The 144,179-nt window shown below is 39.2% G+C and overlaps 1 protein-coding gene across 2 annotated transcripts; it reads right to left on the bottom strand.

Moving 5' to 3' along the window:
• Positions 1-39,927: 39,927 nt before the first annotated feature.
• LOC122571548 (B-cell lymphoma/leukemia 11A-like) lies at positions 39,928-87,189 on the bottom strand. 2 transcript variants are annotated; one of them, XM_043735430.1, is made up of 3 exons: positions 85,349-87,189; positions 59,566-60,018; positions 39,928-45,030 (listed from the first exon to the last, which is right to left on the bottom strand). In XM_043735430.1, exons 1-3 carry the CDS (start codon positions 85,383-85,385, stop codon positions 42,887-42,889), a joined length of 2,634 nt encoding a protein of 877 aa, XP_043591365.1. In that variant the 5' UTR covers positions 85,386-87,189; the 3' UTR covers positions 39,928-42,886. The 2 variants fall into 2 exon arrangements, with proteins under 2 accessions (XP_043591365.1, XP_043591364.1); XM_043735429.1 differs by lacking the exon at positions 85,349-87,189 and adding an exon at positions 83,022-83,489.
• Positions 87,190-144,179: the final 56,990 nt, after the last annotated feature.

The following is a 144,179-nucleotide window of genomic DNA, read 5'->3' as shown; positions in this document are numbered from 1 at the left end:
GGCGCAGAGTTGGATGCTTCGATAGGTGTATGTGTGAACGAGAATTCTAGTGGGTGCTCGTGCTTGGTCAGCATTCAAGGGGTGAGGTCACCCTATGGTCCAGCCGGCCAATGGGACGAGCGCATTTTTTTTATCAATATCTGGTGCTCGGGGGAGGTAGAACCAAGGGGGATGAAATAAAATGGAGGCTGTAGACCCCCTATATCAGAGTACAGGGTAGCGTGCGTATCGTATCGAAATTGCGCTTTAATAATTTTTGTAGTTTTATTCGAAGAATATTTTAAGCGATGAAGCAACGAGTGAAAGGAGTAGAAAAAGCAGTAGAACTATTTTCTCGATGAAACCGCTCGATAGGTCGTTTGACCTCTTCGCGATCGGCCTTCGTGGACGACGAACCAGGTTTTTCTTCCTTCAGGTGTCGAAGAAAGATGGAAAAAGATAGAAATTGTTAGGCTAAGAGGTTCCGGTGTCGGAGTAACCTTAAGGTGATTTGATTCCGCAGATAGCGAGGCGTTCCACATTATCTGGCATCGTTATTTCCGGCCGGGCCGTTCGATTCACGCCCCGGCCTTCTCGCGAAATGAGAGTCCTATAACAAAAGTAACCCCGGAGAGCCGCGGCGTTGAACGCAGATTATCGGTTTCCACCCAGAGTTTCCGTGGCTCTCGCACCACGAATCGATCTTTGTTCCCCGTGTAAAATTAAGATGAACGAGCTGACATTTGTCGGCTCTGCGGAATATTTTAATCCTTTCTCCGCGACGAGGATAAATGTTACATGGTTGTTACTTGTTAGAGTACTCCCGCTACGAAAACATTATTCTTTCTATTCCATGTATCTACGATTGTTATTTGAAAAAGTATACCAGAAGCTGAAACAAACATTTTCGTTCAAGAATCTATATTAAAGAATTTTTTGTAAGTATTAGATATTATTAGAGATTGTACAAATGTTATACATTTTTCACAAATTAATTTTCTTGTAATTAATTCTCGTTTCGAAACTCGTATTTCGTTACGCTTACTTCTTCGAAGGGGTTGGCGTGTGCCAGCCGGTTTTTGACCCGGAAACAGCCCACGGAGACTGCACTGACCTCCGCAGACCCCTAAAAACCCCTTAGACGTGCCTTGAAAGCGGCAAAGAAACGAGTTTTGACATCTCTTGACCACGTGCCAACACCTTCTTCCGACACGTTGCCTTATCTCAGCTCGAAACGTGTCGAAGTTACACCCAGTGTTCTGAAAAGAATCGATGTTTACGTCATAGTAATGCATCACAATAATATGTGAATTAAATATTCATAACAGACAAATAGAATAAAAGTATTATTTCTTTTAATAATTTAATTGAACTTCTTACGTTGCCTAACTGATTTACCTCTGTAATTGAGAGATCGAAAGAATTACTTTTCTGCTAGATAAAAAAGAATTTCGAATCAAATTTTGCGTTAATGCCGTGTTAATTCTTAATGAGCTAACATAGTAGCGAGAAAATATTGGATGTAATTCTCTAACGGAATATATTTTGAATAGAATGAGATGTACCATATCTAACTCATGCTCGACTTAAGAATTCTGTTCGATTCTGTTCTGCTCGATTCTGTTCTCAGAAAATAATATTTTTAAAGGAAACTAGCAAGTAGAAAAAATAGTACCAGTGTTCAAACTTCGAACTAAATTGATCGCTTTAACATCTTCCACTTTCCTTATATGATAAAACACGATCTAGGAAACAGGATCTCTTATTTTCTATCGAAGATGATAGAGGTCAAGAAAATACTCTAAGATCAAAGATAAAAGTTACATTTCTAAAATCAAATGATAAATCCACAGAACATTACTTTTATTTACCAAACATGCGCAATTTTTTCCCGTATCAGAAGGTTCCGATATCTCCTTCTTTTTCTTTCTCTGTAACAATGTTCACTCTCGTTATTGGCGTCGTAGCTGTAGAACAGCGTACATTTTCGAGGAATAGGAAGTTGCGACTCGAACGAGTAACAAGCGAAACGAAGAGTAGACAGACGATCCTGCAATGTTGAAACATCCTACTAGGGGTCCTGAAAAATTTTCTGCTCGCTTTTCTCCCGACGGAGGGACGTCCCTGGTATAAAGGACGATTCAAATAGCCCGGCACAAAACATCACTTAGAGAACCCCGGTTCTCGTAGCGCAAACACGCTAATGGAGCGCCTCCACCATCGCGCCTATACATATAGACGAGCTTCTTTTCGCACCTAACGCGCCACGGGTACATCGATACGAACCGCCGTCTTCTTTCTACGCCACCCCTTCTGCGATTGCTTCCGCGTCGCGGGTAACCACGAGGAAAGCGCTTTTCAAAATATATATGCTTGGACCATGATGTTTTGACGGGACGCATTTCTGTCGGGGGAACTTCGTTTTCCACGAAGAATAATATTTCTGGTATGGAGAAAAAGTTGCTGGGAAAAGTAGTCGATTGGTAAAGGAAGATCATTTAGTTGGTTCGCCCGAATAATTTTACAATTGTCAGTCGGTGAACTTTTTAATACACGAGTCTTTTAATAACTATTTCTAGAATTATTAAGGGTCGTAAAGAGAAAGATCACGCAATTAACTATTCCACAGAAATATTCAAGCTGACATCTAATATACAAAAAGACAACTCAATCAAGGATCATCGATTTAATAACAATTTCGCCTCATTCGCATATTCCACATCACGATCAATCCGCAATCCTCTCAGCCGATTTTCTTCAGAATTACCCACAAATTAATCTCCGAAACGTATCAGAAATCTCTACCGTTGCTACCAAAGGCTCCGACAGACTTTTGATCACAGCAAACTTCGCCGCTAACGACGTGACTTTTCGTTTGACGCAAAAGACCCGGCCGAGGGCATGAAAATAAAGACAAACCGCGTATACCTGCGCGATATCAAAGCGTTTCACGGTAACAGCGTGTCCAAAAAGGCATCGTCAAAATATCGGCGCAGCACGAAAGAAAGAAGAAGAAAAAGAAGAAGGAGGAAAAAAGAAAAACAAAGCAAAAACGAAAGAAAGGGTTAGATAGAGCGCGAGGTATGCCACCGCGCCGCGTGTACAGGAGGGGTTGGATAACGGAGAGCTACGGGGGTTTCATGTCGTTCCGCGAGAGGACCGGAGTAGGATACATAACTCGTCCCTCGACACGAGTATCTCGTACATACAATATACACGTCTATATATGTATGCCCACTCATGTCTGCGTGTCTGCTTGTGTGAACGTCTGTCCCACGCGCCGACCTCGTCGTAGATCAAAACGATGTACCAATTTCGCGCGATACGGTTACGCCGAGATCAAAAAAGAGGAAAAAGGACCAAAAAGGAAAAGAGGCTACAGTAAGGGAAAAAAAGGAAGAGAGGAACGAGAAAGAAAGCACACGCGAGAAAGTAGAGAGAAAGATGGAAGAACGTATATCTGAATTTAAATTTCGAATTCTATCGTTGGCATATGGTCCCATGAGACGCAACCATCGGAGTCCCCTGGTCAGCCATCGGATGCAGTTTTCGGTCTCGACGTCCTTCAATTTTTGAACAGGATCGGCCGAAGGTGTCCCGCGGGACAACCACGCTCAGACCTTTCCCCAATGTGTGTACGTATCCGGGAAACGGTGGCTCCACCCTCGTTGTAAATTCCAAATAACCCTGTAAAGATACCTCGCGTAGTCGCCATTTTCGAGTTATTTACGAGCAGACCGTGTGTCCCTCCACTTTCCTTCCTGGCGGAGTATCGACGGCGATTGACGTGAAATAACCGTGAAGATATCAAGTAAACTGTGAAATGCAGCTGGAATTAGAGAGCGTAAAAGCGTCTCGCTTGGATAGAATGTTTTCCTTGCCTCTTGACTGCCAGGGTCTTATCGTTGGTCTCGTCCATCGAAATTTTATTATTCGTCCGTTTATAAGCATCCGGACGGTTTGGTTCATTTGTAGCAATAGTAATTAATAATTAGCGGCACTGCTTGCTATCGTTTTATGAAGTTAACAGACTATACATTTAAAGACGCAGGAATTGTATTTATATTTTTACTGTTTGCTAATATAATTAGTATATCTATCGATGAAAATCAATATCAAATCAATGTCTGCCAGAACTTCTACTACTTTGGGAGATCCATTTTAATTTAATTTAGAAGTTAAAGAAAGTAAAAGCTTGTAGCGGCACATGAGTCAACGGAAGATTCGAATCGGGTAAGACTCATATTGCTGTTCCTTGGAGTGTCAACATTATTTTAGTTTGCCAGGTTCAAAGGTAAACGAACTCCGAACAAAATATTATCGTCGTTATTTGTAATCGTCAACCAGAGTCACATTCGAACTCTTTATAATACCACCGGTCGATATGAACGATCATGTTCTCTAGGACACTCAGTATAGCCAATCAGTATAGCCAATCATTATAGCAAATCATTATAAGCGGGTCATACAATCGAATGGCGAGCGACGATAACGACCGGCATGCACTAGGTCTGTAATTATACTTAAAATGATTTTAATATACACTGACTATTACAATTTTATTACTCGTCTCTTTAATAAACCAACACGTATAATAAACCACCTTAAACTTATCAAAATATAAAGTTTAACGATTACATGCGTCGATTTTATTGCTGCACGCTGATCTTTCAAAATCAATTTAATCGCTATATAAGGTTCTATCCTAGCTGACGATCATAAAGAATAAAATAATTACAGTATGTCAATTCTTCCGTCATTGGTCTCCATCGATATTCTCCTATCCATCCGTTCAATACAGAATCAAGGAACGGGCAAGATAAAATTCTCACGTTTTCTCCGCGGGTCGATCGTATCGTTTTTCTCCTCATTTAACAGATCCTCGTCGTCGTTGGACGCGCCTAACCCCTCGCGGAACCGAGTGGATCGCGTCTCTTCATTTCCTCCAGCTCCTCGAGTGGATACCTCGTAAATCTCGATGACTGCCTGTAACTCTTCCGCTATGCCACTTGCCTTCTATCCTTTTTCTACTTTTGTATCAGGAATTCCAAAAGGATCAAGCGAAAGAAGCCTTTCCCCAAGAATCATTCCCTTTTCTTCTGCAAAAAAAAAAAAAGTGTAACGATCCCTTCGGTTTCGCGAACCAGAAGAGATCGAGCGAAACGACAGGGTGCCACACGGTGGACGAAGAAAAAAATATAGGAGAAGAGAAACGTCACCCCAAATATCGCGACTGACACTAAATCATTAATTTGGCCGGTCACCTTTTTTTTCTACAGGTAGTCGAACACCCCTTTCGTTCGTGCAGGTATGCTTCCACCCTTTTGTGTAACTTTCTACCGAGTTACGAACTAAGGAAAAAAAATAACGACTAGTATCACCGTCCCTCTCTTTCTTTTCTTTTTTTTCACCCTGTATAGGCCCATTTCGACCCTTCGCTTCGTCCCCGAAAAGGAAAACACTCCGCACTGTCATATCGGGGACTAATATATTTTTGATCGATACGGGAATCACGAGGCCCCGTTTCCCACGAGATGAACGCCAGCCGGAGAAAAAGAATCGTTGTCCAAACAAACACACCCAGACACCTGGTATACGTGACTTACGGATCGCGCTTGAGTTTTGCGTAATCATGGTGAGAATAGGTTGTGCTTTCGAAGAGAATGAAGAGCGTCTGGAATGATGAGGTGGCTGCTCGTTGGTACAAACTGTTTTCGATATTTCGCTCCGTTTTGACACTTTAGCTAGATGGAAACGCTTATAATGTACTGGAATTGATAGAAGTCTTCAAATCTTGTTAAAATTTAGAAAAGTAACAGGGGAAACATTTTATTATCGTTAGGTTTTTGCTCAACTTTTGTCAGTTTTATTATATCTGCATGTATATTAAAATTGACAAGGGGCTTAGAATTTTAATTATTATCAAATTCAGGAATATATTAGAGAGATAACTTGATTTAATATTTATAAAGAAAGAATTTATAAATTGTTCAATAATTTCAATGTATCAATTCAACAAAAGGTTCACTGCTGATGCAACAAAATTGTATACGAATTTTCTGAAGTACTTGAAAGTGGTCTCTAAAATTTGTTCGTGACACAAACAATTAATTTTTCAATTTCATCGCAAGATGACAATTCTCAACTACTCTATGCGGTTCGTGTACGCGCATAAATCGTATTCTGGCGCATCAGGAACGAATATTCTCCGCGAGTTTCGTAGTCGTTTTATCGAATTCCAAAATGACAGCGGCGCAGGTATTATCGAGCATATTAGGAGGAGAATCTTTCATACTCCTGGTCACAGAAGAGACTCCATTAAAGGGTCGAACGCGACTTAATATGCGACGTCACGAAGTCGGGGCGGAGGATGAGTCTCGTCTCGTTTCATCGCTCGTACAATGGACATCTAATTCGAGTGGCGGTTCTTGCCGGTGGAAAGACGGAAAATCGGGAAATCGGCTTTGGTCCAGATGAAACGCGAAAACCAAAATCCCCGATGTAATCCTTCCTTTCAGCCTGCGATTTTTTTTTCTCCTCTCTCTTGTTCGCTCCGCACTTTGCGACCTCTCTCCCCTTTCCGCCCCTCTCTCGCTCTCTTTCTATCTTTTCGATCCTCTGCGTCATCGAACCCTCTATACGATCGACTTCTGTGCCCCCGTCTGTCTCCAAAAGCTTCGTGGTACCCTTGCACGAAATTTTAAGGGTTAAAAACTTGCTCTCGACTCGACAATGAGTTACACGCAGAGTAAAAAAGAGAAAGTAAGTTACACAGGGGGGTAAAAGTGAGACAGAACGACGAGGAAGGGTAACGTCATGATCCCCAGAAACATCACGATTCTCGTCTGTCTCTTTTGTATGAATTTTCTTTCTTTTTCCAGACAACTTTCCGCTGTCGCGAATGCAACGAAAATAAATAACGAAATAAATGACAGTCGTTCTGGAAACTGTTTTGGGTTTTGTAGCGCGACCGTGCTTTTATACAGCCACCCTGGCATCCTTTTTTTTCTTGTCATTGTTGTCGCTTCTCATCCTTTCGCTCCCTAGCAAAAACGTGATTCTAGCGACCAACCGGTTAGAAATTTATTAGATATTTATTGCGTATCGGTCTTGTAGCGGAATAGAAAGATCATATCTCCGTTCAATGTATCGATTGCTTGATCGTTTACTCGGTACTGGTCATATTATCGATACTTATTCGATTGCAATAGAATTAGATTGATTGGTATTATTCCAAGAAGAAGTATTAGTGATTAGAGAAAAAGATGCACCCCAAAACGCATTAGCATAGAAAATTGACAACAAGACCTCGTAATTTCCATATGTTTTAATATTTCTTGCTATTATTAATAATTACGTTTTTCTTTCTTACTTTAAATTGCTTCCTTGAGAATCTGAAATCTTTTGAATTTTTCAAGTGAGGTTTATGTTAAGTTGAAGTAATCTGGTGATTATGAGTAGATAGAAAAAATGAATCGGCGATATAGGAAAAGGTAGATATTTTTCACGTTAGGGAATACTTAAGCCGAAGTACAAACAAACTTCAACTAAACCGGAAACGCTTTCAGTTTTTATACGAGACTACCCTGTACGATGCACTTCAGGGCACCCTTATGTTTGGTCAAACAAAATATTATTCTCTAAAAATTATTTGTTCGTGATACAATTATAGGACAAAAACTTACGATTGAAATAACCTAATATTTCTCGATGTATCATATTTTTAGTACCCATATTTGTTCCTTATTTATCTTAGGACTTACAGAATTCACTATGATAAATTTATATTAATCCAATCCAAATTATTAAATTATGAAATTCATAAAGAACTCGTTCCACAACTCTGGCAAAATCGAAAGCAAAAAGTAAATAGTAAATGTATCTAAAAGAATATTAAATTAATTTCAATCGATTTACCAAACTAATTCGAACGCATTTTCAACGCAATTGTCTGCTCACGAAATAAAAATTAACATTCGTTCGACTGTTCCCACCCTCCGTGTTTCCGTCTTCATCCGCCTCTATCCCGACCGTTCTCCCCGGCGTTCGACGTTGAGGACGACGTCGGGGTAAAAAGAAGTCAAAAGGTCGGAAAGAATTTAATATTAAAAAACTGTCATTCTGTGTCGATATGAAAATTCCACGGATATCACCTTTTTTCCGACGTCTGTTTCCCTCTTCACCCCTTCGTTCGTCGGCTTCTTATATCGTACCACCCCTTACCACCCCACGTGTATCTTCTCTATTGGGTGTCTCGATTGTTTAGCGAGCGTTTCGAGCTCACGTGACGAAACTTTCAACGGAACAAGGTTGTTTTCAAGGCGAATTTACCGCGAGTCAAGCGGCGAATTTATAATTTCCAAGTACACGATGGGGGTTGGTGGTGGGATAGTGTAACCATAGCCATCAGCCACTACTACTAATCGATGAGAGGCCGTCGTTACTTAGTCGCGACTTCCAGGAAACTGAATTTCCTTACCACGTTTCGTGGCGCGCGAAATTCAATAATCCTTCGTTGTGAGGGGGCGGAGGGTTGCGCTTGTGTTTTGTGGAAGCTGAAAACGCAGCCGATAGATTTTTTCAGATATTATTACAGTGGACGCATTGAATAACCAGAAAGGGGGAAATTCGTGTATGACGACAAAGTAACGCTCATCCCCGATGTATGATAATTTTGTAGGTATACATGAATGGACACCATAAATATCTAGAAGCTTCGGTCGATTTACGGCAAAGTATTTGAATTTCATCAAAGTGCGCAAATTAACGATGAATTAATAATTATTAAATGCGCCACTGGTTAGCTTTTTATGGGATTAGTAGGTTACAAGTATAAATTACTTTACTGAACGACATAATAATAGTAGATTTTGTTATCTTCTGTATTACTATATGCCTATAATCAAAGAATCTGGAGATAAGAACTTACCAACTAAACAAGATAATTGTACAGCTACTTTCAGTTATTAATTCACCATTAGTTTGAAAATTTGATAAAATTCATGTAGAATTATCAATAATCTACCAAAGTATCTATATAAGTAGCGTAATGGATTACGGAAACACGCTATGAGACACTCGTGCAATAAAACTTATCTACATTAGGTCTTATAGTACGCGAGTTTTTCTTTAGACCACCGCGAAACGAGACACAGCGATATCGATTTCGGGGCAAGAGGTCGAGCTTGTGACACACGGAGAAAGGGCAACTGGTCTCACCCTTTTTTTTCTATCGAATTAAGGAATTTTAAAGTCCACAGAGGGGAAATGCCCACTGGACCGAGTTAACGCGACGATTTATTGGCAATTTTTCTAAAAAGCCTTTGGATTTATGCTTGTCGTGCGTCTATCCTCGAAGGGAGTTATTTTGTTAGTTTTGTGTCTATATGTGCAAGAAAGTAGACAGTAACATCCAGCACGCTTGATGGCGGATAATTGAATGGGATAGCATCGTAAGATTTTCCAAAAATTTCGTGCAAGTTGAGCACGGTCGATGAGGGAGATGAGTTACGCCGCCATTGACCTTGTAGTATTTTAAAGCGGTTATAATTGAAAATCGATGGACGTCGATTTTCGACCGCGAATTTCATTTTAAAGCGATAGCGCGATTCAATTTTCTATCGTTAATGGGACTTTATTCCTATAATTATTTTGTTTCCCCTTTTCGATTAAAATATGCTATTACGTTTCTCATCTTCATGGATGTCGAAGATTCGTGTTTTTATTTTTCATACGTTTCCCGAATTATTTTGAAGTTTCGTTTTAGTCACTATAGTGGTACAAGTCACGATAATTATGGAACGAATTCATTATAAAACACATTTTCTTCTAACAACAATATCATATTTTTCATATTTGATATATTATAGTAATATTTATTCATTGGACTCAAAATTTGTTTACATATTCGCATGATATAATTAATCAATTTGATTAAAATAGGCCATGTTTCCGCAAATTTTCTCGTATCATTTAATTTAATAAAAACTTTATCACGTATGGAAATTAACATAACGAGAGAAAATGTCAATAATAGTAAATCAGTATACACTGACATGAATATCGGTTGTCGCAAGACAATATCAAACAATGGCGTTGAACGCAAGAACCGGCTGCTTCGTATGATTAAAAATCTGTCGTGAAGTTTCGGTAGAGCGGGAAAATTGAATGAAAAACGGTGTGGCCCGGGCGTGTTGTACGCCGGAAAACAGGGTGTTAGCAGTTACGACACTTTAGAACTCGCCAGGCGCGATACGCGCGAGTGTGACTCGGCCGCGGAAGTACAACGACGATCTCAGCGAAGTTTCAGCGAGCAAGGACGCTAGAACTTAACCTAAGTAGTTGGAGATCGTTCCTTATTGTTAGCCTTTCGTTGGACAACGACTATTGCAACAGTAAACCCGTTAACTCGCGGATATTTCGCGTTCTGGTAAACTCAACCCTTAAACTTCTTCCCATTCTTCTATATTTTATAACTGCGAATACAAACAGTCGATAAATCTAGTACATACACCATAGTTTACATATGGACACATTGGTCCATTTATGTGGATTGTTATTAAAATATGTGAATTAGTGACAAAGATGATCAAAAACTATATTAGTTTAACACACACACTGTCGATCATAAATGCTACATAAGGACATTTTAACAAAAATATATAAATGTTATTAAATATTTGGATTAATAGTAAACCAGTGATCATGCAAGCAATAGCTTCTATCTTCTCGTCAAGGAATCAAGCTCTAAAATTGAATTTTTACGTGCAGCGTTCTAAAATTGTTACGAGTTTTTGTATTTGCAATCGTCTAACTTATGTCCTGTTAAAAACAAGTAATACAGAACAGTATTCATTAGACTCATATAGGCTTCTCTAAACATCTTCTAGATAACAGATGCTATGAAAGCCATTCAATTTCCTCGTACAATTCAATAGAAAATTCCAAACCCAAAGTTCCTCTTCCTAAGAATCGACTTAAGTAAACAAATTTCCAGTTCCCTAAATATCTCTCATAAACTTTCATGAGTCGTTGCAGTCTCGTCTTTAGCTATGGAAAAGCGAAAGTGTGTATACAGACAGCGTGGAAAAGTAAGAGTGGAGGAATAATCGCGTAAGTTGGAAGGATTAAGGGTTGACGCGGGGATCGCCGTGTATTTTTAAACCTGGGGGATCGTTAGCCGGCCGTGTTGCGAATCAGAATATGGGCAAAAGCTTCGTGGAGGATGCCGTGAGGGAGAGTGAGCGTTGTGGATGGGATGCAAGGGGGTTTGGGGTGGGTAAAGGGGATAGATGGGTAGGTGGGTGGGTAGCCCTCTAATCGATCGTGGCTGTCCACCCTTATCAGGGGGTTGGGAGAGCCAGTATATAGCCGAGGTCGGTCGTCGGGGGTTGCTACTGCTGCTGCTCTGTGCTTCTGCTTTGCATGGCCGGCAAAGCTCTCCGGTCGACCCTCCCCTGATGCCTCGACCACCACCACCCCCTAACCCCATCTCTTTCTATCTGTCTCTTTCACTCTCTCGATCCTTCTGTACGCTTTCGCGACTCCCTTTTACCCTCCTCCATCCCGTATCCACCTTCTCGAGCCTCGACCAAAAAACCAACCCTTAAAATAGGGGCCACAGACCACGGCCATTGTTGCCAGATGCCCCGCGCATTTGCATTTTCCCGCAGATTCCTTGAAAAATGAAGCGGCCGTCCCTTGCGAGGCTGTTCGTGGTATTAGGACAAGCTTCTGAACTTTTCCTTCCTTCCCTTCACTTCGCTGTGTCAGCGTTATTTTTCTCCTTTTTAGGCGGCCACCCTCTCTGTGTATCTCAATTTTTTGATCAATATCGAGTTATGTCGTTATGAGCGATCGCTGGAGAATTTGCAACTTGCACGTATTCAGTTTGTTAGATCGGTGTGCTTTTGGAGTGCGGTTGATAGAAACGTTGTGTGGAAATTGGGAGCTGTAGAGCTATGAATACTCTTGTTTTGAACATTTTATGTTGGGTTACAACGTGTTTTTATAGAAGAGTTACATAAGGAAGATTTAATTTCAGTAATTTATAGATAATTCATTGGACAGTTTGTAATAATAATAATAATAATAATAATAATAATTTTGTCAGATAAGATAATTGGATTTAACATTAATTAATGGAATACTTGATGGATTTCTAGAATATCTAATTATATCCACCACAAATAATATCATCATAGTCGGGATACAAAAATTCTCGTAGTATTTATAGGATTGTGCTTGGGTGTTTTGCCTTCATATTCCATGTTTCTTACAATTTCATTCTTCTTGCGCGTCCTATTTTATTACAATTTACTTCTCGTAATTTTTATATTACTTATCCACGACTTTCATAGAGAAACCAAAATACTTGGTTCTCTAAAAATTCAATCATTGGTGTGTGGTATAAAAACACTGTATACCTGTAGCGGCACAACGTTGTTTTGGTTTGCTAGGTCTAAAGGTAAACGAACTCCGGACAAAATATTGTCGCCGTTATTTGTAATCGTCAACCAGAGTTACATTTGAATTTTTTATAACAACATCGATCGATACAAATAGACGAACGTGTTCTCTAGGGCAGGCATTATAGCCAATCAGTATAGCGAATGATTATAGCGGGTCATACAGTCGAATGGCGAGCGTAGAGTTAAACAGTAACATTGAACGAGCGACGATTGCGACTGACATACATTGTAGTGTACTTAGTTGTCTGTAGTTGTACTTAAAATGATTTTAATATAATCGACTATTGTCACCTGTCTCTTTAATAAAGCAACACGTATACCTCATACCAAAAGAGTTGATGTTCGAACTGTGAGAGGTATCGCTGTTTTACAAGAAACTAGAAAGACTGCCTCGAGGTCCTTATTGATAAATTAGTCGATCTTATTCTCCGTGCAAATACTCGACGGTGGACTCCATCTGTATTTGAGCGGCCGTTGTTTGAACGAGGCGCGCGAAATCCGTATTTACGCAAAGCTGACGCCACCCTATTGGTCTAGGACTTATATACGAGCCACGATACAAAGGGCTAAGAAGTTGGATACACTGGCGATATCAGGTCGATCTGTTTTACTCTTGTTTGGTATTTATGTTTCCTCGTAAAATTACTCTTTGCACACGCTTCCTCTGTTTAGCCCGTTTTTCCCTATGAATCAGATATGTACTTTGAATTTTCATAACAAAAAAAGACATATGTAAGACACGTTCAGAGATTCGTGTAAAAATCAGTTCGAGAAGTACTTTGTCTATGAATGCAAAAATAAATATGGGACACGTTACGGTTTTGGAAACAAATTTTGTCAGCTTTGTTCCAATATTAAATTATTATAATGCTTGAAAAAAGTAATATGAGTTATAAAATAAAATTTTTAAACACTGAAGATTTATAATATTTGTAAAATGAAGTATTTATAATACAAAAATTTCATTATTTGGAAATTATAAATATTTTTCCATATTTTACAAATATTAGAGGGAAAAACGTGAAATATGACGTTCGAAAAAACACGAACAAAACACGAAAAAGTCCACTTTTCATATCAAATTGATAATAGGTACCTATATACATACAGCTTCTACTATCAAAACATTTTTCCAAACATAGTAATATTATCCGTAATATCATGATGTTATTTATCTACCTTAATCTACCAGAAACTTCTACGAGCCAATTCATCCTCCACCACTTAATTCCACGCTCAATCACCTATGTTCACCACAAATTTCCTTAATTCAAGGAGCATTCAAAGAAACTCCTTTTCAGGGGAGGGCAGCTCGAATAGAGGGCTCGATACGTTCGCTTGAATCCCGCGGCGCGCGATCGTAATGGGAATCGCGTTACAGAGTCGAAGCAGGTTTTTCCGGGACTGTGACCGGTGATAGATTCCCGCGTCGAGAAAATTTAATGGAAAAATCCGAGGTGTCAGGCACAGACACGCCGACGATACGTCAGACCATTCACGGCTCGCAGACGTCTCTCGTTCCTCTTGCGGAGTAACAGGGAAAGAGAAAAGATTCCAGTTGAAAATACGACGTTCCAAGTATACACATTCGTCCGCGAAGTAGAGTGGGAATAGGGGAACAATCGCTGCCACCGACGGTACGACGGTAGAAGTTTCATCGGTTTCGCGGGATTTTCGCGGGCCTTCCGTTGATTTTTGCTCGGCCGAACAACCGTCGCCTATTCACACGGCTTCTGCTTTCTCGACTCCGGTACATTCGAATCGCGGACGAATCGTTGAATGGATTCGCCCTGGTTGAATTTCTTCCAATGGCCGTCGACGTCGATGACACCGAATGCAACGCCTATTTACGTAGTCGATGGTTACATCGTCGACGATGTTTCCGGGCGAATTGTAATTGGGTCAATAGGGAGCGTTTCTGAATTATCTCGCACAGGTCACTAATTATATGCCCAGGCTGTCGCGTAATTAGAGTGCCACCGCTTCTGGTCGATAAGTGTTGTCGTTCCGTGTTTCAAAAACATGCTTTTCGTACCAAAAATAAACTTTATATTTCCTATTGAATAAAAACTTGGACGGTGCGTGTGTACGTTGGAAGAGAAGCACCTCGTCGAGCCGTTTTCTCCGCGAGTCTCGAATTATCGAGTGCAATGTGGTCTGTTAGGAGGGACATCGTGCCACAGGGGTCGGTAAACCGGTAGTACCGACATCTGTGGATGGTTCACAGTCGGATGATCAGTATTTTGCGCTAGGTAGTCGGTAAAGTAGATGAATCTAATTCCTAGCTCTAGTTTCTAGCTCTAAGGGTCCCCTCTCTTGCTGTCTGCTAGGGTTGTCCAACATGAAACTCCCCACTCCACCAAGAAGGGGATGTTCGGTAAAGGGGTGCAAAAGGGGCGCTATGGGACAGCACCGACTTGATTGGGGGAGGGCAGCAATGGCACGGGAGCCATTGACAGGATGTAGAATAGAATGAAAGTTTCGAATGAATTTGATCGAACATGGATATTGCTAATTCGTTTGTGAATTTTCGGTGAACAGGTAAATTATCATATATCTTCCTGTGTGCAATAATCTAGTAATCGATAGAAGTAGTGAACTGACAAGTGAACTTTGTTAATAATCGTAACTAACGTAAGTAGGTGTTCTAGTATTTATGACTAACAATGTACATACCTGTATCCTTAGATTACAACATATACTAAGAAAAGACATTAGATAAAGGTTTTATATGAAACCATGCATGTATACTCCAAACTATAAAAATTATACCAAGTACACCTATTAATTATAAAAAATAATAAGAATAAATAAAAACCCTATCTGCAATAGTATTAAATAGTATTAAATAATCTGCAATATCTAAATATTCTTATTTGAAACTTTAAAACTCTATACCTAATATCACAATGTATCCTTCATAATTTTCGAGTCCTTTTATCGGACAATACAATAGAGCATCGTTCACGAAACTCGCGGGATCGTAGACGTTTTGCATCGAAAACTCCGATGGTTGCGGTTTGCCCGGTTGGTTTGCAAGGAGGCACCGAATTAATTTGGCAAATTGAACCGGTTCTTCCATCGAGTCCGATAATTCGGTGACTACCTCTGCTCCAGAGCCTGTACCCTCTGCTGTCGCTCGCCCTCGTTCCACGTGTTCCGCGCGAACGAGGGTCTCGGTACCTACACCCTTCGCTGGTTCAAGGAAATTCCAGGTTTCTACTCCTGGTCTACGTAGCTTAGTTCCCTAATCGAATTAGAGGAGTCAGGATATTGCGTGTCGCTATGCACTCACACTCCCAGCAATTGTTTTAAGTTGACATCTCCGTCGAATCGCTTCGTCGCCGCCATACTCCGGACATCGAATTTGAACTAAACTATCTTCGGTTCTGGAATATCGGATTATCGTTGGACGGTTGGAAAAAGACGCCCAGTCGAAACATTTCCGCTTTGCTATGGGACAATCGGCGTAGGAAATTGAATTCATCGTAAACAAATATTCTTGAAGATACATGTACCTTCAGCTGCTGTGATTTGGTACATGCTGAGTTATTTCGGTATTTTCGTTACTGGATGGTTTCTTAATATTAGAGTTATCAGTACAATGATAAAAGAAAAGATAATTCATTAATTTTCGTAGAAATTTTGTAGATTTGCGAAGGTGGCTTTTTGGGAATTTAGATGCTTTTAGGCAAAGCATATGGATGAATGTTTGTCTAAAGAGACTTTCGATAGTGTTTTTTGACAGGGTTAAACAGTTATCTTATCTATTTATCGTCTACTCGAGTGGAAATAAGCAAGAGAGATCGGATACCCTCTTCACGTGTTTAAGTTTGATTATCTGGAACCCTCATGGAACCCTTAGGGAGTCGTCATTGTAACAGTTTCATTTCTCTGAAGAAAACACTGCTTAAATGAGGGTCCTGACTAATGAAGCTTCTTTTTTTGTTTGACTTGGTCGCGCTTTTGATAAATATATTTGATGAAAAGAACACTGAACCATTGCAATGTACAGATCTTCAAGATCTATATAGAAATTCTTTTAAATATTTAATTTCAAAACGTTTCATAGACAATGTAATCGTCAACGATCAGCGATAGTAGAAGATACTCAATCATCGACTTATTTACTTATATTCAAAAAATCTTTTCATTCCTATATGTTTAATTTATATCAATATTTCATTAAATTCAACATCAACAAATGAAAGGATTGCCAACTCTTACATCACATCCTTCCACGCTACACACGTAACAAGAAATTACCCCTCTCAAAAGTGTCTCAATCCTCCAACCCTCCAACCTTCTCCAAACATCCCCCTCCTTTCACGATCTTACAATCGTCGCTACCAACAAAAAATCCAATACCCCATCCAAGATCTAACTGCACCGTACCGAAAGATGTTCCAAAGGCTCGCAGTTGATCGAAGAGGGCGCGTGTCATTAAGCGCGCGTCCATCACGCGTGTGTCCACGTGCTATTACAGAAAATGACTGCGCACGGTCTGGCGCGACCGCTGGAAGAGGGTAGGCTCTTAACTTTCACTAACGACCGAAGTTTTTCGGTGTCCGAGCCCCAGAGTGGCTGAGTATCATAAATTCAAAATGGCGGACCCTTTGGGGACGAAAACAAAAGCCACTCGGGTCGAGCGCGAGTAAAAGGACCGTGCTCCTTCTATGGTGGTGGTGATGGTGTCGGTGGGCAACCCTTCTGAAGTCCTTTGCAGCGGGGAGGAGAAAACGCTGAGGATTTTCGAGGGGTCGCGCCACCGAAAATGGCGGACCCAATTAAGCAAGTCTAGGCTACCAGCCGTTATTCCGTGACGTAGGCTCGCGTCATGGAAACCATAGAGACGAAGAGAAGGGAAAGAAGAAGGCCAAGAGGAGAGTGCTCCGTAAAGGACGCGTGTGTTTCTGCGCTCTCAGCATCCTCGTACTCTCTCTTTTTCTCGATGTTTGTTCATGCAGACCCTCGGATTTACGTCTTGTTGACCTTTTTCAAGCTGATGCGTGAACGATGCGAGAATGGAACGGCGGTACACGATCCTTGCCTACATGAGTAGCTAGTTATTCGTCTCCTTTGACAGCAGGATTTTCCTATGTTTTCGCTTGATAGCGCGCCGATTTTATTCGCGCGAATGGCTTGCCGAGTGCCTCCGATGGGAATAAAATCTCGTTAGTCTCTTGTTGGTGTTGATTAACTGAAATATTCAATTTAGTTTCGACGAACAGGTGGAAAAAGATTTTATTTTCTTCACATTACAAATTACGCAAGGCAAAGATTCGGAAATAATTTTATTATTGAATTTGATGAGAACACCAGTAATTAATTAAAAAAAAATAATTCATTAAATAAAAACCCCGAGTTTTATTTGGTATAAATTGCAACTTTTTTCTATTTATTCTTTATGTACCCTTCGTATTATATATGTAGATATAATTATCCAGGATTACGTTTGATCAGAGTTTTTAAGAAATATTTAATAATATTTTCTCGTTTATTTAGTCATATACAAATAGTGATCATTAGCATGATGATGTTATATTCTATGGTATCAATTCATATTCAGTGAAGCAAGGAGAAGGAATTTGGCATAGTAATTTTAGAAATATGATCTAGCAATATTATTTAGCCGATATCTGTTTTTGTTCAACTCTATTTATTTGAATTAATAATAAGGCACGCAAAAAAGCAACCAGTGCATTTTTTACAACTATCGATTATATCAAAGCCATCGACGGTACCAAAAATAAAAGAAAAAGGGATACGACAGAACTCTTTACATAAAAATTCAAGTATTCAATTTCTTCAAATTTGGCACGTTAAAAGTTAATGAGACCTACTTTTTAAAAACGCGTAAAAATAACGATTCAAATATACAAATATCAAACAATAAATACATACAACAAATTGACAAATAATAATTTCGTCCATGTAGTAATAAAATCAGGAAGAAGTATAATACTTCCTGACAAAAAAAAAAAAAAAGAAAGAAAATGTAGAACTAGTATCCACTTCTTGCTCAGGTTTCAAAGTTAAGTCAGATTATTGAAAACTCGGATTACCAAGAATGGGGAACTTTTCTGAAAAAGTTGCGGACGCGATTTTCCTTGGAAATAACGTAGAAATCTTTGACTATATTCGGCGCACTTTGTCGAGGAACTAGGATGCTTGGAAGCGTAATCTGCGTAGTATGCCTCGGGGTTCAAGCGAGGAATGAATTGTGATTCGAATTACAATCTTGTTTAGGACCTCGACTTGAATATCTGAAGGGAGCATCCCTCTAAACAGGATTCTCATGGTCCAGAACTGGATGGACAGGCTCTGCGCAAAAGACTAACTCGTGATCTCTGATCTCGCTTGACCGGATGCTGGACCTCTGTTGTACCTGTTTCACTGGACAGGTGTACAATATTTATCTTTGCCGGTCATATATCTTTTTCATGCACTGACTTTCAATTCATACTTTCTATTCATAAGTCTTACGTATTTTATGACTGGTTTCTCAGTAATTCTAAGATAGCGAGAGTAACTTTGTATAAGATATTTATATATTCTGTTGCAACTTTTCGCGAACAAATTAACAGTCCTATTTCCTATTATTAAATTAAAATTTCTTTTTAATGACATCTAAGGCTCGGTTTCCATGTATCAAATCAAGTTGATAATATAATTGTAGCGGCACATGAGTCAACGAAAGATTTGAATCGAGAGAGACTCATATTATTGTGCCTTGGAATACCAACGTTGTTTTCGTTTGCTAAGTCTAAAGATAAATGAATTCCGAACAAAACATTATTGTCATTGTTTGTAATCGTCAATCGGAGTTACAATTGGACTTTTTATAATAACACCTGTCGATACAGATAGACGAACATGCTCTTTAGGACAGGCATTATAGCCAATCAGTATAGCGAGCAGTGTAGCCAATCAGTATAGCGAGCAATATGGCCAATCAGTATAGCGTGTCATACAGTCGAATAGCGAGCGTAGAGTTGAACAGTAGCATTGAGCGAGCGATTACGACCGGCATACAGTGCTTGTCCTTAAAGTGATTTTAATATACATTGACTATTACAATTTTATCACTCGTCTCTTTAATAAACCAACCAACACGTTTAATAATAATATCCACTTTACAATTTTTACTAGAAAACATTAATACGTTCTATATGTACAATATTTATTACTAGTTATTAATCAAATCATTAGTTACTCCATAACTAATTAAAGTTAGAGTAACGAACATTACGTCTCATTTATTAAACACTAGACCACACAATAAGACGAAGTTAACAAAAAGAAATAAAACTTGAATTAATGTTTTCGAAATGATTATTAATATCAGAAGATTGTTCATTATTCCCTCTATTCCTTCTATTTTTCTGGCTCAATAGAATATATTATTATTACAAGACAGAACAATTGATCAATTTTAAATTGGCTTCCTATATTTTAATACTAACAAAGAATCGGTCATTCGGTAATTTCGAAACACCTTAATGATTACACACATACGTATCATCGTACATAATATTATAATTACTTGCGAATCTGATAAACGCGAAAACACCTCTATAAATACTACCGTAATCACCAAAAAACGACCAGCCATTGCACCTCCTTCTATCGCTACTTACACTCATACACACTGATAATGCATGATTTATCCAACTACCTCAATGTCATCATCCTTATCCACGTCTCTTCCTTCATCTCGCATCAAGTTCCGAGATTCCGCTAGGAAGGACAATAAGGAGGAGCGTCGCTCCTACGCTCGATTCTTCGCTCGTTTCTTCGCGATCTTTCACATTATTTTCTACTCGAGACACGTAGGTGGAACAAAAGACGAAGAGAGCGTGCGGCGAGGGTGGCGCTTGAGAGAAACACCATATAGAGAAAGACGAAGAGTAAGGAGAGGCGGAGAATCATAGGCAAGATCTTGCTGCTGTGTGAAAAGAGTGAAAGTCGGCGGGCGCGTTACTTTGAAGCGGGTATTAACGGGCCGATTCTATCGAATTTACCGCGTGGCGCGATGTGCTCTCTCTCTCTCTTTCTCTTTCTTGCGAGTTCGATCATGGAATGTGATAGCTTGTATATTTGTAGAAGTAATAACGGGCGCAGAGAAGCGGAGAGTGGTCGTAGGAAGAGACCGTGGCTACGAAGCACGCGGGGCTGGGTTGTCGCGAGGAGGTAAAGGAGGTGGAGGGTAGCTTGGCGACACTCAAGACCTCTCTCTGCAAGCCGGTCCCACTTCCTCCTACGCTCATTCCATCTTGCTCGCTTGCTCTCGTGCTTGCCGAGCTGTACAAGGGTCCATCTCATAGCAACGCCCACGGAAACCCGAATCGATACGACGCACTGTTCTGGAAATTCGCCGGATTTTCGTGCTCGTTTTCGAATTTTCCCCGCGAAAAAATCTCGAATCACTTCGATGGCACTCTGCGCGTACAGAAAGATGTGGCTTCGGGGTTGGTCGTGTCGCGCCGACTCGCTACGCCGCACTGTGCGTTAAAATAGTTGTCCGACCCAGAAAAAGTCATCAGTCTCTACTACCTAATTTTCAGTTTTATTTTCATGACTTTCTAAATTCGCAAGGATCCTTTAAACGGAATAGAATAAGGTACGGTTATTTGAGCCAGAAGGACGTTCGTGATTTGCCCCGTAATTCGCTAAAATTGGTGTTATTCAGTGTACCGACATCGACAGTTCGACAACCAAAGTTCTCCACGAAGATGTAACTTTCATCAGAAGGAAAGGCTAATGCTGTCTCGTGATATACAAGTTTGATTAAATTTAAAAAAAAATCGAAGCTTAGATGATTTAAACGATACTATCTTGATCGAATTGTCGACGTATGTACACACTATGTTTCACTAATAGTCTGTTTTCAAATATAAATTGAAAATTATTCGTAACTGAATTTGTCGAATAACAAGGCAAATTACTTAACTTGATTCGAATATTTTTCCGACTCGAATAATCCTTGGTCTATTCGCAACGACCCATCGTAGTGGGGCCGACCGACTATAAATTCGAGAATCACGCTGCTGAAGGGGCAGGACTTGGACCGAAAATTCCAGCCCTGCTTTGACTACCTTGCAGCAAGGAAAACAGCGGTTGGAAGGAAGGGATTTTTGATAAAGGTATCCCTTATCAGCGGCGGACACACGGTACTCTCTCTGGTCTCTCTGGTTCTTGAAAAACTGCACGGAGAGATTGCCTGCCCTCCTAATGCGCGCGAATCCGCCACCACAAGTTTGCATCCCTCTGCGCTTTCGATTACCACCTCTCTTTACGAGAGTCGCTCCTATGGCTCGTTTTTCCTTCTTAAAGTTCGTAGGTAGTAGGAGCAAGAGGTTCCGGCGAGTGGAAAACAGAATCGAGATAAGAATCGTGATATGTCACGCGATATTTATTTCCAAAGAAGGAGGTTTTCTTCACGAGAGCAAGTTTTTATTTGGCTTTGGTGATTCTTGAATTGTTGTGGTTATACATATTTGAGGAGAATTGTCTTAATTATTATTAATCGAAGATTTTAATATGTATACCAATTGTATAATTAATCTACCAAATATTTGGTACATTGTCTTTATATTGCTAACGAAGCTAATAATAGCAAAATGTATGTGTTAAAAAAACTCGACTAAATCAGTTACTATAATGAAATAAATTTTATAGTCAAGCAAGGTGTAACATTATAGAGGCAACTTTGTAACAAACGATGTAACTTTGTTTACAAAATTATTTGGTAACTCTTCAAATACTACAGACAAATATATGAGGCCAGTTGATAACGAAACTGAATGCAAATTCTAATAGGAGAAAGGTATACCGTTCATAAAGATGAAGAATCAAGTAGCAAGTACTGGAGTAATAATTTGAATATACGTACGACACCTATTGGTGAAACATTCCAAATATATTCAGATTGTTTAATACACAAACATTTAAAGGCTCCAAGAGTTATCTATTTCTTCAGCTCTCAAGAATCGAGTCTTTCAAAGTCCTTCGAATTCAGAATTATCTTGACATCGCGTTAAATCCTTTCCGTCTCTTACTCTTCTCCTTTAACTGGAACCTTCTTTCTCCCCCTCCTCCCCAGAAACTTTTCACGCGGCTATCAAGGATATTGCGCTTTTCATAACAATGGCCGACGTAGATTCTTCAACATCCAACCTTCTTCCATAAAAAAAAAAAAAAAGGAAACGAAGAAGGAAAAGAAAGAAGATGAAGATCCAAGAGGAAGTCGACGGGGAAGAGAGTCTTGAAATGGCGCGAAAGGAACGAGGCGAGTTTGTATTCTCCGCGTTTTCCTCGTTTTTACTGGCGTGGCCAGTCAGGCGTCTTGTCATGCATGACCGATGTCGATATGTGTACAGCGTGGGATGTACACGCTCAGGAGCAAAGCATCGTTGGAAGAGTCCTCTTGCTTCCCTTCGATCCCCCCTTCCTCCTTCCTATATATCCCTCTTATATCAAGAGGATGGGAGCTAGGCTTCGTTTCACATTCGTTTCCAGATCTGTAGAGGTTCGTGCACGAGAAATCCAGAAAATTGGACAGAGCGATCGGTTCCCGAACCATCGCCAACGAACGTTCTTCAAATGAACGATCAGCTGGAATCCCACACGATATTTTTCTCCGTGAGAGATCCATAGGACAAACGGTATCAAAATTTGAAAACCGAGCCAGCCAGCGAGCCACGTTTCCGCTGATCTACAGAATTTTCTTCTCTTAATTCAGATTTAAATCTTGCTACTTCGATCCAACAAATGACGTACGTGCGGGATTTAAATTTACGAAGAAAATATCCGGATATGTGATTTCAATTTTGGCTTCGAATGATCGACAAATCTTTTCAATCGCATAGCTATGTACAATAGGGTTGAAATTTTAATCAGTGCTTCGATCGATTCTTTGACAAAATTCCGAATTTCACGACTTCTGATATACTGTATTTAAATGATCCTGCTATACACGGGATGACGCAAAATCGATGTAAAATTAGTTTTATTTAGGGCGGTTTAAAATTATCATCCAATTGAAATTGCCATTAATCAAACAGACTTCCACTGCAGATTGCCCATCCGTGCTAAAATAATTTCACATATCTAATATTTTATGAATTACGCTTTTTCTTTGCTCAAACTGAACCACGATTTCTTTAAGATAACCACAAAAAACTTCGCTCCTAATTGTAATTCGTCGTTCATACAGTTTTACGAGAAACGTATTAGCCTTTAGATTTAAGCTATCGCGATGATTGGATGTCGTGTTTTTGATTTTTAGAGGATAATCATGCGATAAGTTGTACTTTTTGCACCGACGTTTTGTAAACGTTACTGTTTACTTTTTCACGACAAATTTGAATTAATATAACAAATAATTTTATTCAAATTAAATAGCCAAACGTGTACAAACGAAAATCGAATTAAATAATTCAGTTAACCACTTGAGAAGTAGATGGGAAAGACTCGTAGAGTTAAATGCACGATATTTGGAGTATAGGCACATAGAAAATAAATGATATTAAATTAGATATTGAAAACACTTGCTATATTTTCATTAGTATCTAACAAAATCTATAAATTCAATACATTGTTAAATAAAGTTGACAGAACTTTACATGCGCTTGATATAAACGCGTGAAGAGCATTTTCCACCCTCGAGCCGTTTCCCGATACTCGACAGAGCCGGCTGCTAAATATTAAAGCGACGCTATTGAATTAGGATGTAACGTCGACGAAACACGGGGGGGTTGATCACCACTGATACGAATTTGTCTACACGGGCGATTGTGGTCAGTCAATGCAGGATTGACAAGACTCGGCTACTCGTTTAGCCAGTTCCTGGTCCGGTTTCCACGGTGAACTTCGACCCCGAAACGGGGCCAGCCCTGTCAACACAGAGGCGCGCGTACAGAATGACAAATGTCGCTGCGACCGCTAATGTTGCTGCACAACAAATTATATTCGAGGTGATAAAATCTACCAGGAAGCTAGATAAACACGGTGCTCGAAAACGAGAGGCCACTCTCGCGAGTCACGAGTCCAATTCAATTTCTTCTTTGATCTTTATCCCCGTGTTTTTGAAAGCGTCTTGAAAATTTTATACGAAAGAATGATGTTTGGCTTGGAGGATTAAAGCCTGGTTTTAAGAATTTTTGCGTCGCGCTTTCAGCATTTTTTAGACGCTTTATTAATGGATGGCATTGTATGAGCTTCTTATTGTTTGTTGCAGGTGCCTCCTGGAAGATGAATCTGCGAATACAGCTACGTGGTGATCTTGGATTTATTTGGAGAATATTCTACAATGTACTTACTATGGTGTTATGGTGTTTTGAATGAAGAGTAATGAAGTGTAATGTTGTGAAAATGAGTGAATTTAGACTTCAGACGCATTGATTCTGATACACGTTGATATTTATGTGTGATAAATAGGCTGTGGATGTTTATGCAAATTCATATTCTCGAGAATACAATTAAACAAAAGTTGTTTTAATTGTTGACAAGTAGTATACTTTAGATGTCTTGTGTATTTCTGCATATTATGTGCATTTTTGCGCTTTGAAATTTCCCGTAAGTACATACTTAACCATCCACGGTATAGTAGTAAAATTTTATAATATATATTTCTATATCTGGGGACCACTAATTACTATTTCATTATATTGTTACGTAAAAAAAAAAAGGAAAATTAAAAATTAGCAAAGGCAAAATCTAAGATATTCTTTATTGGATTTTTATTCTATAAAATAGTGCTCGGTCTGGTTACAAATAAGAAGGCTTTTAATATCGTAAAATTATCTTAGAACAGTATCTTCAAATGACTATAAAACAATGCCCCGTAACTTCACATTTACGGTTCACGGAATTAAAATACACTATGTTCCTCGTACAGCACAAATTTACTTGCACCGTTCAAAATTTTAAAACCACTATGCTCCTGCTTATCTTTACGTGAAAAAGTGAGTCGAAAATTTAGACTGGTATTTTTTCATACGAAGCTTAACTTACATTTTCATTTAGCGAACTATTAATGCATCGATTAGGTCAAAATTAATTAGTAAAGAATGTATAGCAGAATACAAACATTTCTCTTAAAGAACTTTTTCTATTAATGTGAAAGTTGTTAGAAAAACAACTACAATTTTATTCGCTAAAGTATTTCTGTTCTGGATATCAGACTTCTACTGTTTTATGTCACACTGTATATGAACGTATCCGACAATATTCCATTGCCAAACGATATTCGAATGTAAAGATTTAAGTGTAATTTTCAAAGACGCTGAATCTTGTATTTTACATTTTTAACAATTGCGAAAAAATATGTTTCTACCTTTTTCAAAATACTTACGTACATAACTGTTGGCTGCCCAGTTGTTCGTGTTGGCCAACAATTGTGAAACAGAAATAGTACAAAAATTGTATTCGAAGAGGCTAATAAAATTGAACATTAGTGGTCCCGGATAATAACAATCAATGCGTCGAAATCGACACGTGTAATTATCGAAGTGGTTGGAAAGTGTGTGCGAAGAGAAATCGTGAAGACGAAATAAACGCAACATGGAAATGTCCCGACCCACGGTTCATCACGCTCCTGTCCTGCATTCCTGTCGCGCGTCCACCTTTTCCTCGTGTTCGACCATTAATTTTCTTTATCGGAGTCTCGAGGATACGGCGCATTGTAAGTACGTGCTACGTTATTGGCCAATATCGGGCAGGCACGAGGTTCGAATCGTTCTCGGCTACGCACGACCCCCATTAACCGCGCCATAAACAGATAATCGCGAATTTCCCGGCGATACCGCTCACCCAATCAGATAAATCCGAAACAGCCGAGATATAGAATTATTGTCTACGTGTTTCTCAGTTCATTCGCGTACGAGGCTACGTAGCTGCGAATTAGCAACAGATTTCACGTCATTGACGGTAGGTTTGAAATTATCCAGGGAAAATCACGTTGCTGTTCGAAATTTGAAACATTCCTGGTCACTTTAGTTTTACTAGTGTTAAAGAAAAGTATAAAAAATATCACGTATAAAGTGGTAAATTAGGATTAGATTACAATCTAATAGTTAATTCAATGACATTTTCACTTTACTTTACCTCCTATTTTTATAACATTAAAGTGTCAGGATATACAATATACTATTTCTTAAAACATTCACACTACTTTCACGTTGAACTTTTAGATTCACATTGAAACAAAAATCATTTATCCTGCAAATAGTTACGTACAACACCGTATAAAAATACAGAACAACTCGATCGCCAAACCAAATCTTTCTTCTTCCTCGTACCACGAATTCAAAGAAAGTATGCAAATCCATCTTCTTGTCGCGTCGAAAGTTAACGCGGTACTTTCTCTACAGCACGCGTCCTCGTATCACAAAAAAAGTCCTTATCAATCGCATCGAAAGACAAAACACATGGTGCTTTGTCCGAAACAAACGTTAACTCCTCGTAAGCGAAACCTTCGACAAAGAAACGTCTGTTCCTTCGTAAATCTGAAAAGCAGCTCAGCTCATTCGGTATAACACGCGTCTGGGCGATATCAAACGACCGGACTTCGCGTGCAGCGGAATAAAATTTCCGCGATGCCTCGCGTACTTATTACCAAGCGGAGTCGGCCGTGATCCGTGCTCTTTGTTTGTGTTGGCGAGGTGCGCGGAGGGTGAAGGAAACGCGGCTAAGGGTGAGAAAGAGGAGCACTCCGTTAATCATTATCCAAGGGTAAGTCGAGAGGCGAAGGAAGCCTCCTTTGAGGCCGGACCACGGTTGCTCTGCCCGGAATTCCAGGGCCTCGGATTACAATTTGGCGAGTCCAGGGCGAAGGGAGAGTAAAATGGCCGCCGGCGGTAGGGTAGTTTTGCCGGTCGTGGGGTGGCTACGAGGGTGGCTAACTGGGTGGTCGACAAGGACCAGTGGAAGGAGTAGGAAGAGAAGCAGCAGCGTGGAGGTCGGTAAAGGGGATAGCGGTGGTTGAGGACTGGGGCAAAGGGGGGCTGATGCTAGCCACAACCCCTTAAGGGTCGAACGAACCCTTGCACTACCACACGGAGTCCAAGAATTCTCTCTCTGCTCCTCGCTTCCCTTCCTCTCGGCTTTCTCTCTCTTTCAGTTTCTCCACATCTGTGTCCTCCTCTCTTTCCGTTTTGCCCGCAGTTCGCGATGCTTCTCTGTTGCTACCAGCGTCCCTCTTCCGCGTATTATCCGTCTCGTTCCTTTTCCACCGTCTCATCCCCCGCTCACCCCCCTCGTTGAACAACCTTTATATCTACAGCCACTATACCTACCACCACCACAACCACGTACTACCTAGCTACCTATACCTTGGTTACTCGTGTGTTCGAGGGGTAGAGAAACTGCGAAAGAGCGAGAGAGAACGATCGAGACTAGAGGGTGAGTTCGAGAGTCGAAGAAGGATGGACGAACGTGCTGGTTACCGATAAAGAGAGACAGAATGGGAAAGGGACAAACGGAAACTGGCCATAGAGATGGAGAGAGACGAGGTGAGGGAGGTGGAATAGGGGAGGGAGTACATAGGAGAGAAACACGAAGCAGTATGGACGAGGGACGAGGAGAGTCGGCGCTGAATGAAGGACGGGGCGCAAAGAGGATGGGCGCACACGGGCAAGGGTGGAATTTTAGAGCCGGGGCTAGCCTTAAAATACACGCCACGCGAAATACCAGCCGTGAATTAGAGTCCGCGCATATACACGCTTGCTGCGGCGAGCGGCCAACGAACGGACGAACCTTTGGAATTTTCGTCAGCCGCAAACCCAGCGAAACCATCTTCCGACGTTTCTCTCGTTCCGCTCGCGTCCCAGCTCGCCTTTCGATGGACCTTGCATCGTGCGCGTGACTAACAGAATTCCAACGACACGAGTACCGTTGATTGTGAGACATTCCACGATTCGTCGTTGAGCGACGATTATTATGAGGTGGGTTGAACCGTTGCTGGACCGTGGACGTTTCTTTAACAAAGTAATAAACGTAATTTTTATATGAGTTGGTTAGGAATCTACTGAACGAACGAAAAAAAATTGAAACTTGAAGTTCTTTTGAAGAAATAAGGAGTATTAACAACTGGAGTTTAGTTGGAACGAAATGCAATATGATAATTAGTAGAATTAGTAATTGAAGTATAGTTAGGAATAAATAAAATACGATTACAAGGATTCGCTTGGGTCTATTATTTTGTTTAGGTGTATGTTATTTAAGAGGTTTAATTAGAGTGTTGCTGCTTTGAATGGTTCCTTAGATTGGCTTGATTCTCCAGGATAATCTTCAGCATGCTTCGAGCAGTGAATTAAAGATATCACGTTTCCCAGGAAATGAATTCATACACTTTTACCAGCATGCTTGTTGCCTTTTTATCACGATATATAAGGAAGCCATTGTTAAATAGCTATTTCATCACGAGATAGTTTGTGATCCTGATGAGGCTGTAGAAATCGTACACGCTATTTAGAGGCAATAAACACGGTTCATGGAAATGTATTAAACATCGGAAAATGTCAGGGTAGGTTCGGATAGTTCGAGGAAGACGTTTTTAAGTTTTTAGCGAAAGGTTCGTCGAACATTGAATGGTGAACCCGCGCTAACTATAGAAACAATAAAAATCGAAAATAGGCTTAGAAAAATGGAAATATTGGAAAATATTGCAGCAAGAATGCACGTGATTTTTTCTTTACGTTAATTATGAGAATTGTTGGATTTATCTCATCGTTAGTCACGTCTAAAATAGCCATGAATAAGTGAGCATAACTGAAAGTGGAAAGTAAAACAACTTCAGAGACAAATGCAAATGCGTGCCTTGAAATGGTCAAACTCGGAGAAAAAGTTAAGAGTAACTGTGCCGCGATGCTAGAAACACTGACTAAACGAGTTTTTAAATGACATTTTTTTTATTCGAATGAAATTCCATTTATTACTGTCCACCTTTATATTAGTTTATATCCAAATTTCATAACAACAAGACAGTCACATACATTCCCAAATCGCCTTTTACAATATTTACCTTATTTTCCTTTTTCTTTTTCGTCCATTTCCATTCCACGTTCCATTCTCCAATCAATTTGGGCATTTACCATTCATCGTTCCAACATAAAGATCTAAATATCCCCTATCTTCTACACAAAACTCAGTTACTCAAACTTCATTTACTAGTTACGAAGCTTCAAAAAATTCTCTACATATACAAACACTTCAGATACTAGGTACTCGCATTAATATTTGGATATTTCACAAAATTCCAGCGTTATTTAACCTATTTCTCGTCGAGAAAAGGTAGGTGCATTAAATAAATGAGATACATGCTTCGACGATATTTATATTAATGCACTAAAAGTAGTCAACTAATGAACTGTTTTAAACAAATGTAGGTACAACTGTATACAACAATAATACCACCTACACACCACGGTACCTGAATATTAATGCGAGTCACTGGAACTATTTACATAGTCCTCTCATTTTCCTTCGTACGGTCAAGTCATGCATGCGGTTGACGCAATTTTAATTACTCAAAATTAACCGCTAAAAGATCCCCAAAAATTTCGCATACTACGTACATATGTAACTATTTCCTCAGTTTCCTTATTTTGCTCGACAGAGTCGAGTCGTGCACGCGGTCTCGACGGAAGCGGGGGATTTTTTCCTCGTGGCGCGACACGATATAAGTTGGCGACGATACCGCACGGATTTAACTAATAAGAGCAATTAGCGCCGGGGGTAGTAACTAGAGGTGGTTTGCCCGCCATGGCATGTCTCTCGCCTGGCGGTCGCCTCGGTCAATACCCACCGGACAAGATGGCCGACGCCCACTCCAACACAAACTCAAAGTTACATACATTTATGTACTCAAATGTATAACCCACCCCCTCCGGACCGAGTTGCCTTTCTCCTTCCGCCGACTACAACCCTCCCGGTCTCGCCATCCACTCCGGCTACACGGACACCGAACTTCATCATTATTATCTCGCTAGCCCGGTATCCAGCTTTCCGGCTGGTGCGTGAATTTTGCAAAAGCAAAGCACCACTCGGACCCTGTCACGAGACGCTGATATACGCCGGGGGCTGAAGGTTTGATTCTGGAAAATTAAGCGATCGATCGATCGAACCAGAGAACCGGAGGCTCGATCGTCGGGGGAAAACGGAGACGAGATTGAAACGTCGCGTCGTGCCGGTCGTAGATAAATGTTTAAACGTTTTATTCTCGCTCTTAGCGAATCTCCTCAATTTGGAAATCTAATCGATCGAATCGAGAGAAAATGGTGTAGTAAGGCGCGTGGTGCGAGGAACTTGTGAAATCGGTAAGTAGTTGAAGAATTCGTAATAATTTAAAGTAGGTAATCGGGAAAATAGTACAAGTATAGTCTTTAATAAGGATTATTATGATAAGTATCACAATAATAAATACAAGTAAAACAAGTATAATAAAAGCATTCGTCACGTTTTGACGATTTTGGTTTGAATTTTTTACTGTCCTCCTTTAGATTTTTCTGGGCAAATATAAAATTTTCAAAAATGAGGCAAATGTGAGGTATATATATATATATATATATGTAATATTAGTGTCTATTATATATAGGGGATTTTATTTTGGATTTCCAAGTTCTTTTGAGAAATTATAATAATATGTTTCAATATTTGTAAACACAAAGGTTTGTTTACTTTCTCAATGTGAACATCGAACTTCTTTAAATAATAATTAACAAATATTCTTAATTATATATATGAAATATTTTTTATTGTTTGCGACTATAAAAGAGAATGCAATGTACGTCTCTAAGCAAGTTTACGTTTTTAGTCAGAGAGAGAGAGAGAGAGAGAGAAAGTATCCTCGAGAGTATCTTGGTCTACTTTATGACCTCTATATCTTGGCTCCATAAGATATAGCTTGATATTTAACGTTAGATGGATGGGTTAAGTTTTAGAGAATGTAATCAATTTTTAATTATGAATTTCTGATGGCTTATAAATAAATGTTTCGGTCGTGATAGGTAAAAGAAAAATACTCCTGAGAAATGAAATATCTTTCAGTTTAGAATTTAGATTGATTTATCAATAAAAGATTGAATTGAGAATTTCGGACACAATGGGGATCGATTTATCTCAAATTAGAAAAAGGAATTGTAACCAAGGCGCGAAGGTTACGAATTTAAAAACCTCTTTCAAATTGATAGAAATCTGCTATTTATATTATATATTGTACATATATTGAGCCAGCGTATAAGTGATTAAATTGGAGAAAAATTACCCAATCAATATTTCACTATAAAATCACCTATTTAAGAATGATTGCTCAAACTGCGAATCGGTATGCATTTATTGGAAATCTATAAAACTTATAAAATATTTTATATTAGAACACTTGGCATAATATTCAGAAAATAAAAGAATTGTCTGTCATAGTTGATTTTCTGCAATTATATTCATAAAAATGTGAATTTGCATAAATATTCGCGGTTTGCTGATTACAAAATTACAGCCTGTTACATCCAATCTTAACCCTTATATGTACATATATCTAGAAATTTTGTTTTTAACAACTTCCACCAAGTAGTCGCTAAAATTTTCGTGTCATCGCTAAAAAATTCACGTGTCAAGTGCCAGAAGAAGTATAAATTCGAGCGTATCTCAGGAAATTGCGACAAGTTAGCGGCGTAAAATTTTAACGAACAGCCAGCCGCACTAACCGGGTTCGTTAGGCTTCGGCATATCCCTAAAGGGACCAGTTTAGCCAGGACACGTCAAAACGGTCCTCGATTGGTCAGCAGAAAGGGGTGGCAAGCCCACGCATACGATTGGTCAAAGCTACCCTTGTAGTAAGCGAATACTGACCCTTCGGGGGAGGATTTCTCTCCCTTGAAAAATATCGCCGATCTTTCGCGCCCCTGGCAAACGAGCGGAAAGAAAACGCACAGGGAACTCGATGAAACGTATACGGATAGTTTAGCGGCTTGCTGTGATTCGTTTCGTGTCTTACGATTTCTTTTTCCCCTCCTTTTTTCCTGTACCTTTTTCATATCGTTTTCTGTAGATTTAAATAGAAATAGAGAAATATTGAAGGGCATATCGATTATTATTGACAATCCTCGATAAGGAAGACTGTCAACAAAATGCTTTACAAGTATTTGTAAACAGGCACATTGTTGATCTTATTAAAAAAATATTATAATTATATAATACATTAAATCTGTATAACCTTCGTCACAAACGAGATATAAATGTAAATCCTGTAGATCACATACCTGCAAGCATCACGTTACAGCGGCATTATATGTATTTGTCACTTGAATTCAAACGGCTTCGAGTACGAGCAAAACATTGCCAAAGCGCTACGTGAATTTAACCCTGCCGCGATTCTCGAACTTTTATATTACGATCTTACTCTTATCTCTACAAATAAGAAGATTTTTAATGTCTTAAAAAACGCATCAATTACAATTCTCTCTCAACGTGCTCAAACTTGAGATAATTTTCAATATTAACAAAATGCAATGGACCAAAAAATCAGCAAAAGAGTACAGCAAGGTTACGAAACTTAAAAGTTTATTTGATTCGGAAGTGGCTTCATCCATCGACAGCTAAGGAAAGAAAAAGCGCGATAAGAGCAGCCGGTTTCGCAGTATCGGCCGCAAATTGGAAAATCGAAAAGCAAAGCGTGACATGGTGGCCCGTGTAAAGAAACGTTCCAGTAATTGATTTAGGAGTATCCATTTAATTAGGCGGACGTTGTAAAGGCCGAGAAGAGATCGAGATCCGACAATACTTTCGCAGTTCTTTATCGGGAAACTGAGAAGGACAGCCGCGGGAACGACGAAGTATCGGCAATAATGAGATTGAAATTAATTCGACGTCGTGCCGGTCGACGAGATATTCGACGATAAGATAATTCAACAAATTTGCCCAACTAAGTCTCGGATTTTCATTCCACACCAATGTTACTATTATTCGAGAGTATTACCGCTATTTCTATTTTTTTCTTCTTCATCCTCTTGTTCCTTTTCTTTCTACTTTTTGTTGGCGATCCTTAACGCTTCTTCACCGTGAAACGATTCTCGAACGAAGGAGAAGCGAGACCTCTTGCCGCGAAGACAAACGAGCACCGTTTAATCTTTTAACCGGGAACGAGACAGTGGCGCGAACGCAGCCGAACTAATCCAGCGCAATTGTTTTCGTCCGTGTTGACTGCTTATCTGGCTTAACAGCCGACTAATTCCGCGATCTAACAAACTTCGAGGCCCCGGTGCCTCCTCCGCTAGTAGTTAACCTCCGGTTCCCGTAGTTTTTCACGGCGTTCCGTGTAACGCTGCAACTGAATACCGGACATTAAGATATACACGGCGAACAACGTAATCGCTTAAACGGCCGCGAGATCATACGTGTCTCTGACGAGATAGCGAAATGGCGGCCATTTAAAGGGAAATAAACGCGTTCTCGGGAGCAATCGCGAGGAATGAGGGAACGATGCTTGAGTGGTGGGATCGTTTGGTTTAGAAAATTAATTGTGCAATTGATCTTATATATACAGAAGGAAGGTCTAAGGTTTTAGGGTTAACTGTTATAAGCTTTAAAGGTTCATAGCGTGTAAAGAGAGGAATAAGAGGATGATTAATAATAAAATGTAATCGTGTATTATGTTGTAGGGATACTTGATGAGGTTAATTTAATTGCTCGTGATAGATAATTTAGCTAAATTATAATAATGGAGAATGTATAAGATGAACATGTAATACGTTCGAAATTTATATTTGAAGCGGAAAGTTTGACAAAAATTAGACTTTCAATTTTAGTTCTTGTTAGAATTGGTTTTATTAGAATAATAGTTTCTGTTAAAATTAGAGTCATATTAAGACTTTATTTCTTTTGTCGAAGACGTGTCAGAGAACGATACGGCTCTATTGGCATTCTTTAAACACAGCGATCCCTTCCTATGCAGGGTCTCTAACTTACCCTCGGACCGGTTCTGTGAGGGGTTGAAATTTTGTAGGGAAGTGTACCACCTATTAGTAGGCAACCGTGTGCTACGTTGCTGCTGTACTTCAGGTAACTCAGGTGTATGGAACGAAATAGGAAAACACTGCGAATCGATACTCGAATCTTAGTTTCGAAAGTATCCTTGATATTATTTGCAAATTATATGTACAGAACTTTGTGTTAACAATGTAGCTCAAATTTTCGGGAGCGTTGAGATTATTCGTAGGTGAAAATCGATAGTTTAATTTTAACAGAGATTCAGCTGGGCTAAGTTTAGCACGCGCAATTAATGGTTACATTCGTTGGAGAATGCGCGAGTCAATATAATTCACGTAATAATCGCAAGACATTGTTACGTAGAATTTGAGAAAATTTCTATTTTGAATCGTGTCTACTATTATTTTATTATTGTTGAATATTGTTTCTGTTTTTAAAGATTTTGAATACAAGTTGTTATTAATTCGACCGAAACCATCGATATATTTTTTGTAATTATAAACAGGGGAAATTTGAAATTAATTATTTTTATGAGCTTCGCATCTCTACTTAGAAATAAAAAAATCCCAATCAGTTGACATGAACCAATTGAATAAGTCATTTACAAATCTTCTTTCCAAATTCATATAAAATGCCTGAAAGACAGAATAAAGATTGGTTGAAGGTAAGCGTTGCTATCGACTCTGTTATCTGTCACATGAACGAACGAAAGTATACGAATATATCTCGATAAATCAGCAAGAATACAACTCGTTAGCGACAACGGGGAATCCTAAAATTTAGAGAAAAGAAAAAGACAAATGCGAACGAAAAGGAAAATTTCTGTTCCTCGTGCTCGGTTGTCGAAACATCGCGATAAAAAAGACCTCGACTCTGTTTCCTAAAACGCATGTGCACCCGAAATCCCTAAAAATTCGGCAAAACTAAACGTCAACGACGAACTCGGAATAGTTAACGAAACGTCACGATAAAAGGCTAAAATTATATGCGTCCTTCTTCATTTCCCTGCCTTCCTCTCCACTCTCCTTTTTTTTTCCTTTTTTTTTTTTATCATACTGACTGCTGGTGCGCTGTTTCCTACGTTCGCGACGAACGGATGCGGACGAAACGGCGACGCGACGCCGGAAACGCGGATGGGGTGGGAGTTGAGCGTTTGACATATTTTGTCCGGAAAACCGACAGATCAGGGACGATAGCGGCGTACGAGAAAGGGTTGGTGGTTGGGGTGAGCACAGGGGCACCTCTGCTTCTGACGTGGAGATTAGTGTCCGCCATTGTGGTGACGTCACCATAGTTAACACGCATTCAAACGACCGTGCAAACGGCTGGTGAAATTATTGACCAACGCCTCGCGAGTTTCGTCACCTCGTCCTCATTCGTTCCTCTTGTCTTCCTCCTCTCTTCTCGTTTTCTTCTTTTCTTTTTTTTCAAAAACTCATCACAAGTCATTTTACGTAAAAATAATCGAATAATGGAAGAGATAGGGTAAAAACTGATTTCATGGTGGACAGTAGGATAGAGGAAGGAGATGATCTATCGTTGAATCGTGTAACGTCGAGTCTGCAGGCAGAAGTCGGTACCGGTTGACAGATGAATTGTGCCCCGAGGAACAATGGGACCGACCAAAAATTAACGGCATTGTCTTAACTTTGAATTCGCATGGCGGCTGGTGTTTGCCTCATGCCGTAGTCGATTACCACGAAACAGGGAGGCGCGGCTGGGCGCGAACGCATTCAGAAGAGAGCTTTCCTGGCTTTCGATTACGCGCCCGACGACGGATTGTCCCTGGCGTTACTGCCGCATTTCGAACTTTATGACGTGTAATTTTGGCTTTGACGTCTTCGGGAGATGTACGAGCGAGGAGGAAGGGGAAGTGTGCGTTTACAGCCATCCCCTGTTCTATTGTGTAAAAAATCCGTGGAGTTAGCAAAGTAGATGTAAATATGAAATGTTGATCCATGTTGGATAGGATTTACCGTGATTTCTATTTTGAATCTTTTTGCTTTTTCAGAATGTGAATGCGATTATTGAATGTAGGAAAAAATTCGGTGATTTCATATATATTCTGGAGAAAGTATAGACGTTGATGGATGTATACGATAATTAAGTAAAAAGTCTAGAAAATGTTAGCCATGAAATTGCAATATAAAATTCTCCCCATTTCCACTTCCAACTTGACTCTTTTCGAACATTTAATAATTGGTTAAGACAATCGAGATAAGGAAAAGGAAAAATAGTATATATCAGTTTACATCTTTCCTAAAAATAAACTAAGGACAGTAGAAAAGATACATAAAATTCAGATTAATATGTTTATATAGAACGTTTTATTACAAATTTTTTGTGAGAATTTATTATTATTCTGTTCATATATTAAATGCCAAACTGTAACGCGATTTCATTAACATTACTGCTACTTTACTATTTACGAATTTATTTTGTAATTTTACTAATCAATTTATTAGTACTTAACTATCAGAAATCTACAACATAACACAATTTTATCTAATGTTACCTGATGTTAAAACCATGCTCAACCCCCATGGTACTGCAACCAGATACGCGTTACGGTAGTACCCATGGCTTGACGTGCAGGCGAACTATTCTTACCTGAGCCCCGTCCATCGATACCTTTTTCAAACGTGAGATGGCGTACAGCTCATTTCCAACAAGCGTTCTCCCTCGTACTATGAATTTAACGATCGCTCAGAGAAATCGATTAAAAAGAAAAATAAGAAATAATAGCTCGATTATCTGATTCCGGACAGAGCAGAGGCGATGGGTTCACGCGACGCGGCGGTTTCGCACACGCGAGACACGTTGCGAAATGCATTATGCAATAAACGTAATAAGCGTCCAATAGTAATGGCTCGAGAGGAGTTAAACAATTTATGTAACGAGCTTTCTATAGCCAGCGGAGGTGTATCGAGATCTGGCGTGAGATCGATCAATTATTCTCGCATAAATTCGCTCTTGTAATCGAGGAAGACGATCGTTCGCCAAGATCGTACGAATTGAAATTTATCCTCGGCTGATACCTTTGGGTCGTGGATGACCGAAACATTTTGATTTAGATGTAGCGACACAGGAGTCAAAGGACGATGCGAATCGAGAGCGACTCGTGTTGTTGTTTTGCCTCGGGATATTGACACAGCCTTGACGCATAAAACGTAATGATAAATAAACTCTGGGCAAAACAATGTTGCCGCTACATACAACTGTCGAATAAAGACAAATTTGAATTCTCCGACTCTCCCCGACCAGTATAAATAAACGGACGCGATCGCGAGCGAGCAGTTATTGTCCGAGATATTGTCCGAGTTATTGTCCAAGTTATTATCCGAGTTACTTTCCGAGTTATCGTACGAGCTATCATCAGATATTAACGGAGTTAATCTCGACAGCAGTTATATTTATTTAATTTATTTAAATATATTTGACGGGTTGCAACAGCAATTCCTCGTTATTCTATATTATAATCCTCGACACTATCCACCACATAGATTTAAGATTGATTGCTCAATCTTAACTTTTAAGATTTTTTTTTCTAAATTCTATTTAAAATTTTTGTCATATAAAATAATGTTAAATAATTTAATAGATCATTTAACAATTATGAATTGAGGATCTTTAGAAATATTTTTTGAACTGTATTGATATCGATTTATATGAATTATATTTGTGACTGTATTTTTGAATTAAAGATTCTACTTAGTTAAAGAAAATTATTTAAATAAATTTTGTACATTGATATATACTTATCTTCCTCCCGTATCCATTTCAATCAAAAATAGGATTAATCTGGTACAATATCTTTTATCTATCGATCACGTGATATAAATTTAATCGTGAAAGTAATTTACGCGAAATTATGTAACCATATTAAAAATAACATTTTTTTTTGGAATTGCTATGAGTCAATACCTTTTACTGTTGCTGAAATCTTATTTTTTTCTCAGGAACAATATGCTCTTTTTACAAGGGATATTATTATACCTAGCTTCGTTAACAATCATTATTTCAGCCAGTTACTGTCAAAAATCAATCGATAACAATACCAAATAATTATTATTACGCAATATACATTTCAATGCTGAAAGACAAAAATCTAACCCAAACCAATGTGTCAGTAATATTATTGAAACAATTGATAAGACGCAAACGTATGCGTCAGTAACAGTGGAAGTCTTAGTGAATCTAATTACTTCAAAAACCCATCTGAAAGACATTAATTTATAGTAGAATTAATAGAGATAGTGTTTAATATAAAAACCAGAATGGGAGTATATTAATATAACACGAATTATTTAAAAACAATGTGGTTTATTTGAATCGCACAAGACATACACCGTATCTGCTATGTTTATAATTACGGACCTCCCCGTGGAAAATCTGGTCAAAGGATGTGTCGCGAACTTTGGCCAGTCTTTGCCCGAAGACGCCTTATTTTCTCGTATTGCCTTAATGTCGATCCTCGGTTTTTTCTGATTTTTCATTTTTCTTTATTTTTGTTTAAATTGTTCGAAAGTGTTGCCAGGTCTTGAAAACCCAGTCGTACCGTGTCTAGAAACCGAGCTTCGGATTATTTTTACCCTGGATCAGAAGATTTCATGCTAAAAATCCAATTTCCCTGCTACCGACTGTTTTTGTTCGCCTCCGTTTCTGCGCATCCTGCCGCGTTCATCTTGCGTGTGGCTCATTTCCCATCCTGTCGCTTACTATATTATAGGAAATACCTCTTCATATTTTTTTTCTTGTTTATTTATTTTATTTAACTGTCTAGATACTTCAATTCGCTATACTTCTGACGTTTTGCTCTTCGCTTTATTTATTTATTTATTTATTTTTTTATTTCGTCTGGGATTATCTTTTACCATTTTACGTGGTTTACCCTGTGTAGAAACGTTAGAAATCGATCGATAGGACACGACGAGGCGAAATAACACGATTTATTTCATCCACGTGAAAGAAACTTCAGGTTTCGTCGTCTGGAATTCGTTCTGGAAGATTCCACTTTCGCGGCGAATTTACTCATCGTCTCCTGTCGATCGAATCACCCGTCGCGAGATTTGCGTGTGTGATTGTGTTCTTTTTCTTCTTTTTTTCCTATGTTCGCTTCGTGAGGCAGGGAACTTGGTCCTATGTGGGATGAATTCGAATAAGAAAGACGAGAGAAACTTTTGGAAACGAAGCGCGCGTTTCGTCGCATCGTCTCACGGATTAAGGTCATTCTGTGAACTTATAATTCTTTTTCTTTCTTTTTACCGTTCCTTTGATTTAATTCTATCTTGCTGTTTTACAGAATTAAATTTTTCGAAAGCACTCAAGAAGGACGAAACATCCATCTGTTAGATAATTGCCCCATTTGTTTCTCTTTTATTATTCGTATTCTTATAATGTTCACGTGCCAATAAAATGGCCAACAAACATCCTCGAAGATAATGATGAACGAAACGACGCGTTCTCGTGTGCACGAAAAAGATTGATGCAATTAATATTATGATGATTTTTATTTATTTCTCACGTTTGAACGCCGACGATCATGTTCGTCTGCCTTATTCTCCGCCCGGTTCTCCACCTCCCTGTATTCGTTTCCCATTTTTGCTACGGGCAGTGCCATATATTTACAATATATCGTATAAACGGAGCCTGGCATGTACGTATTTCAGAATCAATCTAACAAACGCTTTTTTTTTCTTTAACTAGATAACGAGATTTTCATTTTTTTATCATTTTGCCTTTTACCTAGGGCCGTACACGTCTAACACCGAGACAACTATCTTGATATGAGTTTTTTTCTCCTTTTATCCCTTTATTACTCACTCGTTATTGACACTCATACAATACACAACGCACGGAAAAATTGAAGAAACTAACGTTCGATCCTTTTTCCTTTAACGCGCAGACGCACAGTTTCAACGAACTCATACATACACAAAAATCGAGAAACGCACACACATGCTATACTCCAGTTACTCTTTATCTTATTGCCTAGATCATCTTTTTTTTTTTTATTTAGGAACAGTCCCCTTCGAAAACGTTTACAACGAGGCGTTTTTCGGGAAAACGAAATGAACGAAGGAAAAAAAAAACAAAAGGGGAAGAAACAGAACTATACAGTACGTAGTATGATGGAACGTAAGAGAAAAGGAAAGATAATTGAACGCTGGATCGTGCGAATACAATATGTAAGTACCTCAGTCTTCGGTTTCTTCCAACGAAAAAAACGGAGAAAGTAAAAGGATAATCAGTTAACCAACCGTCGCATCGTTTGGACGCGCCACTTGGTGGACACGACGATTTTCGCAGGATCAACTATCCGTGTTCTCGATCCTGCGAAAGCCGCGCGATATCCGATCAGCCGCGACGGTAATAAATATAACCAACGAACAAACGCGCTATAATAATAGCGCCAGCGTGTTTTGCGACCGCAAAATGACCGTCGAAGATTTCTCGAACGCCCTTCACACGAGCCAACCACAAAACTGTCTCTTCAACGTCTATACATCGTATTTTTTCCAAATCATAGCCATTATTTTTTCCAAATTTAGTTTTATCACCTTTTTGTTATTTTTATTTTCTTCCTTATAATCCTTTTATTATCTGCATTAATTTCTTTTCATTTTTATTCGATTTTTCTCTGTGAACGTGAATAGACAAATTTTTATGACTAGCTATCGAACGTTAATTAGACGCGCTTTTTTAAAAATCCGTTTAACATAGCGCCATCGCGAAAACAACAAAGAGAAGTTTCGATAGAGAGCCTTCGACGAACATCTTCGGCCGACGATCATCGCGCCGATAAACCTAAACAACTTTGGCATCTTCTTAACCATGTAAAACATCATCTTCGATAATAATTTAATAATAGCGGAGATAAAATAATGAAGACAGCGCTTACAGTCGCTTGTAACCGCGTTAATAATAGTGGCAATGAATAATAATAATAATAATAATAATAATAATAATAATCAGTATGACAATAATAATAATATAATAGTAATAATAATAAAGTCAATAATTAATGTTAATAATGACAATAATAATATTAATAATAAGCAATAATAGAAACATATATAATAATATTAGATAATATTAATAGACAATAAAAGTACTATGATATATTTTACATAGGATGGGGCGGTGGAGCTTAAAATCTAGAAAAAACGCAGCGCACACTTCCGGTTCACGCTGTATACGATAAATCGTACATCAAATACTCTCTGTATTTCTAATATCCGATAGCTAAACGCTGTTGAATTATTATTTAAGGGTGGATTTGAGGTTTTTCGAATATCGATGTTTCGCGCTTATATACATACACAAAGGATAACTTCGAAATCGCTCACGTGATTATTCTTCTTCTCGATGGAAAAGAATAATTTGTCACTTTTATTTTCTGACTTTTCTCGCGTTTTCACTTTTTTCTTTCTTCTTAGAAAACAAAGAGAGACGCTCGATGTACCGAAGCGACGTCGTCGGTGCAATGTACAAAAGGATTATTTTTCCCCTTCTAACCCTCTAAATCACTCCTCTCTCGCCCCCTCTTCTCGACCTTTCGACCCTAAACGCTATACGTACGAACTGGTTGCAGGTTTTTTCATATTATATAACGTAATGTACATACATATACACGCGAACACGGCTCTCCATTACACATATATACATATATTACGTTATACAGTATTAGTATGCGATAATATTCTCTATTATTATTAAATAAATAATCTTCAAATGCAATAATAAAGTTACTATGTTCATTATCCTATGTATAATATTTATATTTTGTATAATTCATCCTCTCGCGATTTTATATTTATGTATATATTTATACATTTATATATATTTTTTATACTCTTTATCTATATAATATGTATATTTATATATATTCATATTTATAGTTTCTTTATTTATAATTATTTACTCTTTTAAATAGTTCTGCTGGGACTCGCAAAGTGGTAACCATTCGTTCGTTTCTCTAGTTCAATGTTTAAAACTGTCTTTATCCATCGAACAAGTTTGAATTTTTCTTTATATTCGGTTTCCTCCGATTCGGAAACCTTTCTTTTTCATCTTGAAATCCTCAAACGTGGCTTTTTAACTTTCGAGGCTGACATTTCTCGTTGTTCTTCGTTTATACAATGATGTATATTCCTTGTGTTGCCGGAACCGTTTCCAGGTCATATCGATCGGCTGTTTCCTCGTTCACCGACCTACCGCCTCCTCCAACACTGAGAGGCGATCCTGGACATTTGACCAGAGAAGATTATTCGGAGTACATTGCAACCGTGTCTTCGTCTGAACATTTTAAGGTTCCTTGTCCTCGTCCAGGATTCGCCTTTCTGCCCTCTGTTTCACTTCCAAGGAAGAAGATCCCCTCTTCAGTACACCGGATAAGGTGGTCTGTGTGGCCACAGTGGCGGGATCGGCGGTAGGCTTCCGTTCCAAGATCAAGTGTCCTTGGTACTCAACGAGGAGTCCTCGTCTTGGCTACCAGGATATGGCATGCCTAGTTTTGGACCTTGCTGCACCACAACCACGCACTTTCTCATGTGCTTCTCCAGCGTGCTTGGTACCGAGAATGGCATCTCGCAGAAGCGACATTTGTACGTGTCTTTCCCGTGTCTACCATGTGTCTTCATGTGCCTGGTCAGTTTCGAACTCTGTGCACACGCGTACGAGCACAACTCGCATTTGTATGGTTTTTCTCCTGTATGAGATCGCCTGTGTACCGTCAGGTTCGAGCAATTCTTGAATACTTTGCCGCAATACTCGCACGTGTCGTTCCTGCCACTTCGTTCCTTTTTCAATAAGGGACTTGGTAAACCTTGAAGGGCTAAACTGGACGTGGTAGCCTTCGTTGCTTTACGGAATTCATTGTTTTCTAGGTAATGAGGACTCGGTAGCCAGAGGCCACCAAAGTCCGGCCCCGAAGATCTGGGAAAACCCTGACCAGAGAATATATTAGGTGTGGTTGAGGAATTGAAGTTCGTGGGCGATAACGCGCTGTCTTTCTCCTTGTTGTTGTTCAGAGAGTTGGTCATGTTAGACGGCGATTCCGTTTTAATGAAACCGCCCCGATGGTTCTCCTGCAGAGCCTGCCTATAAGCCTCCGAGTACTGTGCGATGTTACTTAATCCAAACTTTTCCATCAAATCACCGACTAAACTGGCTGGTTTCTGCTCTATTCTACCACTGCTTTCCTCTCCGCTTTGACCTTGAGTAGTACTCAGATCCTCTGGTGTATTCTCTTCGGTATCTTCCCTTTCTCCTTTCTGTTCGTTCTCGTCCGCTTCATCGAGATCCATATTCTCATCGCAACTGGAACCATCGTCCGGAACAGTTTCGACGCTCCCTTGAGGACTAGCCGCGTTCAGATTCTCCTGGTGTTCTTTTCTCATATGTTTCCTCAACTCGGCAAAGCTTGGAATCTCCATTTCGCAAACTTCGCACCTCGTCGGCGTCGTCTGTCCATCCTGCGTTCCATCCTGTCCATACTGTCTCTCCTTGTCCCTGTGACTTCTTCGATGCACGATGAGATTCGACTGGAAACGGAACTTTTTGTCACAGACCTCGCACGAGTAAATCGTTTCTGATACAGAGTCTGCGATGATGGGCGTCGAGGCGACAGGCGGACTGGTCTTCTCGCTATCGGTCGAATTATTATTGTTATGATGACCAACCGGGCTCTGACTGTAGCAGGGCGGCGAATTCTCCTTTTGGTGATTGTTATGTGTCAGTATTGTAGCGTTGTTCGACGCTGGACTGGGAGGTTCGACAGGTTGACTGTGATTTTGTGCTGCTGGCGGCTGCTGTTGTTGTTGCTGGACGGTGCTCGGTACAGGTACAGGCGGTACCGGGGCGGGTGGGTTCGAATTCGTCGTCGAATTACCGCTACTAGGTGGAGCCGCGCCTAAGGACGGATTAGCGAGGCTCCTTAGGCGCGCCGAGTAAAAATCCAGATTGGCCTCGAGTGGAGGAGGATGCGCTTGACCGGCGAGGCCACGGCCGTGCGACAGTTCGGCCAGGTTCGCCAGATTCCGGGCATTGTTCAACGAGTCCAATGAACTACGGACCAAGGGATCTCCCAAATTTAAACCGTCCATACCTCGAAGCGGATCGCCAAGATTTTGGAGGTTTCTCGTGGCAGTCTGTAGCTCCTGCAGGCCTCTATACCCGGCCAGAGGATTCAAGGCCAAAAAGTCCGGCCTAAACATGGGTGGGAAGCTTCGTTCGAGGTGCTGAGGTAACCTTAGAAAACTGTGAAGCGGATCGCCAACAAGGGACGCTGAGGATTGAAGTTGTTGTCGTCCACTGCTGCTACCACTGGAACTCGTGCCGCCGGATGAGTTTCCCGTGGATGAGCTTCCGGTGGATTTACTGCTTAGGTTCAGGTGGTTGGGTGGGCTCAGGTGATGCGTGTGAGTGGGTGTGGGCGTTGGTGGACTTGGCGCGGGTGTGTTCGACGAGGAGTTCGTCGATGACGACGGGGAAGTGTATAGACGGGCGCCGTGGACGCTTTGTACGTGCTGGAGCAGATCCCACGCTGAAGATAGTCTTCTGGAACACTGCGAGCACTGCAGCCATCGTGGTTCTGAAACAAGATAATGTAGATGGTCTCGGTTAAATACTTGAAAGTACAGATTTTTGGAAAAGAACTCATTGAAGGAAGATATATCGTTAATTTATAGTAAATTGACAAATCGAGTATTTTAGGAATATGTGGGACTATGTTGATACGAATAGCTACAAGGTACAAAGGTTTTTTAATTTTAAGGAATTAATTTTCTCGTCACAAACAGTACAATGTTACACGAATCTCCGAAAATTTCTGGATTTCGAAGCTTGTGAATTGCTTTTAATTTATAAAACGAGAATATTTAATACTTAATGCGGAGGGGAAACACTTCGGTAAATTTTAGATTAAATTAAAATATAACAAGTCCGCAGTATCATTGATGATTCTCTGACAGTAATTCGAAATGAGTCCCGGGCATTTCAGCTGAGCGTCGGGCGGTCCACCGTGGGGTTTTAGTCGGTATAGTCCGACACTACCGTATAAAAATCTTTTTTTTTTGTCGTTGATAATTAGTCTGCATGAATTTACTTGCACACATAAAGATACAGAAATACATCAGCGATCGTCTATGTACAAGAAAACACTGATTATTACCGTGACGTAAAAGACATGGTATTTACATTCCGAATAACGAAAAATGGTATTAAACCGAAAACTGCTTAAAAAGCCTTGATCACGCCTAAGATAAGAAAGGATCGAAAATCGCATAAAATATTTCACCCCGAAGCAACACTCCTGCGGGCGATCACGCGTGCGATAAGTTGCAACCGCATCAAACAGTCCACGAGATTACCGTGAACCACGATGATATATGGAAACACGGGGAAAAAATCTCTCGTCAAAATTGTAGAGGGACAAGGCGACACCACCGCGAGAACATGTGTGCCTAACGTGTGTCCGACCCACGTATATAGTAAGTTCAACCGGCTATCAATTTTCGAGGCACCCTTAATTTCGCGGAATCGGGATAGAATCGGGTCCGCCGATTGAATTCGGAATTCAAACGGCGCGGCTGTGTCAAATTGCGGCCACGCGGGGGCTTAAAAATAATATCCCCGACAACGATGTTCCATAGTCGGGGGGGTTGAAAAGGCTGGCTCGAGGCGAATAGGGATCGGTTCAGACTGAAACTGACCCTTAACGACTTCTCGACCCTGCCTCTCGCTCCGTCGACGACCGCGGGAGGAACTGGTTTTGAATTTCAATGTTTTTAATCCGGAATATCAGATTTTCGGCCATTTTTCACGCTCCGGAGACGACGTTCTACGCTGTGCTAGGGTGTCCGTAGGATTTTATTAATTCGTGGCCACCCTCTCGTAAAAGAGGATGAAGGAAGACGAGAAAAAAATGGAAGGAAAGCGGAACAGACGTTGTGATGGTCCCTTGTTTCGTACCGCGGAAATGCCATTGAACGGAGGATCAGGGACATATTCGAAGAACTCGTGATTCCGGACGTTAGGGTGATCGTGAATTAAATTTGTTTGGAAGAAACGTGGAGAGGCGATATGGAGTTTGTAAGCAGACGGATTTTTCGTTTGAGGTGTAACGATAGTTGAGATTACGAACGAGGAAAAATGCAATTTAAGTTATATGGGCGAGGATTGTAAATAATTCATAATGTGTCTCAAGATACATGAAATTGAAGTTTATATTTGTGTTCCGTGACTTTTAATATTTAACGATTCTTTGAAATAGTGACATGTGTTTTTAGCAAATTGTATTCCTTTCAAAGCATACTTTATCTCTTCAATGTGCCACTTGCTTTCGTCTCATATGTTATAGAATCGTGAACTCATACTTATCAGGAGTTACTATATTTATGAATTTCAATAAAATATTGGGAGAAAAGTTCTGTGATTAGTATAAACGAGTTAGTGTTAGAATAGAACATAAGCAAAAAATTACACAGTTAAATCGAACGTGGAAGAGAAGCGTGTTAGAAAATTAAAAAGTTGGGGATCGGTTCACCTATTATACCGTTTCAGACTGATTTAACATCGGGAAGAAAAGTCAACCGGAGAGACAAAAGATCTGGGAAAAATAAAAGCGATCCTAATTAAATGGCTGTTCGAGATAGGGGAAGATCTTTGTCGTCGAAGGAAGTCTGGAAGCGAGAGTCTTAAAGCCGAACCTCCTCTAAATAAGACCTTACATTTTACTTAAGTTTCTTATTCCATTCGAATTGAGTCGTTTGTTACACCAAACGGAACGTTCTCGTCGATCGTTTGCTCTTCTGAATTCTCTTTAAATCGTATAAAAGCAGTACGACTTGCGAGTAAAATGATCAGGTTCTATAGTTTCTGTAGATTCTTCTATTTTCAGTGCTAGTTATACCTTGCGGTGTTTCATATTGCTCTGTCGTAAATATCTTTTAAATTAACCGTGAATTAATGAAAAAGAAAATCATGGATTATTCATAAAAATCAATAAAGAGACTAACTACTAGCAAGCATTTAGTGCCAAATACATATGAGCTTTTTCGAACTTAAATTGATCAACTCCGCTTTTTATAAAGTTATGAATGTCGCATTACCCGGATACGAAATTAGTACTCGACGTCTCAACAAAGAAACCACATTTTCATAAATTTATTGATCATAGGTGAATACCGCAAATAACTGTAAATTTCAAAAAAAGTTCTCACAAAATAATGTTTGTAATTATCCTGCTTGCACGCAGTTTAATTTATAAAGTCGATCCGCATAACTTCTGAACGATTCGTATGGCCTGTATTCAATCCATCAAAAAGTGTTGAAACCACGGCGAATGCATAAAATATCCCGCCCCCCCCCCCAGAAAAAAGAGATAAAAATTCCGAATACCAATGGAACAGGAAAACAACGAATTATACGATTTTTGGTCACACCTCGGTCTCGTTACTGAAATTATTCAAGAGAAACTGCTTGAGAGCCGCGTGGAACACACAGAAGCGTGTATCAACGATGTCCAATAAATGAATCACGCTGGCGCGGATCCTGGCGACAATGGGACACGTAAACAATGAATCCTAAATTAAATTAGAAACAACTCGAGGGACGTCAGCTTCATAAGCGATAGGATATACCCCGCGACAATACACAATAGAACACATATCGCCGCGTGTAACAAGGTGCTAAGTAGAATAACGAGGCTGCCGGGTGGGCGACAGATTTTTCTTCCCCGCCTCGCTGACCTTTCACCACGATTACGTTTGCGTTTACGCGTCGTGGTAAGAAACGCTCGCGGAATGGAAGAGGGAAAATACCGTGATTCCTCGCAGATAACCTCGTTCCAACGTCTACCAACGTTGCGTCGGCTTCGAGGCTGAAGTCTGAAGTTCAAACGTGATCGTATATGCGGTTTACAGGGGAAATTGATGATAGATAGATTCGAAATTTTTATACAAATTTATATTGTATTTTTATGGAACACAACCAAAGAAATAGTAATTAAACAGAGATTCGTTCTATCTATTGCAAATTATTATAGTTACCTGTTATACATTTTTACCTGCAATACACTTAGAAACGCTTAAAAATGCACCTGTTAACGATTACAACAAGTTCATTACCTTGGACAATCTAAATATTTTTTGCATATTATGTACATGTTCGTGTATTGTCATAAGTACATAAACATTCACGTTCCATTTGTCGCAGAACGTATTTATCGATAACATTCTCAACGACAATGAATATTTTTCCAATATTACTAATATTTCACACAGCTTACTTCAGGGTGTAGCTTATTTCATGATACAATTTACATCTTCGATTTGTAGAAATCATTAAACGAACTCGTAATATACGATCCTGACAAATGGAACATCTCGACGAACATAATAATACTTTTCGAATTTGACCGCTTCGACTATTCAACAGAATTTCCAAACAAAACTGAAACGGCTACACGGTTATCTCGACAAGCGGTAAAACAAAGGAGCGCGATACCGCAGAAACAGGAAGAAAAACCACTTAATTTTCACCGCGTCATCGATTCGACGAACCTTTTCGAGTGCGAACTTGGCTGACCCCGGCGAAGAGAAAATTAGAAAGCGAGGAAAGGGACGAGTCACGTCACAAATGAGGGGTCATCGAGTGGCAAACCGTGAAAATTTGGCATATTGTTTCACGCGTCTGGCCCTCGGGCGAGCTTTCGTCGACCGGAAGTCGATGATATTGCCGAGTTCCCTCGAACTCGTTGAAGAGGGGACCCGACACCGAGGAAGATAAGCAAGTGCTCGAGCATAATAAAGGTGTATCGATTCACAGGCGGACGCTTTTCATATGCAAACGTCGCGGCCGGCCATCCGTTAGGATTATTTCTTTAGATTTTCCACCATCTTCTCTCACTCTATGGATGCTTCTGCCCTTACGGAAGATGCGGCCGATAGAGAAGCGCATCGATCACGATTTATAGAGTTCCACTTTACAACGTGAATGGTGTTGCGAAAAAAGTACTGCGGCAATGGAAATCACTGGAAATTTGAAAGTTCTGTATAAAGCTGGCGTATAAAAATTATTAACAAAAGGAAAATGAGAAAATTATCTATATATTAAAATTATAGTTAGCGCATCTTGGGTATTATTGAGTTCGCAAGAATTACATTTTCACATTATTACATAGAATGGATGATATATAACATACTAGAAAATGTTAAATACGTGTGCGATCACCTATGAGTCGACAACCTCAATTGAAGGTTAATTTTAAGAAGAATTTAATCCAATTTAATTATTCAATTTACATATCGTATTGTGAGAACGTAAATGACCGAATCATCTAGTTCTAAACTACTCTCTTTCTCTTGTTAGTGTGTATGTCCTCGTGCGTGTATGCCGAGCCGATACACGTGACTTTGTCGAGCCGCCGAGCCGCCGCGGCTTTTCCGAAAGGGCCGGCTTTTCCTTTTGTCTTTTAACTGTCGATGTAGATCACCGAGGCCGATCAGAGTGTGACGAGCAGTTCATAACGAGCCGGTCGCCGGTGAAGATCTGCGCTAATAACGAGCCTCTACATTCTACACTATTCAGAAACAATTCTCTGTAATTTCAAAATTACAATGAACTAATATAAAAATTTAGTACAATATGTACATTTTAAACTTTTTATTCAATTTTCTATATAAATCAACATAAAAAACCGTTTTACAAAAAAAGCAGATAAACTAATTTATTATTATATTTGTCTGTCTATCATACAATAATCGTATCTTCGAACGAGAACTTGATCAAGCAATATGCAACTAAATTTCTACTAAAGAATTTTGTTAATATATTAAATACTAAATATACGTGACATACGATTTGATGGCAAAAACTAAATTCGTCAGGGGTATCGTAGGATCAAATAACGAACAATGTGGTCGCATACGAATACATGGTCTTCCGGTGCTCGCGATAGTGACCGAACGATTTTCCTCAGAAATTGCCCGACAAATTGGCCCACGCGACGTTTACGGGCAAATCGTTCGGAATGCCATTGTTTAACGACCATCCAAACCCTGGTCATCCTACGAATACTTCCTTTCAACCCTTTCACGGAAGATTTCACACGAAACCTAGCTACCCTCAATCGGTGGGTATAGTTCCCGCGAAATAATTTTCCAAATATTCTTCGTCTCTTCAATACGCTTTTTTCAGACGCATTTTTCATGGACTTCTAACGTGTCCATTTTACAAACTTTTGGAAAAATTATGAGATTGGAAGTTATTCTTTCATGATATAATATTTTATATATTTTACTGTATGTGCTATATACTATATGAAGACAATAAGACGGAAATATAATAAGTACATTTTTATTGATTTCTTAATTTCTGTATTCTTAATATACCATAGCTGAAAAATAGATTCATAAATCTAGTAAGTTTTTTAAAGGAAAATATTCACTGCATAATGAATAATATTCAATATTCACAAATGTTACGTTTATCGTAAGTCAGAACCTATCGTAAATAGCAATTTATCTGCTGAATATTTCGAAACCATATTTTCTGCTTGAATATTTCATATATTTTTACAGATGACACGAATTCTGCATATTCTTGGCTCTTTAAATTTTTCATAAGCGTATAAAAATTCGCAACCTGTTTACGATTAAAGGTCAACTACAACGTCAAAGAGTATGTTCAATTCGACACTTTGCACAAACCTGGCACGAAAGAAAGAAGCAAGTCAAATTCTAGAAAAATATCTGAATGAGCCTCCAGGAGACAAATTAGACAACTTTACTTTTTATTAATTTCTTAATTTCATTGCGTAAGTCCAATATTGAATTCTCAAGAAACGAATAACTTACTTCTGGAAGTTCATTCATCGCAAAAAGATGACGCGAATTTAAAAACCACTGTTTGTAACGTCATTACGTTCCTATGCTTTGTGTATGCGAAAGATTCTGACAAGAAGAATGTTACGAATGAAGAAAACTGCATACAGAAAGTGGAAAATATGAAACTATTAAATAAATTCATTTGATGTTCATACGAAACACCGCGAGGCAAAGTTTCAATCGGTCAATCTCTGTCGAACAAGCATAATCTGATCCCTGATTGCGATGCGACGCGCGTTGTCCCTTTTAAGTGCAACCCTTGTACGTAGGACAAAGTGCATACGCCGCATACGTTGGCTAATCGATATTTTAATATTGTCACACGCCATTCTGGATTAAAGGGCTTCCGGCGTATGCGTGTACACACACGTGGATACGTGCGTACGCGTGGTGACGTGACGAACAGCAGATGTGCCCGGTTTGAAAAGCGAGAAGATTTCCTCCGACGAAACTGTATCGTTTTAATAAATTTTCGTGCCGTCCACGGGACGTTCGTCGACCGAAAATTCCGAAAACAATCGCCTCTGGACGATCAATAGCCGTTGCCAGTAATTATCGTTTCATAATTAATAAATCCTGGAAATAGTTATCGCTCGGTGATCACGTCTGTTGTTAACGTACCTCTATTTGAGAATAGCTTTGGTAGAATTCGAAACGAACTGCTTTTTGGATCTGTAGAGATCGGACTGAGATGTAAAGAAACCTGATTTTTGGGGACACGTAAAATTGAATGGGTCCTGCCGAGTCTTGCGTCTCGCCTGTCACGTTCAAATTCTGCCAGATTTAATTTACCTGAGCGTAGTATTATTTGAAATATAGCGTTAATCGGGAGACCGATAGTTCTGTCTTTTCTTTTTTTTTTTATTTAAAGCTTCAGAAGTGCATTAACATTTTGGTACTTGTACGCGTTTGGTTATTTTATTTGCTGAACTGCACAGTAATTTTATGGAATTATTTGCTGAATGAAATGTCCGATCAAGTTTGCATGTCTTATTTTCATATTTCTTGGATTAATCTCTTTTGCGAAATAAATTTCTGTTACAGCCACATTATATGGCTGATAAGCCACATTATGTGCCATGAGTCTTTGGATAAAATTTGCTACTGTATCCTACGGCTAAATATAATGCGAAAATGTTGCTCAAAGAAAACACTTTAAAAGTTTTATCAAAAAGTTACAACAGAAATATGGAAATAACAACGAACTAATTTCTTCTTTGAAATGCAACATATCCCAAGCATAATTTTATTAAAACATCAAATTCAATCCATTGTCAAATGCGCTATATGTTATAAACATCGCTGAAACTTTCGTGAATTGAAGCTCTCTCTTTAAATAAACCCACATACTGTTCGAAGCTTCCCGCGACTGTATTTCTCGTGGTCACTACAATGTTGCAACGCGACTGGCTAGCGTTTTCTCCGAGACTTTATGTCCCTTGTTCCCCTGTCCAACCGCAAACGTCAAGAATGGACCACGGTGCCCATTAACTCTCTCGTCTGGCAAACAAACGAAAGAAAAGAATCTCGAAGCGAGAACGTTGTGTTCTTCTGTTTGAAATAACAACATTTCCAAAGAGCGCGCGTGCCAAAAATATTGCTCTTCTTCGAATGTTTGCGCGTTATTGCGTTCAGCTTCATCTGCCAAACATGGTACAGTTCAAGAAAGAAACGAAAAGAAAAGGCAAAGTGAGGACGCGTTTATCTTGGCAGTCTGAAACGTTGCTGCTGTTACTTTCTCGTCTTCGACTGTGACACTTTAATTGTCTTCGTTAAACCTTCGCCGCCAGGAAGAAGACAAATGAAGTTTGTAGTGAGCTTTTTAACGTGTCTTTGTTCAAGAAGATTGGCAAGGGCATGAGAATAAAGGGTTGAGAAAAAATTAAAAACCGAAAGAAGGTCGCGTAAAATGGAAACTTACTAACCCTTTATACTTTGATAACTCGCGTGAATGGACCAACGATTTAAGTAGCTCCTTCCAATGAAATTTTTTGCGACCAAGGATTTGTTTCAAAACGAGAAAGATTACAAGTTAGTAGCTTTCTTCATTTTTCTGCTTCATATGGGTTGAAGCAATACGATACAGTACAGTGTAGTGCGAAGGATTAGACAGGCATGACTTCGTAAAAATTTTCAAGGAGGTTTCTTCGAAAAATTGATGACCTTTTTACTGTAAAGAATAAAGACAATGTCTATAAGATTCACATGGTATATAGAATATTAATCAACAACTTAACAACAACGACTACGATAACTTGATTAGATACGAGTTAATTTAATTTCGATCAACCAGTTAAAATTGTCATCTAATTAAAATTCAATCGAAAACCATCGCGCAAACCCAACAAAACCAGCAAAAGGATTCGAACACCTTGAAACTGAATGTTGGAGGCAGAAGTCGTCGCGAGTAACGACGACGAAAAGTAGAGGAAAAATCCTTAAAAAATCTGGTAAAAAAGCACGAAGAGAGGGTAAAAAGCGAAGACTGTCGCGCGTATTGGCACTGTCGCTACAGTGTATCACTTTTATGTCGTCCTCGTTGACTTCCTTCCTTGCGGGGGTGAGAAAGCAGGGAAGAAAGAAGGGAACGGAAGGGCTGCAGGAGCTCGAAACCCTGAGATACAACCAATTCGCAAGCAATTCTCGTCGCGCCTCGGGCGGTCCACGAAGACGAGCTAGCACGAGGATGACAGAGAAAGAGAAACGAGCATAAAGCGAAATAGAAAGAGATGGAAGAGGTTCAAAAAGGGGACGCGCGAAGGAAGCATAAAGAACCACCGTTGGAAAAAGCTCGGCCACGAACGAGAATTAATATTCCAGACAAACGTGACAGATAGATCAAATCTGCATCTCACCGGGAACACCAGTGTCAATTTCGACGGATTATCGCTGCTTGTCTCGGTTCCTCCTCTTCATCCCTCATGCCAAACTTTCGTTTTTCCCTGTAACGTCAATCTCGATCTCCTTACGTCTCTGTTTCTCAATAGACAACCGCGAGAAGATTTTTTTTCGCCCTCTGTATTGGTTTCAGAGTCGCTGATCTTCTTGGTCGGTAGAAAGTTTGTATTTATGAACATATTTTTATAGTATATTTTTGCCAAGTCCGTGAAAGTGAATGGAAGTCCTTTAAAAAAAATAACTTTTGGTAGCTTCTATCGTGGAATCTGAACAATAAACAATGTAAACGCCACAAATGATGACAAATAATATATGTTTGTTAGATTTTGTTATATTTTTTGTGTATTGTCAATTATCAGCATGAAATTGACTACTTTTTTACTTTTTTTGTTAGAAGATCAGCGAAAATTAAGCGGAAGTCTACAAGTTTTAAAACTCTCCGAGGTTTCATATTATAAAACATGTTTGCAAGATCATTCAAAGCTTCGATAAACGAAAAATTCCAAAATTGCTGATTCATGTAATATTCTATAACACTATTATATCATCAAACCTACTTATACCGAGCAAGCAACCTCAACATCTTACTCCTTCGAGAACCAAACTACGTTAAACCCTTTCACCGCAAAGGGTTCAACACATCTTCCACTTATTCCAGCTAAAATATTATGTCAAAAGATACAGTTGCCATTTTCACTCATGAACGAACTTCATCAAAAAACTAAATAAAAGGCAGATGATCCGGAGTCTAAAGTCTAGAGGGCTCCATTTCCGCCTCACTTCGTTTCTGTCGATCGTCTCCGATTCAGGTTACTTTACCTAGAGACAAACTACGAACTAGGTACACCGTGATGTCGCAGATCGACCGGTTCGCTCACATTTACGCATATTATCCCACGAATTCACACATACGTATTCGCGTGCGTGCTCGTGCAGCATTGGCTCGTGCGGACCACGTGGCCAGACAATAGGACGATTCTAATTGGGCTTTTGGACGTGGCCGGTCGATGACAAAAAAACTGGGCAAAAAAGGCGACGAAAGGGGCTTATCCAGGAGAACAAGTCCAACGTGGACGCGGTGTTGGGGGATGAGCACCAGGATGGGGTTAACGCTCTTTCTCCGCGTACCTAGCAGAAAAGGGGGACCGGGGATGCTTCAGCGAGTTTCACGGACCGTGATGAAATTTTAAAGAGACACACCGGTGCGCTCGCGCCGGATCAACAAGCTGTTGCGTAATTATTATCGTTTGCATTAATCAAGCGGTGGCCGCGGTTTGCCCGCGATGGAGGATCAACCCTTCGAGTGTGAAAAATCTTCGAATACGAAGGGATGACAGCGAAACGGGGGTAAACACCTATTTGGACGGCTGGGTTGAGATCTTCCAATGAGGTTTCATGGTGTTCGGACAAGTTTGATGATGTTTGATGATGTTTAATCACGTGTTACTGCCGTTTGTATCAATTGGTTTAACGTGTAGCGAATGTTTAACTCTAGAAGAGCTAGTTGAGTCACTTTGGATTTCTAGCAAATATAATTATTCCTAAATGTTTAATTTTTGAAAAAGGATAAGAGCGCTTCTATGTTTCGTTAGAAATTATGGCAGATTATTATTGTTTGTGATTATAGCGATTATTTTTGAAGTATAGCGAAATATATTCAAGATAAATATTGGGATAAAGAAACTGGTATTTTTATTTAAATATGTATACAGGTAGGATGAAAGTAATTTAATGTGGAATTGTGGTTGCTTGAGTTAATTAGAATTATGTATCACTGGAATCTGAGTCTGAGGTAATAACGTATAATGTATTATACATCTGATTGTGAGTAGCTAATAACTGTAATATATTAATGATAATTAATAACGTTTTGCATTTTAATAAGCATAGATATAAAGGTATATAAAGGATTCCTGAATGCAGTTAGCATTATTTGTTATTAGCTTTTTCGAACAAGTGAACTATTATAGGGTTACATTATTGCTAATGGACATTGCTATTCATTTATTCTGTTATTCATATCATGAAAAAATAATCATTCGTTTTTAATTGGTATCGTTGGGTCATAGGTTACCATAATAATTTATGCTAGGTTCGTGTTAAATTACTTAATCTTACAGTATAAAGATTACTAATAATATTTATCGCGTAAAATGTGAAATTATATAAAATAACCTATAAAATCTAAGCCTACCATAAATTAAATTATTTTAATTATTTGTAACAATTAATGATTTATAATTCAACGATGCTACTTCAAAACTAACGCGAAAGATCTAATTGTGATTCTTTCTATTAAATACAATACAGTTTATTGCACGAAACAGCAATCACATGGAAGCTTATCTCATTTTAAACAACTCGACTTCAAGCGTTTGTATTGAATTAATTCCTTGCTTAATGATATTTTAATTGCTGTAGAAACGTGTCAGACGACAAGTTATTTATCATTACTAATTAACAATTCTCAATTTGAAGAATGGAAACAGTATTAGCGTTCGAATTAAATTGCACAATTTATATCACAAGTGACATTTGATCTTATTAAAACAGGAGTTAAATATTTCAATAAAGTACTTGGTTCGAAACAGTGTAATAAGATCAAAAGTAATATAACAGATCTGTTTCTGCAACTTTTCGTAGCTTCAATGGAACGCTTAGTGATCTCAAACTTTTAATCAGTAGTGTACATATAAATCAACGTTGTTTCATCGATGGTAATCGTTCCAATCGAACGATTATTCCGCCAATACCCTGTCATCCACGACTTTCCTATAATCGTCGCTTTTCGAACGGGACACAATTAAGATGGAACGATTCTTAAGTCTTAAGGAATGGCCGGATCATTCCGGAGCGAGCGTGATAATATTTGCAAAAGCGAAAACACGCTAATTGTAAGAAAGAGAGCAGAGGAACGACCAGCGATTCTCATTGAATACCATTACCGGGATCCGTCTTTCCTCTCTTTCGTTTCCACCCTCTCTGTCTTTATTTCTGCGATGCAAAACAGCCGGCCGCGGCAATTTGCACAGGTAAGCACCGAGTTAAGAATCTCAAAGGCTGTGCTTTCAATTCATCAGGGGCGTCGGGCCGCATGAATTTCGTTCGAGGTCGTCGCCGTGTCTTTGAAGTTAATCGGAGTAAACCGTCGCGATCCTGGTGTCGATTCGTCCCTACGAGTGGGTGCGAAATTGAAACCCTCCCTTTTATATGGCTGTCATTCAGTCATCGAACGTGCCTATTTTTGAAACAAATTTCGAAGAAACTAGCGCATCACGATATTATGAATGGAAACTTGAAAATTGGCGAGATTGACTGATAGCCAGCTAAAGAGTTTATTTTTCGCGTTTTAAGTGTATACCTTAGATTAGTAAAAGATACGAATCGAACGCACTACCTTTGTGGTTTGATTTTTCAGGTGCAAGAGATTCTTGAGAATTATTAAATTACATAACATAACGACGATACTGTGGTAATAATAATCCTACGAAATGATATGTAAGATAACACTGAACTTTATGAAAATTGAACACAGTGGTGATATTTTTTATTCATCCAGTGAATATTTTTACAACTTTTATCTTCATGATTTATACAAAGTTTCACGAGAAATATTTATGTTCCGTTTTTCAGACAAAATTATAGTTCGCAACTGTTTGTTAATATTTCTATCCTAAATACGAGTAATTCTGAATCGAATAATCGAGATGAATTTACAAAGACTGTATCTATATATGAAAACATGCTACGAAATTTTATTTCTTTATATTTCAGCTACAATTTTTACAACCACGAGTATTATTTGCATCGATTGGATAAAAGTCGCGTGGACTGTCGACCATCGAACGGTCGATCTGTCATCTGCGCAGTGAAATTCTGGTTTTGGATCCGCTGGTCGAGGGGGCGAGAAAGAAAGAAAGAGAAAAAGGGAGTTTTAAAGTACAGTTACGGGCTGCCATGTGATGTCGATCGCGGTTCAACGAGCATGGACAATACCGCGGTAGATTCGATTTTTGAATTTAAAGAGCCCGCTCGGGGATTGGGGTGAACCTGCCCCCATAGCCTCTCCCCTGCCCCTCATGGCCCTCTTTTTTATCGGTGGCCGCATTGTCGAAAAGTTCAACGTGCGAATGTCCACGCTGGTTTTCAATCATGGTCCACGATGAAAAGTCGTAATTAATTTTATTTTCAAAACTTGCCGCCAGTCTGATTTCGGTTTCGAGTGCCGCCGAGGGAATCATAGAACCGTCACGCTGCAGGATAGGGCAAAGTTTGTAGACATCCATCTGGATGATTGAAAAATCTCAATGGTTTATTAAATATTAAAGAATAAAGGACAGGAATCCTACGTAGTATCTTAGGATAGTTTCAAAAATTTATGACTTCACTCTGTTTTTTTAAGGACAAGCAATTATGGCAGTAGATTTGTAATTGAAAACATGACAGAGGAGAGTCGGTAGCTTATTGTTATCGAGTTAGCTATTGAATTGTTTGCAAATTAAATCATTAAAATTGCTAATTTCAAGAATATCTATGTCGTTTTTTAAATCGGAAAGTAAATAATAAATCGGAATTTTATTGTGTTGTTATATTAAACAGATTTCTGAATCGAATTTAACGTAATTTGTTACTTATTCTATCGGAAATGTCGGCTCGGGAGCTGTATAGAGTACGAAGAGCATTTGTTGCCGGAACAGACGCGTTTTATTTATAGAGGCTACCTTGACTCGGAAGACCCAACGCAGAACTGAAAGCGGAATATGCGAAAACATCGTGAGGCATCTTTAGTAACGCGTATATCGTTGAGATCTACTTGATACCGCGAGTCCAATGTCAGCTCTACTTATGTTTGAAGAATATTTCTGATAACTTATATCAGTATATCATAAAGGTTTAAAGACCGTAAAAACGTCAGTATAGCTCTACGTATGATTAAAGTTCTATTTAAAAATAACATGCTTTATGTGCACGAACTTAAAACTCTTAAAATCTACCAATATATTCTTTCAATCCTACATTGTTCCAGGATACTATTCCGAATAAAATTTTTCATTTTATCTCTTTTCATCCCCATTTCTTGGAACCTGCCTGGAACCTGCTTGGAACCTGGAGAACCTGTATTTCAATTTTTCTGAGCGAAATAATCAATCAAAAACTACTTTCTAATCATAACTTAACAATTTTCTGACGAATACTCCCTTTCTAATCTTCAATACTTTCCAATACGCCTTATTCTTACGTATTTTAAATTAGAATTTTAACTTTCTGTGTTAAAATCACCCGATTCCCCTCATAATTCACCTAATACCGAACAAATGAACAAATCTCAGGGACGTACTCACCAGAATTGACCGTATTGGTGTCCGCGTCCACAGATTCCGTCTTCGGTTTCTTCGGTAGATCCTCCTTGTCTTCGTCGGAAGCTTCTGTCCGTCTTTTAGGTGTCGAGCTAGCGCTTGCTTTCAGCTCGATCGGGCTTCCAGCGTCCGGACCGGACCCTTGAAGCGTCGGAGGACTCTCCAACCTTCCTCCGCCTCTTTTGTTGATGGGCGCCGAAATGCTGGGCACCGAGTTCAATTTCGAGTCCTGGTCGACCGTCTTCAAGGCGAGCGCATCCTCCGGATCGGAGTCTTCCGGCGCCGCAGTCGCCGGTGGACTGTGACAACCTTGAAGAGTGCTGCGACAGTGATTCACCTTGTGTTCGATGAACCGCACGATCTCGCCAAGGGGGTAGGACGCCCTGCATGCCCCACATTGGACGGTGTCTGGGGATGTGGTGCCTTGCGAGGTTTCCGCTGGAAAATTAAAAAATTAAACTTCCTTAATTTGTTTGTCGTCGGTTTCCGAGGCATATTGAGCAGTTAAAAATAGCGGTATAAGGTGTCAAGGGTTCGTAGATTTTTACTCTTCTTAATGAATAGTATAGAGACGTAGAAATTTTAGAAAGTCATTTTTAAACCTGCAATATTAGAGACAATAAAATTCGAAGTGTAATAATGAATGTATCGCCAGTTATTTTCATAATAAATGTCTTTGTACGGTATTGTTTATATGAATATGTAAAACAAAGTTGTGATAAAATTGTCGAATAGAAAGCTTAGGTATTACGTAATGCGCGAAATAATTCTTCAAGATCTCAGTATTTTATTATAAGTTGATTTTTCAAAGTTCGTGTTCCGTGTTTGACAACATTCTGTCCAGTTTTACGCGTCTTACATAAAGTCGCTCACATGTTCCTATGAAACTAAACAGAAGACCCTCTTAAGAATTCGCCCAAAGCTGCAGACACTTTAGATAAAAGGATACTTCAAGTCCTTTCTCTTGAACCTGTGTTTTAGACCACCCAAGAAAATTTCACCATCTTGCAATATTTTATCGTGACGCTTTCACCGTCCACGTTCTGGATGAAAAGTTCATTAAATTTGTTCCGTTACGTTTCCCTTAAAATACGGCTTCTAATCTCTCTCGAACGTATTAAAGTGTGCAAAGATATTCTGATTGCGTTTTGGAATTAGAACTACGGAACGAGATATCATCGATTACCAATCAAGTTAAAAAATCAATGAGGCACTGCTTTCCATATTTTATGACAATAATTGGATTGTAGGAATTATTCTCGTTTTTTATATTTTATTACCTACGATACTTCGTTATCAAATTATATTGCAATGACAAATACCAAACTACAAATTTCTACAACCGTTTTGAAAAATTGCTCTTTTTAGCATAGAATATAATAAAAATAGCCTTATTACAATATGCATCAAGATTTTTACGACTCCTGAAAAATGATGAAAGAGAAAAAAACATCCCCTACACGATAGTTCAACCAATCGTTACCACAAAATCTCACAAAATTCCCACAATTACCGCATGCTTATGCATATAATTGAAGCGCGTTCAATTACAGCGCCAGCTACGCAGGCATCGCGAGCTCAATTTTCATGTAAGGGGTTGAGGGTTGAAATTTGGTTAGCTGAAGGAAAACGCGCGCCGCTGATATAGAGATCTAATTTCCTTCTGTGCGAGTCTTATAATTCACCGTGGTTCGAGGGGCTAAGGTCCCGGGGTCAGCCGCAGACGTAACAATTCACTTTTAAGTGTCCTCCAGCAGACCTCCTGGCAGCATTCCTCGCGGCTCTTCCCCTTGCCTATTGCTTATGCCGCGCTCCATTAACATAGAGATTGGCAGGAGTTTCATGCATCGATCTCTCCCTCGTCGGAGTCAAGTATCCATATCCATCCGAATGGGGCTGCCAGTGCCGCGTAAAAATAAGAAAACCCTCTATCATTGTCTTTCTGACCATTTGTACTTCTACTCTTTCTTCGGATTTAATAGGTGTTTTAATACAGAAAACATTACAACATATAGTTTGATTTGGCTGTGTTGTACAAATACTTCGGATGAGCTTCTTAGCGGACTTCTTTTTATGGGGTTGAAGGTCCATATTTGGGTAGCCTGTGGCTATTCCTTTTGCCCGTTTTCGTAGGTGCGCGGACACCGTTCGATTCTTTCGGGGCGGAGCTCTGATTGACCACTGGCCAGCGCGCAAACGCAGTTCGGATGACCCTGCGTATGTAACATCACCTTTCGTTTGAGTGGGATTGTTAGGTAGTTGCATGGAAAGGTTTCAGCGATGGATTTGTATCACCTTTGCAGTATCTTGATCAAAATTTATCACGCGGCGCTCATTAATCATTTAGACATCATGTAACTTCGTACTTAGTGGCATTGTTGGTCCTGATGGAGGTACTCGTATATCCATCTGTGTTTTAAATATTGAAATACTTACAGTGGGGGAATTTCCCAAATTGCACTTGTTCAGATCGTTTTCTATAATTTTTATTTCGCGATTTCATTATTCTTGCCTGGCTTTAATCAATTCATCCTTGAAAACACTAATTTCTACTTACTTACTGTAAAAGATGAAGGATATAAACAGATGAATTGTTACTCACGAAGAGAACGAGGGAAAACAACGTCAGAATTCGAGCAAGTAAATTTACTTCTAGGTCTTATCATATCTTATACAGCAACACTATCGAGCCTTTTCTCTGAAGAGAAACATTTTCAACACCCCTATAACCGGAAGAATCCATATCTGTTGCCAACAACTATATCCAAATCTTAACCAACATAACCAAATCTATACTGGCACACTTCCTGCGAGGATACAACATTTTAACCATTGCTTCAACATCCCCAACAAAAAGACGCCACCTTAGAACCAACAAAACTAACCATCCACTCAAAAAGATACACCAAAGATACACTTCGACGCAGCAATTATTATGTGTCAGGATCAAAAAAATGTTCAACGGTGAACAGGCTGAAGCAGCAAACACGATTCAACGAAGAGAGACAGAGAGAGAATCTTAAAAGAAACTTGGCGAGCAGGACGAGGAGGGCTGAGAGGAGGTCTAGGATCGAAGGCAGAGAACACAGAGACAGAAGAAGAGAAACGGGACATAGAGAAAACGGGGCCTTGAATGGACTCGGTTCTGGGTCCGTTATTCGCCTACGATTGAAAAGCGCTCGCTTAGAAACAAGAGACGCGCGACCGGTCGTTAACGACAATGGGCTTTTGTTTTTTCGGGGGCAGATGTTGGACCGAAGCTCGGGAGCTGCGGCCGACGGGTAAACTCATGGTTGAAGAGGAAAAGAGAGGAAGAGACTCGTGGTTAGGTTACCTACCCCTCTGTGACGTTCCGACGAAGGTGATCGCGAAGGAGGACTTGGACGACACGTGTCCGCTCCGTCATTCTCTGGTGAATCTCCCTTCGTGCATACACGCACGCGTCACCCTTCTAACCTGTCCGCTAAACCGGTCCAAGAGATACAGCGTACGATACGTATGACGTACATACGTTGTCGTTGTGTATTTATTCATTTGACGGCACGACCCACGGAAATAAAAAGTGAGAAATTACGCGAATGAGTGAAGTACTTGAGATTTTGAAGAATTTATGGAGGAGATAAAGAAAAGTCCTGTTGAGGGTATATAAACACTAGAGATATCGCAGTTTCCTATTTCTAGAACTTCTTTCTACTAAACTTCCATTTTTAAAAGTATCGTTGAATAGTAATCGATTATTGTTTTAAACAAAACACGGAATAATATTTATGTTTAATTAAAAAGCGAAGATATTGGTGAGTAATAGTTCTTGTTAGTGCAGATGGTAATTTTTGCTGATTGATTGCTCAATGGCTGAAAATGACCAGGCTGATCTTTCTCTTAAAGAATAATATTAGGTACAAATTAAAATGAAATTTTCCAAGTACTAAACTAGCGTGATCGTTTAAAGAAATGTTGGGAGTAAAGTGTACATATACATACGTACATTATTAACATAAGGGATGTTTGGAGAAAATGTGGTGTGAAAAGATGGAGTCAGAATGGTTGACGCGTCGTCCTTCAATTCATATATATGCAAAGTACAACTCGACGTGTATATGTATATTTTATCGCTAATATAAAGAGATATCATAGTAAGGAACAGCACTCTATTTCCTCTCTTGTAAAAATTTCGATTCTTCTTTCAATTTGTATACGTTTCATATGTATAAATCATTGAATCAACATAGACATATTTTGTTATATTATTTAATATATATATGTAGTAAGTAAGACGAAATGTACTGTATCGTGGGAGTTATCAAGTATTTCTATAAAAAGGATACAAAATCACATTTAGATTTAAAAAAAAAATTGTTCAGGGCTTGATAAGCGTAAAATTAGGTTTGGAGATGGTAAGATTGGCGGATGGGAGATGAAAGTTTGGTTAGCGGATGGAAGTAGGTGATTTCTCTTTTCCGTAAGATTGTAAAGGGAGGAAAAGAGTTTAAATTGATTTTGTGGGTAGCTTAATAAAAATATAGTCTGAATGTTTCCTGATCTTCAGCGGAATTTATTAAAACGGATAACGTTTAAAGTTACCGTAAACGATAAAAGCAATGTAAACGTTGAATTAACTTTGTTTGCTACATTTAATAAGAATCTCGGTCGAGTAATCCTCGATGTTATATAGAATTTATTAAAAGATCGTGTTCCCTGTATTTCATTTCTCTTAATTATGACAAAATCTTTGTACAATACCTTTCGTATAAATTGTTGGCGTAAAAATATTTCGATCGTTTTGTTAACAAATAACATTTATCTGTTAACTCGGATATACGATTTAATTCATCGTTCAATTTGCCAACTTTTTGAACTTTGATAACTTTCTATTGCAAACATACCAAACTAAATGCGTTTCTTAAATAAAACTTTAACTACACACAGGTTTTTCAAAATATAACATGTTTCGTTAAGTAAAACTAATTCTCACGTCGGTAATTAGCTAGATTCATTATTCCAAATCTATCGCAGTTATCAATCCTAAATTTTAAAAATTCCTGGAACGAAGTTTTTACACTTTCTTTTAAAATATGAATAAATTCACGAATTAAAAAGATGTCCAGATGGAATAGACTTATTTCAGTTCTTATTGATTCGAAAGTTATTTTGCCTCCAATATAGAGAAAAGCTTTTGTTTAATTTCTTGATTCTCGATTCGATTCGATTCTTCCCGATGGCTGACATAAATACGCTAAGAGAAAGCAAGCTTACTGGCCACAAGAGTAAAAGTAACATCCTCCAATAAAAGGATGCCGCGAATAGCTAGGAAAAGATAACATAAAAATGCAATATTGCCCCGCGAATGTAAGTTGGATTGCTTACAAATTGGTCCATACATCCGTAATGCCTCGATCACTGTACCGCGTGTCTCCCTTATTGCGAAGAGACTTCGTAATTTCCATCGACAAATGGAGGGGCAAATGCGTATGGGAATCGCTGCAGGAAACGTCCTGGAGCTTATTAGTTCTTCACATTAATTTTCTTTCGTTTGCCGTTCGAATTAGATGAAACGCTCAACCAAGGGAATCGACTCTACGCGTCGATTAGTCACGACGATCTCCGATATTAAATTCCGAATCGTTTCCTTCGAATAATCTTTTTCATTCTCGAAAAGTTAATCGCTCGATCAAATCTCTACCTTTTACGTTCGCTGATAGTTGAATTTTAAGTGAATTTCAGATAAATAATAATGTCCGAGTGATATTAAATTTCACTATTTTTTGAACTGTCAATTGTTTGGCATTGAACAATTAACATTAATGTTAGTTTTAATTATCAGGTTGATTCAAACATTCATTTCTTGATTCTTGGAACATTTTCTTTTATTCTGATAATAAGTTCTTTTCATTTGCATTTTTCAAAATCGATCTCGATAAATGAAACAACATGTGGAAGAAATTTAATAGACATTTCAATTAGAACACTTGATCCCTTTTCCTCTATAAAAAAAAGGAGGAACGACAGCATTTTCCAATGAGAAAATTTTAGAAGTTTTAAGTTCTTTTCAAATTTGAAAGTATTGCTCGTATTACAGTCATATAATCAAGTAGACACAAGATCGTTCTTCATAAAACATTAAGAAACTTCTAATTCAAACCCCAATCACAGGTCCCAACGCACTCAAAACTGTCCTTAACTATCTTCGAACATATCTATTCGTAACTATCGAGCGACGTTCCTTTATGAGCAATTTCCTGCAGGTTTAATTTCATAAAGAATTACTACACCAGTTCAATTATCTCCGTATTACAGTTTCAAGAAACCAAAAACGGACGACGTCCCACGTAAGAACATAAATTATCGATTCAATCTTCAATCAGTAAAACAGATGTTGATATAAGTACATACAAGAGATAACACTCGTGGAACTTACAAATTTATTCGCATACAACTAACATTTAATTGAACATCCTCCGCGATCAACTATAAATTTACTAAAAATGTTTAAAATCTTAATATCAACACTAACAAACTTGTCGACAAAACAAAACGTTGTCAAAAAGTTGTGCTTGCAATCCTTCTAATTCCAGTAGTAGAAATAAATTTCTGATGTAGTAGTATTCTAAATAAATACTAATCCAAAATCCTCCAAATCTTCAAAACCATTCGTTTCAACGTCAATAATACTTACGCCCAATTTATTCCCAATGTATACACAATAGACATACACTTGACTAAATACTAATCCAAAAATCCACAACTCATTCAAATATCAACAGAACCTTCAAAAAACACCACGTGGCCGATTAAAAACCAGCAGTCATAGCGACTGACCTCCACGGCACAAGTCGCGTATCAGAAATACCACGCGACATGTATTCTTATCGAGACTTTCCAAAACTAACTCCGTCGTCACCGAATTTCAAGAACCAGACGGCTGCAGGTTGGAGCATCTCGGAACGACGTCGATTTCATCGGGACGCGGTTCCATTATCAGCTATGCCTCGCGTCTTTCCGTGCGTGGCTCGATATTCCTGGCGACGTGTGCCAGGAATCCATCGGTTTCTTGATCCGTCTGTATATTTCGCGTTTCCCGATGGATCCTAGCTGCACACGTACGCGCGTCCGTTACCTCGATCGTCGAAGGAAATTGCCGCGACCCAATACTAATGGATAATGGAATTATTGGTTACGGTCGGAGCTCGCCCTGGGGATGATCGTAATTCAATTGCTTCGATGTGTCCTGTGGACGTTTTGACAGGACGGATGTCCTAACAAGGAAACCGCCTCGGGATATCCTCGCGTATATATCTGTATTTCTTCATGTGTTGTGTCGTTTGTATCCCGACACAATGTGGTGGAAAACCGTGGCTGGGGGAAAAGTCGAACAACCGTGTTTCGAATTGGCCGTGGATAATGAGAAACTACAGTTCGCCAGATTAAAAATAGAGAATTTTGAACGAGAGATTGCGGAAGGTTCACGAAAGTATTCGAATTTGTAGATACCGTTTACGAATATATTGTGCGTGTTATGTGAAACATTCTGAATTCGATCTACATTTTTAGATTCCTTTCAAATTTTACCGATACAGTCATGATTATCTATCAGTCATGTCTTATTACAGAGTCTAATTAACCACTCGAATTTACGTACAATATCCTACGAATCAAAATACCTGTACAATTTATTCAACAAGATCCTCTTTAATTTCGTTATCGACGTTGTTACCTATATCACAAACCCATAATTTCGTGGTTAACAATCTGTATCGAAACACTTGTAAATCAACCAAACGATTCTAAGCTTTCGCTCATCAAACATACAACGTGTATTCAATTTTAATGCAAGTTACATTCAACCTTCAATTTTAAACGAACCTTCACAATAAAGACGCTTACAAATAAAATCCAATCTCAAATTGCATCCAAGTAACAAAATTCTCTCTCAAAAAACCAGAACAATTTCTCCTTACAAGTGAAGGTTTGTTTACCTTTATGCGCCATTACGCGTCGGTCCATGGCGATAGCTTCCATGGTGCAGCGTACCAACTCCCGAATCATCGTCCACTTAATCAGTAACTCACTCGTAAATTCGGTAACGATCGATGAACCAACTCATCCTCAATTTTATTGCAATCAATTAAATAATTAAGAAACGATTCGCGTTCGATCAAGGCGGTGAAAGATCTGGTTTCTCGCATGCTCGGATGCTGACTGGAGAATTTGGCAGGGCACAGGGCTGGCCAAGGGCCCCGACGACAGGATATCAAAAGAATAGAGAGGACCTACCAGCGCGTTCTCCGATGGTGGGGGCAATTTTTATACGGAACCCCCACTTTTTCTCTTTTTCTCTCTCTCTCTCTGCTGTCTCCCTTTTTCCTTTCTCCACACCCGGAAACCCCTTCGTCCTTTCGACTTTCTTCTAGGGGTGAAGAGTTTTTAACCCTGGACGTGGCATCGAAACGAACTTACCCCACAAAGGACTCAAAATGGCGGTGCCATACGTGTTTTTTTCGTTCTTCCATGTGGAAGACCCTTTCCCTTACGTACGTGGACCAGATGATGATGAGAAAAAAACGCTGGCCCATGGAGATAGAAGAAAAAATCGGACCTGGTTTGCGGATCATGCGCGTCGAAGACTATATTCGAAATCTCGTTTTGTGTACCTTCGACCCGCCTATTTTTATGGTAGGAGGCTTTTCTTTTTATATCTTACTCGATGATCGTTTTCCCTTTTAAGGCTCCGGTTTTTCTTTGGGATACTCGAAATCGTTGGAAACGGGAGCGAGCCTAACGGCCACTTGTTTTCGAATGGAAACGGGGTCATAGGTGTAGCAGAGGATCTATCGTATCACGGGACACAGGAAGTGGGAGGAATTCGGTGTTATGGTGTAGGTTCGTGCTTCAAGCGATTTTCAAGTGTTCGTATGTTTGAATACCAAGAAATTGGGATTTAAGGAAAACAGTCTGCTTTTTGTGAGGTAGATCAAGTTGTCTAGTCACATCGTATCATATTTTCTTCAGCTTTAAAAATATCCTTTTTCATATTATATATATATATATATGTATATTCATGTTAGAAATATTCAAAAATATCGAACTTTCAATATTAACATAACATTTGGAGAACGTACATCTTCTTCAAATATGAAATACATTGATGAGAGGATAAGATGACCTTACATTTCATATGCATAATACCCGCATAATATGATCGCGTAATAGTCGTACCTATAGTAGTTTTGTAATACGACTCGCTAAACGATGCATATCTCCTTCCGTGTTTAAATAATCAATATCCGAAAAATCGGCGTTACCCTCAAACAAGATTCAATTAATCAACATTCTATTCTATATTCGAAATTTCAAAACGGCAAATGCATTATCTCTGGATCAGGAATCCAAAGTGCACAGTATCCTGGCGAAACTTTCCATCTCGGTCCACCCACGCTGGTTCACCGTCTCTTATCGTCAACGTCTGCATTGTCCTCTGCTTGGCACGCTATCTAATCTCAGGGCATCGGCTCGAAAGCTCGAACGAGTCCTCCGGAAACGCGGCGTTTCTCACGTGTCACGGAACCGCTTTTCCTTCTGGCCGACGATCAGATATACGCACAAACGGGAGGTAGGGTTCTTATTCTTCTCACGACTGAGGAATCGCGTTCTAAGCAAGGTGGACCCGACCAAGGACGCGCGCATAAGCGAGAGGAGAAAAGACACGCCGTGTTTCAGGAATTTTAGACGGAACGAAATCCGTGAAAACGGGTTGACCAGTTTGGGAACAACATACGCTAGATTCACAGAAAATATACAGAGAAACAGCTAGAAAACTGCCAGCCACTCTCTGTCCCGCGGTCGGCCAGGCGGTTATGAGAAATATGAAATCTGGTTCTCACGGACTGTGAATGGGTACACCGCGGCGTATCTTTCTCTTTCTCGCCCGGTTTCCCACTCACGCACCGGGTTAGATCCTTCTCTCTGTATCGTCGCTCCACATGCGTATCGTGGGAGGATCTCCAGGTCCCGGGGGTCCATTGTACGCCTGGCCAGCAGGACATTGTCCATTGAGAAACGGCCAAACAGGTCCTAGAGAGCTGACCTGTACACCCGTCCCCTTTTCAATCGGCCTCCTTCTTTCAAGAAAAACCCCTTTCCTCGTTTTTTCGTCAAAATAAATCATGTGAGTACAGTTATCCATGGTCCAGCTGGTCTTTCGAGTAGGGCGATCTGAAGCCATCGGATTAGGACCATATGCAGAAGTTTCATTTTTGTAACTGTCATGTGTTATATTCACTGACACAGTGTATCAGATATTTTTTTCTTTTTCTTAAATTTCTTAAATTGTACTTGACTTTTTAGATTATTACGACGTGCGCGGAGAATCACGTATTCCTCTTAACTCTTCGCTAGCTCTTCTTTATAAATATTAGGACATTTAGAGAAAAAGGGTGAACCTGAGAAATTATTAGGAAATTATTAAAACAAATTATTAAATAATAATAAAAAATTATTAAACATTGAACTATAAAGAACGTATGTATTCAATATTTCAATCGTTTTAGTTCTATTCCATAGATCAGATTTAAGCTTTTAAATGTTTAATTCATTCTGAATGTTTGCAATTAATTTTATATGGAACATTTATATAAAGATCTACATATAATAGCACGTTCGTTATTTTGTTGTTGAAAAATGAAAAATATTGAAAGTTTCGAATAATTTTAATTCGACGTATTTTCTATCGTCGTATAAAGATCAGAATACACTGGACATATTTCTATACATGGAATATATCCCAGCATTCTGTCACGTTTCTTCTCTCCCATGGAATCTCTGAATTCGCCCATGCGTGCCCTTTACCGCCAAGTTTTCACCTTTCGTGTGAGAATCGATGGCTTCTCGTCTCGTTTCGACACGGTGGCTCGAGAGTGCAATTACCAGGCTAGAAACAAGGGAAAAACGTGCTTTGCAAGAAACAGCTTTCAGAGGAACGAGCTTTGTGCAACGTTTGCATAAAAAGCGTTTACAGTCGTTACCACCCCTTTGTATCGTATTTTTACAGGCAACCGAGGAACAAAAACGGATCGCGTTATTACAGGTGGAAAAAGGGAAACGATACCGAACAGTCGAAACGTGATGTACGATAGTCAGCTCTTTTTAGTGAATAGAAGGAACGAGCTCAGAAATTTTCTAACATTTTTATTACACCGAAAGTCTTTCACGCAATAATTATTCAACATATATTTAGTATTGGTCAGTTGAAATGTTACAGACTGTAGCTTATAAACCTTTTTTTTACAATTTTAGAATTTTAAGTGGTATTGGATACTCAATCTGAAAACAGTCTTTCTTTTTTAATATCATTTTCTCTCTTTACCATTTTCTAATGGGTAGATAGCAGGACAAAAAAACTTGATTATCTTTTTTATTTTATATTTAATTTATTATTATTTTATTTTATTATTTTAATTTATTATTTATTTTATATTTAAAACAATTTAAATTTTTCTCGCCTGTCTTATATATTTACATATGTATCCTATATTCTCATTCACAAGACGCGAAAACAGACTGTAAATAAAAAGAGTGTCGTTTTTTAACAAACCAAAGATAATCTAAAAATTAATTTTCAATTAAAATGCTTTATCGCGTCTATTCTGTACACCAAGATATAGCATCACTCGCATTAGTATGGTGTATTAACACAAGAAGTCTGTAAATATCGCTCGAATTAACGATAAAGCGATTACGAGATTACTCGATAAACAGTAAAACGAAATTTCTGCCCAACTCAATTTTCTTCGCTTAAGAATCATCATTTAAAATTTACTATTAGAAATGACTATTTCTTCCGCTTAAAACTACTACGTAAACTATGTGCTACGTACAGCACAGTACATTTGGCTGAAGACTTATTGCCAGGGGTAGTAGCAACTGGTTTGCCTGATGTGACGATCAGTTGGGAACAAACGGTGAGAAACGCGAAACGAGGAGATCGCCAACGCGACGAAATACCACGGATAGGCCTTTTGTATTGTCCGGTATCGTGACTGATTTCGCTGTCCCTTTCTTTCCTGGGCTCTGGTCGGTTCTCTTTCTTCTTTCTCCGGTGTTTCCCCGGGTTTCTCCGGCTCTCTCGGCGCTCCGCGGGGCCAGCGTCGGTTAATTAGAAAGTTCTGTGGTAAAGAGAGGAAAGAGGAGGCGGTCCGGGTGCCGCGGAGGTTTCGTTGTTACATTATTCAAAACGTCCCTCCCGCGAAACTCGCCGGGCGTGTGCCGCAAAACATCCGAATGCAAACTTTTGACAACGCGCGGACGCGGCAAGTGCCGAAGCATGTCACGCGAAATAATTAACGATCGCGCATGGCGAATTTTCTCGAGCGAGAATTAACCAGCGAAGCTGGATCGTTGGTTTTGGTGAGCGTGCGAAACGTTACGTTTCCGGGCCTCGTTGTCCTGTTGTTCGCCGAATTCGAACTGGTGGCAACCCGAGTTTCCCAAAATGTTATCAGGTACTACGTTTCTAACGCGAGTACGTGTATGTGCGTGTAACGCTTTCTGGTTGTTAACTGTTTACGAATCCCCTGGTGTTTTTAGGGGCTGTAAATGAGATTCTTGCAAGGATTTTTCGAGATAAAATTATACAATGATATACAAAAGTACAGATCAAACTTTGAACACGAGATTTTTTGATCAATTTGTAATTTGTAAATTATAACTTTCGAATTTTTGGAATTTGAATATATACGTATATACAAACAAGGGTAGAAAATTGTTTGTTGCTTTTAGATTTTTATAGGGAGTGAAATAATTTTCTCTATAAATTTAGTATTTAACTCTTGTGTAGACAGCCAAGATATAGCTCTTCCTTAGTATTTTAAATTTTTCCATAAATTTTGTAAGAATAATCAAGCAATGGTTATCCACGATGGTTTTTGTGATATTTTAAAAAAATACAGTGGAAAAGTAAATAAAGGAATTAGTAAAAGAAATACAAAAGAACACATAGCACAAAAATCAAGGTATAACAAAAGTATACTGAAGAGAAACGGTAGGATAGAGAAATTCTGATACTTTAGAATTAGAAATACGCTTGGTAGTCAGAACAGCGCGCAACAGCGAGGCCAGAGTTGAACTCGCCAGTGGTACAAAAAACCTGACCCCAGATTTCTTTTTTTCTCTACATCATCAGATCCAGTCTCTAACCCCCCGCGGATCGACCACGCAATTGGTCCAGCCCAGCGGCGGTCGATGAATTATCTCGAACCCGATCCCACTCTACCGGTTCGAACAACGGGTTCGATTTTTTCGCGAGAAAAAAACCATCCCGCTGAGCAATTTTGTCGTGGCCGGCCAATTGGAAAGCAGCACGCGAAAACGGCCACGCCACTGGCGGATACCGGCCGACCGTTTCTCGTCTTCTTATTCGACTTCCGGATCGGCCGATGCAATGGCCGGACATGACTTCCAATGTCTGGTTCTTTAGCTCGTGTTGTTCCATTGTAAAGGGACGTTTCGTTTTGTCGTTTTCTAACTCTGCTACGGAACATTGAGTTCTTACGTCTGAGTTTTATTCTTCTTTCGAAATTCTTTAACTTGGAGTCAATTGTTACAGTAAGAGTTTTAATGTTTTGTAAAAAAAAGTTTGTTGTAAAGTTGAAACAAGAAATTACCTACAGCAACACAACGATATTTTTATAATTTTTCTTCAGCTTAAGAATGTTTTTAGCGTGGAGGAACACGGTCATGATCATGATGACGGGGATATGATCTGGACGAAGATAATTCAAAGAACGTAATAGGATTAATGCTCCGTGCTTATAAAATTGATTCCGTAATAAAATTGATCGCAGAGATCTTTCAGCGCCTTCCAGGGCGTTCTTGACCTTTAAAATCGAAGTTTTCGTCTCTGGTCTGTGAACTATTTGCGAACAGTTCAATCAGATAAAATACTTTCTTCGTAAATACCACGTATCTACTCCGTCTACTATTCCCGTAGTACCTTTTCTTTCACTTTCTACAAATACCAGAAATATTGAATATTAAAAATTCACTTTATCCTTAAAATATTATAAATTCCAGAAAAATTACTTTTTTCAAGAGGGACGTAAAAATTCGATTTTCTGAAATATTTATGTACCTATATTGTGCCCGAAATATAATTTTTTAAACTCTATTACATGCAAAATGTAACTTTCCAAACTGTATTATATACAAAATATATGCTTTCAAGATATTCAAGCACAATATTGCATCAATTTTCTCAATAATACAATGAATTCCAAGAAACAAGAGGCGTATTACTCATTCTACGAATGTAAGAACGTCCAGTTCTTATAGAAAATTCCTTTACGGTCAGTCGTGTTTCGTTGAAGCAAATATCCTGCTATCCGGCCGAAAACCGCGTCTCGAATCGCCGTTTCCTCTTCCGGTGGACGCGCGACGAAGGACGTGAAATCGGGAGGTAAGATTTGCGTAAGCGGATGGGCGATCGTTAAGTGTTTCATCAGAATCCAGTTTAGACGTTTTTTGTGCGGTTAATGGGTTGAATAGACGAGTTTACGTGTTTCAACACGGTACGTTTTTGGAGAAAGCATAATGAAGAAGAAAAGATTTGTATAATAAAGCTATAATAGCCAGATTAGAGTTTTGTCAAATTTTGAGTAACTTTATTTTCTCTAATATTTACTTTGTTCAAGAATATAGAAAGGAATATCTTTATTCGATGAATCTTTTATTTTAGCAGACTATTATAGTTCTCCACATATCACTAACTTATGTAATATACAACATGTTAATTAAATCCAGCGACATTTTAAGTGAGCAGAAAAATTTCCTGAGGAAATTCACGATAAATTGTCAGTGAAGAATACAATTACCATTTTTATAAAGTAAATTAGTTTCCAAATTATTTTCAATTGAAAAAAACCGAATTATATTAAATATATTTTGAGGAAAATTTGTGTATTATAAAGATATCAAATAATGATTATAGAATCGCATAATAAGTATATAATAACCGGGATGTTTACAGCCATTACATGTCAATAGCTAAGAATAAACGTTTAAATCGGAAACCGTTAATTTCCCGAGTAAAATATTTATTAGTCACTCGATAAGGGTTGAAACGTGTGTCTATCTTGATCTTCAACATCCACGTTGTACCTTCGAAATATATCGATATCCTAGAGTAATGTAAAGTCTCCCCGAAATAGGAAAGCTTATTACCTCGACAAGCCTATTTATAACAATAGACTTATTTTGGAAACAAAGCATCAATAGATTTATTTTCAACCCACTTGAAATAACTGCCCTACACCGCGGAGATATTCGCACTCTTATAAGCGTTTCAACAAATGTTTCTATACGTAAAATATAGAATATAAAATAGAATCAAATATTCCAACGTTAAATATCCTAGCTCGAACTGTTAATCACAGTTAATAAAACTCACTAATAAAACAGTAATTTATAAATGAACTTTATCTTATGCTTTATGAAGACTATTAATTATCTCTATCAGTAATATATAAAATTTAAAAATAATATCAATAATTGATTAAAACTTTTAAAAGAACTTTACCTGTCTACCTGTTTAATCAAAATATGCATTGCACTGTATGTACATCGTAAGGATTTCATATATTCTCACTAAATGATACTGTATGATTCAATGACTTTATATCTCTAATGACGCAATGCATCTGATCGTACGATCCAGCTGTTAGAAATATTACATAAACCTACTTTGTAAATTGTCACGTGTGATCGATCCCTTGTCTGCACCAGACCTAACACAGCTCTCATTGTTGTCTATTTAATCACACGCTGTCAGGCTTTCAGTAAAGCGGCAGTCAGGTTATGTCCAAGTCTCGAAACGAGTAACTGACTCGCGACGTTCCAACCTTCTGACGATTCGAGTCATAACCGGCGGAAAATCTAAAAACGAGACTCCACTCTGTTCCCCTGAACTTGGCGTTCCTATTTATAGAAAGGCCCAGTCAGCGTGTGTACGCGCCACGTGGTTTACATACGCGTGCGTTCTTCTGGGATATTGGACTATAACGGGTGACCGACACTGGGGAAAACAGAAAATCGCCGCGGAAATGACTGGACTTTAACGCCGCCCGATTAGATAATTCAAATCCTAATTAAAAACCTGGCTCCTTATTTCTATCACTTCAAAAAGCACTCGATTCGCATAATGGATGGACATCATCGTGATTGTCGGTTACAAGCTGATGGGTAGTTGATTCACTGACGAGAAAATTCCTGGAGTAAAACAGATCCCGAGAAACACTTTCTAAACATGAAAGTAATTATCTCGAGGACACGCGTGATTAGTCAATCAAGCCCATCATCGCTCAATCTTCTCTTCCACAAGGTCAAGTATAGGAAAAAACAAAACTACTTGATCTTTCATATCTGTCGACGTTGTACCTATGAATTGGAAGGTTGTGTTTTGATCGTAAGAAGACAGGCTGACCTTCGTTGCTCCCTGACAATTAAGATGACACGGTCCAGGATGGTCCACGAGGGGTGAAACGCACCTTACGGGGAAAGGCGCTTCGAAGTGACCCTTGGTCAGGTAGGCGATCTTTCCCCCTTTTGGACAAGTGAACTAGCCGACAAAGCATGTAATAATACGAGTGGATTATCGCCCTGAAAGGTGTTCGCACCTTGGAAGGAGGGACTCGGACAATGCCGGACAATGGAGCAGGAAACCGACACTGCAAACAACATAAATTTTCTTTGGGCACCTCGCCATTATGCTCCACTCGGACATCTCCGTGTTCCATGGGTCAGACTGTCTTATTCTTCCCTGGATTCTCCCTTCTCTTTTTTACTGATGTGTACCGAGGGGACAAATAACAGGGTGATTTCATCGAGAAGTAAGCAGGTTTTGAAAAAGCCCATTTCCAAGTGCTTGTAAGTCCATTATTGGTTGAAAGTCGAGCTGGATACCTCGGTATCCATTATTCCGGTGTATAGGATGTTTAGGTACAGTGTAATGTATTGTGATTTGTTGTTGTGAGATGTACGTTTTCTTTGGAAGGGAAATGAGATTGATTTAGGAAGTTACTTGTACAAATAAATACACTTGAATAATGACAAATTCCCTAATAAAGAAGTGTCAAATTTTACAAGTCAGTTTCGCAAGCAAAATGTTATTTCGTTATCCTACTTGATAAAAATTTATAATATTACAGAAGGATAACTTATATAACATATAAATTAAGAAATTTGTAAATTAGTAAGTGGTTAATTATATCATTAGCTAGTAAGTTATCGTGCAAGGGAACCCTGGCTATTTAACTTTACCTTTGTTATTACTAATTCTATAATCGTACTTTGCTATTTACTAACTGTACCTTTTACCTCCTTTAAACAACATCTGTGTTCTTCATTATTGTACGAAAACTATTTGACAACACATCAAATATCCATGTACATACAACGCCACCGACTCTCCAAACTGCCATTCTACTTCGGGTCAAAAGAAAACGAAGACACAGTCTTTGCTGGAAACTCATCAAATAAAAATCATACATCCAATAAACTTTCCAATCTATACGATCGACCCAGTCATCTATCAATATTTCCTCAAACACTTCTTTCTCGAAACTCTACTCTGAAAAATCGATCGATAATTCAGACTCGATCAGAGCGACGAGGACGCGAGGCGATCTGTACACGGCTTCGCGGTCTTAACCCCGTTTTGAGGGATCCAGAGGCGGGGAGGCCAATAACCCAGGTCGTCGAGCTTCGCGAACGAACCCGACGACATCGTATTTCAGCCGAAATTGCCGAACGGCAGATTGGACGGACGATATACAGCCACGTTTCGGGAAAGATAGCGAGAAGCGGTATCGGCGTCGTTCTGTCCTGCTCCAGGAAGACAAGGATTTAAGGAAAGGATGGCTAATTAATTTCTTACTTCTTTTACTGGCCATTTCTTTCTCGTAGTCGATCTGATTAAAAATTACGGGAGAAAAACATAGTAAGTGACATTCTTCAAGTTTAATGAAGAGACAATTTCTTCATCGATATGTTATCGATACAATTTTGTACTATCATTTCTGCCTTCTTTGTTCGATTTTACAATTAAATATATGTAAGTATATCTGTTTCCCACTTTCTTGAATATGTTCAAAAGATATTAAACATTGTGCTGTTGGTTTGTTAGGTTCGTAGATTTATCAGATATTTCTAAAAGGCTTGTATTTTGGAATTTTCGTACCAACTATAATAAATAAATAAATAATAAATAAATACTTCCTTTTAGCCATTAAGCTGGCCATCAAAATATGAAAATCAACATGGATAGACTTGCCACGTCTTTTCGTTGCGTTCGTCTCTTCAATTACATACTCTTCGAAGTAGTTTCACAGGATTGTCTTCAGGATGTACAAAAACTGTGAGCAGTGGTTAAACAATCGTGCGATCTGTAGTTACTGTTAAATCTATTTTGAAGTAAGAGTAACCGTGGGACGTTAATGTTCTGAGCTGTTATCTTATCAGTTGAACGTTTTCAGAAGACATCAGATACCTACTGGAAGTTTTTGATCGCTTAAGTGGCTGTGACGTTATTTGTCCCATTCTTTCGCGTTTCTTTCTGTTAAATTATGTGAAACAATTTGAACGTGACAGACCTGTACGACAGAGTTTTCCCTTCACGAACTTTAAATATGCCTCGAATAAATTCTTGTAGATAAAATTTAGGAAGAATATCGTTGAAGTATTTCTGCGGTCTTCGTGTCTAAAGGGTAAAGAATGCGGTATTCGCAAGACATAAAGGGTTAATAATTCAGAGATAACAAAGCATAGTTACACCTTGCCCAATAAGGATACGTAACCATCCCATTCACGTCCTCGATTCCAATTCGAGGATCTTTCCTCGAGGAACCAAGTTAACAGTTAACCAGACCATAGTCCCTCTCGACGATTACCCCAGGATTAAAACTTTCCGTGTAACGATGAGAACTCATTGACAACGAGAACCTTTGCTATCTAGTAGCGGACGTCAATGCGACATCGGACAGCGTCAGGTGGCGCCATCTATTCCACCCGCGTCTCTGATCGATTCCTCCATAAATATTCCACCAATTAAAACATACGAAAAAGTCCCCCCACAATTAGCAAAAAGCAACTATACCACATTTATCCGTAGAGGCATCTAAAAACCTTGACTCACTGTCAACCGCTGTTATTTGTTATTCGCCTTTGTTATAGCATTTATATACCAATTAATTAAGTCGAAATATACTAAGTTTCATATCGTTTGTCGGTCACTTTCGTACGAAGAGACAAGTTTGACACTGTGGAAACGAAACGTGGAAGCTAAGAGAAGAACTCTTCATTGGAAAAAAGACTATGTGCAAATACTTCTTGTGGCTGGTGTATAATAAAAATTGAAAATTCTTGCGACAAGTTAACTTATCCTCTCCACTTAACAGATTTAAAATTCTCGTCTGAAACTTGCACGAGAAACGAACTCTCCTCTCGCAGCTGGAGCGGGATAGCGCGCGACAACTTTTCCTCACGGTCCATAAAAGATATCGCCATTAGCGAGACTCGTGTTACGGAGACTTTTTGCGTAGCTCGCGTGCTTCTGGGATCAAAAGTCGGGTTCCGCGTGGTCCCTGGCTGCACGACCGCGCGAGAGACTTCTTACCTGGCCACGTGCTGGGGCCCGGTGAGTAGATAGCGGTTCGTAGAACGACAAAGAGGGAACGTGAAGAAGAGGAACGGTAGGAGAGTCTCGATGAGGGAAAGGGTTCGCCACGCGCCCAAAGCACGAAAGGTTAATCTGAGAAATCAAATCAAAGTAGTTTTTTGTCGAGGCTCGAGGCGGTTGTTAGAAGAAGAAAGAAGGAGAAAACAGCAGATTAGATTGGCTGGTTTCTCGTGTTTGAGAAGGATAGGTGGAAGAAGCGATGTTGAAGGAAGAAGATCGAAGAAAGAGAAGGAGAAGGGTTTCCGACGGGCTGCATCAAAGACAATATTTAACGCGCTCGGCATAGAAAACGTCGCATATGCCGTGCACGTGCCGACAGGGGCGCGTAAAACTCACTTTGTTTGCTAAATAACATCCTCGAGAGTGCTTCGGGCCCGATATCAAACTGAAACGACGCCCCAGCTTCGCAGGACGCCGCGCACCGAGAAGGTGTCCTGCTATGCGGGCGTAATTGCGTCAATTAGCGAGTCACGCTTTCCAACTACTGATAAAATTGCTTTCGCCGAGCGAAATGTCATTTCCTACCTGCGTCGTGATCGGTTTTTGAGTGAATTACTTTCGTATACTCATGACGATAAAATATGAATGTATTTTATGGGCACATACGTGTGTGCTAATGGTCAGAAATTTAATATCATTTTTGTATCTAAGTCTGTATTTTCATATTCTTATGAATATATTCATGTTAAGAACGTAGCGATAAAAAGTCATTGAGCATAAAAACCTGAAAATTAAAAGTGCAAAAAAGTGACAAAAAAGTAAGCAAATTGTAAAAGTGACCACATCCATGATCTTAGTTTCAATGCTGATACAGCCTTCGAATTGTTTACAATCTCGTTACGCCTGCCATTCGTTAAAACATTTCTCAACTTTGAGAAAAATACGATAAGACTATCACATACTTTTTGCTCCGTTTAATTTCATACGAGAAATATTAATTTTCCTCATAGTCAGGGTTTTTCCTAAACTTTAATGTGAATGAATTTAATAGGATCGATGAATTAATGATCAAATACGAGATTGAATTAAAAGAGTTTCGAAAATTGTTGCAAGGTTAAATCATAAGTTTGTTTATTACTTGACTGACTATTCTATTAACTTCTTTATTTATTTTCAACTTCATTGTTCGTTGATCGGTTTCAGGGGAAAATATAATATTCGTATAATATAATACTAATATCACAGGTTTTAAGATGAGCGAACTAGAGAGGCATTTAGTGTCGTCATCTAAGAACGCTAGATTCATTAAGCGTTATGTGTTAGAGCGTAGCTCGTTACTGTTTGTGCAGGTTTGTTAACAAGCAAGTTGCGTTGTAAGTACATACGGGATTATTGAATATATTTGTTGAGATCATAACTTAGAGATGATTAGAAGATTAGTTGGAACAATCTCAACTTCCACTCGTTTAGCTTCTACATAGGAGACTTTATTCAAAAATTTAACTTGCGAATATAATCATTTATTTGATCTGTATCAAGAAACCAAATCCAAACAAAATAGAACCGAAAGTTTTCCTACTCAATTGTGGTATTAATTTTCCTAATAAATGCATTGACCCTACGAGATCTACTTCCAATTCTACGTGTAAAGTTATATTCTCAAAAATGAATTCCTCTTAACATCTCTGCCCTCGCATCGATTATTTTTAAACTTCTGCCTAATACATTCCTTATCAAAGAAACCATTTACCCTGTCATGTACAAACTAAGAAGTTACGTTATCAGAAAATAATAAAACGAATATCTAAAACATTGACAACCTCTTCCTTTCTTTTTTTTATCGACTACCTGCACACGTAAGGCGATACAGTCCACAGGGAAGTGATAATTTACTGGCAATGCTGGCGATTCGTTCGTTACACGATTTTCCCTTGACTGTCGCCGATATTTCGCTCGATTCGACGTTGTTTTGTATTCAAACAACAGCTGCCTGGGCTCCTGTTCCTCGAACAGAAGCGTCACGGTCCCGTACAACGCTCGATATACGATTCCTATCTTAATTGGGAATTTGCTTATTCCGATAACGGGTCGCGCCATCGCGTTCACTTTAATCGTTGATCGCCGACCTGTGAAGAAATTTGTTCGAGGAAAGAAGAAAGAGAGAAAACGACCAGCGATTTCGAAAAACGATTTCCGTTCCCGTGATCGCAGCTGACAATTCCGCACGGCCGCTCCTGTTCGAAAATTTCCACTCATCGCGTCGGGTACCGATAGTTGCGCAATTCATTTCAAGCATAAATCATACTGCATAAGCATAAATCATATTGACGCTTGAGAAAGAAACTTTTTGAGGAATCATAGTTTTAATTGACTGTGGCTATAGCTGGGCCGTAAATGAATATCTGTGAAGGTTCTTTTATTTAAAAAAAGGAAAGAGAAGAAAGATCAGTCCGAATTTGAAGTTAAAATGTATTTTCGTAATGTTAACAAGTATCTGAAGATTTATCAAAGTATAAAAGAATTGTCAGTCGATGAGAGATTACATTTTTCTTGTTAAAATATTAAGAGGCTTCTTGCTTATCGAAATAAAAATAGAACCGAGGCATGAAATTGGAAGAATTACAACAGAGTTAAGACAGAAAATTCTCAACATATTTCTCTTCTTCGCATCAAGAAAAATACGCGTACTTTAATCTCGCTACGTTCTTCCTTAATAATATTTTCCTACTAATAAATTTCCTTCAAGGAAGATATGACAGAATTGTTCTTCGGACATGTGATTTCTTATTTCAATCACTATGCTTTAATGCTTTCTTAAAACAAGAAAACATTCATGAAAACCCGTAGCAGACTAAAAATAACCGAAAATTTATTTGTCAAGATTCGTAAAATACAAAATTATCGAAGCCGCCGTGGTAAATTGCAAAATAATTGTACAAGATGTTTGCTGATCGAGGGCTGGGCGATCGCGTGATCTATTTACTTGATTACTCGTATGTAGGACAAGTTGGAAGGCGGATAATCGCGATGTAAACAGGAGTCGTAGATTCAAGCGCCGACAGGATAATCCGCATTTGCAAACAGAAATTTAAAGGTTGACCTCGCGATCGTCAAATCGAGCCCTCTCGAATCATCAGTCTCTAAGCTCTAAGACCGTTTGATCCTAAATTTCAATAACGCGAATTCACAAAATCAAGGAAGAAATTAAAAGAAACGTCGAGTGACGGGTTGAGACGAAATAGAACGGAAATTATCGCAATGGAAAGCGATCAGAGAAATTTTGACATTTCGACCAAGTAAACTGTCACGAAAGAAAATTATTTCGAGGTCTAATCGATCAGACTCACCTCTTGAAACGCACGCGATGCCGAAATCGTGTCGGCCAATTCGCGAGTTTCCTCGGAATCGGCATCACGCGACGTGTGCGTGTCCACGATCGACCACACACGTTATCGTCACCTTCGACAAACTCGTATCTCGCATAAAAGATACAACGGATTCATTTCTCGAATAAAAACATGATCGAGAACTGATCGAAAGCTTGTCATCCTCGTGCAGCTATTTCACAATTCCGATTCCATACATTCCAGACATGCGTACGTAGCTGACTTGCGAGCCATCCTCGCTCCACCTCTCACGCGCATATGTATACGTAGCGACCACTTTTCGACACTGACAGAAGCCCAGGTCACCGATGAAGGCACCAATCACGCTGACATTCTTCCTCCCCTCGAGAACTTAACATTTTCAACAGTATCAAACAACTAAACCACGATTCTACCTATAATACAAATGAATAAAACACACGGCGGCAGGTGTCCATGTCCAGCCATCCGTCGTCTATCGTGATGATCCTGACTGACCGATCGAATCAGATACTCGATCGATCGATACTTTATAAGGTGGAACGGACGATTTCATAAGATGGAGCCGCGGGGTTAATCAGTGGAGAAATATTCCGGTATCTTTTCGCGGCGGCGTCATCGCGCGAACTAAAGAATATCGCAGTTGTAATTAAGAAAACGGAGCCGCCGCCGCCGCCACCGCCGCCGCTGCTGCTGCTCTCTCCGTGGGGGCGAGGGGGTGCAGAGAGCCGGTTCGAGGCGACGCGGGGTAGGGTGCGTTACCAACGGGGGTGCTGGCAGTGACGGGGGTGGAAAAGTCTGTGAAAAACGCGCGCATGACAATGCCGCCCCTCCTTATCCATCCCACCCCCTCGACTTGTTCTTTCTCCACCTCCGCCTTGGCCGACTCCTTCTTCTCCTCTCTTTCTCTGCAGCTCTTCTTTTTCCACCCTTGAAACTTACGAGGGTGGGGGTGTCGGGGACTAATTAAAAATTCAACCGGCGACGAGTTCTCCGAAGACGTTGGCCTGCTACCCCGCTTTTCCCGCCACCACCCCCGCCCGGTCTTCTCTCCATTCATTCATTCCTTCCCTTTCCTTTCTCCTTCTTTCGTCACGTTTCTTCGTAACGTCTCTCTCTCTCTTTCTCTCTCTCTCTCTCTCTCTCTCTCTCTCTCTCACTTCTTTCTAGACGTCCACGCCGCGCGTCTTTTATTTTTCTTAACCGTGGCCACGCGACCGCCACCGATTCTTCTTCCTTTTTCATCCCCCCGTTGCTTCTTTTTTCTCTCCTCTTCTCGCAGCTGCTTTTAGCTTGCCCTTGCTACGAGAGGCGACAGGTTGCCCTTCCACCAGAGAGAGACGAGGAAGCAAATTGGACGAGATTCGAATAATTTCATGACTTTGAATTTAGGAAATGTTTGTAAAGATCGTGTCCCTAGCAGAAAGATGAAATTGGAATTATTTGGTGAATTCAAGATTGGAGAAGTGTGGATCGATTCAAGTGTTTGGGTTAAGGTTATCGCTAAGAATTAGGACAGCGGATTCGAGTTACACGATCGAGAACGATTTATGACCTCTCGGTCGGCAGGATTTCGAACACGTTTGGTTACATTGAGTCCTACAAACCGAGGATTTGTCGGCAAGCGGTTGTGACGGTGACAAGATCGCTTTTAAATTTCTTTTTCAATTTACTGTAAGGTGGAATGAACAGCCGAGCGATCTTTCAATGGTTCTATGAATAAGTTCAGAAATTGTTCGACTGTTTCGTCAATATTATCATTTAAAATTGATAATGAGCTTAATAGGAACCTTAAGATAGGTTTCATAATACGTAGCTTTGAATATAATTCTATAATCAAAGAAAAGATGGAATGTAAAAGCAAACTTAAACGCTACGGTTTATTCTAAATTACTTTACGCTTACAGATTTGTAAAATTGTATAAGACCGAACAACGTTAGAGAACATAAACATTCATACACTGCATTACCCTTTTCTACTTGTCAAATATAAAATACGAAGAATAAAGTAAAATATGTCAAATACAAAATAACGAGTTTTGATTTACTTTTACCGAATAGATACATTTTGCATATTTCGGTGCACGTTTTTGCCAAATTAAAGAAATGTCAATTTCTTGTAATTCGCAAAGACAGGTTATATTCACAAATTTTTCAGAAGCGGACCAGCTATACACGTATCGAACGCTAAACAGATGACAAATAGAGCATCTCCGGTTTATGAGATTACGAGATCGACACCAAAAATCGCCAGAAAACTCAAACATTCTGCAATTAGAAATTAGAACGAATCTCACAAATGAAACTATTTAAAACTCTTAATTAGAGGAATCACGAATCATTGGAAAACCAATCATTCTTCTATTATTACAAATTATAGGAAATTTCACAAACGCGGCACGGACAAATCGAAAATTATCGGAAACCCCAAATATTCTCCTGCGATCAAAGATTAAAACGAATCAAATCATATTGAACTCTCCGTTCTACAAACTACAAATCTTTCTTAAACGAAACTTGCAAATAAAGCTGAAAACGAAGCATCGAGGAGCGAAGAAGGTTCGTGGCAACGAGGAAAACTTCAGTCCAGGCTTTCAAGTTCAGGCGCGCGTCTTCGTCGCGCCGCGCAAAATCCAAAAATAATAACACGCTCGAAACGGAAACAATTACGGTTTCTGATCAAGCGACGGACGCTGATGAGTCTCGACATTCTAAATACAAATTTTATTTCAAATCTACTCACCTTGCGCGATCCTGACCGCGGGCATTTTGATCCTCATGGTGACGTTCGTCGATTTTCGTGGCGCGTCGCACGATTTATGCCTCCGATCAACGGGTTTCCTTCGAACGTCCAGGACGGAAGGTAGTTCCGCGATCGAAATGCTCGTCCTTCGATCGTCTTGGCCGATATTCTACGCGATTCCAACGAATCTTCGACACACTTCTTATTTTCGAATTTGCTTGGTATATTTTTTTTTTTCTTTTAACGGTGAGTTGTTGAAGAAAAGGGGGAGGTGAGGACTACGCTGGAAGGAAGACGGTTCCTTCGAGCAGAATCAAAGTAAATTCGTCAACACCTTCTGTCCTCCTCCCCCTCACCTCCGCCCCGCGGTGTTGCTTCGTTGAAACGAGTCCATCCGACGTTTCACCTGTTTCCACCTTGAACAACTTTTCACTTCCTTCCTCTGTTCCTCGAGTCTTTCGATCCTCGTCGATCGACCCTCGCGATAAACCCCCCTTTTGAATCACTCTTTCTTTTTTTTCTCTTTTACTCTCCGTTGAATTTATTCTCGATTATCTCGAATGTATTCTCGTTGAAGATTTTCTGTTCTATTTACCGTCCGATCGTCTGGTGCACCTGGCCGCGACGACGACGGAACTGACAGTCGGCCGGGACGCACTTCTTCGTCAACTAATGTTCGTCCTCATCGTGTTCCTCGGCTGGCGTTCAGCGCGGCGCGTTCGCGAGAAACGACACACGTCGCGGCGCACATATATGCGATCACACAGACGTGGAACGAACAGAGCACGAACCAAGGTGTTTAATCGCGATCGACACTTCGGGGAAAACAGAAGCAAAAACCTGGAGACTTTCTGTCGCGCACAGGTGCTTCGCCGGCACCGTCGCGATTCACTGTGGATTCCAGTCAGCCGAATTTTTCCCAGAAAACCGGCACCGTCGCAGGAATTTCACCTCGTGGAAGTTATACCTCTGGTAAACAGAGTCACCGCAACAGTGTCGCGGCCAGCTGTGTCCCGTCGCGCGTTGTCCAATAGTCACACGCTATCACTAATTATACCAACAATCCCATCCTTCTTCTGTTGTCATTCACCTCTCCTTTCCTCTTCACCTTTCCTCTCACCGAAATATTATAAGAGTATCAGAACAATCAGAAGCAAAACCGATATGAAACAAACAAAACAAGTGCGCCTTAAGATCAACGTAACTGTCGCTCCTTCGACTGACGTAACACGCTTCACACACATTGGTCCTCCTCCTTCTCGGTCTCCTCTTTCTTATTCTTACAATAGGCTCTAAAAAGCGCGCCAGACGACACACGCGTATTTCAACTGAATTTTCATCGGCTTCGGTAACATCTTCCTGTAACTATCGCGAAGATCGTAATACAAAACACTCTGCTGTTGCTGGTCTCACGTCCTTCCGGTTTCAAACATGTACAAGACGAACAACAACGTGCTATTCCTTTCTGGACGGTTCGTCAAACGCGTGTCCTTCTGGTCGGCGTACTTTTGGACGTTCTCGACGAGGTTCTTGCCGACGAGGTTGTCTCGGCGTGTGGGCTGACGCGCGGATGTCGAATGCCTGATGCCGGCGTGGACCAGAGCGACGATGGTCCAGCATGGGTCGTATCTCTGAGTGGACTGTGCCGGACGGTGCGCCTAGTCGTGCCGTGCGGGACCTGATGTCTCGGGCACTGTGCTCACTTCGGACGCGCTCGGTTCGCCTCGGCGCCGAGACCGGACACCCCACGCGCTCTCGGGGTAGTTTTCACCCCCGTGGTGGGGGTAACACGGCTCCCCCTCTTTGTCGTTCCTCACTGGCCGTGCACGAGGCTCTCGCTCGCCCGATCATTCTCTCTGTCTGGCGACCGGCATCTGTTCTCTCTCCACTCTGTACACTCTCTCTCGTGTGCTCTCCCTTCTCTCGCAAGCGTGCAAGTTACACGCGCGGACTAGACTGGTGTGTATACTCGTGCGCGTACCATAGCCTCGTCTCTGTCCGCAACGCGCCGCTCCTTCTCCAAGCTGCCGTTCCCCGTGTCCGCCTCGAAATCGTTCGTCTCTGTCCCGATCGAGACGACTGACTCGCGCGCGACCCGACTCCACAGTCTCGCGACGGGACGCGGGATCGCGCGGATACGCATCGTTTCGCAGGGTTGACTTTCTTTCTTTGTTTTTTTGCCCATTGGAACGTTGATTCTTAAAATACATTATTGACGGAAGATGTGTATCGATGTTTTAAGTTTTTTAAACGTTGACGACGGAACACGTGGATCGACGTTCTCCAATTTATTTGATTTGACATACGTATTTGCCAAAAATGTACGGGAACCGGGTTAACATTTATGTTGCGATATACCGTCAACAATATGTTGCCAGCGAAGATTCCTTTGCTTTCATTGGCCCTTTCTATTGGAAGTTTGGTTTGAGGTGAAAATTGCAAAAGCAAGTTGGAGGGTTTGTAGCAATAAGGACGTGTTTTAATACGAAGATCATGGACAATAAACGTGATTAGCTCGTTTTTCTAGATTTTCGTTGCTTTAGTACCGTTTAATTTTAATCGACCTCGAGTTGGTTTTTAGTTATTAACACGATTTACCGTCAAATGCAGCTGCTTCGTTATTGCAACCTGCCTTTTCAATTGATTTCAGACGTTTCTTCACTAGCCGCTAAACTATGGTTACGGTGGATGTGTGAACACTGTCGTACTGTCATTTTGAGGAATGTTTTGAGAACGTTTGAACATGCGATGTAACAACCCTCGTAAAAATCTACATGAACACAAAAATAAGTTACAGAGAAGCAGTTCGAAAATTCGGTACATTGGCAACAAATCCCATATTAAACTGTCTTTTATTTAGTTTTGAAACTAAACGCGCGCTCCTTTCATAGTCCTCAAAATTCTCCATAAATTAAAAAATTAAATTATAAATGCAAATATATAAATTAAAAAGTACAAAAAAGTAGAGATGTTGCAAATACTATTTTTTATACTTATCTTAGAATCGTTCACCATCATTAAAGCATGATTTATGTCGTCCTGTTGCGACAAACCAACTTGTACAACTAAGTCGTTTTTTCCTTCGGAATTAAATATTAATTATGTATGTCATTCTAATGAAATTAATTGATAAAAATGTAATTGATCAGAATCTGGCTTCTGACAGGCTCCTTTGATTGTTGAGATATATTCATTAGAATTTTAGTTCGTCGGGAAACGCGTGCACAGTGACCAAAGATTTAGTCGGTAAGAAACGATGCGATTAACACTGGCCAGGCGTTTAAATTACCAGAGTAATTTCCACGCGTGTTAATGCCGTCCTGGAGAGGTGCCAGGCTTTTGTTGACGGTTGGTGTCACATTTGTTATGCTCGCGTTACCTGCGCCAAATTTTACAGCCACATTTTCACAGTAGGTACCTTCTAACAGCATCCTTACCCTTAAGTTGTATCTTTTTGTTCGAGTTCCTCATTTTTCTTTCTTCCGTCTCTTTCTTTTAAGGTGGATGAAACGATTCGTTGACACGATTCAATCGCCGGCTTTGTGCAACAGTTGGAGTTTGTAAGTTCGATACGACACGGGATACCAGACTGATTTCCACGCATGCATTATAAAGTGGGTAATAAAAGTTTCGAGGCGCGGTTGGTTTCGTTGGTTCGTCCTCAACTAGACGCTAAATACGAACGCGGTAACACGATTCTTCATATTTGATCGTTTCGACGAATAAGCTACTTATATCGATGGAAATTATCGAACAACAAATATACCGTTTTTGTATGTTGTTCAATTTGTAGAATATGATCTTGTATTCTGCGGTATTTACATTTGTTTTAATATTATGTGATCAAATTAGTCGATGTTGCTATGGAAGTCCTAGAAGAGAAATTTAAAAGAAACCTATTGGCTAAAACTCTATATAAAGACAATAAATTTCATAAGGGGCAAGTAATATATATATATATGATGCTTTATGAAAACGCTAAGACACAAGAAGTAATTAACATATAACGGTTATGACAATTGATATATTTAAGTAGGAGAATGGAACAGCTATATACATCATTTCAAACCTAAACAGACAGAAGATATTTATAATATGAGTGTAGGAAAATATAGCGCTAGTAGGTTTGGTAACGGTATGATTTGTTTCAATATCGTTCACGTCAACACAAAATTAAGTAAGATGCTCCGTCAGTCTATATGCATACAGTCGTCATTCGTCACTCGCTGCTCTCGTCATAACGGTACGCTCTTTTTCACGCTGACCACGCTTCTTGACAATGCTGACAATACTCACCCCTCAACCCCTCACTAGCGGCTACCGCTCATATCATGACTCCGGTATACCTGGCACGCCCATGTTCCACAGATCTGGATGACCCATAGTCGCACATATTCCAAAGACGTGGATGACCCATGGTCAAGTAGACCTTCTTAATTAGCCACGGTTAGCCACTTACCTCAGCAAGTAAGATGCTTTCACAAATGTATTTAAGACATCTCAATGATCTTCCATCGTTGTCAAAATACCAACACTTTTAGTTTGGTCATTTGAAATCCATGAAATTCATACTCATATACTGACCGAATATCCGCAAAAATATCGAAAAAACCATGCTCCGTTCGAATTGTAAAAATTCTTCCAGAATCCTGGAAGAAATGTAACGATCGGGCAATCGTTTCTACAGGATCAATCGCGGAAACAATGTTCGAGCCGTATCCATCAGTCAGCCGCGAACGTTACAGATCCGCGTCGCGATTACCGATGCACGTTGGTCCCCTTCGAACTTCCCGTAAACACGTATACACAGCTTCAAGTCGCAGAGAAAGTGGAGTAGACGAGTGTACGCAAGGAGGTACCTGCTCTCTCACATTAATTATTCCGTGACTAAACCCTTCATCCGCGGTGGGATCGATACCAGCGACGCGGATCTTTCGACGGGATTATTCGTCCAAGGATCGAGATCCTTGCGATGGAAAGACAGGCTGGAAAAGGATAGAGTAACGGAACGATATTAAAGATAGAAGCAGATAGAACGAGATTGTCTGGATTTTAATGCTGAATTGATAATTGAAATGGGAAGATGTCCGATGAAATTGCGATTAATGTTATGATTTTATAGTTGCTCGCATATTAATATTAGAGGGATACGCTGTTATTACGAGTATGAAAGATTTGACCGAATGGGCTTTTTTTCTTTTTAATTACGTTTAATTACAAAAATCTGAAACATCCATTTGCAAAAGGTTACGTTCATCCAACCAATACCTGTGGGTTATGCTTTGGTCGCGCCCTTTAATTTGAAGCGGACGCTTTTTCTGCTTTCCTTTGGGTTAGAAACGAGGAAAGGGCAAAGGAAATGTGCGTCTAAAATATTTCCCAGGCTTAGGGGCTGTCCTGGTCGGCGGAGGATCTGAAGTGACTTTTAACTAACCCGAGAAATTATCTGTTGCGGGCTTCTGCGACACAGACTCCCGGGGTCCTGGACAGTGTCCCGGGACATAGATATCTGTTCGAGATACCTCTAGTGATCTGTATTTGAGTCTACTGCCCGAATCGTGGGCTGTTTATTCGTGTTCAAAATGTTTGAAACATTTTATGAATATGATGGATTTTTAGATGTAGTATTTGATTTTCGTACTGGTGATTAATTTCTTAATTAGTCGTTCGAGCTTAATTTCGTTGACTTGAACTCCGAGGTATTATAAATTCGACGTTTATGATAATTCGTTCGATTTATAAATTTTCAATAATTGGCAAATTAAAAATCCACCTCCTATCGATCGATACCGATCGCATCTGGCAGCCAATCCACGATCGCTCGATCTTAATACGCAGAAGATCCCGGAGACCGCGATACTATCATAAATTTCCAGCATATTGCACCACTTCCTGCTCCGAGACAGCGTTTTCTCACCCAACAAATCCCAAAAGTCATCCTCCTACATCGTTCAGCCATTAAACGCGAACCTGCTCGAAACATCGACTTTCACAAGAAGAAGAAGAAGATGTAAAATCACGTGCCCAGCTAATTTTTTTGTTTATGCCTTCGCGTAATAATTTCATCGATCATTTATGTTGTCGATAGCGATTGCGTCCGAAGAATTTCGATTCTGTATACGAGTTTCTCATCATTTCGAAACCACATTGATCAATTTCATAAACTAGAAAATAGAAGAGGAAGACGGCGATGTTACAAAGGCCATTTCTGTTTATTTTAAAATTTACTGTTCTTTATATCATCTTTCTGCAATAAATGAACCGATAGAAGCAAATCGTTTATTTCTTAAGAACTAAAAATTAATCGTGCAGGTACTTCTAATATATAATGAAACTGGGAAATTATGGAAAGTCGATTGGTCTGCACCTTCTAAGTGGCTTTTATTTATCGGTTTGGGTCCTCTTAGTTGGAACTCGGTTAAAATGTCGGCGAATTTACAAGCGCGCGGCTATCCGGCTCGCCTCGTATTTATTGCAGTGCCAGATAGATCGTATCGTCTATTCGGAATGCATAAGTTATCAAGCCTGTTTATTACGGACGTGCACGCTATATAGCGCGGGCCAGGTCTGCGCCAGGAGAAATTCCAAGTGCATCATCCTCGCGTGTGTTATCCCTAGAAAACGCAGCGATCCGTTGACCCGTGTGAAACTCCCACATTCATTACCAGCGAAGGGGCACTGTGTTTCAAACGTCCGCAGGTACAGACAATTTTTCCGCCGCCGTCTAACCCGTGGGTTTCTATGATTCCCCGCCACAGGAAGAGGTCTTATACGGTCACTTTGCCTCTGTCGTTCCTCGCCGCTGCGACACATTACATTGTATGCATGGCAGACAGTATTTTGTGTTAGATCGTCTTTATAGGTTCTGTTGTACTTTCTGCTACCTGTATTCAATTAAATATCGTTCTCTGTCCGATAAAATTACATTGTTTCTTATTGAGAAAGAGAGATCCTTTAAATTAAAAGTCTCGAATCTAATAAATAAGAATGCGATATTTAGTTCTATTTTCAAGCGAAGAAAGCGGTTTACTTCGGAAGAGGATTACGGAAATTCTCTGCACTGCGTATGATTTTTCATTGATATAATAGAAGATAAAATTATTGGAATAGATTTTGCTTGTGTATTACTTGAGTTTGAAGCGCGTGAGTAGCTAAACAGGTAAGAAATGGATGCACGCTGTAATTAAAGCTGGGGAAACCGGGGAATCGTTCGGTCTTTGACCCGTAGAAAGAGTTTAGTTTTCAGAAGCAGTGGAGGTAAAAGTATAATCTTGCTACCGATGGATAAGTAGCTTGGAGATGAATTGAATAAAATACTGTTTTTATATTATAGAATTTCATTATCTACGACTGTTGTATAATTGTTTAAGAGTACCATATTTACTACAGCTCTAGCTTATTATTAGTATTTTACTAATTTAGTTCAATTTAACCAATTATTAAGATATAAAATGCCGCAAGCTGTCATTATAGAACTGTCTATAGCGTGAATGATGGATATTAAATTATGTACAAGTAAAATTGTTCAAATTATCTATTCAACTTTTTCATTCAGTCATACAAAGTTTACGAATAACATAAGAAAGTTAGAATTGAGTTTTAGATCTCTACGTACGATACAGAGGATTAGTCTACTTAAGATATACACGCACAATACTAGATTTTACATAAAGAAATAAGATAACTGGTCGTAAACGTGTTAACACTAATTGACATTCCCCTACAAAATAAGAAACGTTCAGCAGTATAGTTTTCTATGTAGAAGTTAATTGAGTTGCCTCCGCTCGATTACCCGGCAAAGTAATTTCAACAATGCACAAAATTCATGACAGTCATGTAACAACTTATCCGCTCGATTTCTTTATTTCATACGTTATACGAGGCTCGAGAGCAGTGCCGCTTGCGCCATGTGTGGACACGTGTGCCATTTAGCAGCACGGCCGCCTAGTTAAGTCAAACAGCAGGCCGCGATAACGTGGAATCAAGAATACGTCTCATGATCGCCGTACAATTTACAACGTGCAGTAACCCACTTGCAGCGCACTCTGATTCTCTTCTAACAAAAAATATAGTGACCGAACGATTCAAAACGAAACGAGAGGATTTACCTTGATTGTGATGACATTGATGTTGATATATATACAAATATAAATAAGGAAGTCTGTGGGAAAATGGTAACAACGAATATTTGTAAAAAGATGACATAAGTATATAAAACGATACGTAACCGTTCTATTTGATTAGAAGATTTTGTTATCAATTTCCAAATAGCATTTATTCAGAAATAGTATTATACCTAAATTTTATCTTTGTCGACCTAACGTTAGGGTTCACTCACATTTTGTTTTCTCTCGCACGAAGTTCCAGATTTCCATTACGAGTCATTGATTCTTCAAATCATCAATGCACGAGTGATAATTCGCTTCTAGAAGGAGAAACGATGATTTCTATTATTTGTTGACCACCGTAAGATTCTGTTAATTGTATCTGGAATCACTGGATTCACGATTGGTCATCTACGATTGATCATCAAATGCATACACGAGTCTCTCAGAAACTATAGACTATTGAACTCTACGTTATATAAATTTCTTCATTCCATTATTTGAGTATATGTTTAGCATTCAATTTTCCTAAAAATAAATGATTTATTTCCATAATTTCGTTTCAACAGGCTATCAAAAAATAAAATCAATGTAATGTCATCAATTTCTTCCACTCTTCAATCGATTGAGTTGATCGATGTGTCTTTTAAACAACTCATATCATGCTTTATAATATCCTCGCATCATTACCACGGCAAAAGAGTTAAGTGTCATTATTCTTTACACTTCTGGCTGCTGAAAAATACGAAACGTCTCATCGTGAGCGTCAAATGTTCACTTCCGACAGATGCGTTCAGGCATCCGTAGGCAAACTTTTCATAGGCAGGGAGGATTAAAGCAGGAGGGTCCTCTGGTTCTCGCGTTAATTTCGGACACCCGTTACAGGGCGTCGAGCGTCCAAAGGGTGAAAAAACGCCGCGTGGACCATCTTGGTGACGATGCCCGGCACATCTTTCTCCTTCTATCTTTTTTCTCTTTCTCTCTCCTTTCCCCTGGCCTAACAACGCATCCTGTTCGGGGTTTTAAAGATTATTTTTACTTCGGGACAAAAAAGATCTGTCTGGCGACTCGGCGACGTGCACATGTGCCTCGCCACGACGACCAAGACGACGACGAAGGAGGACGAATGTTTCGGTGAAGCTTTTCGTTCGTCCAGCTCTTCGTGGGAGTTTATCGTTCCCTCTCTGTCTTTCTTCGTCGTCGTACGTCCTCCAGCGTCCGTCGTAAAACGTGGACGGGCAAAGAGGGACGCGTGGAGGAGCACAAGATAAAAGCAAACGCGTCCCCAAAGCGTCTGCGCATCGCGTTGGTATATCGGTGACCAGAGATGGTCAAGAGGTCGCTTGAAACCGCACTGCAGGCTTCCTGTTTGCCGCTTGCCATGTAGAGGAAGTCTGTACAAAACCGTAAATCAAAATAAAATCGTCGCGTATCGTACTTATCTTCGTAACTAATTCAAAATTTGCCGGTCACTTGATATTTAATTTTCATCATGTCAAAGCGTTTGTCGATAGATTGTACAATATACAACTCTATAGTAAATTGTTAAAATTCTTGTATTGTCAAGCGTCTCAATTTTATTCACGGCGCTTCTTAAATATGTATTATAGCGTTCTAGTAAGTACTAGGTAAATTTTGCAAAAATTAAATTTTATGGTGTAGTGTTGCCTTAATCTGTCGTGGTTCCCAGAGCGAAATATATACACTCAATGTGTTAATTTAATAAACTTTCAACAAATTTTAACAAACCTTCGAATTTTATATTTGTTGCTCCGTGTTCATTGCGAAGACATTTAATGAATGCAATTTAAGCACTACGATCTTGATAACGTAATTTGTATCGTAATTCAACAAGTTGCAAACCTACGACCTTACCTACACATATGATTTCGTATGAGTTTCTCATATGTTAGATATCAATGGCCTCCGATTGATAAGAAAATCGTTTGAATCATGTTTTGGTCCGAGTACCTAATCTCTCGCAGGTGCAAAGGGAGTTCGTTATACGGTCAAAGAGGTTCGCTTTCCGGCGCGCTTACCTTTGATATCGCTGCGGTAAGTTTACTCGGACATCTTCGTCGACACTGCTCTTATTGTGGTATGTAGTTCCGCTTCTGATAAGGGTTTCTTGAAAGCTACAGGCGCGCCTGTTGGTATTATAGTGGAGTTAGTGGAGCGAGTGTTAAGGATTTCTCTTGGTTCGGAAGAGAAGTTTTCGGGGATAGAAGTTGGTAGGTATTTTACGCGATAAAGAATTTATAATAGTAAGAAGAGGAAATATTGAATTATTGTCAGCTTTGGTCTATTCCGATTTAATTTCTAATTTATCACATTTAGATGTTGCTCGTATAAATAGTTGTATTTATTATAATACTATAATAATATTATAATAGTAGTATTTAGTAAATTTTTCAAACATTCCAAAACCTGTACCACTACTAAAACAGTAGAAGTTTAATTAAATATTTAACGTGAAATAAAGAAACTCGAAGATACTGGCATAGTCTAAAAATTAAAATCGTGCTTAAGCCATTCTACAGGCTAAAAAGGTTTATACGGTATAGTAAAGAAATTTTACATACGTTTCAAATCTTCGCAGCTACTAATGTATTAACCGTCTCGTTTCGTTAATTAATGATATAAAAAAAGTAAATTAGAGAAGACATTGACCGCTACATTCGACCTTTGGCTACGCCAATGCGGCATATGTGCCCAAGATGAGCGGAGATAGATACCAAATATAACTAGAGAGACGGACCCCTTGCCAAGGGTGTTTGGATCATCCTCCTCACAAGGGTTAACCGTAGTCCTGTGTCCGGGGAAGTAGCGTTCCTCTTCAGAAACTCCGTTTCGGACGACTTTCATAGGCCAAGGAAAATCGTGGCGTGACTCGAACCAACTGATCGTCTCCCCTCGTGTGTTCGTTCCGAAGATATTTTCGTCGAGATTTTCGTAACCGGCTATTTAAAGTCTTAGTTTCTTTAAAATTTGCAGCAGGACCGATCACTTATTTACAGGAGAATGTTGCAGCTGGCACGATCCTGCTTCAATGTCCTCCATATTCTTACATTGGCTTCCGGTGGGGTCGTTGAACCATTTGAAATCAGAGAAACGTCTGATTCGACCAGGCACAGTTTCCATTTGACCGAGAACAGAAAGAGAGAGAGAGAGAGAGAGAGAGAGAGAAAGAAGGAAAAAAGAAGAAAGGCCAGTTTCCGTGTTTTCCTTGGCACTGGGAGCTGGCGAAAAATTTCGGAGCCGAAGTCCATGCAAATCATCTTTCGCTTCGATGATTAACGTCCCTGTCTTCCGGGCTTCTCGTTTCGCGAATTACCGACGACGGTCACGCTCTATCGGTGATTCATCGGTTCTTTAAATCACCAGGACGAAGCCAGTTATCGAGCCACAGGTCCTTTTGGCGTTTCCTTCGAACGCGAATATTTACCTCCTTCCATTCCCTTCGTCTACATCTCTGCTCAGATAACATACGACGTCCATGTTGCGTTCATTTTTTAACACTGCGCTCCTCGAACTTGGATTCCTCGATGTCACTTTTGTTTTGGTAAATAAAATTGCGATTACTGTCACGATTCATTTGGACATTTTAAAAATATTTGGTAGAAAGTGTTCGAACAACATCTTTTAAACAACAACTTTTAAAGATGTTTTAGTAGACTATTATTTTTCAATATAATCATTATTAAATATATTACTATCAATGCCTTCTTGTACAATAATTTATTATTTAACGATATAAATAAGTCGAGAAACTAAATTTGTTTTCCTTTTCTATAAAAAGACGTAATTATCTGAAGTGTCTATATCAAAGCTGTCGAGAACACAGTGTCATAAGAATATAAAATATTTTTGCAAGTTTCGAGAACTATCCCTCAGTTTGTTTCAACCCATCCCATGTTTACCAGAGAAAATCACGTAATACTCCTAAATGTTCACTAACATATTTAATGCTGAGTACGCACCTTAAGATATCCTTGTACTGTCTGTTTATCCAATCTCTCACCCTTCCGGTCCATTCGACGTGATCCATAGCCACCGTCGCGTGTTTTTCCCATGTCCAGCTTTGCATAAAAAAGTTCTCAGCTTGGCTGGTTCACAGAGCAGTCACACCTAGAAGGACGCTACATTACGTTCGGTGAAATAGGGTGAGCAGCAGGGGTAAAAAACAGTATTTTGTGGGGTTGGAATCGACTAGCTAGGTGGATTCCTTCGATTGGAATCCGAAGAGCGAACGAACGTGCGACTTCCGATGGGGGGCCCCCTTGTCTGTTCTTTTTTAATTCCACGTGAAGCTATGGAACTATGGGGATGAAGGAAGAACGGAATGAAGGGCGACGGAACTTCGACGCGAGGACGGAAACACCTTGTGCAATGTAAAAAAACAAGTTAGGGAGAGGAGGCAGGGTGCAGGTTTCGAGAGTGAAAGAGAGGGGAGTGGTTTACGGTACCCGGAGTGGCACAGATTCTCCGACAACGGAATACGCGAGAGGGCAAGGTAAGAGAGAAAAAAAAATGAACGTGGTGGTTGGGAGGGGTGGAGAAAAAAATTAAAATACCGACGTGGACCTATAGAGGAAGCCTGGCCGGATGAGGTGTTTTCCCTCTGTTTTTTGGGAAAATCTATACTCGCAACTCCGTGAGAACCTACAAGTTCCACGATACCGTTTGTTTATAGAACGCGCACCTTTTGGGAACCTAACGGTGTCATGATTCCGGATTACCGGTAAATTTTCTGGCGATCCACGTACATGAAATTGGAATTATTACTAGAATGTTATTTATGATATCTGAAACATATTTTTAACAAAGTTACACCTTTGAAACCTTTTTTTTACCTTCAGTTATTTATTTTATAGGGTTTTAAATAAATTCAAATATTTGACTTAAAAAAAAATTACGTATTACATCGCGGCATATTGCGGTAGAGACACGAATAAGTGTCATAAAATGTTCAAAATTTCTCAGTAGCCTAAACCGACAAGGAAATTAGGCATCGCCATAGGTGTTTTAATTTATCTCTAGAGGGTTAAAACCAATCCATATATACATACTAATTAGTCCATTTTCTAATTGAAATCCATGTATATTCAGTAAATTTTCTAATTTATTTTTTAATTTCAATCAATCTACATATACTTAACAATCTTAATTCATTTCCTTTCATCATGAACGACAACTGACAATCTTACAAAGAACCGCTCTTATCATACTACGTTATTGAACGGCGCTATATTACGTGACTTTCCAGCAACGTCCCACGACACATTCTTTCCATGGAAGCCGCTGGAAGCCACAGATCGGTTCTCTGTGAGGCGAATCTGGGACTTAAGCCATTACCCAAGCTCCTCTCGGACTCGTCTCATCCATTCTATGATAGTACCGTTTGCGTCGCTCCCTTTTCTTGATGCGGCCCGATGCCGCGCATCCTTCTTCCTTTCCCCCCTTAACCTCTCTTTTGCGGATCCTGCATCTTGGCCGCCCCTTCCGTAGCGGCAGATGGCCGGCCAAGGGGTAAGAAAAAAATCCTAGGGCCCCATGCGTAAAAAAAAAAAGAAAAAAAAACGAACGTAGAGAGAAAGAGAAGGAAAGAGATTTATAAAAAGCGATCTGGAGAGGAAAAAAGGCAGGGGTACGCGGCCGGGGGCGATGGACCACGTGTGTTCTTGAAAATTTCTCGTGAGAGAGAACCGATCCTAGACATAGACCGAACAGATTCGTCCTTTGATCGAATTTCGGCCATTCATCCGTTCGATCAATTTTTACGATCGGCTCACTGTTCTGTCCGACTCGAGCCTTTTCTCTTCTAGGTGCTCGGTGTCGTTGCACTCAGACCATAGATGCAGCATCTCGTGTGACGATTCTGTTCGATCATTGATCTTAAGGAAATTGACTCCGTTCAGCTGCGACATACATACGCAGTACAATATTATACGAGTAATCCTCTTCTCGTATTTTTGATATTTTCTGTTCTCATAGCTTTTGGGAAATTTTAATATCGGTACGAGTTGAATACAATTTGAAGTTATCTAATTTAATGCGAGATCAATGAAGTTTGGAATTTTTCAAGCTTGCTATTTTCCTCATCTGGTAGTTTGCTGTCTTTTTCCTTTCATTAAACTGTATTGCAAAAGATTATGCTGCATATGTTGATTAAATTGAGAAGATTCGAATGAAACGGTATATCGGAAGATCAGTTGGGAATTTTACCAAAAGAGTTAACAACGGTGGAACTATAAACTTCTTCTCGCTACATATTGGTATCATCGCGTTGATACAAAATTTATAAAATTCATTACGATAAAACATGGTGTAATATATTTTAATACAGAACTTGATATAGGGCATAAAAATGTATAAAGATCGTAAAAATCGCGTAACTGTTTAGATGTTTCATAACTTTAAAAGATAATAGCAATGTGAAGAGTATATTACATGAAAAATATTCTGTTTGCTCCTCTGCAGAATTTCTCGAAATCAACATTAGTATGCACGCCCATGTGGAACAGTTGGCACGACAATTTGGCTCTTGATATCAATTTCTCAACAGAGTTTCTTTCAATTACGTACCTTTTTCGATCTCGAAAAATTAGAATTTACTAGAATTTTCACTCTTCCTTTGTTATATCTACGACTAATACGAGATGATATCTCCTTTAAAAGCTAATTGATATTTGTTTTGCAAGGAGACGTGGTAATAGAGTGTTTCTCGAAAGCTGCTACGCTTAAATTATGGGAGTTGATGAATTTCAACTAACCGTAGAACATTATGCTAAGCGTTTTACGATGTGTGCGTGTTTCAAGATCAATATTTGTACGAAAAATTTTTTTACTGCCTTTTACCTACTAATAACGATACCTGTGCGAAGTTCTTTTAAAAGTTTCATGTTATTTTTCACGAATCTAAATGATTATTCAAAAACCACAAATTTCCACGACATCAACGTAGTTTCAAAGTTAACATACACGTGCCTCGTGAAAGGAATAATAAAGCTTTCTTCGTTTTATCTGTCTGACAAATCTTTTTGACTGTAAAGGGCCCGTAAGTAGTGGCTCAGTCTCGAATGATCCGACGAATAGATCTTCAGGTATAAAAATCGAAATTCGTAAAAAAACACAGATGGGGAAAAGGAGAAATGATAAAGGAAGATGCACGGAACGAAGATCGTCGCTTCTGGACGCAGGCCAGCTGACCAACCGTGGGAAGAGCTGCCTTTTCTTCAAGGGATTCCAGAAAATTACTTCTAAATTGGCGAGCCACCGATGCTGCGTAGATGCATCCGAACAGGTAGATCGGTCAGTTTTGGTTGATATTTCCGGAAATCGAGGTAGTGGAACAGGTCACTAATCTCTTTAACTTTGGCTTTGCCTTGGCCCCTATTAATACGCGAAATGAATTCTACGAAGGGTAATTTCAGATGAAAACCGTGATATTTTGAAACTTGTTTTTGGGTTCTAGTTTGCTAGAAATTTGTGTCCTTGTAGTAGTTAAAGAAATGGTAAAAATAATTCATTAGTGTCTTTTGAAAGCACTGGTATTATTCTTGATTGACACAGTTCATCCATGAAATTATTGTTACAATGAAAATTTGACAAAATTACGAAATTATTCTTCGTGTTCCCTTCCTGCTTGTTCGAATTTCCTAGAAATAATAGGCGGGATGGATCGATTATTGTTACAAGCTGTTTTCTCTGGAAGCAGGAGTATCAATTAACAAAACAAATAAAAAGTAATGTGAGAAATATTAAATTATTAATTGGAAAGTATACATTAATATGAAGATAGTAGATCGAAAACTAATTTATTAAATATCCAAAATTACCTACTGATCCAAAATAACCTACAGTGACCACTACCTTATATTCATATAATTATATTCATCTGGAAACACATGTAAATGCAAGTAAAAATGTAATCTCCTCTTCTTTTAATAAATAATTACCCAATAATTACCTATACATCCGTTATAATCCAAAAGGACTAACGCGATAAATTATTTGCTTCCAATCATTTGTCCGTCTCCTTTAACAAATTAATTCCATTCGCTCCACGACAAATTCCTCCAGCAAACGAAAAAATTCGTCACTGTTGTTTTTTCCCCCATCTCATCGTATCTTCAGATATCCATACACTGAACGTCCTGCAGACGGCGAGGAACGCGGTCGAAAATAGATCGATGCCACCCCGGTGGTGATAATCAGACATCTCCGAGTCGTTTGTTAACACCGGCGAATCGGCTAGAAAATTTGTTCTTTGCCCGGTGAAATCCGCGTCTCCGTCGTCGTCTCGTTGTCGTTGCCTCAAACTGCAGGATATATTTCACAGAGAATAAATAAACGTTTTCTGGGTACCGTTAAAGAAGTTGGGAAAAAAGAAGACGCTTTTCTTGACCGTGACATGTGGCCGCTTCGAAATAAATTTTTCCTCGAGCATCGACGACGCCTCTGGCGACGACGATGTCGACGACGGACGATCTCCACTCTCCTGTTTCGCTCCGCTGTCCCAACCTTCTCTCCCTCTTCTCACCCCTCCGTCCCAGAGTTTCTTCGTCGCGTTTCTTTCGAAAGGGAGACTATGCATTTTTCGGCGTGCTTAAAAATAGGCGATCGCCGCCGTGCCACCGCGAACTGGCCAGAGGTCAGTCACTCCACGGGCGCAACAACTTGCGCGCAAAAATAGCCGACAAAACGGAAAAAAATAATTTCTTCCTCGGCGAATCCGCCTGAAATCTTGGATACGCCCTGTGCTTCTCGCTGGACCCTGGTGATTCGTTTTAATTCGATTTTTCTGGATTATTCTTAATTAGCAGATTGGAGAAATTGAATATTTGTCCCTTTTGGGAGAAAATTTAAGAAAAGACTCTGTTCAAAATGGTGATTTTATTGTACAGTGGAATTTCATCCTCGTCTGAATATTATTTATTGGGACAATATTTTATTTAATATTCGATCAAGTACTAGACCAATTAGCCAACTGAATACACTGAGGTGAGTGAAAATTTGTAGATAGAGGGGAGAATTAGAACTGTCCAAGTTCTACATTTTAATACCAATATGTGTAATTAATATTTAACTTCTGAGTAGTCTAACGATTTATTTGAATAGTATACGTCGGAAATTACGTTTCTGTTGGTGCATGTATGTACAAGAAATATTCACTAAGAAAAATATTCAGTCTGTAGAAAATATCATATTTGGTGTAAATGTAGTTTTAATACTTATTGACAGCAGTGTATTTATCGAAGTAAAATTGTTCAACATGTCGAAGTTTACGAGGTATCAAGCACTTGAACAAATTACAAAGTCAATTAAGTGAAACGAAGCTAGAATCACGCGATAACAAACCATCAATCACCTACAAGTATTAGAAATTTCATTTATACGTCCATTAATCTCTTGTCGGTGCAATACGATAAATACCGCATTTCAATAATCAACTAGAAACTATTGGAAACTTTATTTGCAAAAATCTGAAAACTTAACTCTCTCTTTCATGTACATTTTATTTTTATTTCCACATTTTGTATTGCGCTGCTACTTGTTATTTAATTTAATTTGTTGTAATTAATCCATTATACCTAACTATATAATTATAGCAAATATAAATCTAAAAATATGATTCCTAGCTATTTATATTCCTTGAAGTTAATTTTTACTATAATATCGTACGAATGACATATCAATTTATCAAGCCAGTAAGATTCCCTACTTCCTGTTTGCTCGATTTATAGATAGAACCCTCCGTAATAACGATCCCCTAATTATTTCCAGCAGCGTATAACTATTAGAAGTATCAAATTATCAACGTTACGAAATTCTTCATTCGTCAAATACCTGGAAGTATACACGAAAGTATCATACTACCCTCAAACCACGTCCAAATCCATGCCAAACTCGCCACAAGCATGAACGATCATCTAACGATCCAAACACCGAGAAAATCACACAGATCGAGCGTAACTTCCACCGATTCCCATAGAGATCACATCCGCCATTTCCATAGCATTGCTGACGTCCAACATCTTGTCCATTGAGCAACGTTCTCTTCTTTAATGTTGCATCGAGGTTCAGACGATTGCGAGGTCCGAATCTGCAACGTCAGTTCAGCCAGATTTTTCACGCTGCCGATCTCCTTTGTAGGGGGCGCTGCCCGGTTGTCATATTTGCCTATGATGGACGATTTATCGTAAAAAGAACCTTAGGACACGGATCGGCAAACGGATTCCTAGGATGACGAACGCGTTTCTTATTCAGAGAGAAAGAAAGAGAAAGGTCGCACCACATTTCGGCAATTCGAGTAAGAATCGACGAGTCCAATTTTCCAGGGGTGTCTCGTTGGATTTGGTTTTTTTCTTCTATAAGCACGGAACGAAGACCCTCCTGCCCCTGTAGATAGAATGTAGAAGAATAAATCGTATCGCGTTTAGTCCGTGGCATTTCTCGACCGATCGAGCAAAACGAGGCTCAGCATCTGGACAATTCTATCTTTGAACCGGAATTTTCGTCTGGCGAGTGGGCCGACTCTCGTGTTCGTTATTTTCATGACGAATCGTTATCAACGGTGTCAGGGGTTGAATTAATCCGGATCCTCAAATTTTTATAATTCAATCTTGTTCTCATTTTTTCGAACAAATAGAATTTGTAATGCTTTAGGAAGATGTTTATTACAAATTTGAAACGAGAAATCATGCATACCGATAAGAGTTCTCTCATATTTTATTCAAATTGCATGACGATACTTTTTAACACTGAAAAAATATAATTGGAAAAATATAGATTCACCGAAAGAACGTAATGGTATTCCCAAAAGTGATCATTTTTTAAATAATTGTTAACTCGTTTTAATACGCTTACGCTAGAGTTTGACTCGGTGTTGTGTAAATTTAACAGTTTGCCCATCGAAGTAACTCGTTGACAGGTGTAGATACATAGCTACAAAGCACAGCTTCCATTCCATTTCTATAGAAATAGTCTGACCTTTTTATATCTTCTCACAGTCTTTCAAACGTGGACAATTCTAGACAATTTGGGAAAATGGTAAACCATATAATTTTATTTTTTTTTTAACAGAAACTGAAGGCCTTTGTTGAAGATGCTGAAGTCAAACCATTCTAAGTCTTAAATACATCTGTATTTCAAATGAATTGTTTCTTCTTCGAATTCTAATATTATTTCACTGACGCGTCATATACAAGTTCAATCATAGCTCTTCGAGTCCAACCAATAAATCTTATTCCAAAAATTTTCTCTAAAACCCAATAAATATTTCAAATTCTCCAAAGCACCCACGAAAAATTCTATATAAACCTATCTCTCCGTAAATCACGGTTAACACATCTTTGTCCTCGTATTAAGCTTAGAAAGCAGGCTTAGCTAAGAAGAAATAACGTGGGCTGGCAAAAAACAGGAAGGAAGGACTCCTGTATGTTGCTTCGATATCAGGCCAGTTAGAATCCTCGTCGCCCTAGGCGCCCTGGCAAATCGTCCGAAATAAATATCCAGATTTCCCGGCGGCGCGGCACGTCGTCTAGCATCAACCCAGACTTGGCTTTCTCTTCGTTCTTCCTTCTTCGTGAATGTGACCACCCTCCTGTGTTATACATACTCGTACACTATCCAACAAAAATATAGAATCACTTTTCACTCAGTTATACTTATAGTAAGACGTCTGGGATTGATTTATTGATAGACAATTTATATTGCTGTTCATAAATATTAGGATACTTACCAACTAACTAACTAGAAAGATGAAACTTCCTAGAAAGCCTGGTTTCTTTTATCTTTAGTAATGCTGCGAAACAATACTGCACGAAACCTACCATAAACTCGAGAACAAAGGCTTGATATTCTTGTCCATTTAAAAAAAAAATTTTTTTCACAGAAAAGTATTCTAAGGTAATTTTTAAGTAATTTTTTTCGAAAAATTCTGAACTTTTCTACAATACAAATGTGTTGTAGGTTAATCGTTTTATGGAACCAAACGAACAGTATATGTTTGTGCAATCCAGTTATGTTCTGGAAGTCTAAGGAAAGTATCTGAAGCCTGCGAAATTTTCGTTTACACAGCCGTGTCATGGCTGCCCGTATATCAAAAGTTTAATTGAATTTTCGGCCGAGGCCTTGTAGAGGAGATTAGGATCGTAGCCGATCTCTTTCTCGGGCCCCAGCTTCCTTTTGCCTCTTACCTATTATCCTGACCATCTTGTCTATACCTCTTGTCCTCTTTATCTTTGTTGTGTATTCGCCTTTATTATTCTGGTTGCCCCCTCATCTTTGATTTTCGTCCACCGTAGTAAAAGCGTCGTAAATTTGATCCTTGACGAGATTTCGATGTTCTGTTTTAGAGATTAGAATTTGCTAATTACGCGGTTGTTAATTGGGTAAATAGGGATTGGATCAATTTCAATTAAGAATTTTCGATCGACTTCTATATCTTTTATATTAATACATATAAATTATATATAATTATGGTAGTAAATCTTTAAATCTTTTATATTAAGTCTTTAAAGATATAATTATCTTACAATTCATGAAGGAATAAATTATCTATTTCTGAACGCCCTTATCGTCAGATACTTGTATCACCGAACAATTTCCGAGAATCAACCAGTTCGTGCCACGCGTCCCGATATCGTACGACCTTCTTCTTGTCAGAACACGCCTGGGAATTTGCATAATTGCACGTTTTAATGTGCCCTCTGGTCATGAGGGTCAGGTCGAATTTATCTCATTGGCCCTCACCTGTCCTGCACGATGCGGGCCTCGCTGGGACAACTGACCACCTGTACAGTCGTGTCAGCAAAAAGGGAACGACCCGAAATGCCCGTTGCTGATGAATCTTTGCATAGCAGCTAAATAATTTTTACGCCATTGATCGCAATATACTCAATATCTTGATAAAATTGATAAATCACGATCGAAGTACGTAAACTTTATTCGAATTCAGATCTTTGATTTAGAAAGGAATTTTATGTTTGATGTTCCAAATTTTTAATTCCTAAGTTTTAGTACTTTTCAAACATTCGATCTTTTTCTCCATTTTTTTTCTCAATTTTCGAGTACTCAAATCCTTAAATTTCCAATTTCGACATTCGAAAGTTACGATACCCCGAATCTCCAATTTCATCTTCTTCAGCAAAAGTTGGAGCTTAAAAGAAACTTTATTCTTGCGAAAATAATGTACCGTATCTCGTAATGCTTATTACGCTTCTCGTAACTTAACATTTCGCAACTTGCCACATAGACCAAACCAATCGAAATTAAATCTTCGTTCGTCCATCTACAAATTTCACGAAACGTGTTACACCCTGTATCAGTCACCCGATCTAGAGGAATAAGGGATTTAACGGAACTCTGAAAACGAATCTTGGGCAGGTTAAACGAAGGTCCGAGACATTGTCGAGAGAGAGATCTGCAGATCGTAACATTATTGCGACCAAGTTGTGGCCAGTGCGAGTCGCATCTTGAGGATCGAGGCTGCGTCTCGGCGCGCTGCCCCATTCAAAAACGACGATCCCGCAGGTCGTGGCAGCCGCGCGAAACAATAGAAAAGCCATAACTTTCTCCGCACGGTCGTAGTCGTTACATCCTGTGTCAGAGCGGCCGCGAGGCGCACCCAAAAAATTGCCTGCATCTCTGTCAGTCCTGTTGTCTTCTTCATAAAAACGAGAATTAATCCTGTGCAATTGGAATTTTATTTGATTAGGAATGTAAAATGAAGAAATAAAATGATTGCTTACTACAATTTTTTATTTTAATGTATTACGGAAGATTAATGAAACTTCGATATAGATTAATGAAACTTGTTTGCAATGAATTTATATTATTGAATTTTGATTTTTTACGTAGTACGCATTTATGGAAAAGAATTTAAAGAGTTCGTTCGATGCTCTTTTCGTCATTACCTTTCTTTTCTGCTGAAATCTTGTAACTTTGCAGAAATAGAAGAATTTATGACAAATTTATACAATTGATACAAGCTATGGATACGTATGTTTGATTTGTACCACTTCCAACTCAAACCACTTTGTACTGAAATAAAAAATTCGGGAACAAGATCAAAACACAGAATAAAAAATGCATGTACAATCGAAAACACTGTCGAGTCTTGACGTACAGTTTCAAGAGTGAGGAGTTAAATTCGGTGGCAAACCGTTACGTCGCCTAATCAGAAAATTGAATCGTCTTCTGTCGTTTCGGCTCGTTTCTCTTTTTGCTCTCTTTTTCAACCACTACCGATTCTATCGTTTCTCTTCTCGTCTCCTTGTTGTACATATTCTTTTTTTGTGTTCCATTCTTCGATGTTGGACTGTACGACCCGCATATCGTTACCAGAGACGACGAGAGGCCGAATAGGTGGCCCGAACGCGTGTGTCCGTTCCCCTCCTCTCGTGCGTTGGTTGAAGAGGCCGCAATGGGGACACATGTCAAAACAATTGGCACACAGGTGTATCGAATTTACCGAAGAAAACGACGGAGGACGCGGTCGAAAGAATCGTGGAGTTGCGTCATCGGACCCCTCTTCGTCGACCGGCCGATCGTCGTCGAGCTATCGACACGGACAATTGTTGCAGCCAAGCTTTTTGTTCGTCACGTTGCGTAGAACTTCTGTTGATGGATGGTTTTGTGGTTAATACCAAACCTGAGAGCTTTGTTATTCCTAAGTGTCCGCGCTCCTTTTTATTAAGAAAACGATATCAGACGTTCGATCTTGTTCCATTTTCCTCCAAACAATTCAATATTTTTGCTTATTAATAAATTGAAAATGAGAAAAATTAAATTAAGCAGTGCATGAGGATCCTAACTCTACTCCATATTTCAAGGTTTTTTCTAAAAAAAAAAAAATTCTATTACCAAAAGAAAAAGAACGATCTTCAACTTTCATATCATGACACGCATGAATTTTATTAATTGATAAAAAGAAATATATATTATAAATATATTATAATATTGGTTGAAGAGAGGGTGTTCATGCCGGATGTCTGTATTTCTATTTTACTATTTTAAGGGGAAAAAGTCAATGCCCCTAATAATTGGTTCTTGCTTCAGTTGTGATTCGTGGTTCTAGATGATCGCTCCATGAAATACAATTTTATCTCAGGCGAAAACCATCTTATGAAATCTTCTGGAACAACCAAGCAACAAGAACGTTCTTTAGCATTTTCAGGTTCACGCGATTCATCGATTCACATTGTACGGAGGCGATTGAATGGCGGTGGATTCGCGTGTCCCTGCTGGTAGCGTACAACGGTTCGGCCGGCTCGTTTCGAGCATCATCGACGTCGAAAGTTACGATTATCGTTTTTGCGCGGTGCCGCGTATCGACGCGTGTACTTGCGCGCACGTAGGAAGACGTTACCATTGCGATCGTCGTGTCGAAGACAAGAGTTGGCTTCTCTTGTTGAAAGGCGGCGCGACAAGGACACGCGATTCAAAGCAGACGTAAAGTGCCATTTGGAGAAACAAGGAAGAGCGCAACCGTCGCGAAAAGCGGCAAAGAGCGAAGGAGGAGTAGCAATAGGGACGTAGGAGTGAATGTGGCGGAGAAAACGAAGGGAAGGAGTAAAAATAAAAGGCAGAAGACGAGGAAGAGGGTAAACGGGACAAGAAGGAATTCCCAAGTATTTGACGTGCGTGTATATTAAATGGCAAAGCTAAATTGTAGCTTCTGTTACAGCTTCTGAAACGGTTGCGTATGTTTGAGTGATTGAAAAAGTAGAGGAAATACATGTAGGTTATAACGAAACTGTGGATACTGATGTAAATTGAAATTTCTTTATGCAAAATCGACTCAAAAATGAATTTTTGTTTATTAAAAAGAAATAGAAAATTCCTAAATAGAGATTAAATTCAGACGTTAAATCCTACAATAAGTATTCTACTAGTATGGTTCAGAGTCTCATTTAGATTAATTAATAACTTGTAGTTCATGTTTGAGTTTGTCTCCACAAAAGTCAAGTTGTTTGAAATCGTTTAAATTCAAGTAACCCGACTACGGCAGGATAATTAATAGAAATAATTAGTTACATAATGACGTTGAAGAAGATGGTGCGCACAGTACATTACGTTACTTAACAGCTGCTGTTTCTTTCAAGTCAACGAATGACTGAAAGACGCTCAATTTCGCTTGGACATTTGAAGTCAAATAAATAGCAGATTCAGTATTGTGTATGTATCTACTACAAAATATGCCAGTTATTCAATAATGAATTTGAGTTAATAATAGGTTATTTGATTTTACATTAGATAAATTTTAATACAAATCTACTACAAAATCTTTGGTAGAATCTTTTCTAAACTTTTCTCCTAATTATAAACTCTATTGACTCAAGATTTTTTAAATTTATATTAAAAAAAAGGAATATTTTGTAATTAAAATAGCTACATTGTACGCTCAACGTGTCTCAAATGAAACGGATTTGAACTTCAAGTTCTTAGTTGTTTTTCTTGATACAAAATACCCCAACTTCGTAATTAAATTTTTCTAAAATTCAATCTCAATAAGAATAAATTTTCGCGATCGAGTATTTGAAACATTTCTTCCCGATTTACGCAAAATTCTTGATCGCACTTAACAAACCGATCGATCAATTATTTCACGCGTGTTTTCACGACGTTACGAATGCCTAGCGTCGAATTGAAACACCGACAATATTTTCCATTCCAACAGTTATTTTGACTCCTCGACGGATCCCCTCTAGTCCCCGAAGACATTATCGGTGACATTTGTCCGCGCTGGACAAAACATGTTCCGGTCCGGCGGGATGACCCTAACGCCGCGCCTTTTGTCGAGCGAAAGGTACCCAGCCGACCCGGCGTGTCTTTGTCATTATATAACGCCATTGTGGCCACACTTGCCCGGCGTGGAAGTCGACTATACCTTTGCATATTATTAAAATGACGATGATTGTCATTTTTCTCCCCTTGTCCCTCCGCGACCTCCCATTCCATCACCACCACCTCCTCCACCTTCTCCTTCTCCTCTTCGAGTCTTTTCTTCCACCTTGGTCCCGGTCTTGTCTCGTCCTTTCCCCGCTGACTCGACCACCAACACTCGTACCACGGAACGCCCGTTCGTTCTCCACGTTTTCTAGTTGAAAACAGAGACCGACAGACGCATCCGTACTTTGCTTACTTCCTCTGATCAATTCTCTTACAAAGTATTAGATGTGCATAAGTATGTAACATGTATAGTAGATAAATTGGAGGACAAATCAGATAGATTTAAGTGGTTTGGATGGAAATAAGTTGAGGTCTCTCTCAACTTGAGGATCTCAAAATGACGTCTGAAGGAGGATTTAATTTTGATTTTGTAGTAATGAAATCTAATGAAATCTAGTTAATCGACGGAAAGTTCGACCTAAAATAAAATACCTAACCGCAAATGGAACATCTAAACATAATATTTAAAAAATTATTTTAGGTACTTGCGATTGGAGAATCATTTGGTGCGCAGCTCTGGTTATTTCAGATATGTTTATCAATTCTTTCTAAAAAGAATAATCGGAAGGTTATTTTATTACCTTTTTTTAATTATGATTATCTCTTCTCAAATAATAGAATCATTTTATGCAATGTTTATAATCACAGTTATCAATTCAGACGTAGCTTAACGTTCAAAAAACTCTATAATATGAAGTTTCCCAAGAAGCTCGCCATTTGGCCGCTCTTAATTCCCTTCAAATTACAATCACGATCGTAACACCATATCGAAGTGATCCTAGCTACGTGCCACAGATTCACACCCACCAAGCGGAATGCCAGGCAAAAGGCGGTAGAATCGTACGTCAAGTTTATCGCGTTTGGAAAATCGTGCTACGGTATTTCCCGTACGGAATTTCCCTGCGTGATCCTGCTCACGTGTTACGCATCGATAGTCTCCTAAGTACTCTGTGTCTCCTCTCTACATCCTAGTTTCGTGAAAATCGTGCGTCTTGAGGATCGTTTTAAAATTCGCCATCACCCTTTTCCAACGGCGAGCCCAGGATATTATTGGGATCTGGACTGTGGTTCGTGGCACGATCGAAACCGCGAGAAGAGGCTCTACGTTCCGGGTAACGTACGAGGTGATCTTTCACGATCGATCTTCACGAACACACACGTATGTGTAGCGGGGCACACGGTGTGCCCCGGTCGACACGGTGCTCCCTCTTTCTCTCTTTCTTCTTCCATCCTTTACTCTCTATCTCGTCTTATGTACGCTCTGATATTCAAATCGCAGCAGAGCGCGCTAAGCCTGCTCTCAACCGTACGAGATCCGGAGACGTGGCTCTTCCAAAATCGTATAGGGAGATAAAAATTTGTCATCGTCGCGATTCGTTGGCTACTACGTCTGGGAATGGTAAGCAAAAGTCTCTGGACAGACGATAGACTATTTATTTTATATTTTGAAAGTGATAGCTTAAAGAATCTGTGACGAATATGTCTTGTAGGATCTGATTGCTTTACTACTCGGACAAAACAATTTATTATAACATTTTTGACGTACAAAAATGTTAAATTTCCCGTATTATATGTATTTCATAGATTTTTGCACCGTTGAATTTTCCACAAACGTATAAAGATTCTCAGTTTCATAATGGTTCAAAATCTGTAATCTTCCGGAAAATCTCGGAAAATCCTGAAGTAATTCCAAGATTAGCTGTTTAAATAATGTACTCGGAAGTACGGAAAACGTTAGTATTGCCTTTAGATAAACGATTGAAATTTCCTGGAAGTATCCATTTGCGACTATCAGCGCTTCAGAGATTGCATTAAAATAAGCCAGGTTTAAAGTACGTGGTTGAAACGTTTCGAACTGACCTATTGCAGACGCTGGCCATTAAGCTGTGTCTATTGCAAAAGCTATATACTGATCGATATAAAACTACCGAGGAAGCCATATGCCATCATCTTTTTTATAATGCAATATTAAGATTCCAGAGTGAGCCGATCGTCAGCTTTCTAAAGATTGTATTAAAACGAGACAGATTTAAAGATTTCAAGCCCAACCAGCTCCACATTGTCATCCTGTCGCAACGTGTGATTAAAATTTCTGTGACACACTTATTCTGTTAATGATTTGGACATTGTATTAAAATGAGACGAATTTTAAATTCGTCGCACGTTTCTGACTGGTCCAGTCCAAAAGTCGAATATTATTATCTCTTTTATAACGTGTAATTAATGTTCTATTTATATAATTCTCAAGGAAGGAAAATTGTAGTTCGCTCTAACCAATTGTGTCTCTTTAGTATAAAGCTAATTTAATAGCTCGCTTGATGTAAAATCATCTATGTAGTTTCCTTAGTTGAAATCTAACTCTTGCAATATTCTTATGCTTCAAACTAAAATTTTTCCTACATATAGATCTCGTCTCATTTTCCTTGTTATCAATTCCTTCTCAATAAAACATTAAACCACTCCACCTTATTTAAAAGACCATCGTCAAACAGCTGTCGGCATCGATATTAGATTTCTACCTGCCTAACACGTCGAGATTTCCCTTGCTCGTTGAAAACCACGTACAAACACCCTCGTGCACCTCGAGAACTAAATCGTCCTCGAGACGGAGGGGGCGGTTTTCCTCTCGTACGCGCGCATAAATTTGCATCTTTCACGAAACAGGTAAAAACTTCGTGTCTAACCTACGAACAGGCAAGGGTGTTTTGAGAGAAGAGAAAAGAAAAAAGAAAGAAAGGTAGTTAGTCCAGGCGAGAAATGTCGGTCAACCGGGGCGCGACGTTTCGTCGTCGTCGAGAGAGGCTGCTTAAAAATTCGGACAATACTTCCCCGGGCTGTGGGCTCCATTTAAATGTATGTATTCATACGCTCTCGTGTATTGCTTTGACGAGAGGTGTGGTCAAAATTATTCAAACTGACCCGGACTCTTTTTTCCTTTCGGTCTGGGACACTTTCTAGCGGAGCGGTGTGCTCGCTGCACCCACGTATACTCCTCCCCACTCCCCCCTCTGTTCCCTTCTCTATCGGGTGGTTTCACCGTCCCCGTCTCGATCGTTTCGTTCTTTCGTCGTCGATTCTCTTCCTCTTCTCTTTTACTTTTGTCCCTGCCTTGTCGCTTTTGCTTCGCGTTGCCTCGATTCTCTCTTCTAGCCATTGTCCCATCACGCGGTGTCGAATTCGAGATAGCGATTGCTCTTCGATTATTTTCCCGGCCGATGATCTCATCACTTTGTGATCCACGTGGTGGAATAGCGATTTTGAGGACACCGTGTGTGGTATTTAGTCGGTTATTAGATTAGACAGATAAGCGGAGCAGAGAAGGTAACGCGTTGATTAAGCTTTCGACCAGGTTGCTTTTTCAAGAGCAGTTTTCATAATCACTAGAATATTAGGATTTATATAATATAGCTTTAAACAGTCTGTTTATGTATCATTTTCTTCTTACGTATACTCAGAATATACAGACAAAATTCGATTCGAATAATTTGAGACACCTTATACATTCTACATATTTTTTCACATTTACATTTGCCGAAGATGCATACACACCCACGGTGTACCCTTTAATATTACAATTACGTTACACCCTACCACGAATTAAAGATTGTCTAATTACTACTGAACAGTCTATTGTACACAGTTTTAGTAAAATTCAATATCTACATAAAATTCTAGCGTACTAAACATAGATTCAAAGGATTCTAGTATATTAAATATAAAGATTGTAATATTACTTTAATTTACCATAAAAATAACCTTCAGTTAAGTATCTTCCGTTAATTGCAAGTCATCTATAATTTTCTATATCAAAATTTCAAAGAAAATCCACGTTATTCTCGGTCGTAGATGGTCAACTTCGAAACTTTTGTTCCAAGATCCCAAGAGACTTCCACTACGGTTCTCCCTATCGGTTACCTAAAAAATTCAGTGTCAGAGGTTCCTGGCGGCGTTTAAGAAGGAAACTTCGCGGTAAACATCGGCGTGTTTGTCCTGGCCAGCGGAGAAAGGTAGAGAGGGGATCTTGAATACGATGGAAAAAGAAGGAAACGTTGGGGTGGTTGGTTAGCGTGGCCAATCGATCAGCATTGGTGGTTTTTGCGCTACCCATATGTCATAGTCGTCCGGGTCAGGAACATGCCGCAGCATCGTGAGGCCAGCTTGGTTCGTGTCCATTCATGATATGTGGCTGGAAATTTCGTTCAGTGGCCGAAAATCACATTCATCGTGGCTTTCCAGCTTCCACCCTCCGTTGAGACTCGTTTAAGATTCAAATCAGGAAAGGTATCTCTTCCACCGTCATCCAGAGTAATTGAATTCTGAGAAAGCGTTGCCATTCTTTGAGAAAGTATCGTTTACGAGGTCTGCTAAAATACGGATCAATGAAAAGTGTTAAAATTTATTTTTGATACAATGGTCTATAGATTGATTAATAATCGTTAGAATAAAGCTTATCAATGAACAGTATCAAATTTTATTCCAGTGATAATGTATCTGTCACAAGTACAGCAGTCTTTACCTACTTCAAATAAATTCAAACAAATTCAAAATAACTACATATTAATATTGCGTTACTGTATCTTATGCCAGATCAGATAATTAATTAATACACCAACTCTTTAACGTTGTCAATGTATAAATATCAATATAAACATCAATAATCTTACTCCTCGTAAATCAAACGAAACGAAATAAAGCAAAAAAGCCGCTCTCACAAAACAATCCCTGTAGGAAACTACATAAAATCATCATACAATCGTTTAAAACAATTCCAAAACAAATTTCACAATCATCTCATCAGCATACACCTCCCACCGCCTCCAAACTCGCCTCACCGACTCTCCAACCGTTACGCCGATCCCCGTCGCGTCGTTATATCGTGAGATTGCCAACGCTTAGAAGGCGCGTACCCAGAAATTTACAGCCGATCGTCGGCGTCGTTCCACCGATTAACGCCGATTTCCAGTTACCAAATGAGAAATTCAGGTAGTTAATAATGTAAGTGCCAAAAGAATAGAAACGCTACTATTTTTTTATCGGCATTTTTTTATAGGAACGAAATAGTGTAAGGGATTTTGTCCGTGACATTTCAGATCTTTAGTTACCATATTCGTTATCACTTATAAAACTGATTTTAGTTTAATACCATTATTTACATAGTGATTATTTTTAAAAACAAAACTTTTCTCTTATATTACTTTATTATACGCGAATTTTCATCAAGATTTATACTTTTGTGGAAATAATTAAGAAAATAGGACCTAAAACAAAGGTGTGTTTCACCTATTAAATATTATTTTAATATTATAGGTACTATATTTTGGATATTTTGTACATTTTCGAGTATCGTGTACAATCTATGAATTTTTGTACTTTTAAATTCTCCATAAATTGATAAAAATTTGTAGACTGGAAATAAGGAATATTGACGAGCTTCTATTCTGCAAACTGCAATTGTATAAACTGCTTGTATCCCGTCAAGTTCAGATCAATCTGATGTACATAACATTACTTAAAATTACAAGGTTATCAAAAGGAATATCAAGATGAAGAACAAAGTCAAATGAAACAGAAGTCCTACTGGTCCAGACCGAAAGTTCCTCGCTTCCCTCGAAAGCAACTCCGTGGCCGATCGATCGGCAATCGTGTCCGATATATCGAGTCCTACAAACGACGTCTATAAAAGGTCCCCCCTTTTCCATCCGTCACGGCCCCTCGTTCCTTCTCTTCTCCTCTGTAACTCTTTCTCTGGATCTGTTCACCGTTCCGCGGGCCTCTTAGGCCGCATTCGCACGATCCTCGATGCCGGGCCACCTTCGGCACGACCTCTCTCTCTCTCGATGCACCTACGGTGAAGGTTTTTCGCTTGTGTCGTAGGTGGTCGGGCACGACGTTGGTGCCGAGCTGCCTTCGTCGGGAATCGTCGGTGCATTAGAGCTATCGTTGGATATGTATACGCGCGAGAGAGACCTAACATATACGCGGCCGACCGCTGGACGACGGTCACTACTCATCGCCGTGCGCCGGGAGCCGAAAGTTCATCGGAACGGTTAACCGGCACAGCACGGTACGGCTAGGCACTAGGCACGCTTTAGACCTGCGATTTTCAACCAGTGTGCGACGCAGCGGCAGACTAGCGTGCCGTAAGTATTTTTCAGATATGCAGTACCTGAATATTTACTAAGGAACACCTATCTTATTTTCCCTAAATTTTCAAATAAAGATGATTGTCCGGTGTAAGTGTCCTGTCTGAGATGAACCAAATACAGTAGATTTTCTAGCGTGTGACAGAATCTTAGTAATCAATTTATGTGTGTTAATTTCGTGTGCCACAGAATTTTTCTAATCAGTTTATGATACGAAAAAGATTACAAGTCGCTGCTCCGATTCCATCTTATTCTTCTTTGCGATATTCTTGTCCCTCCTATTCTATCCTTTCGGTTTCTGTACTCTTGCTACGTGTCACAGTATCCTGTTTCCTAGTTAGAGGAAGATTAAGACGGAACTAAAATTAGAATAGCTATTTACTGGTCACAACAGTATATAACACTAATATTTCTGGAAAACACAAACCGGATGAAGAAGGTAAGCGATAGGTAGAATCAAGAATAACCGATTAAAATGACTCATAACGAGTGTTTAAATGGGATTGAATTCTCAGAGTTTATGGACAAAGTTTGCATTCCATTTGGGTAAATTGCGTGTACAATTTCAAACATTGTAATCTCTTCGCTTAGTCTTTCGATAAATATTCCTCGACGTAGCCACTTCAGTTACATTTTTATCATACAGGTAGGAACAAGAAATCGTGACAGAAGTTACACCACATCGCGCAAACTGATTCAGATATCCGCATAAATACATGCATTCAATGGCAACAGCTTGCTGTAATTATGGTTCGCCTTGAGAACCTGTTTTAACTAATCTTCTCCAACCTGTTAAATTCTTCAAACGCATAAATTCCAGATCAAATCACCAATGTTTCACCAATGTCTTGTTTAACATCTGAATAATTGGAGTATCCCAAAGTTCAAAGTCTTTCTAGTAAAATCTACAGAAGAATTTTATCCAGAATTTGGATATTTGGCTAATATATAGAAACTATCATTATTTGTTAAATGTAATTATGTAATTTTTTAAACACATATAAATTATTATTTCCCTGACTGACAAATAAAGCTTCAATTCTAACAAAACCTTATATATAAAGTGTAAAACATGCTTGAGGATAACGTTATTCAGAAATTCGAGAATCTGAAGATCTGGAGGAATCAAGAAATCTAGAGATTGAAAAACGTGAAAATCTGGATCTTCTTGCGCGATTGAACTAATATCACTAATGAAACTTTACAAGTTATGAGTCATAAATTACTAGCGCTAATAAATACTCTTCGAAAATGGTAACAAATTCGGTAATAAATCAAACAAAATTTTACGAACAAACACAGCTATCTCATTGTCATATGCGACGTAAAATTATAAAATTATACAGAAGAACTCTATCTCTGTATAACTTGTAACTTATCCACTCAATATGATTAAAGTAATTGATAAATTACTGTAAAGGAGGATCCTGCAAATCCAAAAATTCGACAATTTCATAATTTTCACATCTCCAGATCTATAAATGCAAAAATTGAAAAGACGAAGAACTTAGAAGCCGAAGAATCTAAAAATTTGACAACTGGATGTCGCGTAAACGCAACATTGAACCTGAGTATGTTAAATTTCGCTACAAATCTAACGATCTACCATTACCACAATATAATCTCAGTCTCCTCAAACTATAACTCTCTCCCGTTCTTCTTCTCGATCTCTTGCGGCACTGCTCTCCTCTTATCCTCGTTCTTAGAGGAACCGACCAGCTCAGCTGGGTGACTCTTTGACTCCTGAACGACCAACTGTATAGGTCGGCCGAGTTCTAGTTTTAAAGGACATGCACGTAAGTACATACATCTATACATACATAAACTTGTGTATGTATATAGATATCTGAGCCCTGTGAACTAAGTGGCACGAAGATATTTGTAGGTGAAAACACGTTTCTGGTTCAGAGGCGTTTTAACCCTTCGTCGTGAGCGCGTTCTGCTCGTCCCTCTCGATGTCAGCTCGAGCGAGATCAAGCGTGCGTGGGACGACCATGGAAGCTGATCCGAAATGCTCGTAGTACGCGAGTCTCGGAAATGACTTACGACTGACTGACGTGCCCCTTGTTCCGATGCGTTCGATGGTAGGTGTCAATGGGCGAATTGTAACGCGACTTCGCATCAACGATACATGGCCTTCTATCATCGCCTTAAGCGCTTTTTCAACTTGCGAGTTATTGCTTCTGTCTTTGATTGTGTGTACTCCTTGGAATTCTTGCGCACTTTTAAGATACATCGAGATATTTATCTGTTAGGATTGTTCTGGATATTATATGAAATGCTCACTATATTTTAGATTTTTCACTTGGATCGTATACAGGTTGTATGAGATGTTGCGTGAAATTGTTGAAAATGTTGATTCGTACACTGGTTTTATGTATTTTCTAGTTGAGATAATATTAGAGTTCTGTGATATTGTGTTTATAATCATCGATATTTATGGAATTAGAATCGTTTAATAAATTTGTTTAAAATATTTGCGGTGCGAACATCATGTTCAGTTAGAATGTTTGAACATTGTGGTAAACAGGATACAATTTGCTAACTTGATTGGAGCAATCTAATTAGATGTGATCGTAATGATACGTGCTTGATTACTTTTCGTTTGTCTAAACTGTATACTCGTTATTGAGTGCTCAAATTATACAGATGCAATAATATTTGCCACACATAGTATGATATTATAATATCACGAGAATTAGTTCAAAAACAAAATAAAGACATAAATTTATTAATTGGCGGCATCTGATTTGAATATCCGGATAATTGTCTAACAAATCATTTGTTCTTAAACTATGGAGCTATAAAATAAATCTCCAAAGAATTTCTGATTATTGAAAACATTTCTAAGTCTATAGTAACAAAGTTAATCAAGTACTGTAAAGAGTGTCAAAATAACAAAAATTATTTTCATTGATGTCTATATAATGTTATAATAATAAGAGGAACCACATTCTGAAGAAATCACAAATATTCGAAATTCCATTCAAGGAAATAGCGGTTCATATGCCAACCAAATACTAGTTCGCCATACAGTATCCATAGATCGAAGCAGGTCAATTAAACCCGCCGCGATACGGCAACAGACTCGTCAATTAGTCACGTGTGACCACGAGTCGAATCGAGCAAATTTCCCATTCGACGGATCGCCGTTCGAACAACATTTAATAAGGAAGCATCCCGTGAAAGCAACGGGTGCTAGTTCACGAGGCATTAGTCAATTAAATCTACCGATGGACTGATTAGCCGGCGTGCACGCGGAATAGACCAGAGGGTCATTACAGCCGCACGGTGTCCCGATGCCAGGAGCCAAAAGTTCATGACACGGCGCTTCCATGGACGATCTATGCGACAGTATGTATATACACATACAGGGTGTCCCGTAACTGATAGTATAATACGGAAATATATGATTTGATTATGAAATATGAAAAAATAAGTCAGGGACATGAATAAATATATTGCATACGAGGCTCTATTTTTGAAAAAGTCGATTTTGTATATCTGAACTTAACTAACATCTCTACGTACATGTGTATATTGGCGAATTGAAGATAGACAATTAGAAAGAAATTAGCAAGGATAAATTTATACATGATATGCACATACACGATCGTATTCATTACGCGTTTACATACTAATTAATTAGGTTCAAGTATATTGAATCTCTTATCACTGTAGTATCTTCAGACGACTATAAAAGGTTGCTACTACAAAAATGAAATATGGAACCTGACAGAGAAAACATTGCGCTGCAAAAGAATGTGACGAATACTTTCTGTAGTCGCTTTAAAGTGTCAAAATGCCGGGAAAATGTTCAAATTTAAAACGAATTTACAATCCAGTGCAAAGATGCCAAATTAATTCTGCTCTTAACGGAATCACCCTTGCCCTGATTGTGTCACCACTTGCAAGACACCTTGTATAGCGCAAGCGAATCAACACAGCCACATAGTGTATCTTTCTACCGTTCTCCAGGCCGGATCGTTTCTTCAACGTCCGTGGTCTTTCGCGCGCGCATCCAGAGAGCCGGTGGCTCTTCGCCTCTCGGCGACGTCGTCGTACAGACCGACCGAGTTCGAGTTTTAAAAGACGGGCGACACAACACACGAGAGTCGTGAGTCGAGCACAAACGCTCTGGCACCGCGCGAGTTCTCCACGAGCTCCCCGATATATAGGGCAACCGTAGAGTCTCACGGTTTCTGCGAGCTATTCATCTGCATACTCTCCTCCGCTGCCACCGTCGCCGCTCCCTTCGTCCTCCACCTCCGCGCCCGGCACATGCTTTTTCTTCCTTCTCCGCTCTCCTTCCTATTGCCAAGCGCCTACCCTATCTCCACGCGAAATTTATCGGATTAATTGTTACCGCGACATGCGTCACGTTCCATGGTCCTTCTTTTTCCTTCTCTTACCTCATTCGCGGTTCTAACGTGCCCTCTTGGCGAGCGTCGAGAGTAACACGGCTGCTGGAAGTGGAGACTAGAGGAATTTCGCTGATTGGTTGATTGGTTGGTTTTCTGTGCTTCTTTTTTGCATATGTTAGGGGTGTGGTATTTGTGGGTGGTTCGAGGAAGGATAGAGATTCATAGGTGCTTCATATTGGGGTAGGTGAGCATTTCAGTCGAATATTGAAAATAAAGATTTTTTGAAGTTATCTATTTGCTTTTTAAGAGTTTAGCGAATTAGAAGGTCGAGAGATTGCTTCGGTTGTTTTCGGAGAAGAATTCTTTTTAATTTTCTTGTGCACAGTCTGGAAAAAGAAGAGTCGAGGTTATGGTTTGGTAATGGGAGAAGGGTTTTAAAGGGGTGAATGATTTTTCAAATTGTTCAAGAAGTGTCAGTGTTATAATATATGACACGATGAGAAGGTTTTTGGAAATTTATCTGTCACCAATATGCATCTCAACTACCATCACTTTCCATCCCCATATAAAACAGCATACTCCTTCAAAAATCAAAAACCAAACCCAAAACCAATCTCGAAGACCACAAACAGAAATCATCAAAATACCAAAAGATTCTCTCTTTCCCATCTTTTCTTCTAATTCGCAATCGTTGGTAATCGGCGTTATCCCAACGAAAGAGAGAGCCGCGAGGCAGAATTCGTTGTCGGCGAGGCGTGCAGAGAGGAAGAGGAGAGGATCGGTGGCGGTGTAGAAGGCTTAACCGACGGAATAATAGAAGTAGGAAGCGAAACGTAAAGGCGGCGGCGGCGGCGGCGGTGACGGCAGTGCCGGGAAAAATCGGCAAAGCACATTACACGAAATCACAATGTTTAATGAAAATTGCGGGGGACGCGTTACACGAGGTCGATTCATTGTCCTGGCCGATGGCCGTGCGACGATCGAGAACAGTCGCCGCCTCGTGTAGCCACGGCTGTCGGCCGAATCGTGACGCGGCGCAGCGGTATTCAGATTGCGCTCTTAGCGGTTTTGCCGATTTTTTTCGCCGCGACAAAAGAGGGATTTCTGTAACCACTGGTCAGGCGACCACCGCTTCTGAGACGACAACCAGTGGATCTTTGTAAAAATTCGTGCAATTGTCTTTCTGGACTATCTTCAGAGACGACTACTCGTGGTCCCCTGTTCGTGTTCTCATCTTCTCTGTCTCGTTGCTTTGAAAGTGTGGCTCTTTACTGTTTGTTTAAAATATATAAAAATTCCAAAACATTTCATCAATCAGAGAAATATCATATAATAATAATCGATATATCGAGAATGAAAATGAAACGAATGATTTCTAAATCTAAGATTTCACTTCTTAATTTACTTCACTAACCAATCTATGATTAAATCATAAAACAATTAACATCTTTATCTTCCGGAATCTGCTGAATCTTACTCATGGATTCCGTAAATATGATTACAATAGGATTGTTCCTCGAACTAAATCATAAAATAATAAACATCTTCATCTTCTTCGCATAAAATAATCGTAATCCTAAACAACGTTACCTATTCCTAGCTCTTAAGGTGGATACATAACAACGACGTAATAATATCGATGAAAAATAAGAAGAACAAGGAAACGAAAAGGAAGAGGAGACAAGGAAGGAGGTGACAAGTGCAGGTTAAGATTCACGAATCGCGAGTGAGTCACGCATTCCGCACGATCGACAATGGCCGTTCGGTTTCGGAATGTCTATCTCGCATTCTCTCCATCAATTCTCGAAGCACATCTCTAACCCAAGCATTCGAGTATCGACAATTGGTGTAATGTCGGTCATTTGTAAACCATCACCCAAACACGCTACCGATACTCTCTATCGCTCTCTCCCCTCTTACAAATATTCACTGAAAAGTTAATAGAAAATCGTCGAACCGTTCTGTTCTTCGTTGAAAGAACCGTTTCATTTCGTCCGGCTTCTGTTCCACTTGGCCATAAAAGATTCTACAGCCAAGTTACTATGGCTCTCACATGTGAGAAGCCGCGATGCCTATCGAAGACGGTGCACTGTATCCTCGCAGCGAGTTTCGATCGTTACCGAAACGAGATCGTTATCGCGACACGGATGCGCGATACATCAACGCGGAGTCGGTGATTTCTGCGCCACGTTCAAGGATGCGACTCGTAGCAAATTCTACGCCGAATACACCGGCTGCTGGCCGCTTATCGCCGCTGATATCGTTGCGATTTTTCACGCCTTTATCGCGGCCTGATTAATCCCTGTGACCGTCCCACAAGCGAGATATATGGTGGCTCGAAAACTTGCTTTTGCACGTTGAAAATCATCTTCTTCCCATTTCTTTTACCATTCAGTCACTTTCCACTATTTCTTTAAAAGTATAGTCTTCGATATTTAAAACCTTCTATTGCCAGACAGAGTCATAAATTCTTGTATTCTCTATAACAATTCTCGAACATCGTCGAACGACGTTCAATCAAACGTTCGAATCTTTACTTTTTCACATACTTCCCGTTTGACGAAATATCAATCGTCGCCTAAAACATTTCTTAAGAAATTAGAATAATTCTCCAACATCATCGACCAACACCCAACGAGAGCCTCGTGTCTTTACATCTTCCAAATTCCTTCATCTTAGAAGATTCTTATCGATGCTTAAAAAATTCATCGAATATCATCGACGAACGATCAATCGAAGCTCCCCTGAATCTCGCACCTTCTTCTACCACGTGAAATTTCTATCGTTGGCAAAAGAATTCTACGAAAGCGACGTCAGTTCCTTGGTCGGACGTCGGACGAGGCGCAGTCGGTTCGGTTACAGCGGTCGGACATATCTCGCGGAATTGCGACGGCGGATCGAGGCAGCGGCGTGCGGACTGGCTGCTGCCCGATCCCTAAGCGAAGTGAAAGTTAGATGTGTGGGCACGGGATGCGCACGAATTCATTTTTTCGGCCTCACCGTGTGCACTTTTTTCCAGCGTCGCGGCATCAGTTCCCATGTATACCGACCTAGCCTATATGGCCGGCGCGCGATATCTTCCCGCACAAACACATACATATTAAAACACACGGACGATCGTGTTGGCCACTCTCTCTTTCTTTTTCTTTCTCTATCCTCCGGTACCGACCCTCTCGCGTCTTCTCTTCCTCTTCTTCTTCGCGCTTATACACGTATATATGTTGAGCGTATCGACGCGTCTCTCCTCTCTCGCATACCGCCTTCCATTTCTAGCCGGCGACGTAGAAGAGCAACTTGTACAGCTAGTACTCCCGTGGCCTGGCTCTAGCCGTGACTTATCGGCTCTGTGCACCTTAGACGTGTCCCTAGGCCGGAGTATCGATTCCGCGTCGTCCGGAATCGACCGGCGCTACCTAGCTCTCGTGGGATCCGCGGATGCGATCTCGGGCGGCACGCGGCTTCTTTGACTTCCTCGATGAGAATTATCGTTTCAATTTGGATCACATCTTTTATTTTCGATACTTTTCTTTCAATACTTTACTTTGGATTAGTAACGAGAGATCCCGGAAACTTCGACTATACCAAATTTGCTACAAATCTGATGATTTCTTTACGTATAGGTCAACCGTATTGGATTCGTCATTCCGTTTTCAATAATTTTAATGTTTCTTAAAGAGTTTCAGGTATAGTTCCTGTGGTATTACGACTGAAATAAATTTACTTTATATATCGTAAGTAAATGAATTAAAATGAATTACGAACAATTTTACGTTTCTAAATGTAAATTTTTCAAATTCTTTCACGAATTATTGTCTACTGACACGTACATTTTATTATCAGAAAAATAAAAAACAATGATCTTCGTTCTGCTTCCATAAATTCGTTTCTAAGAACGTTTATTGAAAGATGTTTCCTGTGGTCAGTATATCGCACATCGAGTTTGGATCGAAATGGATCATAAGAGCAGCCGTATTCCATCGAACTATTGTTCAATCGTGTCGTCCCAGTGTATTCTGGGTGACGCGAAATCGTGGCTCGTTATCGAGCGTGCGATCGAGATCGCTCGTTGGAAATCTTTGGGACCGAAATTTCTTGCTCCAGATCGCAGCGTCTAGCGTACGATGTATACCAGCGAATCCTGGTCAGAAGAATGCACGACCTTTCTAATCGATGTAGGCAATCCGTCTTTTCCCCTTTCGTGTATGCCTAGTATATCTTCTCTCGGTGTTTTTTCGGTTGCTTCTCTCTCGGTTCGCACAGAGATCTCAGCCGATTCCTGCGCGATTAAAATCTTCTAATACCAACGTTTCGTTGTTGCCTTGAATCGCGCTTGCTTTCTTTTTCCGTTAATATGATCAAGGAACGGTTAACCAAGATCTATGGGGTCAGCTGGCTTCTTAAGATGGAAAGTTCTGCTTTATATGTAATATATTACTGTCCGTCGATTGTTGGTGACTCCATGAAAAGACTTGATTTCCTAATTTGTCATATTTCGTGATCAATAAGAGCATGTACCTCATTGTACGTTTCTTACAATGAACTATTTTCGTTATTTCAGATTAATAAGAATTCGGAAGATCGAGAAGAAAAGGAAGAATTAAAGAATTCTTCAAATAGAACTGTTACAGAACCTGCATTCGTAATTAACATCCATTTTTAGTTGTTAAAGTTGTCTAGACTGAACGATGTCTTCAACCTTCTCTGAATGTTTCATTTGTGTTCCCAGAAACTTTCATAACGCTTTTTCCAAAATTGAACTCATAATCACACGAGTATTCCGATTATTTATGACGGATATTTTTGTTATTATTCTTCTCGATATTGAACACATAATTTATAAGCAATCTCTCTCCTGCAATGTGATTGACATTTAACAATTTTACGTGCACCTAATCAAATACAACAGAGAATACCTACCACTAGAAAATGTTAGAAAACAGATGCAAAGTTGACTTAAAGTCAGATTGAGATCCTGCTGAGTTAGACTCGACACCATTTTTATGGTGAGACAGCATACTTGGTACGATATGGTTATTCAAAAACGTAAGAGGAAACTAGTTTTCAAACACGAATCTGTCGTCCGTAATCAACATTGTGATACAACCGAGCAAATTACGCGATCACCGTATCCAATACTGCGTTTCTAACTCACAGTTATCAGTTGCTTGCACTTAAAGGCTGTAACCACACGGCCGTTGAAACTGACTGGTGGCGACGCGAAATCGATGAACGTCGACAGCCTCGTGGGATCGAGATCGCGTGAATCGAAATTTTCTACGGTGCCTTCGACGAACGAACTGACTTTTAGTTCACATTTCACACATTCATCGCTCAGATAAATCTAGACGTGCTTGCTTAAGTGTACGATATACGTTGAACCTTTTTTAAGGAAATATTACGAAACAGATTGATTGCAATGATATAAGTATACCTGAACACTTGTAAAAGTTTTTATAGATTACAGATTTATATTAATATCGTGAAATTTTATTAACACTTATAAAACATTCCCAACTTCTACAATTCTAAACAATTACAATTTCCAAATTCATGTAACGTGAGGAAAAATAGAAAGGAATCGTGTATAGATAGAATAAAGGTCGAAATATAAAAATGGACAAGTGTTAGTTCGTCAAAAATAGTGCCAAAATAGCAATTTTTGTGGATGGAAGCTGACCATGACAATGTTCATCCTTCCTTAGATAAGAAGACGATCATTTGTTACGTTTCAGGCGAGGCCATTGTTTCGGTTCGCGGATCGATAGGTTTCTCATCCCCTTGTACATTATTGTTTTCGTCAATCCCAGCCGTGTGAAAGAACGCCGCGACACATCTCGATTTCTCGGCATATAACCTCTTTTCATGGCGCGTTGTTGCGTCCCAAAACTGCTTATCTATCCTGATACTTCGCGCAGCGACCTCGGGGTGAATGACACGTGTTGGTTAAAGAAGAAAGATGTCGTAAAAAGTGCAATTTCTGGAAGTAGACGTCAAATACATCGAACTGACAACTCGAGATGTCGTAAAGTACATGAGAAATTACCAATGAAGATATGATTACAGTAGAATTTTATTTATCTGATTTTATTGAAAGGAAATTTTATTTAATGTTTAACGATTGACTGCATTTTTTAGTTGAATTCAGTTATCTGAATATGAGCCTCTGTTACATGAACGAAAATTAATACGTAGTAAGGAAAATTGGTTAGTTTTTGTTATATAAACTATTTGTACCCCGACGATATATACATATACATATATTTATAGCCTAATGAAACGAAAGAGCGTAGTATAAAAGGAAGATACTGGAGACATCCTTATATTTGTACATTATATTTGCTATATCATTTACATAACAATGAATTAGATTCGAGTACATTAAATTTCGCATCGTTTGATAGTACTTCCATATGGTTATGAGAATTTGTTACTTTGAAAATGAAATGCACAGAACCTGATAAAAATACGTGTGGAAATTAACAGTATGTGCAAATATTTTTTGCAGCTACTGTATTTAATAAAAAAATAAATTATTATTGTGTAAATATTACTGTGTCTCATGGCGCATTGTCCTCGATTTTAACATCCGCTCTCGTGTGTTCCTCTACTCAACTCTCCTCCTGATATCAAGACAAACTACATCAAAAAAGAAAAGAAAAAGAGTCATTGTTCCTAGCCTGTTACCATTCTTCCCTTCTACTCCCTTCTACTCCCTTCTGCTATCAGTCTCCACATTTACCTTATTATCCGACGATCGCGAACCTTTCTGTTGCTCGTTATCACGGGCCTATTAAATTTTTCTACCTTCTCGTCGAGGACGGTTTCGCCGAATAATAAAGTACTTATTCGTTTCGATCCGTGTATCGAGAGGGCTGTAATACGTTATCATAGGACGACGAAGAGGATCCTCTTGGTGAAGGCGCGCGTGCACACGCGTATACGTCGTCGAATAAGCGGCTCGACTCGAAGCCAATCAGTCCGCGTAATGGAGATCGATAGCCGTAAGTCGTTTCCTCGCGATATACGCGGCTGGTCTGTCGAATAATGCTCGACACGAGTACGAACTCACAAGACGTTCCTTCGTCTTCCGTTGCTTTCGCTCTTTTCCTTCTTTTTTTTTTGTTTTTTTGTTTCAAGGCTTTCTTCGTATGTTATTTCTCGTATATAGATGATTGGTGAAATGATATTCCAGAGAAATATCAGGATGTTAGATCGTGGATATGGGTTACGAGGCGAGAATTATGGTGTTCTATTGTGGTAGTTTGGGGTTTGGGAAAGTGTAAACGATGTTATTTTTTGGTTTGGTATTTTCATGGGCAGTTCAGTTGTTGGAGGGTTGAGAGAAATTTTGTGGTTTGTTGGAGATGGGAAGATTCGCGTATGAGGGGTGCAGGCTTTTTTTTACCCCTGTTATGGCACTTCGAATACTTTTGATTCGATTGTGTTCCTCTTTTGTTAGGATAAAAATCTTTTAAGATAAGAAAAATATAAGGATTATGTGTGAATTATAATTAATATTTTCATATTATATAAACAAATATATTAGAGAATCTTGTTTCGTTTTTCTCTAATTACAAGTTATTTTGTAGTGAAATAAAAGTATTAGAAAACAATATTCTAAACAAATGGGGCATAAATAATTCCCAAAATTTTACGAATCAAAGAAGAACTAGTTAATATTTATAGTTTCAAATAAAATTTCAAATTTCTGTGGAGAAGTTTCACGGTGCACGTGCAAGGATGTGGTGACGGTATCACAAGGACAGAGAGACCACGTTCCCCTGGCCGTTGTCCCGTTGACGTCCACGTTATCGTTGGGTAAACTGAAACTAAAAGACGAACGAACGAACGGACGTTGCGGAGATGAAATGCTGGCACTGTCCACTGTGCCCCACCTGTGCCCTTATCTGTACAAACAGCTCGTATCCCGTCGGCTCTAAAGAGACACACGGGTCACTCGACTCTTTCTCTCCTTTTTTCCGGTGTCGTCATGTAGCCGGGACACATTCAACTGAAATATCAAGCAGATATGAAAAGGGCCAAGTCCTTTTTTAACCTCTTTACAAAACGAGATTAAATTGTTTTAAATGTGTTTGAAAGCGCGTTGTAGGTAGATATGAATTTTATTTGTGGTAGTCAAATAACTAATGGAGATAATAAAAAGTAGAAATGATTTTTAGAGCAGTGAATGAATGTTTGTAAAAAGGAATTGCGTGAAATTTAGAAAATTATAAAACTTAGAACACACACAAATTCACACACCCATACACATGAGATACAGAAAATTTTATTATTTAATAATTTTGATATTATTTATACGTAGATATTATTAGATATATATTTTTTATATTTTTTATTTTATTACATCTATGTTTCTTATACATATGTATGTTATTGTCTTTCATTGGCTGTATATTTCACCTGTTTCTCTTAATTATTATCTTACACTATTTTATTCTATCTTTTAATTTATTTTTCGACTATATTGTAATATTACAAAAATTAATTTAAATAAGCAAAATCAAGTTTCTATTAAGCTACCAGTATCGAATCTGTAAGACTGATGATAGTGATATTTAAATATTGGTTTTACGAAGGCTAAGGAATCAGTTGCTGAAAAGAAATGACACTACGAAGCAAACTAGTGGCTTAATTTAAAAGGCAACGTGTTGGTTTGTTTGAAATATTCTTCAAACATGTCATTCGTGATATTGCCAAGTATTACATCGTTGCTTTGAATAGAAAATAGAGTCGGACGGGGATGTACCGAGGTTGTAACATGTTACATGTTTGATTTAAGATAGTTTTGCAATGTCTACATGTATGGTTGGAGCTCGTGTTTGCTTACGATATTCTCTTTGCGTCAGACGTTAAGGTCAGCTCTATGGAAAATGTTGGGGCGGTTTGTCCATACACAGTGTATGTTAAACTGTGAAAAAATCGAAATTAATTATGCAACCTCTCAATAGTTTCTAAGTATCCAAGATTATTTGTTATGTTTGACATGTAGCAATTCACGAAGAAATTATTTGCATAGACCAGCAGATGTAATAGAATTAGACATAGATTTAATTACTCATTAGAAAACGATTATAAAAACTACTCTTACGCTTACTTTAATCGGTCACCTATTGCAATGCAATATTTTATGCGTCCACTTAATAAAATACAAAATTTGTAACACTATTTTTATTAACACTTTACATAACGTTTCATGACAAATTCAATAGATTTAACAATTTCTAAATATACCACATACGTAGCTAAAGTATGTCTCTTTCTATATTTTAAAAAATAGATGTACAAAATATATACGTTTCCCGAAAATGCAAAACAAAGAACGCATTGTCCTAATCAAACGGAACAAACAAACCACTCAAAGGACAAACTTCCACGTATCTAAGTTTCATTCCGCTACTCGCATTTTGAAAAAACATGCATTTGCATGAACATGCGTGTTACAAGTCAACATTAAATGTATCCGGAGCTATTAAACTGGCTTAAAAAAAATTTGTCATTTTGACATTATTCGTCTGTCTGTTTCACAAAGGATCGCATGTGCGGATGATTAGAAATCGTTTTCACAGATGCGTTTTCGTGTCGTGACGCTTGAGTTCGCGTTACGTGTAAAAGCGAGCCGAGCTGCATAATAGAATGACGGACTCACAATGTGCCTCGTCTACGATTTACAAGGGCTGGCGAGGAGAGTGTTAAGTGAAAGTGAAGTAAAATCGCTGACCACGATGCTCTCCGACCCTCCATTTGTCTCGACGCAACGCTGAAAGCCCCGCGTATCGCGCAACGAAATTTACGAAATGTATTATGCCTGTGCACGCAGGTAACGCCCGACATCAATGTTACGTACCTACCTATTTCTCACTGAGTTTTTAGCCGATTCATGAAAGTGGGAACAACGAACAATATCTTTGATGCAGCCATGGAATTTTGTTTACGATTTACACGTGTTTGAGAAATTAGATGAGGGCGAGTGGGTGGAATAAACAAATATTCGGGATATCTTGATATTCAGGTTATGCTTTAGGTTATTATGGAAAAATGTTTTTTGATTGGAACATCGAACGTTAGTTTGCTTTAATATGAAATTTCACTTCTGATACTTTTGAGCAATTTGTAGTATCATTTTTTGTTTTTCAACATTGTTCATGAATTTGGTTGATACTTTTCTTATCGTTGTCCTTTTCACGTACATTTTACGATTTTATGGAATTTAAAGAAATTGAAATACGTATAATATTGTAATGAAACATTGCGCTTGATCTTTAATAGATTAGTTTTAGTGGTTTGAATTATATTTAGTTATACATTAAAAATTTGCATATGACACTAACATTAATACAGACAAAATTTATAACTTAAACTACACTGTGCGTACTAAAAAGATAGTAAGAAGAAATTAATGAAAGGAGATAATAGCGATTTACAGAATAATTATAACAAAATCGAATTATAAAGCCAAATATTTATTTCAAGTTATCTACTATTTATCAAATTAATGCAATAACCAGAAGTGATATATCAAAATATCGTTTTATCTAACTATCAAACATTTATTAAATTTTACGAAGTAGGTATCAGAAATTAAATTTTACTTCCTCAAACGTAACATTTCATCCCTAAAACTTATTCTCTTCCTTTCTCTTACTCTTACCACTAAAACTCCATATAAAAATAATTAGAAAGTCAAAGAGACAAAATGACCAGGTCCACCAAATCCACAATCTCACGTATCCTCGACGAACATTGTACTGGCTTTAGCGTGGATTTCTCGCGTGGACGTGCAAGAAATCGTTTTTCTCGTTCATCCCTTTGAGGAAAGAAACTAATCCGCGGGATCGCACGCGCGATTTCCCACTTCCTCCATCGTCTGCCTTGATTTCTTTCTTCCGTTGGGTGGTCCACTCTTTTACGATTCTAATCCCGAAAGGCATTATCCGCGCCACGACTGTCCCCGGGACTTAAAGGCCCGTATTGTCCTGGACCCAATGTAAAAATCCACCCTCGGACGCCTCTTCTTACTATGGCCTAGACCCGACACGTCGAGGTTTTCCGGCGCGTGAGCAGGCACGTTACAACCGTGAAACGATCCGTGATTTGTCATGGATAGCCTTGTCCACGACTGTCTTGTCACGTGTCCTAGGAAATTGTTAAAACGTATTTCTAGGATCAATGGATCGTTTCGCAGATACGTATGGACACCGTATTATCGTTTCCTTTCGACGTACAATTGGAAATCTCCACGCGTCTGATGGATTTGTTTGAGTGTCTTTGTTGAAGTTGTATGAGTGCAATTGGCACATATGTTCATCGTCGATTAAGTCCTTTGGATTTACATATACAGAATTAAAAAATTGTCTAAGGATCATTATCACATAAACATTCTATTAGAAATTCCATTGTTACTAAAATAATGTTAGAAAATCATATTTATGAAGAATATAGACACGAGGATTAACGATATTATATAGCCAATAGTAATTTTCATAAAACAAATGCACAAAATACTTAATCAATTTTAATTTTATTCGTTAGTAAAGAAACGCTAAAATATAATACTTTCAATAAAAGATACACTTGAAGAATATATTAAACATGGCAATTTTATGGACCATTTTTGCCATACCATATCAACTACTTTTACGAGACTTCTTCACCTAATCATAAATCGATCATGAGGAAATCCATTATCAGAATCGATATCGATTCAGGAATTTCCGGTAACGTGTTTCATATTCTCTCTGGTTAATCGACTGTGGACACGCTGGTCTGTCAAAAAAGAAAAGAAAAAAAAGAAAAAATTGGCCGAAGCCAGAAGAATCGTGGAGTTCCCATGAACCTAACTGTTCCATAGCCCTAATATTTGAGCAGATCTCTGGTTTCAATCGAAAATCAACAACCCTAGCAGCAACAAGAGAACCGAAGAAAAAAGGAGACAGAGAAGTCTCGTTTCGATCGACGATTTTCAGTTTCACCCTGAAAAGAGACGACAAGAAAAGAAAGGAAGAAAGAAGGCGAAGAAAAAAAATCATGCGCCCTAACGGATTCCAGTGTGAAAGATGATCGAACAACGGAGGGGCGAAGGTAAAATGGCCGGTCTGGTCCATACAGAGAGAACGTACGCCGGTTAATAACGGAATTATTGACGAATGAAAAATAATTAAATTAAAATTTAAAATATACATGTAGAAGAATATAGAGATTCATGAAAACGTTCGGGCACTTACACATGATAGAAATCTTTAAAAATATTTATATTGCGTGTATTTTGCAAAACATTTTGAAATTTCAATAGTACTGATGCAACTATCATGATCGTAGAATCGAGGATTTCTATGTATTTGTGGAAAATTGGAAAATGCAAAATTGCACAAAATACGTATATATTAACATTCAAAAAGATATAAAATATCCAAGGTGGAGTACCCGTTATAATATTAAATAGAGAACAGATATCTCTATCTGAATTCTATTTCTTTAGTTGTGTTCCAAATGAGTATAAAAATATAAGTTTACGTAAAATTCCGCAGCATAATGATAAATATATAATACTTTTACAAATCATTATACGCATTATTACAGCAAAGAAAGTTTTTATCTGCGTATTTAATAAAAAAATTGTTCGAATGCCTGAAAATTCATCATTTTAAATTCGTAAAATCTTCATGTGAAAAATTACGAATTGATTACTTCGTCTACTCTTGCAGTCCTAACATTGGAGAAAAAACTATTTCATCTTTTCTTGTTTCGATACATCTTCTGGTGCCCATTCTCTTTCCTCTCGTACTTATTTCCGCTTATCTTTACGATATTTGCGTGCATTATCTGGCGGCGTGTACACACGACCCGGGATTCCAGTCTGCTTAGAGGGCGAAGCCGCGGTTTCGTTTGCCAACGACGAGAGAAGTTCGTTAGGGGCCTCTTTTTCTTTCTGTTTATCCACGTCAGAGGAATTAGTTCGGTCAGCAAAGAAATTGCCTCCTCTGCATAGAGAAGCTCCTCTTCGAACCAGGAACAGTCTTTGACCTCCTTCTTCGTTCTTCTTCCGGCAAAGAGAGAAGAGCAGAGGGTGTCGAGGTGAAAAATAACGTCTTCTTCACCCTCCTGCTTCAACCACCCCTCGACTCGCGCCGATTCCTCGCTGTTACGAGGACGTTACGTCGGTAATTAGCATAGTCATCCACAGGTGGTTGATCGTGAAATATATCGTCGAGGTGTATCTATGTATACAGACAGGAAGAGAAAGAAGCTGGTTACGATGAAACGAAAGTTGAAAGAGAGAGAAAAAGTCTGACGCGCAGGGTGAATCTGCCGTGGAATAATAAGGACTAAGGGGATCCTGTGGTGGATAATCGACACTAAGGACGCTGGCTTAAAGACGTCTTCGCCGAATAATTCGCTGTCTAGTTCACTTTTATGAATATTCCGCTGGATTTTATTCTGTTTCATCGGTTTCTTTTTTGTCCTTTTAGAAGTAATACGACGAGTTACAGAGAATTTTGAGAATTACTTATTCGTGTTTTCTACTTCGTAAAAATTTCATCAGCAATCGACATATTAATATAATACCTTACGAATTCTTTCGAATGATACTATGTCCAGGAGTGCTGGATTCACAAAATTCGTGCACGTTGACCTCACGTTGACTCGTCCTGATAAGATAAACGGTGAACCGTCGGCTCGAAAGGAGTACACCGTAGGTAATCAGAAAAGGAGAGAATAACGGGTGTAGGGTAGGAGAGAAAAACGCTGTTTTTTTCGGGAATAAAGTCTGGACGATGCGCGCACTTCGTTTGAAGTTAATCGGGACGTAGGATCAGTCTGCACTGGACAGCCCTCATGCGTCTCTCTCGCTCTCTTCCTATTGAAAAACCGTTATCTGATAGGATGCTTTGTTTTAAAGTGGACCCGTTCATTGTCGAAGGCACGGACTTGCCTCCGCTTCGACGAACGGAGACGCGTTTCCCTCTATAAAATTTCCTTTATATTTTTTCTTTTTTGCCTTTAATTTCACCGGATATCGGAGTTGAATATGCGGCTATTACGTCGAGTACTTTCAGAATGGAGCGACAATGTAATTTATTGAACGAGGCTTAATGATAAGTGGGTTTACTTTGTTTGTGGCGTTATATTTTCGGCTCGCAATTTTACTCACTTCTGAGATTGTGGTTTTTCGTTTGTGGAGGTTGGAGCCAGGTATTTTGAGTTTTTAAGTATATGCTGTAATATTAATATTATATTTTATATTGTTAATTACATGTTGTAGTATGTCGAAAGAGATAAATCGGATGCTAGTGATGATCATTACATAAATGAAACAAAATTCACGTAATAATTTGATCTACATCAAGTACTAGATTTTATGTCCATTTTTGGCAATTTTCGCGTTTATTCGCTATGTAACAAAGAGTACAAAACGTTAAACAACATCATCAAATATCGAGAACAAAGTCTCACTTTTTCTCTCAACAGCTTCCAAAAAACAACGAAGTCTTCAAACGCACTAAAAGCAATTCTCGCAAGGCAAGAACTTCCTGAGCTCATTCCCATTCGCTACAACCATTCCCCTACATTCCTGTGTACGTCTAAACTTTGTGACCCTAATTTCCCATACTACCAACAAATATCCTTCGTGACTATCAATCTACATGTCTGAATCTACACAAATAAAGGGAAAAGAGACGGAACTCCTTCACAAAATTCATCGTTTACTAAAAATCCAAATCTAAGTACCCTGGAAATATGACTAACCGCAATTAAAAAAATAATTAACAGTAAAAACACATTCCTCAATTGCGAAGACACCAACTGATAATAAAAAGACTAGAAAAATATACCTAAATCAGAAGAAAAGAACAAAATTCGCCACTCGTTCAACCATCCTTGAGAAGTGATTTGAGTCAGACCTACTTAATTAATTAAACGTAAGTAATTAATAGCAAAGACACATTGCGCAATCAAGGATGCAAAAACGTCAACTATGGTAGAAAATGGCTTATGCATGACGAATCGAACAGCGATGTGCGGGATCCATGGCGTGTAAATCAACGAAAATCCCTGGTCTGGGTTGTTAGATGGACGTTTTTGCGTGCAACGGTAACGAGGCGGTGTCAGGAGGAGGCACGCGGCGGCCAAGCCGGGCCAGTTTCTCACAGACCCATCGGGGACTTTCTCTGTATAGACGAGAGCTGGATTTTTCTGCCGAGTATTCGTATAGGTCGTGGCACGGGGTCAGGAATGCCCTTAATAAAGTAATCACACCGCGAGTATCCGCGAGACGAGGCGCTCGTTACGCGGAATAATACCACTTTCCACGAAGGTGGGAGCTCGGACCTTTGCTTGCGCGTTTGCTAATCTACGCGCGTCCTTCTTCCGTTTTAATTTTCTTTCTTTGTAACTTTTTGCAGAGAAAGGGCATGCTTACAGGATAATATTGTTTGGTAATAATATTTTACGAGTTTTGTATTTTTTATCGTGAATCTTTTATTATCTCTTACGAACATTTAGAAAAGTCATAATGTATGCAGCGGTCGTAAACGAGGATTATATCGGCATTGTGGGATTCTGGTGTTCGTGGAGGTTATGTTCCATTGGAATTGCTTTTGATAATGGTACATTTCATATTATTGGTTCATTTTTATCTTGAAAAGAGGGCTTTCTTGTATTAGAAAAATAATAAGAAACTGCGAAGGAATTAATATTTGTATATTTCGGATCAAAGTTTTATGTATTTATATATTTACAAAAAAAGACGATATTGTATCTTCAAAAGAAAATTTTTCAGTTTCTTATTTGTCACTCAAAGATCATTGTATCGTCCATCTGCAAAGCTCAATAAAGCCATCGTCTATTGGAAACACGTCGTGTGTGACCACGTGTCACCCGTCTCCATTACGTGCAGCAGTAACTAGCATCTTAATAAAAAGATCACGAACGTTACGCCCGAAAGAAGAGAAAAGAACAAAGTGATACACGTTGTTCACAAGTAGTTGGTTGATTAGGAAAATAAAGAATATAGCTGGTACACCTTGATAGGTGTCATTGAAAGCGCGTGACGTCCAAGTCTGTTGACTATTAACATTAATGAAACGAAGTGTGTATAGCCTTATACCGAGCCTTCTTGGTGGCTGAAGACGAAACGAGCGAAGATCTACGATAAGAGACGCGCTAAAGCGGCACACGTTGTTGCTACCTGTGCGCGCGATGGTAAAGAAGGAGAATCGTGTTCCGGTCACTCACGGCCTTTTCGAAACTGTTAGGTTTCCCAGCTGCTTTCTCGCTTATAATACGCTCGCCGATTGGATAACTCGCGCGCTCCATCAGCCGGCCTCCGCTCTTTTTTCATCGCGCATCGGGCTAGAAAATGTCAATGTTGTCGCACACAATCAAACAACTCGACGTTGCGTCGTGAACGCGGCGATCACGCGATTCTGATAATAGCGCTTGTTAGCGGGTAATTAAATCGATATCCTATCTATTCTCTGTCGTGGCTGGCGGATTCAACGCGTAAATTGGTTTGGGATTCTAAGAAAAATTTTATTGGAAATTTGCCATTTTTGGTATTGGAGCGAATAAGATGTTTTTATTGTAGTAATTTTTGTAGTTTTGTGATGGTATAAGATTTAATAAACGAGGGAGCTATTTTTTATATTATCTTTTTAATAATAATTATTCTGCTTGAAGGTATTTTAAATTTGGAAGATACGTGTGTTAGTTGGCAGAGATAGTTTTAAGAATAAAGATAAAATTAGGTAGCTTTTGATAGCTCGATACCTAGAGATCGATACCGAGGAAGATAACTATGTGATTACCATCTGTCATTAAGAATTAATTTCTGTTTTTAAATAAAACGAAGTTTTCGTAAAAAATATTCAGAGTAATCACCTTTATCTGATCTTGGTAAAATTTCTTCGTGAAAAAGTAATATTCTTGCTGAATATTTTTCAACATTTGTCATAGATAAAAGTATCAATAAGAATAAGAAGAAGAATCATAATCGTAAAGAGATATTTTTAAAAACTGTAAAATAATAGTTTAGAATTCTTGAAAGTTTATCTTAAAATTTTATTTGGTAGCCTTATTATTTACGATGTGGGAAAGAATTATTTGAACGTTCAGTATGTTAACAGAAAGACTAGATTTACTACTTAACTAATTTGACATGATTTCCTCCTTTTCACCACTGGTTGATTTCAATACAATTTTTTAACGAAGCATTCCTGATCACCAACATATGGGAACATCTCTGCTTCCATTGATTCAAACAACACGCTCTTCAGACATTGCCCCATTAAAATTCATACGGCCCGACTAATTACATAATTATATCTTAAGGTTACATTATATTTCCTTCAGACATGTGAATCTTTGAAAGCTGCAATAATCAGGCAAAACATCTCTCTATCTCGAGAACATCAAAACACAAACGCTGTAAGTTATATTTTACAGCAGTATTGTTAAGGAAATAAAAAGAAGAACCATTGAATGCAACAAAATACATATTTCTTTTTTAAATCGTTTTCTTTTCCCCTATGTCGAATATTCAAATTTGTTGCACAATTTACCGTTAGTATTTAATCGGAACTCATAATTGTACTCTAATGCAGTGCTTTATTCAAGTTTGAAGAACTTGGACAATACTAGATCGAGGTAGCGTATAAGATTTAAATTCGATCATTCACGAAATGTGTGTTCTGCGTTCTATCTTCTCCTATTTTTTAAAATTACTCGTGTCATTACTTCCTTAATTCGGAACACTAGAAATTTTCCAAAGCCAAATTCATAAAAATTCTATACAGAAATTGCGAAACATTTAGTGCAAGTATATATCTCGCAGAAATCATGGAAGTATTTAAATTATATATTAGCCAATTATATATTAATAAGTCGCAATATTCAGTGGGATCATAGTTAACGCTTATTATATGTTCTAGATACTTATTCGTACTGTGTAATAATATTTTTCCAAATATATGTTCGCAGCAAAAATGTTCAACTTCCATATACATTTTTAAATTGATTTCGAACTTTACCAATATACTCGCGACAATCGCGTCTCATTATTTAAAAGCAGGTTATAACCCGTATCTGGTCAAAAATACACGTCGTCAATTTTCCTTAGACTCTTGGTGGATTAATTGCGCTCGTTTCATCCTGTCTAGAAACTATGATTAAAATATTAAATAAAAATTATCGTATCCCCGCCACCGCACATTGTCTTTTATCCTTTATCATACGAACATAAAGGAGGCCAATGTAGCTTTGTTTCCCAACAAAGTCGCAGGATCTCGCGCGGGCAGCTCGCGACGTCTTCGCTGGTGCCCGGGCTCTCTCGTCGATCGGAAAGGTTTTCACGGTGGTCCCCGCGCGGTCGTTCGCGTGGAATCGGTCGGTGGCGCGCTCAGAGGTCGCCTGGTGAAATGGCCGCGGACGGTTGGTCTCCTCCGCACTCTTCGGGTCCTCCTCGGTCGCGGAGGCACACAGGAGGCGGCAGGAGGATGTGAGGGCGTGAGACTCCTTGAGTGTGGGAGAGTACAAGGCGCATTGTGGAAGTCGGAACGCCGACACCGCCGTCTAGCTGCCGTATAACGCGAGTCCTCGTTGCAAAGAAGACCCCCCTCCTCTCTCTCTTTCTCTCTCCCTCTTTAACTCTAACGAAACTCTACATCAACATGAGAGGCCGTGTGTACCGGGATATACCAGTGTTCGAGGAGCACAGAGTCTTCGTTTCTCGTGTGAACTGACCACCATGGGTCACGTACCTATTATCATTTCCCGCTGCCTAAGCGGAGGAAAGAATGAAATCTAGATCGCCGGAAGCCGCTCATAATTAACGCGCCGCGAACGAGACGAAAGAGGTAACGTGGAACTATGGCGTGCGCAGTCCACGCTGGTTGCACGTCCACGAGGAGTACAGGTCGCGGAGATAGGAGGAAATAGAGTAAGAGCTATGGTTGTTTTGATAGAGTAAGAAAGCTAGAGGAGGGAGGAAAGGTTGGGAAGGAGGCAAGAGGAAGAAGATATTCGCACGTGGACCCTGGCTGGCTTCCTCCTCGTCGTTCAAGCCAGCCCGTTAACGCCGCTCTTAATGAACGCTCAATAACCAGAATCTTCTCTTAGGTCGCGTTCGGAGTTCGACTACAAAGCCGTTTAATTATAGCCCGGATAATCAGCAGGATTTTTATTTCCGGCTATTTGGGTAAGATACTTGGGAAAAGGATTTTGGAATTTTTGGTGGGGAAGTGGTAATACGGAGGAGAATTTTTGCTTGAGGAATTTTGACTTGTAAGTGTTTCTTCTGCGCAACAAACAGGAACTTTCTTTTGCACGACATACATGTTGCAAGAATTGAAAGTTTTAGCGTAGGTATCAGTCTATTTATGAATACATTTTATGTGTTATTGAGAAGATCGCTGATATTTCTATTATATTATAGTAACACCAGATGCATAATGATACGTTGAAATACAATCAACAGTGTGTTGGAACATTCAACATATACTAAAGAAATTTTTGATTAAAAAATATAATCCTAAAATTAAGATACTCTTTCAAATCCTATTCACAATTTTATATCCATACAAATGTCAATCGTCCTGAAACCGAGTCCGATACACCTCAGATCGCAAATCCATTGGCAAATCAAGAAAGAATCCCAAAATGTGATCGTTCATTGTATGTAAAGGGTTACGTGGTCATAGATTCGACGGATATTTTGACGAATTCAGTGTCGTCGAGTCGTGCAGCTGTTGTTTTGTTGCGCAAGTAAGCGAACGGACAGAGCTGCCTGCAGGGGATTGTCATGGGGGTGTCGGACGACGCGTCGTCGGTCCGTCTGTCCGTCTCCTCCGTTTGCTGAAAGGGTTCCTGTTATGCTTCGGGTTCACGCATGTGGAACTGAAAGCCGTCCATGCTGCATTCCCATTATATCACCTACCACCTTGGTCCACCCCCTCGAATACATATGGCCTTTCGGGCTGCATGGGGGCACGTCATCTTGCAGCTTGCGCAATGATTGGGAGGATAGTCCCTTCTTTCGTCTGTTTCTCTCTGTTTTGCTCGTTTGGGACACACGTTCACGCGTTTGAAATCCATTAAGTCATGGAACGAGAGTCGTCGCTCTTTCTGGTTATGGAGATTTAAGGGTGGATTAAGAATGACGATACAGTTTTGGAGATTCTGAACTACATACGTGATGAGAATGTTGGTTAGAAGATAGTGAAGATTCGTTTGTTTCTTTGGTTTTTAATACCTCGTGCGAAGGAGAAGTGATTGCTGGTGTTGGTTTAGAAGGAAAAGAGGCGGATTGTGTAATTGGATAAGCGATATAATTGAATTTTGTGCGTGTGTGCTACATGTTTGATTTATGGTTAAATGTGATTTGAATGTGTAAATGATTGGGAAGAAGCTAAAGTTCATACATATATTGGTTGTGACTTATCAGAATTATTTAAATATCGTAATTTCAGATAAAAATAAAGTCAGAAGTAAAAGACTTCACTACCATCAAAAAGTTCAAATTGCCAGTAAATTCTTAAAAATTATAACTTCTATATACAGAAGAATATGCTTTTACCCAACAAAACTGCTCATACCCGATAAAATAATTCTCGTAAGAAATCAATGTCCAACTATCCCCAAAAATACGATCGCATCACTAATCGATCAGTGTACGGTATTGAGCGCGTGGTTTTTCGCGATTCAGCGGAAAAAATACATTTGTCAGAGCGTTCACAGAAGCCGGAGGATCTTTATCTCCCGTGAGATTAATTACTCCGCGAGTCGTGGGCGAATAATTAATTAATGTCGGGAATAATGAAATGGACCGTCTTTGTTTTTCCGCTGACCCGGCGTTGGACAACGAGTAACCAAAGGGCTTATGTTGACCCTCGAGCTGACCGTCGAGCTGCGAGGATTAAAGCGAATTTACATTTTCACGCCGTGAATATGCGTCTCAAATGGTTCATCCGTAACGAATGTAAAAGTTTCAACTATTTGAATTTTCTAGATTTCTTTCTTCTGGATTTGAAATCTATATAAGAATTTTTTAATTTGAACTATCGAAATTTTGAACTTTAAAAGCTTTGTTTTATTATTTAAATTATTGAAATCTTTGAAACTTATATTCATAGCTAAATATTATATATTTAGCAGATATATTCAATATCAATATATATCAATATATTATAAATAATTCTTATTTATTTGTTAGATATTAGGTTTGAAATCGTTCACAGTGAATGGGAAAATGTAAGCTGCAATATAATATTTATACCAATTCAGTAGTTGAATTCATTTCGCTAGGTTTCAAAACATCAGTGATTGAGTTAGTAAGTTTTAGTCCTAAACGATTTTATTTTACATAGAAGATGATTTAGTTTCTTTATTTGAATTTCAAATTGTATATCTATCTCTGCTAAACTTACAGACTAGAAAACTAAGAAATTTGAACTTGACAAAACTAATCAAACGATCAGCACAGCTTCCACTGTGAATGAACACAAATATTTCTATCGAGTGTCAAGAGCCACTTCCATAAATTTACTTCTACACTTAAAGTACTACGACATCCACCTGTTCTTCTCGACACCCTGCAACATCGTTACTATTTCTTTTTTCTCCTTTTTTCAAACACCATTGTCGTTATTTTTTTTCTCTCCACACGAACATCATACGGCACGTTGATTCTATTGTCGCGTTCGTTCGAACGAGGAATTCTCGGTATCGAATTCAACAAAAACGTTGCACCGTGAGAGACACGAGGTCTTTCATCCCGTAGGAGCATCCTGTGCCTATCGTAGTCGGTTACCAGAGTCGGCCGTTTTTTTCTCATGCTGTTTGCAAAGGGTTACGTTACGTTAGTGGGGCATCTCGGGTCCTATGCTAAACAGGGGCGAGAAAAAAATATTAATAGCCATCCAGCCTCCGGGTTTTTTTCCCTGAGCCCATCCATGGCACCCATGGTCCTTCCTCCGTGCTGCTAGCCCAGAGTTACCCCTATAAGCGGCCCTTGTGCGGTAAGATATAGCCGTGATAGCGAGCCAGAGGCTTTTCGCCCCGAGGGATAACGAATTTCTACTGTCTGTCTGTGGGACTGACTTACAAATGAACAATCACGCGAAATATCGTAGTTCCGCGTGGTTACGGATGAAAGAATTTTAATTTGAATGATGAAGGTTGAAAGATTGGGAAAAGATTTGTGTTGTTAAATTGTTTCACGTTTCTGAAGAAGCGTATAGACATATTTATTGATTTGGAATGAAATGGAAAGTTGACTTATTTTTGTTCAGTTGGGGATCCATCGACGGCTAATTGATGTAACTTTTATTTTATTAAATGACGTTATATTATTTATTTAAATGGATCGAAATTAAATTACGTTATTAAGTAATATAATTTACGTAGAGTATCGTATAATTTGATTTGATCCAGAAAGAGAGAAGCCTTGTCATGTACATTATTATCCATCGTTTATGGTTATTATAATCTAAATTGTTATAATCTAAACGTAGGCTTTAAAGCGCTTATTTTAGTCCTCAAATTACTTCTTTTATAAGGAGTTCTATTACTCATACTTTGCATAAAATGTAATTTCTGAACGTTAAATTGAATAACGAACCACTATGTCCACATCCTGAAATCTGCATGGACCACAGATTTTCCGTTCTTTCATAGACCCGCAGGGTGAGCTTAACGTATCATTACAACGAAGGTCAACGCCACCACCGCGTGGTAATTTGACTAAGCCAAACGAGCCGGGCATTCACGATCGCACACATTTTCACGAGGGTTTTCCTGTCTCTTTTATTGCGTAAAATCAATCGATCGCTATGACTAGAATCGTCCTAGCCTTCACATATGGTCAAACGGTCAAAAAAGAGGGTGGCCCGGAAAAATGACCAAATAGACGTGACTGTGCTGCGTGAAAAAGTCACCACTCTCAATGGGATATTTGCGCCTATTGCGTGCACTCTGTTGTCAAAATCGTGAGTTTTTTCTGCGGAAATTGTATATCCTCTGATTAGATAAAAAAAAAGAGGAGGAATAGAAATTGGGGAAAAAAGCTGAATGAGAAATGGGATTGGAGATATTGATGAAAATGTTCTTTGTCGCTTTGGTATTAATTTATGCTAATAAAAGTGTTTTTTGTGAAATAAGTTATCGAAAATAAACGTTACTAATACAATAGATCACAAATTTCAATTTTTATGAATGTAATTAAAGTAACGAAACCTAAATAAAGATTTAC

Source organism: Bombus pyrosoma, linkage group LG10, assembly GCF_014825855.1.
Source record: "Bombus pyrosoma isolate SC7728 linkage group LG10, ASM1482585v1, whole genome shotgun sequence".
Taxonomy (NCBI): Eukaryota; Metazoa; Arthropoda; class Insecta; order Hymenoptera; family Apidae; genus Bombus; species Bombus pyrosoma.
The sequence above is the reverse complement of the archived record's forward strand: the minus strand, read 5'-3'. Positions and strand labels throughout refer to the sequence as shown.

What these genes read in the sequence shown, in the direction of transcription:
- LOC122571548 (XM_043735429.1), bottom strand. Translation starts at nt 83,073, where the DNA reads ATGGCTGGACATGGACACCTGCCGCCGTGTGTTTTATTCATTTGTATT. An exon ending in TTTATTCATTTGTATTATAG is followed by an intron (nt 60,019 to 83,021) that starts GTAGAATCGTGG and finishes TTAATTTTCCAG; the next exon opens with CGGAAACCTCGCAAGGCACC. An exon ending in CACCAATACGGTCAATTCTG is followed by an intron (nt 45,031 to 59,565) that starts GTGAGTACGTCC and finishes ATCTTGTTTCAG; the next exon opens with AACCACGATGGCTGCAGTGC.